The sequence below is a fragment of the Rana temporaria genome, chromosome 3 (assembly GCF_905171775.1).
Source record: "Rana temporaria chromosome 3, aRanTem1.1, whole genome shotgun sequence".
Classification (NCBI taxonomy): domain Eukaryota; kingdom Metazoa; phylum Chordata; class Amphibia; order Anura; family Ranidae; genus Rana; species Rana temporaria.
Genome location: NC_053491.1, coordinates 65,978,028 through 66,092,647, shown reverse-complemented (window position 1 = coordinate 66,092,647; position 114,620 = coordinate 65,978,028). Strand labels below are relative to the sequence as shown.

At 43.4% G+C, this 114,620-nt stretch overlaps 1 protein-coding gene and 1 non-coding gene across 2 annotated transcripts; both read left to right on the top strand.

The window, feature by feature from the left end:
• The first annotated feature begins 3,676 nt into the window (after positions 1–3,676).
• Positions 3,677–96,146, top strand: GNB5 (G protein subunit beta 5). Its single transcript, XM_040342691.1, has 12 exons — positions 3,677–3,841; positions 11,422–11,533; positions 34,910–35,046; positions 37,913–37,954; positions 41,372–41,448; positions 43,322–43,454; positions 63,967–64,110; positions 69,909–70,000; positions 72,144–72,192; positions 84,361–84,457; positions 92,117–92,283; positions 94,558–96,146. The coding sequence occupies exons 1-12, from the start codon at positions 3,716–3,718 to the stop codon at positions 94,567–94,569; spliced, it is 1,188 nt and encodes a 395-aa protein (XP_040198625.1). The 5' UTR covers positions 3,677–3,715; the 3' UTR covers positions 94,570–96,146.
• Positions 96,147–111,996: 15,850 nt separating this feature from the next.
• Positions 111,997–112,155, top strand: LOC120933891. Its single transcript, XR_005748150.1, has one exon. It is a non-coding gene; the product is annotated as a U1 spliceosomal RNA (small nuclear RNA).
• Positions 112,156–114,620: the final 2,465 nt, after the last annotated feature.

Genomic DNA, 114,620 nt, shown 5'->3' with positions numbered 1-114,620 from the left:
GGGGGTGTCACTTTAGTACAGTTAGGCAAATCCTGCATCATGAAACAACAGCTGGTCCAGGCACTACAGATGATAGGCTGATGTCTTTCCACCAGTCATTCTCAGAGAGACATCTGCCTCTCTTTATTGGTAGCTAAGGGACAAAGGATAGATCAAGTCAGGTCACACATAGCATTTCCTGCAAGCTGTGTTGATGAGCGCATCAATAATGATATCTCCCCCAGGGCAGCAAAAATTAGGTCAGGCCTCACCTAAACACCTGAATTGTCATACCAGAATAGATATGTTGATGCAATTTTTGATGCAACTCTTTTTATATATACTGGATGTAAAAATATGGTGCAGTAAGACACCAGGTGCTGGTCTTAAAGCACCTCTTTTGTGAGTAGTTTGATTCTTATATTTTTTAAATAAACAAAACCTTTTATATGTACTACACTATGATGAGCCCCTTGTTTTTTGAGGCATTGAGGAAAATCTTGTGAGAAAAAGGAGGACATACCCATCATTAAAGTGGATTACGTTTTTGGCCCATTACCAGCTGGGGTCTGGTGAGTGTGCATTTCAGCAGTTGGTGGTGGTAGCACTTATTTCTGTCGGGTGGAAGAAATAGCAGCACCCTATATGCATGAGACAGAGCACCAGGATTAACCTCCCTGGCGGTATGATTCTGTCTGGAATTACGTACCAAAAGCGGTACAATTATTTTGCAAGGAAATTTGGCGTTTTATACTGTAGGCCTGTAATTTTTAGAAATAACTCACTTAAATCTGACCAAGCAAGAGTCTTGTAGGCATCCCGGGTATGATTTTTTTTTTAAAACAAAATTATAAATTATAATATAATAAATAATTATAAATAATTATAACAAATAATAATATAATTATAATAAAAATTATTCAATAATGTAATCAACTCAAAATCACTGAAATTTGCAGTTGCAGAATTGTCGCTGTCATTATTTTTTTTTTTTATGACGAATTTCCCCGCAAATCGCTATCGCACATTTCTGCAAGTGATTATAATTTATTATCGCTGTTTTCTAGCTGATCTAAAACCATTTTTGACATAAAGGGACACTTTTGGACAATCTACAGTTTTTAGGCAGAAAGAACATTTTTTATTATATAAAAGTACATGCAGGGCACTGGGCAGACCACTAGGGACAAGGGGGGTGTGTATTTTTTACATACAGTACTGTAATCTATAAGATTACAGTATACTGTATGTAAAGTGTTTGTTTACTTTTTTGAATTTGGCGCCGTTCTCCGTCCCCGTGCGTCGTAACGTCGCAGGGAACGGAGATCGGCGGCACACGGGGACACTGTGAATCGAGCGAGGAGGTCCCACTCGCTCACACAGCGGGGTGGCATCGCTGGATCCAGGGACAAGGTGAGTAACTTGCCTGTGGATCCAGCGAAAGGTAAGCCGCGCCGCTGCACGTCCACCCCGAGCGTGACTCGGGGATACCGATCTTAGCATTGAAAACCAACCCCGAGTCACGCTCGGGGATACCGCCAGGGAGGTTAATCACCACACTATTCCCTGATTAGACTCTAACTGTGTAGTTGTGTTTTTCCCATGCCATTTGGGATATGTTACAACATGAATGCACATGAACTTTGATATACCAAGTTTTTTTGCACATATGTCATTACTTTGCACATTATATATATTTATTTATTTTATATTTTTTTATATATATAATTACACTTGTATGTATATTTGTTTGCTGGCAAAATAGTTGCTTCTAGCATTATGCACAATTTACATGCTCAAGAGAGCTGGATTTGAACACAATTTTTCTTTATATATTCACATTTTTGAGAGATTCACTTATTTATTTTAATTTTGTCTGTTGGCATAGTAGATGCAGATAGCATTACGCAATTGTATACGCCCACGAGAGCGGGATATTGTTATTATATTTTATTTATAGTGGTTTATCACGTACATCACTGTATAGGATTTAGCACTTTATTGTATCACATAAGTATTTTTTAAACTGAGTTTAAGGGGTAAATAATTATTTTGTGTCATCGCATTCAAACCAGCGCAGTAACAATACTTTTCTGTTTCCATATCTAAAACCTCTTCGGAGGTTTACACAGTACTGCAGCAGGTTAAAATAATTTATAATAGATTTGTTTGCGCCGGTGATAATCACTACTAGGGTTGTCCAGATACCGATACTAGTATCGGTATCGGGACCGATACCGAGTATTTGCGGGAGTACTTGTACTCGCGCAAATGCTCCCGATGCCTGGCCGAATACTTTTTTTGTATTTATCAACATGTTCTATGAAAATTCTTTTTTTTACTACTGCGTGACAAGCAAATAAAACATTTTTATTCATTTTTACTCATTTTTATTCTTTTATAATGTCTTGAGTTAGAGTTCTTCATAATTCTAAAGAAAATATCCTTAGTCTGTATTGTGGTTTGAAAACTGTCACATGACATTTAAAAAAATAAGTATCGGTATTCGGTATCGGCGAGTACATGAAAAAAAGTATCGGTACTTGTACTCGGTCCTAAAAAAGTGGTATCGGGACAACCCTAATCACTACTAGTGTTGAGCGGAATACGCCATATTCGATTTTGCGATATATCATGAATATATAGCCGAATATTCGAGAAATATTCGCTAAAATCGAATATTCGTGATATTTTATCGAAATTAAATGTTTGCAAAATTTCGCTATTGCAAATGCGAAAATAATTGCGAAATTTCGACAACTGCGGTAGGAGCACTCTGATTGGCTCATTCAGAAATTGAATATTCGTGATATTTTATCGAAATTTCGCAAAATGCGAATGCGAAATTGATTGCGGAATTTCGACAACTGCTGTAGGAGCACTCTGATTGGCTCTGATGCAAAAGAAGGGCGGAGAAAATAATCACGCAATATTCCTATTGCCGAATATTCGCATTGCGAATATTCGGCAATATAAAATGATCGCTTCAGCTACTCGGCCCAGTGTCTCTAATCATACCAGCAATGCTTTTAGACGTCGATGGAGATCACTAGGATGTGATCTGTTTTAAAAATAAAATTGAAAAAATGCGAATATTCGGAATAGCGAATATTGGCCACGAAATTCGATATATTTGCGAATACTCGAATATGCCATATTCGAGCCAAATATTTGCAATACGAATATTCGTGAGCAACACTAATCACTACACATATTTTTGGGATTATAAGCACATAATGGTCAACCTATCTTCTCTTATAAAGGGCTAACAATGTACTGTTTATATATAATATAATAATATAATTATATACAATTGTAAATGGTAATCTTATACATAAAGATAATCTATATATTAGCTACATGTGTTTTAATTTCCTGGTCCTACAGAAATATAGAACAGATAGTATAGAGTTAGCGTATATAGACTGATAAAACAGTAAATATTATCCAATGCAAATTTTTTAAATAAAAAATGAAACTGAAATGGTCATGTGGCACCTTATAAAGAGTTTGTTTTTTTAGTCTACTTATATTGTTTACCACCATCAAAAATGGATAACAAAATCTAGTACTGTATATGCTTCTATAGGATTAGCCAACAGGGATTATAAACAAGCAGCTTATCTGGCCTGGAGCTTCTCCATTGTCTCCAAGCCATTAGCTGCTATGGAAATAAATGGAGGAGGTGGGATCTTATTTTGTCTTTTTCTCTTCCAGCTCTACTGAGGCCTGAGCAATGTGTGACCAGACCTTCCTTACTGTTCTCTTTGGCCCCTGTGCCAAATGCAGCCGGGAGAGACCATTACGGACCATTTACATCAAAGCTCAACCCGTGACTCTCTGCTCACTATGTGTGGAATTGGTACGGTAAATAAGTATAAGTCAAATAACATGCCAACCATTTATTGAACAACAGTAATGCCGGCCATACATGTAATTATACACCTTTTCAGTATAATAATTATTCTTATGAAGGAATAACATCTTACAGAAATCTCATCATTTTGATTAAACTATTGTTTGCAATTTAAAAGTTTCTTTCTATAGACAATTATAAGGAATTAAGGGCCAGATCCACAAAAACCGGCCGTAACTTAACTTTTGGCATTTAAGTTACACCGCCGCAAAATCTCTACCTAAGTGCCCGATCCACAAAGCACTTACCTAGAAATTTTGAGCGGTGTAACTTAAATCCGTCTGGCGCAAGGCGTACCTAATCTAATGGGGCTAGTCCCATTTAAATTAGGCGCGCTCCCGCGCCGGGCATACTGCGTATGCTCCCGACGCGATTATCCCGACGTGCATTGTGCGAAATTACGTTACGCCAAGTTTTGTGAATCGCGCCGGGTAAAAAAAGTTGCGTCGGGAAAAAAAAGAGATGCGGCGGAAAAAAAAAAAAAAAAAAATTGACAGCGTCGCGGGAAAGAAGGGTCTACTTTTACATGGTGTACTAACTTTACACTTTGTAAAAGCAGCCCTAATTTTGCGACAACAAACTAATACTTACGGAGAAAAAACGAAGCTTAAAAGCTTCGTGGATCTCCGTAAGTGCTAATTTGCATACCCGACGCTGGATTTCGACGAGAAATGCCCCCATCGGTGGCTGTGGTACTGCATCCTAAGATCCGGCAGTGTAAGTCCCTTACACATGTCGGATCTTCTGCCTATCTATGTGAAACTGATTCTGTGTATCAGTTCCATAGATAGAAACAGGGATACGACGGCGTATCCCTTTTGTGGATCAGGCCCTAAGTCTTTTCTTTGTGTATTAAAAATCTTTTTAAATGGTGTAATTCATGATTGACTAGCATTACGTCACATATATGACTAGGGTAAAAGAGTGGAAACCTATAATGATTTTTTAGTAATAAAAAGTACTGTTGGGATGTTATTTAAATTCTTAAAAAGTGCAGTTGTGAACAAGTGTAATATAAAAAAAACAGTAACAGGCAACACTTTTTTCAAAATAAGGACCTTAACTATGGCCAAAAAAGACAAGCTGGGGGGACTAAAGACTAGTTGTCTGTTGGCTCCTTGTAGCTAATTATTTCCCTATTATGAATTTAGCAGTGTTTTGTATTGTATCTCTATGTGGAGGCAGCGACCTTGGAAAAGAAACATGCAGGGGCAGCCGGTCTATTAAGGGCGAACGGACACTGCCCCCCCCCCCCATCCATCGCTGCCCCCCATGCAGGACGCCGGGTGCATGAATTACAATAGTGGGGGTTTTTTTTTGAAGCACCTGATTAGGCTTCAAAATAGCGGGCACAGAGAATGCAAAGACTATTCGCTATTGTAACACTGATCCGCCTTCCAGCCAATCAGGAAGCAGGTTCGGAGACCCATCACCTGATTGGCTGAAATGACAAGCGATCCTATTGGATGCCTAGGAGGAGGGGGGGAGCTGCACACTGGAAGCCGCCATGATGGAGGAGAGGACATGGAGCCGCTGCCCGCCACCTGCTACCCACCTAGATGGGGTAAGTGCCAGGCCGACCGTCAGACAGCGGGGGGGCCAAAAAAAAACACCAGCCGCCACTGGAAACATGGCCTTCCTACCTCATTTGAGAACTGTCCCCTGATGACTGGTGATCTAAAGAATGTCGAAGGAATAATCAAAAAGCATCAGGAGAGGAAGGTGAAGCACAGAATGAATATGGCAGGGAGATCTTTGCACTGCAAATCCTCAGGGAGAGCTTCCTCTCCGGCAAGGAGAACAGTGAACAGAATAGAAGTGACATCTCTAAATCTCACTCAACTTTTTTTAAGAATAGCAGTCAAAGAGAACAGTGCCTTAAATGGCCTTATACTGCAGATATACAGATATCAGACTGTAGGCATAGGAGTGCCTAGTCACAGTTATATGCCAGGAAGGGCACTGCAACCTTTCAGGACGAATCCAAGACAAAAGGGATTTTTTTTCAGGTACTGCTTAAAGGGTTAGTTCACCTTTCCAGGAAAAAATATAAAAGTAAATTAACATCCTTCTCACCCCACCCCTTCCACAGTCCCCTCTGCGGTTACCTCTATGGGGGATGAGCTATCAGTGCCCACACAGCTGGTGCAGTGTTCCAGGATTGTAATATGCATGCTCTTCTCCCTCTTCTTTCTGCATGGCTTCCGGGATGGATCATAGCAAAGCTCTGTGCCAGCTCTGATCAATTGGAATCGCTCTGATCCATCCTAGAAGACCTGCAGGATGAAGAGGGAGAAGATCAGGGATTTCAAATCCTAGGACTGCAGCACGAGCTGCATGGGCACTGACAGCTCATCACCCATTGAGGTAACTAGAAAGGGGATCAGGGGAGGTGGGGAGGATGTACGGTATTAGTTCACCTTTCCATTGATTTCAAATCCCTGGACTGCTGCACCAGCTGCGTGGGCACTGACGGCTTTTCACACATGAAGGTAAGTACAGCAGGGACCATGGGGTAGGGAGGGTTCGCTTATTAAGTCCAGATCCACTTAAGCGTAATGCACAATTTGATGCAATCCTTTAAATCAACAGAATGTTCCCTCACGATAATCTTGTTTTTCAAGATAACTTGGCTGTAATGCTCTACTACATTATTTATATAAAAAGCACAGTGTGCTCCAATTGTCAGCGCTAATTTATTATCTGTGTAAGAAGAGTTAAGTCATTAGCACTGACCTAAATAATATTGGTGATGAGGCTGCTATTTGATCAGTAGCTATGCAAAAATCTGCTGCTGGCTCACTTGCTGCTAAAATTAATTTCTGCTTTGGCCTTAAGGTACCTTATGTCAACTCACCGTATTTCCCTGAAAATAAGCCTGGGTCTTATATTAATTTTGGACACCAAAAACACACTAGGGCTTTTTTTCGGGCTTGCCATGCAGGAATACCCAGTATGAACATAAAAGGAAGGATCATGTAATGCAAAAGGTGCTGCTGCAGTACAATTACCCTTATCGTTTATCGCCGCTTGGCGCTTCCATGGCCTGCCCCAAGCTGTCTTCTCCGTTCTGAACACTACAGAGCAGAGATCCCCCAAGACACAGCACACTGCACACCGCTGTAACAGAGAGGATTATAGAAGTACACAAGCACTTCAAACTAGGGCTTATTTTCAGGGTAGGGTATATATTGCAGCCCTCCTGGAAAATAGCACTAGGTCTTATTTTCGGGGTAGGTCTTATTTTCGGGGGGAAAGGCGGTAGATGCTATGTACAGACTTAAATACAGGTAACATCGCTACTTTTCACTGGGGTAAAAGATCGCGGGCCAGTCCATCAATATTCAAACTCACAGATGTTATTAAATACCTAGGTAAATTGTTACAGCTAAAGTTTAGTTCAGGCACAGGGGCAGCCACATACTTGAATGTGGCAGCCCTGTTGGGGCACAGTTAACGGAGCAAGAAAGAGTAGAAAAAAAAGCAGAGGATGTAAGTCCTGCTACATACATCTCATTAAAACTACTTTTAAGAAAAACTCAAACCACTTTCAGATTTAGCCTCTACATTATGAACCCTTTCTGTTATAGCAGTTCACCCAAACAAGTTAAAGATTTAATGTAACTGACCTCTTTCTTTCAATTTGTATAGCAAAAGGAGAAAACATGAAATATAAATGATTCTCCTTATTCTATATTTGTGCCAGAGGTCAGTTGTTTTAACACTGCATTGCAGGTAAGCATGTGAATGACGTATGTGGACAATAGAGAAGTCAAGGGCCCTCTACCTCAGGTCAAACACCATTTTTTAAAGTTCAGCAACACAGTTGAGTACTGTCTGAGCTCCTTTTTTATTTGCACTATCAGCTATAGAGGAACATCCTGTCCTGAAATAAAATAAAAAAAAAGTTACTAGACCAGCCTGTAAGGTGGTAGGCAGGTAGGGTGGTCGTCACGTCTTCCATGTTTTCCTCCTCGTTGGGTGCCAAGCAAGGTCACTTGAGCAGCCTACCCCGTTTTTTCTGGGCTACGCTAGACACCAATGGGGGCTGCTGCTCAATTTTTTTTGGGGGGGGGGCCCTCACTCACACCCCCTTACAACCGTGAGGGGGGGGGGGCAATTGTGCTGTTCCTTAACCCATGCAGTGCTGGTGTGGAGCAGGCCAGCTGTCACAGGGAGATGTCAGGGGGGAGGATTGCCCTTACCTTGTCTATGGTGCCTGGCAGAAGCTTCTGCACGGCACCACTCTGTCCTTCAGGGAAGCCTGCAGGAAGCCCTCCGGGTCGAATATCGTCTTATTGGAGGACTTCAGCACCGCGAGTGTGATAAGCCATGTCACAGTCTGCTTGGCTGAATTCATGGCTGAGCAGAGCGAGGGGGGCAGGGGCCGCCAAATCTAGCCCCTTCCCCCCTCTATCTATGGATGGGTGTAGCGCTGCCTGGGCTGTCCCTGTGGGTACTTTGAGCTCTTGGTCTGCTGCTTTCCGCTGCCACTGCTGATCCCTCCTTTCTTGGGTAGAAGCTGTAGGAAGGAGTCGGGGGCCGTTGCTTCTCCTACAGGCCAAACAGAAAGTGGATCCTGGGACCCAATTTACAGGGAGTCCTAAGACTCCCTGGCCAATCGGGTCTCAGTACCCCCTTCCTGATTAGCCGGGAGGAGAAAGAGGAAGTGAATATTAATTTTCTAATGTCACACAACTGGGTGGGCTCATGGCGCAGTACTCTGCACCTCAAGCCCACCCTATTTTAAAGCCAATTAGAGCCTCAGGCTCTAATCATGTGCTTAAAAAAAAACCTATTGGAATCCATGCATCCGGTGCCCTGCATGTAGATTAGGGGCCGGGGGCATGGATTAGGGGGGTGGCGCCCCTGTGCCCTTTATGGAGCTGCCTCCACTGCTAGACACATTTACAGGGTCACTTGACTTGCACATGGGATACCTTGACCTTTGCAAAGCACTGTGTACATTTGACTGTAGTTTAGTTAACTCTTTTGTCCCATGTCAATGGATACGGTCACTGTTGCATGTAAGAGGGACACACCATCTCACTCCCAGTATGGGGTCCCATACCGCAAACAGCAATCTGGAGCTTTCCGTTAGCCTCCAGTAACTGTGCCGGGACCGTGTAGGACACGTGCTCTCGGCACAGCTGGTTTTGTGATGTAGCATCAAGGCCCACCTGCTGAGAGGCCACATATTTGTGTGCCGCTGGCGCCAGGTGGTTTATTGAGATTCAGTGCATGCACAGACAGCGTGAGTCTCTACTAGGTCTATGGGACATGACAATGATGCCTGTGGCATGTGTGCGCGTAACAGACCCCCAACGCATGCGCAGGCACACTGCAGGTCTCTGGTAGTTCCCTGAAAGAGACCCCATGGCACCACGCAAATGGCTCCTGGGGTGGCTACATCACACTTCCCAGGAGGCAATATGGCAGATGTCATGTATGCACACACAAGCTTGTAGAGTCCCTCCCAGAGATCTACCAGAGATCAGCAGCATACTGTATCTCTGCATGTAGAGGGCCTATTAAAAAGAATAGGTTTTTCAATGTTTTTTTTTGTTATTGTGCAAGGGGGTAGGTACACTTTACATTTTCAGGACAAGCTTCCAGGGTATACAGTACACCCTTCTTCTAAAGTCTAAGCAGAATGGATACACGAGGCATTAAAATAATGTTTAACATTTTGCTAATGCCTTGTGTGTCAGTACTGCTTGGGGGGTTTACCCCTTATTACCCCACATTAAAGTGACACTAAATGATATCCGTATTCTCTAAATATAATCCATACACAACCCCTACCTTACCTAATGCCCTGTAATCTATCTTTTTCTTCCTGTGTTTTTCTGCCTCCTTGTATCATTCTCCATTAGCTCCAAAAACCTCTCCCTTTCCCTCTCACTTCTGTTTATTTGGTTAACATTAGTTGCAGTCATGTGCACTGCTCCATGCCCACTAAATATCCCATAGTCCATAGTGCATCTTGGGAGAAAGGAAGAAAGGGTGGCTACATTCCTACAAGCAGTAGGACCATGGAGAACAAAAGTAGCCACCAGGGGCGGACTGACCATTGAGTCACTCTGGCACTGCCCGAGGGCCCAATGCCACTAGGGGGCCCCATCAGGGTTGCCAGGTTCAGTAAAACCAGGGACAGTATGTAAAAATCGATGTTTTTTTTTTAGATCTGTCCCTGAAATGTCCGAAACCGACATGCTTTTGATGTGAAAATCCCAAGATTTTAGCTGCCCCGCCTCTGCACTGCCTCCTGGCGTGGTGGCCATCTGTAAGCCCAGGGGCCCCATAATCTTCTATTGCCCGGGGGCCCCATGAGTTGTCAGTCAGCCCCTGGTAGCCACCCTCTAACAGGAAATCAGATCACAGCAGCAGAAAACAAATCAAGATTTTGGAGATTTGGAGGAGGCTGAGAGCAATAGAAGGGGCTTTCCTTGCCCGTAAGATTGCATAATTTGAATATATCTTTCTTAAACCAGAGTTTAGTGTCACTTTAAAGTGGAGGTTCACCCGGAAATGTTAATTTTTAACATTAGATTGATGCTTATTTTGTCAAGGGGAATCAGGTAGTTTTTTTTAAAATCGAAGCTGTACTTACCGTTTTAGAGATAGATCTTCTCCGCCGCTTCCGGGTATGGGCTGCAGGACTGGGCATTCCTATTTGATTGACAGGCTTCCGACAGGCTTCCGACGGTCGCATCTATCGCGTCGCGATTTTCCGAAAGTAGCTGAACGTCGGTGCGCAGGCGCCGTATAGAGCCGCACCGACGTTCGGCTTCTTTCGGCTACTCGTGACACGATGTATGCGACCGTCGGAAGCCTGTCAATCAAATAGGAACGCCCTGTCCCGAAGACCATACCCGGAAGCGGCGGAGAAGATCGCTCTCTAAAACGGTAAGTACTGCTTCGTTTTTTAAAAAAAACACCCGATTCCCCTTGACAAAATGAGCATAAATCTAAGGTTAAAAAAAAAATTCGGGTGAACTCCCGCTTTAAACTTGTCCTGAAAATGGGAAACGCTTCAAAAGCGCACAAAAAGCGCAGCAAAATGGTTATTTTAAATCATATGACTGTAAAAAAAAAAAAAAGGTGCCCTGCTAACGCTGCAAAAGCGCTTGCAAAGTCCTGCAAAACGCCCGACATTTTATGGGCAGTTTTCGAGCTCCTCGTGTGAAAGGGGTCTTTTCCTTACATTTTCCCTAGAATAGCATTAAAAAACAAAAACATCATAAAGAGAAACAAATTTCTAAAAAAAAGCACTAAGATACATTGTTGTATTTAAAAAATCAAAGAGAAAGATAGTAAAAGTAACAATTATAAACATACAGTGCTCTTTTGTTTAGAACCAAATAAAGCTATTCATGTTGAAAAAAAAAAAAAAAAAGGACTGAGCCTCCAGCCAAGCAGCGGCTGCTAGAGCATCCTTGATAGTGCAGCCATCCCCATCATACACTGCTACCCCCTCCACCTCCCTCCTCTCCTGCAACCCTCTCTCTCTTATTTATCCCAAGATGGCAACCGAAGGCTTGCAGGAGAATGAAACCCTGGCCTCCCTGAAGAATGAAGCGGAGAGTCTGAAGGGGAAGCTGGAGGAAGAGAGAGCCAAGCTGCATGATGTTGAATGTACGTATGCTAATCTGTATTGAGTGTGACATCTGGAGTGTGACACAGCTGGGGAGTGATCAGAGCTGGGCGCTGTAAACAGACCGGCAGCTGGACTCCTCTGCTGTGTGTGACACCATCTTCCCATCCCATGACAGACTGGTGTCACTCTCTCATCACATTACAGTAAGGTCATCGCTGGGCCCATGTATCAAATATATTATCATAATTAAAGTCTAGAACTGATCACTTACCATCACATTGTACTCCCATATTCGTTTGTCTGTCCCATGAATGCAACATTTTACTCCTTTAATATCTCGCCGTCCCTTTTATCTTGTTGATGAGGTTGATTTACTAAAGGCAAATAGACTGTGCACTTTGTAGTGGCTCCAGAGCTCAGTGAATGAACAGAAGCTCTGCTGACTTCCATCATCCAATCATGTGCAAGCAAAAATTCTGTTTTTCTTATTTTCCTTGCATGTGATTGGATATTCTTTGCAAAGTAAAGCTTTACCTCATTTACTAAGCTCAGGAGCAATTGCACTTACAGAGGGAAACTGCACTTTGCAAAGCGCACGGTCTGTTTGCCTTTAGTAAATCAACCCCAATATTTTTCACGTTTACCTGGTAGTAAATCAGTAACATGCCTTATGCACATGGGACATCTAGCTGCAGTGCCTTCTTCCCAGAGCTTCAGTGTGCCCAGGAGGGACAGGTGCAGCACCCGGCCTCGCCGCAGGCAGCCTGTCAATGTCTATGGCAGACTGAGGCTGGATGGGGCTGCACACTGTACCTGCGTTTAGTTCCCCGTGTACTGAGGAATGAATACACAAAACACGTGTCTTCATTCCAGTGTATGGGAAAGCCAACATTCCAATAGCTAGATTCACATAGATTTAGGTCGGCGTATCAGTAGATTTGCCGACCTAACTCGGAATCTGCGCCGACCTAAGTTTAAGTGTATTCTCAAACAGAGATACACTTAAACCTATCTAAGATTCGCCGGCTTGCACCGTCCTATCTTAGGGTGCAATATTTAGGCTGGCCGCTAGGTGGCGCTTCCATTGTGGTCGGCGTAGAATATGTAAATCACTAGATACGCCTATTCACAAAACGTACGTCTGCCAGTCGCAGTAAAGATACGCCGTTTCCATAAGAGATAGGCCGCCTAAAGATAAAGCTGCCCCTAGGAGGTGTAGTCAATGTTAAAGTATGGCCGCCGTTCTCGCTTCGAAATTCGAAAATTTTACGTTGTTTGCGTAAGTCGTCCGTGAATAGAGATTTACGTCATTTACGTCCACGTCGAAATCAATAGGCCCGTGCGGCGTACTTAGCCGCAATGCACAAATGTAGGCGGACGGCGCATGCGCCGTTCCAAAAAAACGTCAATCACGTCAGGTGAAAGCATATTAACATAAAACACGCCCCCTCAGCCTATTTTGAATTAGGCGCGCTTGCGCCCGCAACATTTAAGCTACGCCGCCGTAAGTTAGGAGGCAAGTACTCAAAGTACTTGCCTCTCTGACTTAAGGCGGCGTAGCGTAAATACGATATGCTACGCCGCCTTAAAGATGCGGCGCTCTTACTGAATCTAGCTACAAGACTTCTGATTCTTATTAGCTCATGCACTACCTAATAGGCCTCATGTAAGCTGCTTGTACGGGCGTTCGAGATTTTTTTTCTCTGCCTCTATATCCCCCTCCATGTTAGTCTATGGGTTTGATTTACTAAAGGCAAACAGACTGTGCAATTTGCAAAGTGCAGTTTCCCTCTGCAACTGCACTTGCTCCAGAGCTTAGTAAATGAGGTAAAGCTTCACTTTGTAAAGAGTACCCAATCATGTGCAAGGAATATTAAAAAAAATGCATTTTTGCTTGCACATGATTGGATGATGAAAAGTCAGCAGAGCTTCCCTTCATTTACTAAGCTCTGGCGCAACTGCATTTTGCCTTTAGTAAATCAACCATTAAAGGCATTTATAGGAGTTACAGAGGAACTGCTGTCTGCTCACATAATTTGTAATAAAAACATTTTTGCCATTCTGAAGCTTCCCTCCAACCACTTTGCATATTATTTTATATACACTGTGATTCTGTGCTTGCCAAATTTGCTGCAGAAATCTCCCTCCACTGAGGCCTCGAACACACGACCGAGAAACTCGACAGAATCCATCAAGAAACTTGGTGGGAGAGCTTTTTTGCCGAGGAAAACGGTCGTGTGTATGTTTTTCATCAAGAAAACTGTCGAGGAACTCGACGAGCAAAAAAGAGAACAAGTTCTCCATTTTCTCGACGGGGTGGTTTTCGATGAGAAACTCGAGGGTGTGTATGCTAAGAAACCCGCACATGCTCAGAATAAAGTATGAGACGGGAGTAAAAGTAGCATTTGTAATGGAGATAACACATTTGTCACGCTGTAACAGACTGAAAAGTGCAAATCGTGTCTCACCAAACTTTTACTTAAGTCCCCATTCACATCTAGGCGTTTTGCCGCTGCCGCCAGAGGGATGAAAAGACATTGCCCTCTATGGAGATGGTTCACATCTCCACGCCGAACGCCTGCCGCCTGAAAAAAGGTCCCGGACCTTTTTTTCAGGTGGCTTTCGGGAACCATCTCCATAGAGGGGCACATCTAGGCGGACAATCGCGGTACAAAACGCCGATATTTGCCGCCGCAATTCGCGGGACAAAACGCCGCAAATTTGTCTGCCTAGATGTGAATGGAGCCTAACACGCAGTAGAGATTAGCAAAAGCAGCCCCAAGGGTTGTGCCAGTGGAATCAAACTTCCCCTGCCATTGTATGTGTTGTACGTCACCGCGTTTGAGATAGGGTGCCCACTGTCCCGCAATTGACATGTCTGTCCTGGGTCCCGGGCACCTTCATTCTGGTACAATACAATGTCCCGGAATGAAAAAGAGGACACAGCAACCCCCTAATAACTAATAACTAAATTTCCAGAACTGGTTGCTAGGGCCAGCGCTGCCTGGCATCTTGCAACCAGTGACAATTTACTCTCAGACAGTGAGACCAGGAGCAAGGCCTTCGCCTAGTGTAGCACTGCTGTCCCCACCCACCCCGGAACCTCCTCCTTCTCTGGCACCCAGCAGCAAGACTGGTGTGATCTTCACTCTCCAGATAGTGATGCCACTATTTCCTTCTACGCATGCGGCTCATGCAGATGGAGTGATAGAAACACTGCCTCTGGTGGCAGGCTATGGGTGGCAAGTGGCACTGCATCTGGTTGCAAGTGGCATATTCACCTGACAAATAACCCGCCGCGGAATTCCCCATCAATCCCGAGACTATATTATCCCCGCCCCCCTCATCTTTTTTTGGGGAAGGTGAGAGGGGCGTGTCCCTGAACGTCAGTTTGGAAATGTGGTCACCCTAGTTTGAGAACGAGGAGATTTTGTCTTGACCGTGTGTACACAAAGCAAGCTTGTCGAGTTCCCCGACAAGCCTAACAAGGAACTCGTCGAGGAAAACGATGTGTCTTTTCCAACAAGTTCCTCGATCGTGTGTACGAGGCCTCAGTCTCGCTGCAGCCATTTTAACTGTGGGCAGCCAAAGCTGCTGCCGGTTTCCTTCCTGGATTTACACAGACACACATAGGCACACCTCCAGTTCTGCAGCTCTCATTGGCCCTCTTATGACTCATCCCCCACTCCATTCTTGGCAAACTCTCACAAGAGTGAGAGAGAGAGATGTGCATGATGTCATAAGCCCAGGCTTTCTACCAGACAAGAAACAGGAAGTGGGCTGTATAAAGTATTTACTGGCAGTAAAAAACATTTACTATCCAAAGTAAAACAAGGTGTGTTTAGCACTTCAGTGTTTTATTCTTTTTTTTTTTTTTTCATTTCAATGGCCAGAATAAATAAATATTCTGGCTAATTGAAAAAAAAAATGTCCAAGAGCTTGGCCTGCCTAAATGTGTTTGCAAAGATGCAGTTTAGGTTGTGTTATAGAAGCTGCTTTCCGGCCTCAAAAAATGCTGCTTTTAAAAGTGTCTGATTTTTTTTATGCCTCTGAAAACAGCTTTAGGTTATCTCAGCCTTTTTCAACCAGGTTAAGGCTTCTTCAGGGGGGCCTTGGTAAAATGCCTAAAAATGTATCAAAAACTCCTTGGCCGCCAAACTTGCCATTGTTTGATCCTGGAAGCGTCCCTCAGTTCATAGTGCTATGTTGAGGTGCAAAGTTTCCTGGATACTGCTTATTGTAGACCTGGCAAGTAGGCTCACTGACTCTGTGCCTTGGATTTGGAAAATATGGGATCTTTGGGCTAAATATGTTAATATAGATTTATAACTTGTAACTTTTCTCATTTTTTTTGGCTTCCTTTCCTCTCTCAGGCGCTCCTCTTCGGCAGTGACACTTTAGAGGTCAAATTTTGATTTTCTCTTCCACCTCTTTTATTTCTTTCTCTATACTTTCTACCTTTTTTCTTATCCCTTCAGGACCTTAACCACTTCAGCCCCGGAAAGCTTTACCCCCTTCCTGACCAAGCCCTTTTTTGCGATACGGCACTGCGTCGCTTTAACTGACAATTGCGCGGCCATGCGACATTGCACCAAAACAAAATTGACGTCCTTTTTTTCCCCACAAATGGTGGTATTTAATCACCTTTGTAGTTTTTATTTTTTGCGCTATAAACAAAAAAAAAGCAACAATTTAAAAAAAAACAATATTTTTTACATTTTGTTATAATAATTATCCATAAAAAATATATAAAAAACAAATTTCTTCCTCAATTTAGGCCAATATGAATTCTTCTACATATTTTTGGTTAAAAAAAATCGCAATAAGCGCATATTGATTGGTTTGCACAAAAGTTATTGCGTCGACAAAATAGGGAAAAGATTTATGTCATTTTTTATATTATTCTTTTTTTTATTAGTAATGGCAGCGATCTGCGATTTTTATCATGACTGCGATATAGCGGCCTACAGATTGGAACATTTGACACTATTTTGGGACCATTGACATTTATACAGCGATCAGTGCTATTAAAATGCACTGATTACTGTGTAAATGTCACTGGTAGGGAAGGGGTTAAACACTAGGGGGCGATCAAGGGGTTAAGTGTGTTCCCTGGGTGTGTTCTAACTGTAGGGGGATGGGCTCACTAGAACATGACAGAGATCACTGCTCCCGATCACTGGGAGCAGTAGACAGTAGATCCCTGTCATGTTACTAGGCAGAACTTCCTTGTTTACATCTTCCCGTTCTGCCTCTCCGTGCCACGTTTGCGGGCCACCGGCAGACATTGAGTCCGTGGGACCCACGGTGCATGGTGGGCGTGCATGCGCCCGCTAGACGCTGATGGCGGAGTGAAGTACCGGTACCTCGTTTTGCGCACCCATGTCACTTTGCCAACATATATCGGTGTGAGCCAGTCAGCAAGTGGTTAAGCAGGGTCTTCTGCCTGGGCTTCTTTTTCTATCTTTCACTCTCTTTTTTTCTTCCCTCTCTTTCCACCTCTAGGCTAAAAAAGTCTCTCCAGCTGGGGCTTATCCCTGATCTAAATTTTATTAAGGTGTGAGGTCATATGGGTGGGATACCACCCTACCCTTTTTCGTTTTTGGGTTGGGTTTGGGTTGTACTGTATTAGCTTTAATAACCTTCTAATCTTTGCAAGTATCCACACTATATTTGTTTTCTCATTATGTTTGGGGTGATGATATCATTGTAACATTGTTGTACTCTATTTCGGGTTCTGACCTATGTGGCCTTTATGCATAATGATTCTATTGAACTTTGTCTCTTTTTTATTCATATTAAAGTAGAGTTCAGCCAAAAAGCTTTTGGGGAAAAATCAGCAGCTACAAATACTGCAGCTGATGAATATGGACACTTACTTGTCCTGGGTGCCCGCGATGTTGGCACCCAAAGCCGATCTGTCCCTCGGCTCTCGGGTGCTGCTGCCGCCATCTTCGGTAAGGGAATCAGGAAGTGAAGCCCTGCGGCTTCACTTCCTGGTTCCCTATTGTGCATGCGCGAGTCGCACTGTGCGATATAAATGGTCCCAGCTGTCTTGTGGGACCTGTGTGTCTCCCAGAAGACAGCGGGGAAGGGGCAGGGTAGACACTGGACGTGGCGTAGATAGCTGCGGATACTGCAGCTATCTATGCCCAGAAGTGGGAGCAAATATCTGTATTACACAGGTATCTGCTCCCCCCCTCCCCCCTGAAAGTTGCCAAATGTGACACCGGAGGGGGGGGGGGGATTCCAAAAAGCGGAACTCCGCTTTAATAAAAAAAGTTTGAAAAAAATTATCAAAAACAGTATACAAGCCAGCAGGTGAATCAAGCCTGCCCTTTAGTTACATAAAGCCACAGGTTTTTATTATGCATCATTATAACTTTCTAAACACTGGCATCCTAACAACCAATGACGTCATCAATTAAGAAGGAAAATGTCTGTTGCCTCCACAGCATCCATGTTTGACCCTCCTGTGTCCCTCTCCCTCAGCACTGGGGTGACATTAGCTGACTAATGGAGAGAAATGGAGGGAGAATCAGAAACATTGGAATACTAGTCAGTACCAGTGTGCAAAAGTGTATTTGCTTTGGAAGAATAAATCACCTCTAATGTTGGGTGTCCTACATGTGGATGTTGCTGCGTTATTTAACGCTATTAGAATTGTTTTTTACATTTTATAATGGGGTGCCTTAAGACTGACCATCATTTTAAAGGGTGCCTTGACTGGAAAAAATTTGTAAAATACTGGTTTATCTAATGTGCATTTTGTCATTTACGAGCATATTTTAGAGCAGTGTTCAGGGGCAAAAAAAAATGCTTTCAGAGAGGAGTTTTCCAGCATAAACAAGAATAAAAACTCAACACTAGAGGCATTTTTTTCAGTCAGAAAAAATGTAACCGTGTGTATGAGGCATTCTCTTGCCAGGAGAAAAGTGTTTATAGGAGCCCCAGTGTGCATGAAGCCATAATAGCATAATTCCAACTGTCCCTCATTTGGCGGGACTGTCCCTCTTCTGAGACGGAATCCCTCCGTGCCTCAGGTAGCCTCAGTGGTCCCTCATGTTTCACAGTGGAGATGGTGTGTCCAGGGTGATGTGCAGTGTTTTCTGCCACACATAGCGGTTTACTTTTAGGCCAAAAAGTGCAATTTTGGTCTCATCTGACCAGATCACCTTCTTCCACATGTTTGCTGTGTCCCCCACATGGCTTCTCGCAAACTGCAAAAGACACTTCTTATGACTTTCTTTCAGCAATGGCTTTCTTCTTGCCACTCTTCCATACAGGCCAGATTTGTGAACAGCGCGTCTAAGGCCCCGTACACACGACCGAGGAACTCGACGTGCCAAACAGATCGAGTTCCTCGGCGAGTTCAGTGTGGAAGCCGCCGAGGAGCTCGGCGGGTTGACTTTCCTCATTGAACAACGAGGAAATAGAGAACATGTTCTCTTTTCGGCCCGACGAGTTCCTCGACGGGTTCCTCGCTGAAAAGTGTACACACGACCGAGTTTCTCGGCAGAATCCAGCTCCGACCGAGTTTCTGGCTGAATTCTGCCGAGAAACTCGGTCGTGTGTACGGGGCCTAATAGTTGTCCTGTGGACAGATTCTCCCACCTAAGCTGTGGATCTCTGCAGCTCCTCCAGAGTTACCATGGGCCTCTTGGCTGCTTCTCTGATTAATGCTCTCCTTGTCCAGCCTGTCAGTTTAGGTGGACGGCCATGTCTTGGTAGGTTTGCAGTTGTGCCATATTCTTTCCATTTTCACATGATGGATGAACAGTGCTCCGTGAGATGTTCAAAGCTTGGCATTTTTTTTTTATAACCTAACCCTGCTTTAAACTTTTCAATAACGTTATTCCTAACCTGTCTGGTGTGTTCCTTGGCCTTTATTATGATGTTTGTTCACTAAGGCCCCGTACACACGACCAAACATGTATGCTGAAACTGGTCCGTGGGCCAGTTTCAGCATACATGTTCGGTCGTGTGTAGGCGCGAGCGGGCCGAATTCCAGCAAACATTTGCCCGCCGGGCCTTTTCCCTAGCGGGCAAATATTCCTGGACGTGTTTTAAAACCGTCCGCTGGAATCCTGCCCGCTCGGACATGTACGGTCGTCAGTACAGACCTACCGTACATGTCCGAGCGCCCGCCATCCCTCGCATGCGTCGAATGACTTCGACGCATGCGTGGAAGCCTTTAAATGGCAGGCCCGCCCACGTCGCCGCGTCATCGTCGCGGCGACGACGCGGACACGCCCCGCGTAGTGTTTACGCGCGGACTTCTGTACGATGGTTAGTACAACCATCGTACAGAAGCCCTCTGGCAGGCATGTACGGTGAAAACGGTCCGACGGACCGGTTTCACCGTACATGTTTGCTCGTGAGTACCCGGCCTAAGGTTTAAACCCATGAGGGCTTCACAGAACAGTTGTATTTATACTGAGACCAAATTATACACAGGTAGACTGTATTTACTAATTAGGTGACTTCTGAAGGCAATTGGTTCCACTAGAATTTAGTTAGGGGTATCAGAGTAAGGGGGCTTAATACAAATGCATGCCACACTTTTCACATATTTATTTGTAAAAAAAAAAATGAAAACCATTTATCATTTTCCTTCCACTTCACAATTATGTGCCACTTTGTGTTGGTCTATCACATAAAATCCCAATAAAATACATTTAAATTTTTGGTTGTACCGTGACAAAATGTGGAAAATGTCAAGTATTTGAAAATGTCAAGTATATGAATACTTTTTCAAGGCACTTTACGTCAAGTACTCTACCTCAGAGTACAGTCCTTGACTTAAGTTGGCCATATATTAGTACATTATTCTCACATCCTATACCTCCTGTAAATCCTGTACATTCAGACCTGTCTCTAATCTGCAGCAGTTTTCTACATTTTTCCATTATCTGTGCCCCTTTCTGATGATCATGTGCTGGTCAGAACGGAGGGAATATTTCTTCAGTTTCAGGCGCATGCCCATTCAGCTCCGCTCGCACGTTCTTCTGCCTTGGCTCAAGTCCCGGCCAGCCACCTGCCTGCTTATCTCCTTGCCTTCCCTGGTGGAGTGATCTTCCTCCGCTCCCCACCCAGTAGTAGCCGGGGCATGGAGAGTGATAATTGAGAGACTGTGAGGCGGGCGACGGGCAGAGAGTCGCTGATTGCTGCCATTACTAGTAGAAAAAAAAAGTGTCCCCGGATTTCATTTTAAATATCTGGTCACCTTATGTTAACCACTTCCATACAGGGCACTTATACACCTTCCCGCCCAGACCAATTTTTAGCTTTCAGCGCTGTTGCACTTTAAATGACAATTGCGCGGTAATGCTACACTGTATCCAAACAACATTTTTATCATTTTGTACCCACAAATAGAACTTTCTTTTGGTGGTATTTGATCACCTCTGGGATATTTATTTTCTGCAAAAAAAAATAAAAAATTACTGAAAATTTCGAAAAAAATCGTAAAAAAAAACATTGTAAATAAGTAAGTTTTCTCCTTCACTGATGGGCACTGATGGTACTGCACTGACGGGCACTGATAAGGCGGCACTGATGGGCACCGATTAGGTGGCACTGATGTGGTGCCATTGATGGGCACTAATATGCGGCACTGATGGGCGGCACGGATGGGCACTGATAGGCGGCACGGATAGGCGGCATGGATAGGCGGCACAGATGGGCACGGATAGGCAGCACAGATGGGCGCAGATAGGCGGCACGGATAGGCGGCACGGATGGGCACGGATAGGCGGCACGGATAGGTGGCATGGATGGGCACAGAAAGACAAGAGTGAGGAAAAGCCGATTACCGGCTTTTCCTGTTTACATCGTGATCAGCCGTGATTGGACACGGCTGATCACGTGGCAAAGAGTCTCCGTGAGAGACTGTTTACCTTGATCGGTGTTGCAGGGTGTCAGACTGACACCCTGCAACAACGATCGCCGTGATTGCGCGCCCCGGGGGGCGCGCAACGGCTCAATATCCTGAGGACGTCATATGACGTCCACTCAGGGCATTACAACCACTTTGCCGACGTCAATTTGTCATTGGCGGGCGGCAAGTGGTTAATGTGACACATGCCACTCCTGACAGTTTCCTGCACCATCATAAAGGAAGTTCAGTTAAATCCCCGGAATGTATGTGAGATGACATCATGTGAAAAGAAGAGCAGTCATGCATGGCCCCATAACTTCACAGGCCCAAGTCATCATAGAGTTCAGGCCTACTCAGCACACACTCCAAACACTGGGAGCAGATGCTGCAGATGGATTGTGTGTCTTTGTTTTCCGTCTCTTGTGTCTGGGCATGTCTAATAATGTGTAAACTGGTACAGGATTACAGAACCTCCTATAATTCCCATCGCTAACATTTCATAGTTATGTAACAGAGGGGTGAGCCAAGTGTTTCAACAGCTGGGTGTGAAAGAGATAATTCTGGTATGTAGAAGGGATAAATCATAACCTGTCACATAGCTGTCCTCATATACAGTAAATATATATATATATACACACATATATTCTCTCTTTTCTTCCCTATTCACACAAGCCTGCTCTTTTTGTTTAGATCTTATTGTACGTCTATAGGCCCATACACACGATCTGACAACAAATGTCCGACTGACCTGTTTGATCAGGCAATCTGACCGTGTGTACGCTCCATCGGACAAACTTTTTGTGTTTTTCATCGGACAAATGTTCGCTGTGCAAACAGACAAACTTTCCGGCAACGAATGTCAGATGGAGGCTAATCCGATCGTGTGTACACAAGTCCATCGGACTAAAGTCCAAAGTACAAACACGCATGCTCCGAACCAATGCTAAAGATCAGACAATAATAGCAGAAGTTGCCCACATGGTGAAGGTAAAGAGCTGAAAAACCACGTGATTTGGTGAAAGTTGGCTGAAAAAGCCCTACCATGTGTATGCAGAACAAGTTCACGGACAACGCCCTTCGGAGCGAAATCCACGGAAAAGTCTGATTGAAGTCCGATCGTGTGTATGAGGCTTTTGGGTCCTGTCCATGACTCCTGGCTACCTCCCTTTGGGAGTAGTATTAATGAGATGGTTTCCGAAACTTCTTTATTCCTATGTTCCTGTCCTGTGATGAGCAGTCACTGCTACTTTCAGGGCTGGACTGTGACAAAAATTTGGCCCTGGACTTCATCCAGACTGGCCCACTTTGACAGGTCTCTCCCACAGCGGCCGGACAACTCCCGCACCCCCCCGGCCACCCAAGCCCCCTCTCCCCCTTCACTAGCCACTAGCCGTTTTACTTTATTAGAGTAGAACGGCTGGTACTGGTACTCTTATAGGCAGTACCAGTGGGGAAGCTAGTAGGCATGTGCAATTTTTTAAGTTACGAATATGGTTTCCGTCAATTTTCGTTATTTTAGTTGATTCGTTAACATACGAATGAACGAACGGTTTAGCGCAATTAATAACGAATAACGATATTTTCAAAATAACGAATATGAAAAACAACGAAGATACGAAAGATGAAAGAAACGAAAACATAGAAACAACGAAAATACCGAACCCAAAAAAAATAATAATTACGAAAAACAAAATGAACGAAAATGCAAACGTACTAATATTCGAAGACCGAAAAGAAAACAACCGAAATGCCGAACAAAGACTAAAAAACGAAAATCAAAACTAACGAAAAATAAATTACGAATCTTCGGAAAACTGAAATGAAAACAACGAAAATACGAAATAATGTAAATTAGCTTTCGTTAGTACTGAAATATTTCTGGACATTGACCAATAGCCACTGAGCGCTGTCCCTTTCCTCTGAAGAGGTTTGTTCCTTCCCCCAATGAGCTTCTTTCTCATTACCTCCTGGCTCCTTGTGTCTTTTTCTGTGTTAGACTGCAGTGCATCTCATTTCTAGATTTGTATTTGTAATATCTGACATATTTTAGTTTTCTTCTACGTCAGACTTCATTCTAGACAGGGTGTGTGTGCTAACTAAGACAGTCAAGTCAATCACAGTAAAATCCGAATGACAAAATTACGATGAGGAGTGTGTCGAATAAACGTAAAATGTATTCTAACAGAATTACGAATGCAATAAAATCTACAAAAGTACGTTTTTACAATCAAAGGAAATTAGACACGAAAATACGAGAATGGGGAAAAATACGAATGATCATAAAGCAACGAAAATATATTTCTTACGAAAATACGAATGCGGCATTATGGAAAATATAATGTAAATACGAATAGCAAAACAACGAAAATTAAACTAACGTAAAAACGAAGGAACGAAAAAAATCATTTTAAAAATACGAACGCGGCAGAATACAAAATATAACGAAAATACGAATCTCGATTCAACGAAAAATAAACTAACAGAAAAAAACGGAAACGGAAAAAAGAGTGTTACGAAAATACTAAAGAGTACGAATACGATAACTAACGTCTTACGAAATTACGACTCGTTACGAATCACGATAAACGAACAGAAACGAAACAGAAATAAACGAATTTTTTTGCTGTGCACATGTCTAGAAGCTAGACTTTATTTCACCCGGGGCAAAGAATCAGTTTGGTGCCCCCGCTTATGGGACAAGATTAGGCAGAAGTGAGAAACTCCCAGTCCGCTGTCACTGAAGCCGGCCCACTGAGCCATCGGCCCACCGGGAAACTCCCTGTGGTGCCAATGGCCAGTCCATCCCTGGCTACTTTATTTCTCCTGCCCCCACCTATTTAACACAAATGTTTGGCTAAAGCCTTGTACACATGGGCTGAATGTCAGCCGGCATCGGCTGGTTCAAAAGAAACTGGCCGACATAACAGCAGCTGATCTGACAGAAGCCAGCATTTTGGGCAGCTTCTGTCTAAGGCTCTTGACCGAAAAGGTAGAGGTGCACTGAATGTAAATTTTGGTGCCGAAACCAAAAATTCAGGATGCACTTGGCCAAAACCGAAAATGACAGTTTAAAAAAAATATATATATATTTGTATTTATAATCGTATTATATTTGACTTTTTAATTAAAGTGGAGCTCCACCCAAAAGGGGAAGCTCTGCTTGTTTTCTCCCCCCCCCCCCTCCGGTAACACGTTTGGCACCTTTTGTCGGGGGGGGGGTACCTGTTTTTGAAAGGTACCCATTCCCACTTCGGGGAGACCTTGCTGCAGGAAGTTCAGCCCCTCTTCTCCTTCCTCCGCCGCCAAGGTAGTTAGAAGGCGCAGCACGCTTTGCACATGTACATTAGGTAACCGGCTATGAACCTAAGCAGACTCTCCTGCCTTCATGCCTGAGCTAAGTGCAGATAGATTCCAGGGAGTAAATACTACACGAATCATCTGCCCTTACTCAAGATGGCCGCAGCCAGAAGTTTTTCAAAGTGATTGCTCAGCAAAATAAAGCATAAAGACATGGATGGATGGAGGAGTTTGGTTTGAATATAAAAAAATAATAAAATAGCACTTTGCTTTGTGGTGCTCAGATGCAGTGTAACATGTACATTTTCCCCAGAGCTTAGTAAATGAAGTGAAGCTCTGCTGACTTCCATCATCCAATCATGTTTAAGCAAAAATGCATTTTTTCTTATCATATGACGTCCTCCCATGTTCGTGCTTTTCACGCGCCCCTTGCGGCATGCATCCGCAGGCATCTGTGATCGCTGTGTCCTTGGGATACAGCTGATCACAGATCGTGGTAAAGAGCCAATCACTGCGGCTCTTTACCATGTGATCAGCTGTGTCCAATCACAGTTGATCACAGTGTAAACAGGATTTGCCGGTTATCAGCATCCCTCGCCTCACACTGACTCAAGCCTCGTACACGCGACCGAGGAACTCGACGGGCGAAACACATCGTTTTCCTCGTCGAGTTCCTTGTTAGGCTGTCGAGGAACTCGACAAGGCAAGTTTCTCCATTCCCGTCGAGGAAATAGAGAACTTGCTCTCTTTTTGGCTCGTCGAGTTTTTTGACAGTTTCCTCGACGAAAATGTACACACGACCGGTTTCCTCGGCAAAAAAAATATCTCACAGCAAGTTTCTTGCTGGTTTTTGCCGAGAAACTCGGTCGGGTGTACGAGGCCTTCGTGTGAGGAGAGGAGAACTGATAACCGGCAAATCCACACAGGGGACATCTACACTGATCATCAGGGCCACATATTAGTGCCACCTATCAGTGCAGCCTCATCAGTGCCCATCAGTGACACCTATCAGTGCTGCCTGTCAGTGACTATCAGTGATGCCTATCATTTTCGCCTATAATTGCCACCTATAAGTGCCCATTAGCACCACATATCAGTGCCCATTAGTGCCACCTATCAGTGCCCATCAGTGATGCCCAATGCATGCCCATCAGTGATGCCCAATCCATGCCCATGAGTGCAGCCTATCAGTGGCCATCACTGCAGCCTCCACAGCGCACATCAGTGATGGAGGAAAATTACTTGTTTACAAAATTTTATAACAGAAACAAAGAAAAACTTTTTTGTTTTTTATTCCGGTTGTTTAGCAAAAATTAACAAACCCAGTGGCAATTAAATGCCACCAAAAGAAAGCTCTATCTGTCTAAAAAAAATGATAAACATATCATATGGGTACAGTGTTGCATGACCACGCAATTGTCATTCAAAATGCGACAGCTCTGAAAGCTAAAAATTGGCCCGGGCAGGAAGGGGGTAAACGTGCCCAGTAGGCAAGTGGTTAAAGTCCCCGCCACAATGGATCAAAATAATATTGATTTGATTTTGAAAGAAAATTACAATGAAACTTTCTTAACCACCTTCATGACCAGGGCATTTTTTGCCTTTCAGCACTGTGCTACTTTATCTGGCAATTGCGTGAACATGCACCCAAATGAAATTGATATCATTTTTTTTTACACAAATAGAGTTTTATTTTGGTGGAATTTGATCACCACTGTTTTTTTTTTTGGTACAGATGAGCATCATTTGATGAGCGACATCATGTGCCTGTACAAAAACAAAGAGGCGGAGAAATAGGAGACAGTATGCAATAATAAAGTGGGACCTATCAACAACAATTCCCAACACACTGTGGGTGGCAGCTGATTAAAGATCATGCATAACTGACAAGATAAAGAATGAGTCTATTATGTAATCTACTGGTTTCCATAAAATCTATCAGTTGGAGATATTCTTATTATAATTATTAGTAGAGATAAGCCCCATAAAAAAGTCTCTTGAATATTTCAGTATAGCCAACCATCTTATATGAAACACCATATCCAGAACATACATTTAAAAACCATATGACAGCCCCAACTCTCATGTCTCATGTACCAGTCCACATAAAATACTATTTTCTAAAAAAAAAAAAAAATCTTAACCGCTTCAGCCCCAGACCATTTTGGTGGTCAAATACCAGGCCACTTATTGCGATTTGGCACTGCTTCGCTTTAACTGACAATTGCGCGGTCGTGCGACGTGGCTCCCAAACAAAATGTATGTATTTTTTTCTCACAAATAGAGCTTTCTTTTGGTGGTATTTGATCACCTCTGCGATTTTTATTTTTTGCGCTATAAACAAAAAAAGAGTGACAATTTTGAAAAAAATCTATATTTTTTACTTTTTGCTATAATAAATATCCCCCAAAACTATATAACATTTTCTTTCCACAGTTTAGGCCGATACGTATTCTTCTACATATTTTTGGTAAAAAAATAATCACAATAAGTATTTATTGATAGGTTTGCGCAAAAGTTATAGCATCTACAAAATAGGGTTTTATGGCATTTTTATTAATAATTTTTTTTTACTAGTTATGGTGGCGATCAGCGATTTTTATTGGGACTGCGACATTATGGTGGACACATCGGACACTTTTGACACCATTTTGGGACCATTGTAATTTTTACAGTGATCAGTGGAATAAAAATGCACTGATTACTGTAAAAATGACACTGGCAGTGAAGGGGTTAACCACTAGGTGGTGCTGCAGGGGTTAAGTGTTCCTTAGGAAGTGATTCTTAGGCCCCTTTCACATAGGGCAGTGGAGGTGTGGTGACGGCATAGCGGCACGATTTTTAGGGCTACGTATTTACCGCTATATTCGGTCGCTAGCGGTGCGGTTTTAACCCCCGCTATCGGCCGAAAAAGGGTTAATACCGCCCGCAATGCGCCTCTGTAGAGGCGCATTGCGGGCGGTATTACCGCGGTTTCCCATTGATTTCAATGGGAAGGAGCGGTAAACTCCCGCTCCTATACCGCTCCAAAGATGCGGCTAGCAGGACTTTTGGAGTGGTCCTGCTAGCACACCGCTTCAGTGTTAAAGCCTTTGGGCTTTCACATTGAAGCCTGCAGGGCGCTGAACCGCCTGAAAAACGTGTCAGTGTGAAAGGGGTCTTACTGTTAGGGGGTGTAGCTACACGTGACACATCACTGATGACCGTTCCCGATCACAAAGTTTACAAAGGCATTCCCCTGTTCTGCCCTTGCCGACAGCAATCACGGGACTCCCGGGAACATCGAGTTCCTGGGACCTGCGGCTGCACTTGCGAGGCACGCGGTGGGTGCGTGCACGCGTGCTGACAGGCAGGTTTAAAGGGACGTACCTGTACACCAATCTGCCTGCCAGTGCCATTCTGTCTACGTAAATAGTCGTGTGGCGGTCGGCAAGTGGTTAAAGTGTTACTATACCCAGGTCCCTACATTCACTGTATATGTTCTCCCACAGTACACAGAACATGGAAATGCAATTAGTAAATATACCCCTTTTCATCAACAGTATTTATCAGTCGTGACTTCTATCGGTGTCTTGTTAAACCCTTTTTAATAGGAGTTTTCATTTTATTCTCACTGTCCTAAGAGGCTGCATGACCCCTGACCCTCTATTTGGACAGTGCTGATTGGCCCTGTGCTGAGCACATGCACCCTCCCAAGAAAAATAAAAAACTCTCTAGCAATACACACCACACTGAGCATGCGCAGCTTGACTCCAAAGACTCTGTCTTATCCAGAGATTGATTGGGGACAGTGGAAGAAGGGGAGGATCAGAGAAGACAGGATCAAACAGATTTTTTAATCAATGTAGATGATTAACCCTTTAAGTCCCACAGTGGGTATAACAAGCATGCTTTGCTGCATGTAAAGACTGATTTTAATGTTGTGGGTTTAGTAACACTTTAAATATTTATATACAGTATAAATAGTGGCCATTTATGATATCTAAATGTTTTATGCAGCCTATCCCTAATAAAGTATTGATGTATTTTAATCAATGATGAACCTGCGCTAAACCCACTTTTCACTGAAGCATTTCAGCTGCTCCACTATAACAACACAATGGCTGATCAGTAGATGTGGGGATTGGAATGCTATGTGTGCTGCTGTTTGTTTTTATACTTTAGCCTAAAACATCATAGCTTGTCTCAAAGTCATAAATCAGAGTTTCACAAGATTAATGTTCTTGTCTTGTTCTGCACTTGGGTTCAGCTAATTTGCCAGGCAGTAGTGACCGCTATTACCCCACCATCACAATAAACATATGACCGGCTATTTCACGTCTTGTGCAATGAATAGATTCTTCCAGGAAGTCATGACCTGCTACCTTGTGGGCATTTTTCCCATTCAGGATGACTTAATTGTTTTGCACAAACTTAAATCCAATCAACTGACAAAGGAAACATATACCGTAACTTCCTTTTTTTTTTACTCCAAATGCAGTTCCAAATAGCAACTGGCTCCACATTGGTGGAAGGAACACAGACTTGGATATACTGAGAAAATCAATAATCAAATCTTTGTTTGGTTGGTATCTATCAAAGTTGGTGTTTATCAAAGCTTGAAAATTTCCCAGAACAATGTAATGTAACGACTGGTATTCAAAACACTTTTCATCACTATATTCAAGTGAAAAAGTCCTTTGAAGTAAAACTACATTGGCTGAAAAAATTGGAAGAATACATTGCTGAGGTTTGGAAAGCTTTCCAAACCTCAGCAATGTATTCTTCCAATTTTTTCAGCCAATGTAGTTTTACTTCAAAGGACTTTTTCACTTGAATATAGTGATGGGTTTCTCTTTTAGGCTGGGTTCACACTATACTACACCACAGCAGTACGACTTTCATCCTACTTTGCTCTGCGACATCGGGCCTACATTGATCCTACATCCATCCGACTTTCATGAACAGGATACTACTTTGATCTGAGTTTGTGATAGTCTGACTTGTTCTTTGACCAATCAAAACAATCCCAGAGTGAGATAAATTCCTTTTACTGCTGCTGTAATCACATTTCAGATGTCGGATTGGTAAGGACAAGGGGCCAGATCCACGTACGGGCGCAACTTAAATATTCAGATTTAAGTTACACCGCCGCAAAATTTCTACCTAAGTGCCCGATCCACAAAGCACTTACCTAGAAATTTGCAGCGGTGTAACTTAAATCCGTCCGGCGCAATCTAATGGGGCGAGTCCCATTTAAATTAGGCGCGCTCCCGCGCCGGACGTATTGCGCATGCTCCCGACGCGATTTTCCCGACGTGCTTTGCGCAGATTTACGTTGCGCCGAGTTTCGAGAATCGCGACGGATGTAAAAGAAAAAAAAAGAGTTGCGGCGGGAATTTTTTTTGTTTTTTTAAATTTGACAGCGACGCGGGAAAGAAGGGTCTACTTTTACATGGTGTACTAAGTTTACACTTTGTAAAAGCAGCCCTAATTTTGCGACGGCAAACTAACACTTACGGAAAAAAAACAAAGGGAAAAAGCTTTGTGGATCTCCGTAAGTGCTAATTTGCATACCCGACGCGGAATTTCGACGAGAAATGCCCCCAGCGGCGGCCGAGGTACTGCATCCTAAGATCCGACAGTGTAAAACTATTACACCTGCCGGATCTTAGGAATACCTATGCGTAACTGATTCTATGAATCAGCCGCATAGATAGAAACAGGGATACGACGGCGTATCAGTAGATCCCTTTTGTGGATCTGGCCCAAGGTTCCTACTTTGGTCCGACTTCAATGATATTCAATGGGCTGAAATAGAATCAATGTCGGACCAAAGTAGTACAGGGAGCATTTTCAAAGTCGGACCGACATGTGTCGGAGCAGTTAAGACGGCTCTCATAGGGAAACATTGATTTTCACACGTCATGCGACATGAGCTCCCAATGTCGGAGCATTTGTCGTACCAGTGTGAACCCAGCCTAATTTAAGTAATTCATGCTTGCCTTATTATTCCTTCAGGCTGGGTTCACACTGGTCCGACAAACGCTCTGACATTGGGAGCTCATGTCGCATGACGTGTGAAAATCAATGTTTCCCTATGAGAGTCGTCTTAACTGGTCCTACACAAGTCGGTCCGACTTTGAAAATGCTCCCTGTACTACTTTGATCCTACATTGATCCTACTTCAGGCCCATTGAATATCATTGAAGTCGGATTAAAGTAGGATCCTTGTCCTCACCATCCGACATTGTGATGACAGCAGCAGTAAAAGGAATTTATCTCACACTGGGATTGTTTTGATTGGTCAAAGAACAAGTCAAACTATCACAAAGTCGGATCAAAGTAGTATCCTGTTCATGAAAGTCGGATGGATGTCAGACCAATGTAGGATAAATGTAGGACCGATGTAGGACTGATGTCGCAGAGCAAAGTTGTAGGACTGTTGTGTCGTATCAGTGTGAACCCAGCCCTGTACTACTTTGGTCCGACTTTGATCCTACTTCAGCCCATTGAATATCATTGAAGTCGGATCAAAGTAGGAGCCTTGTCCTTACCATGTGATTACAGCAGCAGTAAAGGGAATTTATCTCACTCTGGGATTGTTTTGATTGGTCAAAGAACAAGTCAGACTATCACAAAGTCGGATCAAAGTAGTATCCTGTTCATGAAAGTCGGATGGATGTCAGACCAATGTAGGACCGATGTAGGACTGATGTCGCAGAGCAAAGTAGGATGAAAGTTGTATCACTGTTGTGTCGTATCAGTGTGAACCCAGCCTCAAACTGACCTCTGAATGGGAGATCCAGCATTCATTACAATCACCTGAGTAATCTTTATGTTGTAATGAGAAAAACTGCAGTCTCTGCATCCCTTTTTGGTAAGGATGAGCCTTATGTCCGTTACACACAATGAGATTATCGGAAGAATGATCGTCCATTTTTTTGCATGCTCATCTCAGATCGAATCTGATGAGTTTATTAAAGTCACGAAAATTTGCGTACTACAGAATATAAATTTGGAAGTGATGTCATATGTTGTAATGCATTTGTGTTACATTTTCGAATGACAGCTGTACTGGTTAAATGAAAATCGTACGATCTGGCATCGTACAATTTTTTTTTTTTTTGTGCATGTCCGATCAAATAATATTGTATGAACTGTCCTGATCGGCTCTCGAAAGCTCTGTACTAACGATCAGATTATCGTATGATTGCTCCGAAATCTGTATTTTTTGTACGATTTTCTGATCGTGTGTACAGAGCATAAGGCCCCTTTCACATGAAGTATCCGATCAGGTTGATTGTCAATTTTTCAGGCAGACCTGATCGGACCCTCCATTCACCCCTTTGGAACAGCGGGTGTACACAAACTTACCTACCTCCAATCCGATTCGGTCAGCTACAAAAAAAAAGTCTACTCTAGGCAGATTGGATCAGAGGGCAGTCGGGTGTAAACGGACAGCAGAGTCCATTTACATCTGCTGGTCTGAAGAAAAGTGGGCCAGCTTATGCAGAGCGGACACTGACCTCTCATGCATTCGCTGTGTTCAGATCAGCAGGAGATCAGCAGACAGATCCCCTGCTGATCTAACCGGAGTCTGCCCCGTGTGAAAGGGGCCTAAAACTGGCCATATACCAGTAGAATATTGATTGAAACTTTTTGTTTTTAAAAGCATTATTTTGATTTACTAATGGTTAGTGGGGTCAAATGAACATTCGTTGTTGACTGTAGAGATAAGAAGATGGGAAAGAACAGGATGAAGAATTTTCCTTAAACAAAATTCTAAGTTTGTTTGCATTTTGTATTTAAAGAAGGAAGACAGAGATGTATCAGGGACTACCGGTACTCCTAAAAGTGCCCTTATTGCCAGTGGTGGTAGGACTGTTGCGGTACCCAGAAACAAATGCTTATTTATAAAAAGATTAACAATTTATTACAAAAAAATATATAATTACAAAAGTACAAAACTAGAAAGTCACAAAAGTGACTAGACACACAAAATTAAAACATTTACAAACTCCACAGATAGGTAGAGGTGAAATAGTGATGTGAATAGTGACGTATCCTCGAAATGTTTCGCAGAATTCTGTATTTAGTAGAAATTTTCCAATGTTTACAAAAACAAGTTAAAGTCACAACAAAACCCTGAAATATGAAAAAATACAAAAAACAAAAATTCAACATTCAGAGTTCCTTGAAAAAGGGTATGTACAGGATTGTATATAACTCTTGTCTAGGACATAGTGTAGGGGTCAAATATCAACACATTTACCATTGTACGATAAAGGTCATGGGTCAGAGTCCCCTGTGGTCCAAGTGCATGTATATGCTGACTAGTGGCACCACATTTTACAAATTTTCTCTTCCATATCCCTTAATCCACCTGTCAGGCTCTCCATTTTTTTAATGATGTCCTTGATTTTGTGAAACCAAAGTGATAGGGAGGGTAGTGTAGAGGATTTGCATAGTGTGGGGATACAGGAACATGGGGCATTAATCAGGTGTCTAATAATGGATTGTATGTACAGAATTCTGCAGCCAGAATTCTGACTAGACCTAGTACAAGTGATCATATTACCCCTATCCTGGAGTCCTGGCACTGGCTAGCTGTCAGCTTTCACATACAGTAGACTTTAAAATCATCTTGCTCACCAATAAGGTTCTCCATGGCTTGGCAGCCCATTTTCTCTGAACTTTTATCAACTTATTCCCCCCTCGTAACCTCCACTCCTCAAATTCAGGTCTTCTGTGTGTCCACTCTACTCACCTACACTCAGTGGGAGACAATGCATTCTCCTGATATGCTCCAAAACTCTGAAATTCACTCTTCTCTAAACTCATTGACATCAAACCTAAAAACTTTTTTCTTTAGACAGGCTTTCACTTAATTGTCCCTTTTTCCTTTGTTTTATCCAATGTATTTCTTTGTAAAATGCTTTGAAGGTGCTATATAAAATAAAGTTTAGTATTTATTATTGTTAGGAAGATAGTAGTGAAGGGGTCGGCTCGGTCGGTAAACTTCTGTATTATAGAATGAGCCTGGGCCCAGAATGGTTGGAGCACTGGGCAAGACCAGAAAATGTGTAACATGTCACATTACCTGTACTGTGGTGCCAAAAAAGTGTTGGGTATATTTAATGAAGTAGAGCAGGGGTAAGATAGCAACGGTTAACTATTTTATAGCCGGTTTCTTGATATTTAAGGGAAATGGGGATTTGTAGGCTAGTGTGAGAATTTTTGAACAGTCTTCCAGCGTCAGTTCGAGTTGGAGGTCTCGTTCCCAATGAGTCAAACACCTAAGGGACTCGTGGGGCCCTCTTCACAGCATTTAAAATCAGACATCATTTTAATCTGCATGTTCTAGGCACAACAGAAATCTGTTTAACACATCTTATGCCCCGTACACACGATCGGAATTTCCGATGGAAAAAGTCAGACGGACTTTTTCCATCGGAAATTCCGACCATGTGTATGCACCATCAAACTTTTTTAATCGGAAATTCAGATGAATTCCATCGAAGTTTAGATAGAGAACATGTTCTCTTTTACTCCGATGGAAATCCGTCGGAATTCGAATGTGATTTTGGCCGGTCAAAAGTCTGACCATGTGTACGGGGCGTTAGATTCCATTCAAGTGGCAGGTTTGGACAAAGTTTTAAAGGCTTTTAAACAAAATTTGCTGACTCAATGGTGGCAAGATCGAGTGGTCTGTTGTGGTCTGATATGACCATTCAAATCAAACTTTAAGGGTGTATGTCCAACTGTAAAGTGTATGTGTTCAGAAACTCGTCGACATTAAACTGGGGATGCGTGTAATTCGAATTACAGCTTTGTGTAAATTCGGGGAAATGAATTAGCAAATCACAAGAAGGAAATGAAAGCAGCGTACAGAATGTACCTAGGATTCCATGTCGCAAGAAAGCTTTACATCTTTTGACAGTTTTATAAAATTATGGCTACTACAGACTGAAATGGAAAAGTAATATTTAATAACAATATATAACAAAGTGGCTTGAATTTTATGTTATATTAAAAAAATGTGTTTTTGGAATCTCCTTTCCAGACCGGCTCTTGAGTGCAGTTTTTAAAATTTCCTATTCTGATTAGTTTTCTGTATTTGATTTGAACGGATGACATACAACCGCTGGTATTTGAACTATGCCTATAAACAAATCTCACAAAGCATCAGATTGATTGTCTATCCATAATTACACAATTGTTTCTATCTTTATTAATAATACAATTTTGTTTGTAGTACATCAAGTTGCAGAACGTGTGGAGTCCCTGGGCCAGTTTGTCATGAAAACAAGGAGGACATTGAAGGGTCATGGCAATAAAGTTCTCTGCATGGATTGGTGTAAAGACAAGCGGAGGATTGTGAGCTCATCCCAGGTAAAGATACTTCAGCCTTATGTAATTAGGGTGTGACTAAAAACTTCAATGTTAACAATGTCAAAATGTGTTTTTTGCCCACAGAGATGTCACAGCGTAACATGATTCATGTATCATTTTTAGCAAATAGTAATGTGACGCAGATGTGGGATTGTCGGCATTCATAGATGTGGGTGTTTTAAGTATGTTTAGTTGCTGTGCAACAAAAGACTTAAAGGCAGTGGGCCATATTCTGAGTAAACTTACAATGGAGTATCTCAGGATACTCCATCGTATCGCTCTTCTTTGGCCAGTGTATCTATGCGAGTGATTCTTAGAATCATTTTCGCATAGATACACTGAAGATCCGACATGTGTAAGTCACTTACACTGTCGGATCTTAAATGTAATTACTCCGCCGGCCGCTAGGAAGCGTTTACGTTCAGGTCTCATTTGTTTATGCAAATGAGCCTGATACGCCGATTCCCGAACGAATTTGCGTCGCTTACGTCGTTTGCGTAGGCGTAAGGTTACCCCTGCTATATGAGGGGTAACCTTACGCCAGTCCCACGTAGGCCATGTTAAGTATGGCGTTGGGTCCGCGTCGTGTTTTCCCGTCGGGTACGTCGTTTTACTAAGTCGTTCTTGAATACCATTTTACGTCAATGATGCACACGTCGGCGTCATTGACGTTTTACGCCGAGAACTGGAGCATGCGCACTGGGCTATTTTAAGCCAGCACATGCGCAGTTCGTTAGAATCGGGGGCGCGCTTAATTTAAATAGAAGCCGCCCCCTTGGATTTACGCGGGGATACGCCGGGCCAAATACACTACGCCGCCCCAAACTACGGAGCAAGTGTTTGGGGAATACAGCACTTGCTCCTGTAGGTTGGGGCGGCGGAGTGTAAATGGCTTACGCGCCGCCCCCGCCTACTTTCTTCAAGAATATGGCCCAGTATCCTTTATTGCTACAAAATATTGTATTAATGCCTAAGTTTACTTAAAAAAATCAGCACAAGGGACATTGCTTACCATCAGTGTGATGTGTCTCATATGCTGCTGTCTCTGATTTAAGTGAAATATTCTTCCTCCGATGCCCACTTTCTACATAATCTTGTGGTGCATTGGGGATTAATAGACCTGAGTGAGCAGTGACAGTTAGGCCATACACTGTTCAAATCTCGTCCTGTTCAGCAGGAACCTGCCCAAATGAGAACCATTAATGGGGAGGCTGAATGTACCAAGTTGATCGGTTGATCAACTTGGGTACAACCAGCCTGCCGGATTTTCTTGGAGGGATTGCCCTGGTTGCAGGAAAGAAATTTGCACCATGTATGGCCTGCCTTACACATCAAGAGTTCTCAACTATGTCCACCCTTTCCCCCTAGCTACTTCTCTTATAGAAGTTGTACTATTACTGCTATGATTGAAACACAATTTATGAATGGAGGGAGTGAACTTTTCCATCATCCACCCATCCTTCATTCACAGATCATGTTTGGTTCATAGAAGCTGCAGTACAGCTTTTATGAATTGAGAAGCTGGGTGGAAAGGCATTGACTCTTGATGAGTGACTGTCCCTGCTGCCTTAGTTCTATAAACTCTTTGCTGCACCAGAAGAATATAGACGGGTGTGGGGGCATCAGAGGAGAAGGATTTTACCTAATCCACGAGATAGCAGCACTAGGCATACATCACACTAATTATTAATAATGTCTCTTTTGCTGATTTTTTTAAAACTAATCTTAGTCTTCAAAGTGTATCTAAACCCAAAAAACTAAAATGTAATGTATTGAAGCTTACCAGCCCTTAGATGAGGTGACTACATTAACTTTTTGTTTTTAGTTTTATTAATTTTTTCTTTGTTTTTAGCTGGTGAAATGGCCAGTAACACACTTCTTGTCTGAGGCCCCGTACACACGTCCGAGAAACTCGACGGGCAAAACACATCGTTTATCTCGTCGAGTTCCTTGTGAAGCCGCCTAGGATCTTGGCGAGCCAAGTTTCCTCATTGACTAACGAGGAAATAGAGAACATGTTCTCTATTTGGCCCGACGAGATCCTGGTCGGTTTCCTCGGCCAAAAGTGTACAGACGACCGGGTTTCTCGGCAGAATACGGCTCCGATCGAGTTTCTGGCTGAATTCTGCCGAGAAACTCGGTCGTGTGTACGGGGCCTGAGGGGCCTTTCACACTGATGAGCTTTTGATGCGTTCCCACCTTACAATGGAAGGTGGCTTTTTGGTGCGCTTTTGAGAAACTGCACCAAAGATGCAGCATGCAGGACTTTTCAAAGTGCAGCACACCAGCATTGTCACCAAGCAATCTCCCCCACCCCAAAGAGTTTGATCAAATACATATATTTGATTAATTGAGTTGTCTAATACATTGACAGTTTCAGGATAGAAAATTTCATTAAAAGCAATCAGATTTTTCTACACAAGGCAAATTCATTCTTATATTGTTTCATTGATCAAAGCCACTATTTAATGTCGCTACTGACTACTGCTTTTCGATTTTGACAAAAAAAAATATTAAACATGCAATGGCTTGATCTAATTGCTATGTATATGGCGAGCTTTAGCGGTGGGTTGCTTTTCTATGGTTGGAAAAAAAAATTTGCATGCTGCATCAAAAATGTCTGACAATTGCAATGTGTGTGGCCAACAGAAAATGCCCTTTCACTTTTTAAAGTTTTCGAGCCCACAACTCTATACAGTGGCTTTAGAATAAACAATTAAGCCATTTAGTTACTGAGGATCTATGCACATTTCATAGGGACACCCATTAGACCAAATCAACAGTGTAAATATAATGATTTCTAATCTCATTTACTTGTGGATTTTTAATTTGTTTTCCTTTTTGTTCGTGTTTCTCTATTATACAGGATGGAAAAGTGATTGTGTGGGATGCTTTTACAACAAACAAGGTCAGTAGTCTGCTGCCACTGCATGAAGACCTATTACAACTGATAGAAAATAACAGCATCATATAGCACCAATGTTATGAAATGTATTTTATTCTGATGGCTGTATACCGGTAATACATATAATAGCAGCATTCCATATATGTTTATATTCCCCCTTTATTTACAGTTTTTTAAAATTTTCTCCACATTTACAAGTAGACCAGGGGTGCCCAACCTTTTGAAGAGCAAGGGCCACTTAAGCGACTTGGTAACCGGTCGCGGGCCACAATGAGCGGAGCGGGTGGACAGCAGCCCACTCGGCTCTATAGAGCCCACTCTACTCTCAGCACACCAAACTCGCAGGTAATAACAGTCTATGGTTCAGATCAGGTAAGCCACAGGTGCACTTCTCTGCACCTGTGGATCAGTTTGAAAGCAGCCCAGTAACCACTGAAGAACAGATATGACCATATATACACTGGGATTTTAGTAATAAACTTACCTTTTGTTGCAGTATTCTATTCTATTTTATTCCATCCCAGAGCAGGAGGTCACGGGCCACATCAGAGGGCTCAGCGGGCCACATGAACCTGTCACCGCCCCCTCTGCTGATTGTGGCCCACGACCAGTTACCAAGTCGCTTAGATGGCCCTCGTGCTTCAAAAGGTTGGGCACCCCTGCTGTAGGGGATACAAACTAAGACTCCTCCTCTCATAAACTTAGTGGCACCTTAGTGGAATGCATTCATGTACCCAATATTGCCATCATGTGCTTTAGTGGCATACAGTTATCAGACAATTTTTATAGAAAGTATGAATATTTTTCAGCGTTTTTCGGTGTGTCTATATTCTTATGCAAAGTTATGCAATGGATACTGCTGATAGAAGTTGTCACCCATGCTCTGCTAGATTGTGGTGTTGATTTACTAAAATTAATAGGCTGTTAAATGTACTTTGCCTAATATGGAAGAGCCCTGGGGCCATCATAAAAAAAAGTCAGAATTCTGAGTTTCAAAGTCAGAATTCTGAGTTTCACACTCAGAATTCTGAGATTAAAAGTCAGAATTCTGAGATTCAAAGTCAGAATTCTGAGTTTTAAAGCCAGAATTCTGAGATTCAAAGTCAGAATTCTGAGTTTATAAATATAGTAGTCTCTATTAGGAGGATTTTAGGAGCAATTAGCAATAATATAGTAACACCCACAGACCATCATTCTGCAGACATACATGTATTCTGCTCTGTATATGGATATGTAAATCTATCTTAGTTACAGCACACAGTATGGGGAAGCAGGCAGTGCTGGGCTCTCTGGTTCTTCTACTGTATTAATAGTTCCTCGATTTGCTGTCTTATCCTCCTTCTCTGTCATCTGCTCCAACATAAAGAGTCATGCTGAAAGCGTGTGTATTTTATGTGTGAGTGTGTGTGTGTGGGGGGGGGCACAGCTTCCATAGATAACAGAACACAATCTCATAATTCTGACTTTGAATATCAGAATTCTGACTTTGAATCTCAGAATTCTGACTTTAAAACTCAGAATTCTGACTTTGAAACTCAGAATTCTGACTTTTAATCTCAGAATTCTGACTTTCAAACTCAGAATTCTGTAATTCTTTTTATAATGGCCCCAGGGCTTTTCCATAGCCTAAGAGCAAAAGTGCAAGGAAAAAAAAATAGTACAAGAAAATGTAAGGAAAAAAACTGCATTTTTGCTTGCACATGATTGGGCAATGGAAAGCAGAGCTTCATCTCATTTACTATGTTCTGGGCTAAAGTCTCTTGCAAAGTGCAACTTCCCATGCAAAGTGAACAGTCTATTTGTCTTTAGTAAATCAACCCCAGTGGCTTAGAACTGACAGAACAGGTAGCTGGTTCCCAGGGATATTTAATAGCAACCTTTCTATTTATCAGTGATAGGAACGAAACATAATCAGACTATCATATAACATTTACAGCCAACAATGAATTTCCCACAGCACAAACTATATGTCACTTGTACACACCTATACAAACACTGGACAATCTGTCTGTAGTTATCATATTAACCACATCAAAATCTAAAAAAATAAACATCTAGAGCATAAAACACGAATAATTCTCTCAATGACGTACTACAGATAAACACTACATTCAGCTATATTATAAAAGATCAATACATCAGGTTTTTATTTCATCTGTCACTGCTTCTCAAGTGGCCCTTTTCATGGTAATATTATTGGTTTAATTATCTTTGTGGGTACAGATCAAACAGGCAAAGCAGTACAACCCATCAATTCTGTTAACGTTAGTATTTTTATTATATTTATACCGATTATTAAAGAAACATGCAACTGATTCATCTATAATCTGTTATTAAACACATAGAGGGAGATTTACTAAAACTGGAGCACTTAGAATCTGGTTCAGCTGTGTATGGTAGCCAATCGGCTTCTAACTTTAGCTTGTTCAAGTAAGCTTTGACAATAAAACCCGGAAGCTGATTGGTTACTATGCAGAGCTGCAAGAGATTTTGCACTCTCCTGTTTTAGTACATCCCTCCCTTACTTAGCAGAACCAGTTTACCTCATGGCCCACTCACACTGGTGCATTGCGTTAATGTACACATGTTGGTATGAGTTAGTTCTGTGCGTAAAGGCATCCCATCAATTTAAATGAGCTAGCAATGCACCAGAATGCATAGAAAATCAAGCCTGCAGCATTTATATGATGCAGCGTACCATAATGCGCAATAATGCATAATGCCTTGTGGTGTGTTGCTATGCAGATGCATTGGCAAGGTGCTTTGGGGTGACATTAAAGTGGAGTTCCACCCATAAATATAACATTACATCAGTAGTTTTAAAAAAAATTCATTAGTCCTTTAAGAAATTTTTTTTTTTTTTTTAGATGCCTTCAAAGTGTTGTTGCTAGGCAGAATAGTTAATCTTCCCACTTCCTGCACCTAGGTGCTTAATGCTTCCTAACCTACACCGCACAGACTCCTGGGAATGTAGTGGGTGTAACTTTCCAGGAGTCTGTGCATTCCCCAGTCTCAAAGAAACAAAAAATAAAAACCGCAGAGGTGATCAAATACCACCAAAAGAAAGCTCTATTTGTGGGAAAAAAAGGATGCCAATTTTCTTTGGGAGTCACGTCGCACGACCGCGCAATTGTCAGTTAAAGCGTCGCAGTGCCGAATCACAAAAAGGGGCCTGGTCCTTTACCTGCATTTTGGTCCGGGTCTTAAGTGGTTAAACATTATGTGCAGCCCTTTGGTGAAGTCAAGGACTTCATTTGAGACCCCCTTTAGCTCATAAGTTGACAACCACTGCCCTAGATGTAACCTTTTCATTTTAAAAAGGGAACTGAATTTTCTTTCATTATAAATAAAAAAATAGAACCAGACTTTTCCTGTTTGTAATATCGTGCTGTAATAATGTGTGTTTTTGGTTCCCTCTAGGAGCATGCAGTTACCATGCCCTGCACCTGGGTAATGGCCTGTGCCTATGCGCCATCTGGGTGTGCCATTGCATGTGGGTAAGTCTGTCATAACTGTTACTTCTCTAAATAACATGTTTACATATTTTTATTTCTTGGATAAAATGTGATGCTGCAAATTATAGTATCAGCCTGACACAGGGCTATTTGAGGTCCAGGACATCTTGAAACCACCATGGAGACCTTGAGTTAGTATGATGCTTTTAGGCTTTGTTCACACTGTTGGCGGCCATGGGGCACAGCAGGGGGTCTGGTGCGACTTTTTGGCTGAATTGGGACCTGAAACTGAGCCAAAGACGCACAGAACTCTTCTGCTGTGCGCTCCGCGGCCGTCCTGGAGATGTGTGAACCGGCTCCTTAGAGAACCCGTCACAATCTCCTGTCATGCAAATTGGATGTGGGGAACTCCAATTCACAATAGTGTGAACCCAGCCTTAACGTGTTCCCACAAGTTGGGTTCTTACCCAAAAAAGAACCACATTGAAATGTATAAAATTATTTGGATGTCTTGATCAACTTATTGTAATTTTTATATTGACTTTGAAGTCAACAATCCATCTGACTGGAAGTGGATGTTGTTAACCCTCCTTGCGGTATCCCCGAGCGTCATTCAGGGTTGATTATTTCTACCAAAATCGGTAACCCCAGAGTCACGCTCGGGGTAGATATGCAGAGCCTGCAGCGCACGCTGGCTTACCTTCTCCTGGATCCAGCGATGTCACCACGCTGTGTGAGCGAGCTGGACCTCGCTCGATTCACACAGCGTCCTCCTGTGCCGCCGATCTCCGTTCCCTGCGACGTAACGACGCACGGGAGCGGAGATCGGCGCCAAATTAAAAAAAGTAAATACACACTATACATACAGTATACTGTAATCTTATAGATTACAGTACTGTATGTAAAAAAAACACACCCCCCCCCCTTGTCCCTAGTGGTCTGCCCAGTGTCCTACATGTTCTTTTATATAATAAAAACTGTTCTTTCTGCCTGCAAACTGTAGATTGTCCATAGCAACCAAAAGTGTCTTTTTATGTCAAAAATGGTTTTAGATCAGCTAGAAAACAGCGATAATAAATTATAATCACTTGCAGAATTGTGCGATAGCGATTTGCGGGGAAATTCGTCATAAAAAAAAAAATAATGACAGCAACAATTCTGCAACTGAGCAAATTTCAGTGATTTTGAGTTGATTACATTATTGAATAATTTTTATCTTAATTATATTATTATTTGTTATAATTATTTATAATTATTTATTATATTATAATTTAAAATTTTGTTTTTAAAAAAATGTCATACCCGGGATGCCTACTAGACTCTTGTTTGGTCAGATTTAAGTGAGTTATTAAAAATCACAGGCCTACAGTATAAAACACCAAATTTCCTTGCAAATAATTGTACCGCTTTCAGCATGTTTTTTCAGAAAGAATCATACCGCCAGGGAGGTTAAGATATGACCATAATTTATTAATTGTGTTGATTGAATCCAACTGACTGTATTGATGGGGAAATTGAGCAATTTTCTTTCCTTCGGCCTCATACACACGACCAGTTTCCTCGGCAGAATCCATCAAGAAACTTGCTGGGAGATTTTTTTTTGCCGAGGAAACCGGGCGTGTGTACATTTTTCAGCGAGGAAACTGTCGAGGAACTCAACGAGCCAAAAAGAGAGCATGTTCTCTTTTTCCTCGACGGGAATGGAGAAAATTGGCTTGTCGAGTTCCTCGACAAGCCTAACAAGAACTCGATGAGGAAAACTATGTGTTTCGCCCGCCAAGTTCCTCGGTCTTGTGTACGAGGCCTCACACCCATGGTAAGAGGAAATAAAAGTGCATAATCTATGGTTTGCCTTATACAGGTTATCGTTGAATTTGTTGTGTGGTCTCTCACTCCCTGTGTTTCTTCCATACAGGGGTCTGGACAATAAGTGCTCTGTGTACCCTCTGACATTTGATAAGAATGAAAACATGGCTGCCAAAAAGAAGTCAGTGGCTATGCATACCAACTACCTGTCTGCTTGCAGCTTTACTAACTCGGATATGCAGGTAAAGACATTGGTCACCAGGTGAAGGATGAAATGTGATTGGTTATCAGTTCTCTTTCACCATCTTAGCAGCTTAAAGTGAGCGAATCTCAATTAGATTTTTTTGGGGGGGAAATGGTTAGCATCTCAAGTTTTCATTGCTATCCGCACCCAACCGGACATTCACCCTCTCTATGTCTTGGTGACCACTGTCACCAGAACAGAACGTGATGGGAAATACAGTGTTTTCTCTTCCATTGACTTCCCTTGAATTTTTATCTTTGTGATCACACAGAAAGTGAAAACAAATCTTTCGAAAAGAAACAAACAGCAAATTAAAATCTGAAAATGTTTCCAACCCTTTTCCCTCTCTGTCCAAAAATAAATAAATTTGTTTGGGGTTAGGCACAGGAAGATACAGATTGAAATGAAAAAAAAACCCATGCAACTAAGAACAACACCTTGCTAAAAAAATTGAAATATTTACCCTGTTTCTTGTTCTGGTGATGGGCCCCTCTCCTGCCACCGATAACGGTGATCTCGCGGCGAATCCGCCGCAGAGAGCACCATTATCGTTTACAGGACCGGCGCCTGAAGAGATGGATATCTTGGTTGTGGCAGCTGCTGCCGTTACCGAGATGTCCCTCTTCAAAAAGAGGACGTATATAGGCATGCGCAGATCCTGAAGTGGTTAATGTAACGTACTCAATAACAACTTAAGCCTCGTACACACGGTCGGACATCCGACAAACTTTCCCTTTGGATTTTTGTCCGAAGTGAGTTGTCCGGTCACACCCATAGCATACACACACTCGGACTTTTCTGCAAACTTTTCTAAAACTTTCCCAACATCACGTGTCTTTTCTGCTCTTTATCGCCACCCTTTGGTTAACTTCTGCTATTGTTGGTTGATTTTAACATTGGTTCTGGGCATGCGTGTTTGTACTTCGGACAAAAGTCCAATGGCTTTGCTGTACACATGGTCGGACTAGGCACCATCCGACTTTTGTTGTCGTAAAGTTTATCTGTTTGCAGACCAAACTTTTTGTCCGACGAAACCCGAAAAAGTTGGTCCGTTGGAGCGTACACACGGTCGGACAAATGTGAAAACTTGCAGATTTTGAAGTTTGTTGGACGAAAGTCCGACCATGTGTACGGGCCTTTAAGGAGAAGTACAGCCAAAGCTTGTTTAGCTGTACTTCTCCTGTTGATCACAGCACTGCAGTTTGTTCTGCACTCCTGCGACCTATTTTCAGTGGGCTGAAACCTGCTGTTGGCTGACATCACAGAGCTGGTCCAGGCTGGGAAAAGATTATGACCATATGGTTGGGATCCACCCAGCAGCCTGGACCAACACCCAGCTCAGCCTCTGAGCGACCCGCAGAGAGCCTGAGCCAGCCGCTCCCGCCCCTCCACAGCCCAGCACTCTAGTGAGCGCAGGGGGGGCAGAGCAGAGAGCCTGATAGTCACCAGCTCTGCTCATGGAGCACTAAGAAACAAGTGATCAGCGGTCTTGATTGGTTCTCACTCTTAGAGCTGGTGGGGACAGATGCAGCATAGGTAAGCATGAGTCTTAAAAAAAAATAAAAAAAAATCCCAATCTTCTCTTTTAACCCCTTTCCGACCGCACCACATACATATACTGCAGTAGCTCCTGTGAGCAGAATCTTGTACGGGTACGCACCACGGACAACCCGCTCCCGCTGTGATTAAACACTGCGGGAGCCAATCAGCGGGTCCAGCGGACCTGATGTCTGCCAGGACTTGCTGATCGTTCCGACAGATGCAGAAAGGCAGATCGCCGTTCTGTTAGTAGGGAAGACAGAGATCCTGTGTTTCTGCTAAGCAGGAACACGGATCCCTGTCTTCCCACAGTTAAAACCACAGTTAGCAAGCACTCCCTAGGGACACATTTAACCCTTTGTTACCCCTTCCCTGCCTGTGTGATTAGTACAGTGCATTTTTTTTTTTAGCACTGATCACTGTATTGGTGTAACTGGTCCCCAAAAAATGTCACTTAGTGTCAGATTTATCCGCCTCAATGTCGCAGTCACGCTAAAAATCGGTGATCGCCTCCATCACTATTAAAACAAATTGATATACACATTTTTTATAAATCTATCCCATAGTTTGTAGACACTATAACTTTTTAACTAATTAATATATGCTTATTGAGATTTTTTTTTTACCAAAGACATGTAGCAGAATACATATTGGCCTAAATTGATAAAGAAATTAGATTTTTTACATTTTTATTGAATATGTTTTATAGCAGAAAGTAAAAGATATTGTGTTTTTTTTTTCAAAATTGTCTTTTTTTGTTTATAGCCCCAATAAAAAATGCAGAGGTGATCAAATACCACCAAAAGAAAGCTCTATTTGTGGGGAAAAAAGGACATACATTTTATTTGTGTACACCGGCGCATGAGTGTGCAATTGTCAGTTTAAGTAACACATTGCCTCATCACAAAAAATGGCCTAGTCATGAAGGGGGGTAAACCTTCCAGCGCTGAAGTGGTTACTCTCTTTCCCACCGGGCTTGTTTTTCAGATTCTGTGTTTACGGGACTAAAACAGTTTTTTTTTGCTAGAAAATTACTTAAAACCCTCAAACAGTATATATATTTTTTTCTAACACCCTAGAGAATAAAATGGCAGCCATTGCAATACTTTTTGTCACACCGTATTTGCGCAGCGGTCTTACAAGCGCACTTTTTTGGGAAAAAATCACTTTTTTGAATTAAAAAATAAGACAACAATAAATGTTGCCAATTTTTTTTATATATTGTGAAAGATAATGTTACGCCGAGTAAAATGATACCCAACATGTCACGCTTAAAAATTGCGCCCGCTCGTGGCATGACGTCAAACTTTTACCCTTAAAAATCTCAATAGGCGACGTTTAAAAAATTCTACAGGTTACATTTTTTGAGTTACAGAAGAGGTCTAGGGCTAGAATTATTGCTCTCGCTCTAACGATCGCGGCGATACCTCACTTGTGTGGTTTGAACACCGTTTTCATATGCGGGCGCTACTCGCGTATGCGTTTGCTTCTGTGCGCGAGCTCGTCGGGACAGGGCGCGTTAAAAAACATTTTTTTTTTGTTTTTCTATTTATTTTTATTTAGTTAATAATTTTTTACATTGAAATAAAAAAAAAAAAATTGATCACTTTTATTCCTATTACAAGGAATGTAAACATCCCTTGTAATAGAAAAAAGCATGACAGGTCCTCTTAAATATGAGATCTGGGGTCAAAAAGACCTCAGATCTCATATTTAGACTTAAATTCAAAAAAAAGAAAAAAAAAATTGAAACTGTCATTTTTTCAAATGACAAAAAAAAAATGTTTCTTTAAGACGCTGGGCGGGACTGACATTGTGACGTCACTTCCGCCCAGCAGAGCTATGGGGACGGGTGAAGGACATTTTTCCCTCACTCGCAACCCCAGTCAGCTGCCGAACGCACCCGATCGCCTCCGCCGCTACCGACGGCTCCGGTAAGTGGCGGAGGGCGCGGGAGAGCGGCGGGAAGGGGGGGGGGCCTCTCCCGCCACCGATAACGGCGATCTCGCGGCGAATCCGCCACGGAGACCGCCGTTATCGTGTACACCACCGCCCACTGAAAAGATGGATACCTCGGTTGTGGCAGCAGCTGCTGCCGTTACCGAGATATCCATCTTTAAAAAGAGGATTACTTTTGGACATGGGGCCGTGGGCAAGAGATTAAAGTACATAGACCGTAGACATCAGGTTCACATTACATCTTAAATGTTTATCTTTTTTCAGCTTTCACTTTGTAAAAAACGTTACTGCAACCTTTTTACGTATAATGTACAGTAGTGATGGTCATCTCTATCTAGTGGCCGACATGCACACTACTTAGTTCAGTGTTATTCCACTAGAGCGTACACATGAGAAACCTAAAACATGACAGGCGGGCCCCCCATGGTTGCAACTGTCTAGGGGCCCCCAGAGAGTTTATTCTGGCACTAGGTGGCACCTGTGCACATTAGATCCCAGTGGTACTAGCACTGGTTGCTATTGATGTCTCTTTTCAAGCTCAATGATTGCCTGAGTGATTAGTGTGATTGCAGCATAATTACACCCAGCTTAGTGGATGTAATCTAGTAGCCAAAGGGAAGTGAATTGAGGTGGCTGACTCAGTAGGCACACGAGTGTACAGTCTATTTGCCTTTAGTAAATCCACCTCAAGTAGGAGGTGGATTTACTAAAGGCAAATTGACTGTGCACTTTGCAAGTGCAGTTGCTCCTGAGCTTAGTAAATGAGGTAAAGCTTTACTGTGCAAAGAATACCCGATCACACGCAAGGAAAATAAAAAGAAACAGCATTTTTGCTTGCACATGATTGGGTGATGGAAGTCAGCAGAGCTGCCCCTCATTCGCTAAGCTCTGGAGCAATTGCACTTTCAAAGTGCACTGTTTATTTGCCTTTAGTAAACCAATCCCAGTGTGTCTTGTGGATTTGCAGATCATATGTTCATTGTTTGGAGTGAAGTGCTGGAGATCTGATTGCAGTTTTTTTTTTATTCTCCATAAACCCGAGACAAGATCTCCCATGGTCAGGGCCGCTGATAGGGAGGGACCACCAGTCCTCTTGTAGGGGGCCCGGGCACACAGGGGGGCCCGGGCACACCAGAGGCAAGGAGGGGCAATTACAGGATGCAGCTGAAAACCCTCCCGCCGACTTTTAGCTGTTGGAGAGACACAGACACAACTGCCGGCTTCCTTGTCCTGTTAAAAAAAATAAAAATAAAAAAAAAAGTAAAAATTATTTGTAAAAATTTTAAAATTAAATAATTTATTTATTTAAAAAAAAATTATAAAATGTTTTTGTTTAAAAATGTTGAAAATTATTTTAAAAGGGGCTAATTCACACAGCTTCTGTTATCTTTGTGTCCGCTAAAAATGATTTTAGTATATTTATTGTGATTTTTTTTTTTATATATATATTTGAGGGGGGCCCTGCCAGGTACGCTGTACGGGGCCCTGTGATTTCTAACAGCAGCCCTGCCCATGGTACAGCTGTGCTGATATGAACTTTTCCAGTTCTACTGAGCGTCAGAGCTATCTGTACAATGACATTTGTTTGATCTCTAAAAACCATACCTAAAAATCAGCTACAGGACAGAATTGTAAACATTTCAAGAGGAAACATAAATACAAACTTAATTCCTGGAAATGTTAGTCATAGAAACATGTTCAGTCTTGTTTTTAGAACCCCTTTTGAACGCATGTTCAGAAATTGTGCTCTGAATTCACAGTGACAGTGCATAGCTGCATAGAATTCTTCTCTAAGGCTCATCACATCATAATATATATATTTTCATTATTTGGTTTACTTATCCAAAGATTATTGGGAAAATGGATATTTCAATTAATGAATAGGATAGAAAACAGGAGCATGATGACAGTCTACAACATTCCACAATGGGGCTTATTACTGCAAAGAAGCATTGAGATTAAATTTAGGGCATCCATTATCAGAATTGTTTAGAGTCCATTCACTGCTATAGCATTGCAGTGACATGTGATATGTACTTATTGTGAAAGGCGCCATCATAGCGCAGCACAATGCATGGTTCCCTGTGTGTTGCGTTGTGCTGTGATAAAAAGATGCAGGCTGAAATTGTTTTTTCTTGTGTTAAAGCGGAGCTCCACCCTCAATTCAACTTTAGCTTAATATTCCTACTGCTCCTAAATAATGCATAATCGGCTATTTTCATCTAAAACAGTGTTAGAATACCTTATTAAAACGCCAGGCTTCCGGTCTGCACCCCCTCAGGTTTCCGTCGGGTTTTCTCTAGCTTCCTGTCCGGCGCTGTGTCTGCTGGGAGCATAGGTGTGCGCAGCCTATTGCATTAGGGTGTGCACCCCAAAGGAATAGGGCAATGAACAGTGTTGGTAAAGCAGTGGACGGTGTCAAAAGGGCAGAGACTGGTATCAGTTTATTTTTTTTATTATGACCTTTTTACAATTTTATTATTTTTTACAATATATTCAGTTTTTTTACAATATTATTTTATTTAAAAAAAAAAAAAATTGGGAGCCCCATGGGGGACTAGGTGAAATGTAAGGGATCTAAACTGACCCCTGATGTATCACGTTTGAGACAGAGAAAAGGAACTGAGGACAGAGATTCCATAGTTACTTTCTCTGCAGCCAAGTAGCAGAGGGAATTTTCCCAGCACAGGGTCATTAGGGTGTGCCCAGGCACACCTGGCACACCCTGTGCACACGCCTATGGCTGGGAGCCTGTGTCAGAGCTCCCTAATTATCATATTTCGCTCTGTTAGCACAAACATCGCGCAACTTCGTTTTTGCAGGAAGTGACGCGGATGTAAACAAAGGAAAGGGCGGGCGTTTGAAAATTCTCCATTATAGCACAGATACTGATCCTGTAAGGAGAAGCAAGCAAAGCTGAAGTCTCGTGGCACACAATTCTACTGCAATCAATCCGTTTGCATCTAGTTAACTTTTCATTCATACGCCTGCCGTTGCGATGACAACAGAGACGCTCACGCCGCTGGTCACCTTTGCCAGTGCGCATGCGCGAGATCGAGCGGTGGATGCTGGGACAGCATCCACCGGAAATAGGAAGTGCCTGCTTGTGGGAATCTAACGCCCAAAGCTAAGATGGCAACGGGAGGAAACCCAGAATATAACTATTTATTCGGGACAGAATTACAGCGGAGCGGCGGTGGGACACCAGAACCGTGAGTTTAGCACAGCAGTGCTATAACACATTTAAATAACCCATTAAAAAAAAACGATTTTGCGTGGGAGATCTGCTTTAAGGTGCATTACAACTCATTCATTTCTAATTGGCTGCCTAATGAAGCACAGAGCAATGCGCCTCAACACATGAAAATGCGTGTTCTGGTGTGAATGAGCTGTTAATAAAGCAGGAAAACATATACTGATGCAAACTGCATTATAATAAAATAACATAGTAGACCGAACCCATAGATACCAATATAAATTTACTCTGCCAGTGAGATATTATTATTATTATTATACACGGTTTATATAGCGCCAACGGTTAACGTAGCGCTTTGCAATGTAGAGGGGAGACAGCACAATTACAGTACAGTTTAATACAAAATTCTAAAGGAATGGGGTGATGGTACAAAAGGTAATAGCTGCAGAGAATGATTTGATGGGGGTGGCTCGGGGACAGTTGTTAGGTGGGTGTGGGATAGGCTTCCCTGAATAAATGAGTTTCCAGGGATCTCCTAAAGGTAGACAGGGTAGGGGCTGATCGGACATACCGGGGCAGGGAGTTCCAGAGGATGGGAGAGGCTCTGCAGAAGTCCTGAAGGCGAGCATGGGAGGAGGTAACAAGGGAGCTAGAGAGCAGGAGGTCCTGGGAGGAGCGGAGGGGACGATTTGGGCGAAAATCTGCAGATGAGGTTAGTGATGTAGATGGGGGCGATGTTGTGGATGGCCTTGTATGTTGTGGTTAGCATTTTGAATTTTACACGGTGGGGTAGGGGAAGCCAGTGAAGGGATTGGCAGAGAGGAGCAGCAGTCACGGATCAGTTAATTAGGTGTTTTAGTCTAGCAGCAGAATTCATAATAGACTGAAGGGGGATAGCCTGCGTAAGGGTAGGCCATTAAGGAGAGAGTTGCCGTAGTGGGAAATAATCAAAGAGTTAATAAGTTGCTTTGTGGTGTCATTAGTCAGGAAGGGTCGAATTCTGGAGATGTTGCGGAGGTTAAGGCGGCAGAATTCAGCCAGTGATTGGATATGGGGGCTGAAGGAGAGGTCAGAGTCAAGGATTACACCCAGCACCCTGACATGTGTGGAGGGACCAATGGTTGTGTTGTTGATTTTAATGGGGAAGGAGGAAATATAGTTTTAGAAAGATTGAGTTTAAGGAAATAGTGTGACATCCATACTGATATGTCATTCAGTAAGTTTGACATCCGTGAGGAGATCGAGGGGGTGAGTTGAGGAGTGGAGAGATAGATCTGGGTGTCGTCAGCATAGAGGTGGTATTGTAAGCTATAGAGATGAATTCTGATTGGCTGCTGGACTTCCTAAGTGCAGCCAAAATCAAAAACTGAAAAATCAGCCCAATCAGGGACATAAATTACGGAGAGCAGGACATGCCCCTGGTGTTGATTCCTCTGCTGTTAGAAGTAAATGTCCTTTGTAATGACCCCCCACCTCACTGCTGCTGGTAATACAACTAATGGGCTGTCACAGGTCACAGGTTCTCCCCGAGAACCTTTCTGCCCAGTTCCACCATTTATAGAAGCTGTACTACAATGTATATGAATGGCACACAATCTATGAATGGAGGGGGCGGACCTAGCAATCATCAATCTGTCTTTCATTCTTCTTTTTTCTTAGATCACTTTCCATTCACAGAAGCTGTAGTATGGCTTCTATGAAGGGAGGAGCTAGGCAGAAGGGACAGACATTGTCAGACTTTCAAGAGAGCCTCTGACAGCCTGTTTGTTGTATTTAAGTAGAAGAAAACTTGTTTGGATGTACTTCTCCTGTGGATCACAGCAGTGCAGTCTATTCTGTACTCCTGTGACCCGTTTTCAGCAAACAGAGGGCTGATGCCAGCTGTTGGATGACATCACAGAGCCGGTCCAAGCTCTGGAAAGATTGTGACTATATGGTCAGAATCTGCCCACATGCCTGGACCGGCACCTGACTTAGCCTCTCAGTGAGCCGCTCAAGCTCCCTCCGCAGCCCACCGCTCCAGTGAGCACAGGGGGGAAGAGCAGACAGCGGTGACTGGCAATCACCAGCTCTCTGCTCAAGAAGCTCTTAAAACCGGAGCGATCGTAGGTGTTTGATTGCTCGGTTTTCAGCATTATAAAGACCGATGCTGCATCTACCTAGGTAAGTATGATTCTAAAATAAACACAAATACCATACGTCTCTTTTAACCCCCCACCAAAGATTACAGTGGCAGCAGTTGAGGGCGGGGCGGAGGAGGAATTTCACTAATAAAAGAGGAATCAGCACCAGGGACATATCCCACTGACTGTAATTTATATCCCTTATGTTTCTCCTAGGTTTTAAAAATAAGAATTATTTATCGAATAATGCATGATGTTCAAAGTAAAGTGTCATCTAGCAACTAATCCAGATGCCAGGTTATTACCATCAGACCATTTGAGATCATTTGTAATTAGTGATTATAGATGACTGCACCAATATGAATTCACTCTTTGCTGCACTCATGATTAAGAATTATATTTTGAATAAGACCTAATGTTCAATGCAAAGTAACCTCTAGCAACAAATCCAGATGTCAGGTTACTGCCATCACATCGTCTGAGATCATTTGGAGTTGGTTGCTATAAATCACTGAACTTTGCACTACCTTATTAAGTAGGCCTATTGTGTGTCTTCCTTTTCCAGTACAGATAGAAACCTTGGCCCTGATTTAGAGAGATCGGCGTATATTTAGATAGGCGTAGCGCATCTCATATGCGATATGCCGATGTAACATTGAGAGGCAAGCTGAGTATTCACAAAGCACTTGCTCCCATATTTATTGCGTAATTCAAAGTAGCAAGGCAGTGGGCGTGTTGTATTATAATGAAGCGTGACCCCATGTAAATGCATGGCCGAAAGAAAGGCGCATGCGCTGGCATGCTCAGAATCACGTCTAATTTACTCCCTAAGATACGCCAGGTCCATTCATGCGAAGTGAACGTAACCTACGCCCAGCCCCATTCACGTACGACTTACGTAAACGACGTAAAATACGACGCTGTTCCCGCGCCCATACCTTAACATGACTTACCCCTGCTTTATGAGGGGTAAAGTTACGCCGGACGTACGCCTTGCGTAAACGGCGTAGCTTACTAGGTTCATGAATCGGCGTATCTAGCTAATTTACATATTCGACGCGTAAATCAACGGAAGCGCCCCTAGCGGCCAGCGTAAATATGCACCCAAGATACGACGGCGTAGGAGACTTACGTCGGTCATATCTTGCCAAAATTCAGGCGTATCTGCTTTCCTGAATAAGCGTATAGATACGACGGCGCACATTTTGACTTACGACGGCGTATCTGGAGATACGTCGTCGTAAGTCCTTTCTGAATCCAGGCCCTTGTCTACATCTGCTTTTTATGCACATCTGGACATGTTTCTTTTTGCTACATTTTCTTTATATATATATATATATATATATATATATATATATATATATATATATATATATATATAAAAATGAATCCCTTTTATGTTATTACGTATTTGTCTTCTATCCTTCACTGTGAAATTATTTCAGAATGACACCTTTAGTTAGAAATTTTTTTTCAGAGCCGTAATGGGGATTTTGTGGCGTAATTCCATGTATTCATCACATCAGAAAAAAATGTAGTGATACTAACCTCTGTTTGAGGCAATGTGAAGTGATGAAAAATGGAAAAATAAAGAATTTACAAAAAAGAAAAAAATGTAAACAGCCGAGTTCTTGATAGCCGCAATAGTGGAAATAATGATATCCTAATTATTTTTGGCTATCCTTGTATTCTAGACATTAAAATAGAAATATCTGTACATTATCTCATTTTTTTTTTTTTTTTAACCATATACTAGGTCTAAGAGTCATTTGTATGTGCTCTCTAATGAGGGAAAAGATGAAAGCTTTATGCACAGAAAGAAAAAGTACCAAATAATCGTTACAGGGTTTGTTGCAATAAATTAGTATGTAGCTTGATGGAACGAAAACCTTGATAGTTAATCTGTTTTGTTTGCTGCTTTGTGGACGAGATCAAAGTAATACGCTTTATTTTTTAAAACTCTGTTTACTTTCTTAGCATTCGCTGTTACAATGACATCAGTATTATTACATTTGCTACATGTCCTGTAGCTTAGGACACACTGACAAGACTGTCAAGTGACTGCACCTGACTGTGTGGTTTTTCCACCACTGCACGAACTCTGTCACTTAAAGTTAAGCAATTTTGCCCTAAACAAAAATAACTAGAACTTTCTGCTTTGGTTGCATAACTGGAACTAATGGAATAACTCCATTGATAGAATTATAGTAGCGTATGAAAGATCTAATGGTGGCTATCCACATTTCGATAAATGATCAATTTATTTCCCAATTTTTTCATTAGATTAAAATATTGCTTAGCCACAATAAGATTTTACTTACCTGTATTAGATATGAGGGGAATTTACTATTTACTGCATACTATACAGATATTAGCATTCTCTTAGGTGTTCCATGCTGAAAAAAAAAATGCCCAAGGCTTTGGGTCATGTATATTTATAAGAGCACTGGGGAAACCCTGAGGTATGGGGAAATGTTCTTATTACTGTAAGTTATACAAATGTCAGGATTCTTTTAGGTGTCCCATGGCCAATAAAATGCATAAGGCCTTGGGCTATACAGGTTTTAAGAGGAGGAGCCTAGAGGTGAACCCAAAAGTAGTTAACTTACATATAAAAAAAAAGCCCTGGGCCCAGATTCTGGTACATGCGAGTATCTCTGCGGCGGCGTAACGTATCCGATTTACGTTACGCCGCCGCAACTTAGATGGGCAAGTGCTGTATTCTCAAAGCACTTGCTCCGTGAGTTGCAGCGGCGTAGCGTAAATCGGCCGGCGTAAGCCCGCCTAATTCAAATTTGGATCAGGGGGGCGTGCTTTATGTAAATCTACTGTGACCCGACATGATTGACGTTTTTCCCGAACGGCGCATGCGCCGTCCGTGGAATTTCCCAGTTTGCATTGCTCCAAAGTACACCGCAAGGACGTTATTGGTTTCGACGTGAACGTAAATGACGTCCAGCCCCATTCACGGACGACTTACGCAAACGACGTAACTTTTTCAAATTTCGACGCGGGAACGACGGCCATACTTAACATTGGTACGCCACACTAATGCCTCATATAGCAGGGGCAACTATACGTCGGGAAAAGCCTAACGTAAACGTCGTAACTTTACTGCGTCGGTCGGGCGTACGTTCGTGAATTCGCGTATCTAGCTGATTTACATATTTCGACGCGTAAATCAGCTTACGCGCCCCTAGCGGTCAGCGGAAAAATGCAGTTACGATCCGACGGCGTAAGAGACTTACGCCTGTCGGATCGAATGGATATCTATGCGTAACTGATTCTAAGAATCAGGCGCATAGATACGACGCCGTCGTAAGTCCTTTCAGAATCTGGCCCCTAGTGTCTCCGTGTCTCCTTGGTAGAAACATGAAAGTGAACCCATAATGAGACAAATACAGGAACTACCTTTGCTGATGTATTTTTATAGTGAAGCACTACCCCCGTAGGAGCTGCTGGTTTGTTTTGGGTGGCATGTTACCTCATGGCTCCTCCGCCGTCTAGGGGTGTATGGTGCATATAGCAGTAATGGATTGTCCACGGCAGGTGTCTTTTTCTGTGCTCTTTATTACCCAGCCGGGTAAAAACAATAAAACTTGTGGTGAAGAGTAGAGATGAAGCCGAAGGAGAAATAGCAGATTCAGGCATAATAGTAAGGAAACGGTCCTGCTTCCAACGACACTTAGTCTTCTTCACCACCCCAGCCGGAGTGGGTATAGCGTACCTGGACGGCCCCTCTCACTGACCTGGCAGCCAGAGTATCACTCAGAACTTAGAGGAAAAGTCTCTGCCACAGACCCTCCTTAGGATTTAAATAGCGGAGATAACTCTCCTCAAAAGACTTTGGCCTGGATCTCCTTCAGGTATTTTGCAAGTTACTGACTGATAGGTGACCAACGTCCAACCTCTCAGTACCGGGTTACCCTGATCCCCGGTGGATTGTCGAGACCCTATTGGATCGCCAGCCTCTCTTGGCTCTCCTCAGATGGACTCCCCACCGAACAGCTTCCTCTAACTGGGAACACGCTTGGGATCTTCTCAGGTTTGGGGACCCAGTAGATTACTGGGACCCAGCCACAGCTTTAAATGTTCCGGACCAACGTTGTCCCGGAACCAGGAACACCGCGTGGCATGCGCACCCCGGCCTGGAAGGCCATTTCGCCGGGGGGCCGTGATGCAGTCACCCTGAAGGTGGGTGCCACACTCGATGAAGAACCCAGACCAATGGCGTCTGTCTCATAAATACCCTCCCCCAGCATGCACAGCGAGGAAAAACCCCTCCTGATAGGCTGCTGGGGAAAGCACCCAAACCTCGATTCCACTGCTGCCACCTGTCACCCGGGGGTGGGAACAGCACCCCAGAAGCGACAGAATGAGCCCACAGTCAGCCAAGAGACAGAGACCCAAATTTGAACAAATCAGCTGGGTCAGAGCCAATCAACTCTCCGACCCCCTCTAAATTTAACTTAGCACCGGTACTTAGAAGTAACCAGGCGCTACAATAGGTATAGGTTCATAAATGTCATCCTGACCTTGGCTTCTCTACCCAGTAAGTCACCTAATGAGCAGTGGCAGCTCCCATACTTGTCCCCTTATATGCCCCTTTATGGGCAGTAACTCTTGTGATTCACCTTTGTACTTCATTAAAGCGGAGGTTCACCTTAAATTTTGACTTTGGCTGCATTTAACCACTACCCATCGATAAAACATAATCCGTTTTTTTTTTTTTAATCGCGATCTTTACCTTAGTAATCCTGCATTTTCTGGGCTGTCAATCACTTTTCCCAGCAGGAGTGGGCGTGTATCTCATTTTCCCCCGACCAGCGCTATGTGTCCTGGGAGTGAGTCATTAGAATCCCAGGAGACGCGCTGTGCTGTAATCCTGTCTTCACAACGGGGCGTGACCTACTCCGGCCGTTGTGATGGCAACAGTGCAGTGTTGACGGTGACGCTCGCCGTCAACACTGCACATGCGCGGGATAGAGCGGTGAATGCTGGGACGTCGGCATTCACCGTATCCCGGAAGGACAGGCTGCTGGGCTTCACAGTGCCCACAGTAAAGATGGAAACGTCCATCTCGGGATTTTAAAAGATATCCTTTTTCGGAGAAATGCAATGCAGCGGGCTTAAAGACTGGGTGAAACGAGTGCTTATTTCAACAAGGTAAGAGCGGCAGAAGCATTAAAAAAAAAAAAAACGAAAACCCGTGGAACCCCCGCTTTAAGTGCTATAGAATTTAATATGGGTGAACTAAATTGTTTTTGTATCTTTAAAGAGAAATTTTCTGAAAAGTCTGTTTTTGTGGTTTTAGGGGAGTTAGGTATAAAACTGTATATGAGACTCCGTGACTGCAATGGCTGAAACAGTGGGTGACTTATAGCTTTGTATGTTAGATGTTTTTTTCATACTGTACATCATTGGTCTTCAAACTGCTTGCCTTTATCCGGCCCTTGGAGCACTATTCATTCCACTGATACAAGACACTATTCTGCCTACTTGCACCAACAACGAGGCACCAGTTTTGACACTGACACCAACAATGGGGCACTATTCCTTCCAATGATAGCAACGACCGCGCATTATTTCTCCCCCTAATACCAAATGTGGCATTGATAAGTTGCACCAATGCTGGGAAAAACCTAAAAATCTGATGATGTGCTTTTCAATAGATGTAAAAGAAAATAGGATTTTTGTACTAAACACAAATTCCTTTTCTCTGTGTTCAAGGACACAGCACCAACCCCTCTGCATTCTATGCATTAAGGTAAAAAACCTTCTGTGTGCAGCTCCTCCCCCAGCCCCACCTTATACTTACCTGAGCTCAATCGCGATCCAGTGATCGTCTTGAGAGCATTGGCTCTCCCGTGTCTCTCTTCCCTCATTGGCTCACACAGCAGCGTGAGCCATTTGAGCCATTGGCTTCTGCTGCTGTCAATCACAGCCAGTGAGCCAATGAGGAGAGATCAGGGGGCACATTGCACAGTGCAGGTAAGTATAACATGTTTGTATTACATCATGTTTGCATCAGCACGCACGCTCTTTGACCACGGTGTCCTTTGGACACAGCTGATCACAGATCGTGGTAAAGTGCCAATCACAGCTGCCTTTTACCTTAGGATCAGCCGTGTCCAATCACAGCTGATCACATGTAAATAGACTTGCCAGTTATCGTCATTCCTTTCCTCACGCACTGTGTGTGCGAAAAGGACAGCTGATACCCGGCAAGGCTGTCAGTACTTTGTGTATAATGATAATCCCCTTCAGTACTCATCAGTGAAGATTATCAGTGCCCATCAATGCAGCTTATCAGTGTCCATCAGTGCCGCCTCATCAGTGCCCATCAGTGCAGCCCCCTCAGTGCCCAGCACTGCAGCCCCATTAGTGCACATTAGTGAAGAAGAAAAATTACTTATTTACCACCTGAAGGTGACGCTATAACCCAGTGGTCAGGATCTAAAGATGTGTCCGTCAGTAAATCTAGAGAAAAGGATTTTATGATGAGTACAAAAATCCTATTTATTGGAAAGACTTTTACCAGAAAGTAGGAATGGTTTTGTTAGAGATGCATCTACTTTGGCGGAGTGACCTGCAAATTGATTATAGTGTTTAGACTGAATAAACAGCCAATCCAAACATCAGAATGTACTGTTTATACATATATATTTATTTTACAGGAAGAGACACTTTTTTTATATGATTAAAACTGACTATATGCCAATAACAATCCATCTACTTGGCCCAGCCGTTGTTGGGCAGCTGATTTTTGACAGATTTGGCAGGCATATTTTTAACAGTGTCTTAAAGATCTTCCCATGTTGAGTAAGAACAGAAGTGGTTATAACCTTATACATATATACAGTATAATCATAATGATGAAAAGCTTTTTTTGCTAGTATGGTACTGGTTTCCAGTCATGGCCTTATCTCATTTTAAAATAAATCACAAGATCTAAACTGTCATAGTCAGTAATAGCATAGCTTATACATAATCTATCACATAAAACTTTACAGTACCACACCAATCCTATCTTTTATATAAATCTGTGAAATAAAAGCAGTAATGATGTGGAAATTACAGTAATCCTTAGCAACCAATCCGTTTTCACCAGGGATGTATCTTGACCTAGGCCGACAAGGCCTAGGCCTAGGGCGGCACTTTGCGGGGGGCGGCACGGGCACCAAAGCCGCCCCCACACGAAAAAAGAAGACCCCCGATCCGTCCTTTCATTTAATCGGCTCCCGCGGCCGCCTTACAGCTCCCTTATAAATTTATCCCCCGGCGCGGCTGCCTGTAGCGTGGTACTTGCGCTGGCAACATACTGTACATGGGGCGTACTTGGCCAGGGGGAGGGAGCGACTGACGCCCGCATTAAATGGTCGGTGATTGGCCAGACCGGGTGCATGTCATACCAGAGGCGTGGGGGGGTGTGGGGGTACAGAGATAAACAGAGGTATGGGGAGGGTACAGCGGTACGGGGAGGGTACAGACATAAACAGAGGTGCAGGGAGGGTACAGAGGTGCGGGGAGGGTACAGAGGTGCGGGGAGGGTACAGAGGTATGGGGAGGGTACAGAGGTATGGGGAGGGTACAGAGGTGCGGGGAGGGTACAGAGGTATGAGGAGGGTACAGAGGTATGAGGAGGGTACAGAGGTACGGGGAGGGTATAGAGGTATGAGGAGGGTACAGAGGTGCGGGGAGGGTACAGAGGTCACATCAGTCCCTTCCCTCAAGGAGCTTACAATCTAAAGTCCCTAACTTACATTCATACATACACATGGTAAGGGCAACAATTTAGACAGGAGCCAACTGGATTGATTGATGTAAGTATGGAGTGAATGGTGCGTGAGTGTGCTAATGAACAGAGAGGAAGAGGCGGAGCTCTAACAGGAAAAGGTGAAGCCTAAAGTGGAAGGGGTGTGGTTACAGATGATAGGGTGTGTCTTAAACAGGAAGGGGTGGGTCATATTTAAATTAGGAGGCGCATGAGTTTAGTCAGGCCTAGGGCAGCACAAAACCTAAATACACCTCTGGTTTTCACCTTAAATGTAGATTTACCTTAATGTGGGCTCTAAAATTAGTTGGTACTGTATCCTTTAATTTGGACAAAAAAGTGTAGCGCTCTGATACAAAAAAAGGTATGACAATAAAATCAAAACCATGCGTGGTCAATATGCAACAATATGAAATGCACATGTATATGAAGACACAAATGTCATAACTAGGGATGTCCCGATACCGATACTAGTATCGGTATCGGGACCGATACCAAGCATTTCCCCGAGTACTTGTACTCGGGGAAATGCTCCCGATGCTTCACCCGATACTTGGGCGGGCAGGCAGGGGAGTTGCAAATCTTCTCTCCCCCCCGTGCTGTTGACTTCCCCTGTCCGTGCTGCTCTCTTACCTCCCCCTGTCCGTTAGTGCCGTTCTCTCTCCTCCCCCCGTCCGTCCGTGCCGCTCTCTCTCCTTCCCTTCCCCCGTCCGTGCAGTTCTTTCCTCCTTCCCCCCCCCCCGTCCGTCCGTGCAGTTCTTTCCTCCTTCCCCCCCCCCCCCCGTCCGTGCAGTTCTTTCCTCCTTCCCCCCCCCCCCGTCCGTCCGTGCAGTTCTTTCCTCCTCCCCCCCCCCCCGTCCGTCCGTGCAGTTCTTTCCTCCTCCCCCCCCCCCCGTCCGTCCGTGCAGTTCTTTCCTCCTTCCCCCCCCCGTCCGTGCAGTTCTTTCCTCCTTCCCCCCCCCCCCGTCCGTCCGTGCAGTTCTTTCCTCCTTCCCCCCCCCCCCCCGTCCGTCCGTGCAGTTCTTTCCTCCTTCCCCCCCCCCCCCGTCCGTCCGTGCAGTTCTTTCCTCCTTCCCCCCCCCCCCCCCCGTCCGTCCGTGCAGTTCTTTCCTCCTTCCCCCCCCCCCCCCGTCCGTCCGCGCAGTTCTTTACTCCTTCCCCCCCCCCCCGTCCGTCCGTCCGTGCATCTCTCCGTCAGTCCGTGCAGTTTGTTTTGCAGTGCCGCTCTCCCCCCTCAATCTGTCAGGGGGGAGAGCGGAGGTAGGAGCCGCTAAGCCCGGCTCCTACCATTTCTGAATGAACAGAGTCGGTGGTCACCGACTCTGTCCATTCATATAACTGAGCATCGTAACCTCCTGTGTTTACGATGCTTCAGTTTATGAATGGAGAGGAGCTTCCCTCCATTCATTTCAGCTGAAGCTGCTGAGAAAGGGACTGGGGAATCTGTTTCCCTAGTCCCTTTCTCTGTCTTAAAGGGGAGATGCCAGAGGTCTGTTAAGACCCCTGAAATCTCACCAAAGCCCCCCAACAGGGCTGATTAAAAAAAAAAAAATTGCAATAAATATTAAAAAATAAATAAAAATAAAATGTAAAAAAATAAATAATAAAAAAAAACACACTGACAATTCACCCCCCCCCCTAAAAAATAAATAAATAAAAAAATCACTGTAAAAAAAAAAAAAAAAATAGTGAAAAAAAAAAATACTGCCACTGTCACATGACATTTAAAAAAAGTATCGGTATCGGCGAGTACTTGAAAAAAAGTATCGGTACTTGTACTCGGTCTCAAAAAAGTGGTATCGGGACAACCCTAGTCATAACCATATATGTAAATGTCCAAAATGAACCAAGTGATGAGTGAATACAAAGTTCAAAATTGAAGAGTGAGATGAAATCTTCCAAAAATAAATGAGTGAATATAAGTGAATTTCCAAATGAAGAAATATCCCGTCACCAGTGTGAATGCAGGCTTACCGAAACGTGTGGACTCTGCGAAATGTATATTTCCAGAGTCGATCAGGATTGGTATAAACTGGAAACCACGGTGTGGAGTTGCTTCAGGAAGGGGTCAGCGAATGATCTTAATACAATAACCTAGGGAGAACAATTGTCAGGTTGACTTGAGGCATCACATGACCTGACCCGTTCCTTGCTTTTGCGCCTTCCTCAGAGAGTCGAAGATGGAGGGTGATGGTGTATCACAAGCCTTTGTGATGGCTTGCTGGGAGGGTATCCTTTAATTATAGAAACATTTACACCAAAACAAAAAATGGATGGACTTTTAAGGATCACAACATATATTCATATAAAAATACAAAACTTTATTAATAACAAAATGTTGCTAAAGGAGCAACAGATGCCCGGTGTGGGTAATGCACACACTGACTGGTGAGGCTACATTGTTTGGCACAGTAAGTCTGCAATAATGGTGAGGGGGGCTGTAATGATGGTGAGGGGGGCTGCAATGAGGGCACAGCAAGGCATCAATGATGGTGAGGGAGGCTGCAATGAGGGCACAATAAGGCGGCAGTGATGGTGAGGCTGCAATGAGGGCAGCTTTTTTATCACCTTTTATTCTGGCACTTTTTAAAACAGACTTTTTTTTTTTTTTTCCTTCAGTCTACTAATTAAGGGGAGTGGTTAATTGGTCACAGGTGCTTGAGGCCTATATAAAGTCCTGTAGAGCTCATTTAGAGCCTGCTCATCTTGAGTTTGCTCGAAATCTGTCCAAGTGGAACTGGACTAAGTGGTGAGTTAAAATCAAGAGTTTAAAAAAGGAGGTTCAAAGCAGGGGTCATAGTAGCTGTGTAGTGTGAGTACCTGAGTGTTGTCTGAGTAGTGTGTGTGGATCGTTAGTACTTGTGTATTGTGGGTGCACGCTGGTCTGCGAGTGCACGCTGGTCTTTGGGTCTGCGAGTGCACGCAGGTCTGTGGGTCTGCAAATGTACGCAGGTCTGTTGGTCTGCGTGTGCACGCTGGTCTGCGAGTGCACACGGGTCTGTTGGTCTGCGAGTGCACGCTGGTCTGCGAGTGCACACGGGTTTATTGGTCTGCGAGTGCACGCAGGTTTGTTGGTCTGCCTGTCCGCTGGTCTGCGAGTGCACGTAGGTCTGCAAGTACCTATGTATTGTCTTGTTGAGTACCTGTGTATTGTCTTGAGTAGTAGTGTCAGGAAGCTAGTTGTTAGGTAATTTGGACAGGGTATAATCTCTAAACCTCATTAAATTAATAGGTATGATGCCTGGCGGGTGTGGCGAGGCGACTCGGTGTACATCTTGCGTCATTTATGCGTTTCTTGATCATCTGATCGAGAGAGATTACTGCTGTGCAAAATGTAAGCACATTGTTTCCCTGGAAGCCCAGGTTCTGAATCTGGGGAAGCAGTGGGAAGACCCTCCACACTAAAGGAGAGCCGGAAATGTACCCAGCAGGTGATGGCAGGGGCCAGCATAGAGGTGGGTGGAGACAAAGAGGTGCAGGCACTAGAAAATAGTAGATGGGTGACAGTCAGGAAGGGTAGAGGGGCAAGGGCCAGGGAGGCCAGTCCAGGGCTGGAGCATCCCAATAAGTATGCTCCATTGAGTGACATTGGTGAAACCAGTCAGGGACCGGCACTGCTGGAGCTAAGGGACACTCCTAGCTCCCAGGGGAAGAACTCCTCCAGTGAGAGTGGGGAGGAAGCGAAGGGAAAGGAAAGGCAGATTGCCCCTTTTGCCCTGCCTTAAAGACGGCCCTGACTGTAGGTATTTGTAGGTATCTCCGGGTACTTCAGCAGCCCTCAGAATCCCATTTACCATATTTTTTTGGCTTGGTTATAAGGTAGGAGGGCTAATCAAAGTTTGTAAAGGGCAAAGCAGATATAGTACAGAGAACATACAATTCTACATTTCTTAACATATTGTGCTTGTCTGTATTCCAGATCCTGACAGCCAGTGGAGACGGTACATGTGCTCTCTGGGACGTGGAAAGTGGACAGCTGCTGCAGAGCTTTCATGGACATGGTGCTGATGTTTTGTGTCTGGATCTGGCACCTTCTGAAACAGGAAATACCTTTGTGTCTGGAGTAAGTGCTGGAAACCTTTCCAATCCCTAACATTCTACAGAAACAAATTACAAAATTCTGTTTAACTATTTCAGTGAAAACACTGGTATGTCTTTAGCTGTGACTGCCTTTCTGACTGCATTTGAAACCTGGTAAAGAGCGCAGAGAAAATGAAATGCCTTTAAGGCCTCGTACACACGGACGGACAGTCCGGTCAGGCCTACATACGACCGGATCTGTCCGCTAAAACTGATCCGTCGGACCAGTTTCAGCGGATAGATCCGGTAGTGTGTACGGGGCCTCAGGCCATTCTTGATTTGCTCCCAAATCTTCCAGTAGCCTTAAGCCTCGTACACACGATCGGACTTCCGTCTGACTTTTCTGTGGATTTTGGTCTGAAGGGCGTTGGCCGTGAACTTTCAGCCAACATACACCAAACCACGTGGTTTTTCAGCTCTTTACCATCACCCTTTGGGCAACTTCTGCTTTTGTTGTCTGATGTTTAGCATTTGTTCGGAGTATGCATGTTTGTACTTTGGGTTTTAGTCCGATGGATTTGTACACACATGATGAGATAATCCAATGGAACACATTTATTGTCAGACAGTTGGTGAGCATGAACAGCCAACATTTGTCATTAATTCCACCAACAATTGTCTGATGGAGCATAGACATGGTCGGATTATCCGATACAACACGTCCATCAGACAATTATTGTCATAAAATACGATCTTGTGTACGGGCCTTAAAGCGGGGGTTCACCCTAAAAAAAAAAACTTTTTTTTCTAGCATGCCATTCAGCATAGTAGCGCGAGCTACAGTATGCCTTTATAAATTTTTTTGGCGCCGTACTCACTGTTTAATCGCGTAGTAAAGTTTCAGGGGAATGGGCGTTCCTATGCAGAGGGAACGTGAACGTGATTGATGACCGGCTATGGCGCGTCACGCTTCCCGAGAAGAGCCGAAATAGGACTTTGCTCTTCACGGCGCCTGCGCAGTCAGCTCCGATATCTGTGCGCAGGCGCCGTATAGTGCCGTGAACAGCCGAGTCCTACTCCGGCTCTTCTCGGGAAGTGTGACGCGCCATAGCCGGCCGTCAATCACGTTCCCTCTGCATAGGAACGCCCATTCCCCGCGGGGAGTCTGAAACTTTACTACGCGATTAAACAGTGAGTACGGCGCCAAAAAAAAATATAAAGGCATACTGTAGCTCGCGCTACTATGCTGAATGACATGCTAGAAATTAGTTTTTCAGGGTGAACCACCGCTTTAATATGCCCTTTTCTGAGGTCAGCAGGAGGAACCAGTGAGAACTTTGGGGGATAAGGGACATTAACACTGTTGGTTTCCCAGCAGATTTCAGGGGATTATTTTCTTATCTAAAATCAAATTCTGAATGTTGGAAAATTTTCCTTTGATCAGCAGCTGCAGCTAATCGGCTGCAGCACTGATCAGTATATTCTGATAGTGGAGGAGTCCTGCTGTTAGAATACAATAACTCATTGGGGAGGAATCCTTTATCTGCCTGGCTTGTGTGCATAGGGGAATCATTTATTTATTTTTGCTCGGCCCCGAGGCTGATCAAAAAAAAAAAAACAATACAGGATTGAATCGCTCATGTAGCCCTTGGCTTAGGTTGGGCGGTGGGTTTCAGGCTTTTCTGATGGATGTTTCATCAAAGAGTGTAACACAATGTTCTGATTGTGTGCCCAAGAAACCACTTAGTGATTCACACCATTGCTATCCACACATATGGATTCTGGATAGACCTGCTTTTTAAACAAAATGCGTTTATTCTAATCTGTAGTGAAATTAAGTTAAAATCTGTAATATATAATGCTACTTTTAATGTTTTTTTTAATTGTCAAATTTTAAAATAGTTAAAACGGTGGTTCACCCTTAAAAACAAGTTTCTACCATTAAATCCAGCATACTAGCGTGAGCTACAGTATGCCTTTATTTTATTTCTTTTGCGCCGTACTCACAGTTTAATCCCGTAGTTAAGTTTCAGACTCCCCGCGGGGAATGGGCGTTCCTATGCAGAGGGGAACATGATTGACGGCCAGCTATGGCACGTCACGCTTCCCGAAAATAGCCAGAGTAGGACTCGGCTCTTCACGGCGCTATACGGCGCCTGCGCACAGACTAGGGGCTGACTGCGCAGGCGCCGTGAAGAGCCAAGTCCTATTTCGGCTATTTTCGGGAAGAGTGACACGCCTCAGCCGGCCGTCAATCATGTTCCCCTCTGCCTAGGAACGCCTACTCCTCGCGGGGAGTCTGAAACGTAACTACGCGATTAAACTGTGAGTACGGCGCAAAAAAATAAATAAAGGCATACTGTAGCTCGCGCTAGTATGCTGGATGACATAGTAGAATTTTTTTTTTTTTTTTTTAGGGTGAAACCCCGCTTTAAGTGAACCTGTCATCTATATTAACTTTTCAGCATGAAAGCCTTGCTTAACCACTTTAGCCCCGGAAGGTTTTACCCCCTTCCTGACAAGGCCATTTTTGGTGATTGCGTGGCCGTGCAATAAAATGTATGTCCTTTTTTTCCCCCCCACAAATACAGCATTCTTTTGGTGGTATTTGAACACCTCTGCGTTTTTTATGTTTTGCACTGTAAAAAAAAAAAAAAAAAAATGCACAAAATCAAATTTCATCCATTTAGGCCAATATGTATTCTGCTACATATTTTTGGTAAAAAAAAAAAAAAAAAAAAGTGTATATTGATTGGTTTGCGCAAAAGTTATAGCATCTACAAACTATGGGATAGATTTATAGACTTTTTTTATATATATCTTTTACTAGTAATGGTGGCAATCAGCGGTTTTTAGTGGGACTCCGACATTGCGGCGGACAAATCTGACACTAAAGCCCCTTACACATGGTTGGACCTTTGTCTGACCAAAATCACATCGGAATTCCATCGGAATAAAAGAGAACATGTTCTCTATCTATAAAAATGGGGGGAACTAATGCGCAAACCAACCTAACCAGGGCATAGAGAACTAAACCAATGAATAAAATAAATAATAAGTCTGCTCAGTAGCAGCCACGACTAATAGTGTTCACACACTGATAATGATTAGAAGTAAGGGGGGTGTAGTGGCGCTTGCTAGTATTACAATAACCACTTCCAGACCCGCTCATGTACATTTACGTCGGCACTTTAAAGATGGATATCTCGGTAACGGCAGCAGCTGCTGCCACAACCGAGGTATCCATCTTTAGTGCCGACGGTCCTGTACACGATAACGGCGGTCTTCACGGCGGATTTGCCGCGAGATCGCCGTTATCGGTGGCGGGAGCGGAGGCGATCGGGACTGTTCGGCAGCTGTGCGGGGTTGCGAGTGAAGGAAAAATCTCCTTCGCCCGTCCCCATAGCTCTGCTGGGCGGAAGTGACGTCAAAACGTCAGTCCTGCCCAGCGTCTTAAAGAAACATTTTTTTTTTTTTTGTCATTTGAAAAAATGACAGTTTCAATTTTTTTTTCTTGAATTTAAGCCCAAATATGAGATCTGAGGTCTTTTTGACCCCAGATCTCATATTTAAGAGGACCTGTCATGCTTTTTTATATTACAAGGGATGTTTACGTGTAAAAAGTAATAAAATAAATAAAAATAAATAAGAAAACAAAAAAAAATGTTTTTTAAAGCGCCCCGTCCCGACGAGCTCGCTCGCAGAAGCGAACGCATACGCGAGTAGCGCCCGCATATGAAAACGGTGTTCAAATCACACAAGTGAGGTATCGCCGCGATCGTTAGAGTGAGAGCAATAATTCTAGCCCTAGACCTACTCTGTAGCTCAAAAAATGCAACCTATAGAATTTTTTAAACGTCGCCTATCGAGATTTTTATGGGTAAAAGTTTGACGCCATACCACGAGCGGGCGCAATTTTTAAGCGTGACATGTTGGATATCATTTTACTCGGCGTAACATTATCTTTCACAATATATAAAAAAATTGGGCCAAATTTATTGTTGTCTTATTTTTTAATTAAAAAAAGTGAATTTTTTCCAAAAAAAGTGCGCTTGTAAGACTGCTGCGCAAATACGGTGTGACAAAAAGTATTGCAATGACCACTATTTTATTCTCTAGGGTGTTAGAAAAAATATATATAATGTTTGGGGGTTTTAAGTAATTTTCTAGCAGAAAAACTGTTTTAGTCTTGCAAACACCAAATCTGAAAAACACCTGAGGTCTGGAAGTGGATAAGGAGTTCTAAATATTAATAATAACAATCTCTGTTACTAAAAAGGGTGTTCCAAGAAATAATAAGAACAAATATACAACAATTTCTATTGGGCAAATCACCAATTCCTGTGTATCTGAATATGTTCCACTCCAAATAAAACCCGCACAACATCAATCAATTAATGTGGAGGGTGATGGGAGTGAAATAATAATAAAAAATTACCTGTTAAGGTAAACAAACGTGCCACCAAGAGCACAGTGCTGATGAAATGAAATAAATAGTCATACAAGGATATGACCATTACAGCAATAATTCTTCATTAACCATGGGATAAATACTGTTGATTGTGAATAAACAATAGATTATATAAAGTGCTACATCAACTAAAGCGCAATGTGCCAATATAAGTGAAATAAATATATAAAGTCCAGTGAAAACAGTCTTTGCTAATTAATTCCTTGATAAAAAATGTTCAAAATCATGCATAGGTGCAAAAAATCAAATCCATAAAATGTCTGCAGTGAAAAGTGTCCCATAAAATAAATCCACCAAGGGATCAAACACAATGAAGTGACATAAATATTAAAACATGCCAAAGTGTTAAGTGCACAGCCGTGCAAAATATAGCAAATCCAATGTTCAAAAATAAAGTTTCAATCACTGATTATAATAAGCCTATAGTAGTGCTGATTTGGCTAGGAGTATGTGTCCCACAGCCAGCCTGCTGCTCCAATCCCGCAACTGAAGGCTCACAGATCACAGCGATGGCACTCAAACAAAGAACAGGGAAGCCTCCATAGCATAAAACCACCCTCCACATTAATTGATTGATGTTGTGCGGGTTTTATTTGGAGTGGAACATATTCAGATACACAGGAATTGGTGATTTGCCCAATAGAAATTGTTGTATATTTGTTCTTATTATTTCTTGGAACACCTTTTTTTTAGTAACAGATATTGTTATTATTAATATTTAGAACTCCTTATTGTAATACTAGCAAGCGTCACTACACCCCCCTTACTTGTAAATGTTCTCTATCTATCTATCCCCGCTGACAGCTGAATGCAAAAATATGAATTGGAAGCAAAACACATGTAAAACCCCACCAAAAACACAACACTAGCATTTTTGGTGTGGGTCCATTGAAGTCTATTACACGCAAAACACAATCTACTGCAAGAAAAAAAGTCCCTGACCCTTTCCAAAAATGCAGCAGTTGAAAGACGCATAGATGTGAATGTGTAATATAGGAAACCATGCAGCTGAAAAACGCATAGATGTGAATGTGTAATATAGAGTGCCTTTCTGCAAACCGCAAAACGCACTAAAAAATAGCACAGGTGTGAATCTACTGATAGAAAATGCAAGCCACATTGAAAACACAACCAAGTTGCAACAAAGTCGCACTACAAAGTTGCACTGAAATCAGATCAAAAATCGATTTGCGATATTGTGAACCTAGCCTTAGGGGCAGATCATTAAAAAAATACATATTTTTCTACCTTCCTGTCTACCTTTAAACAATGATGTTGACCACAGTATGACATGTCCTTTTTTATGTGATTACCTTGTTAGAGAACTGTTATCATGCTTCTGTTCTTATTCAATTTATTTACCTTTTTAGGGATGTGACAAGAAAGCTATGGTTTGGGACATGAGGACTGGCCAGTGCATTCAGTCATTTGAAACTCATGAATCTGATATCAACAGCGTCAGGTCAGTAATGCAGTGTTGTAATACAGTGGCGGCACAACATACCACATTATACCACAGTATATGGCCAGTATATGGCCACACAGTTACTTCCTCCCGCTGCGAAAAACTGTCCTACACATAATAATAGGAGAATACACCATAATCAAAGGCAAAACTTTGGAAAGAGTAAAGAAGGGTTATAACACCTGTCCTTTTTTGTCATCGGTGTCCCATTATTGAGATTTTCCTTCACTTCCTGTTCTATAACCAAACCAGGAAGTTAAAGGAAATCTCTCCAAAGTGAGGAAATCCCTGGTTGTCACCAGAACTAGTCTCCATTTGAAGTATTCCCTTATATTTCTGTTTTGACTACAACCCATACATTTGTATTTATTTTTTATTCACTTTCACTCCTAATGATAGTGCAGGATGAGTATAGAAGGGAAATGTAGGAGATTTAGGAGTGTGTCTATGGGAATGTTTGACCATTCTCCCAGAAGCACATTTGTGAGGTCAGGCACTGATGTGGATGAGAAGGCCTGGCTTGCAGTCTCCACTCTAATTCTACCCAAGGGTTTTCTTTCGGGTTGAGGTCAGGACTCTTTGCAGGCCAATCAAGTTCCTCCACCCCAAACTCGGTCATCCATGTCTTTATGGACCTGGCTTTGTGCATGGTGTGCAGTAATGTTGGGACCGGAAGTGGCCATCCCCAAACTGTTCCCACAAAGTTGGGAGTATGAAATTGTCCAAAATGTCTTGGTATGCTGACTCCTTAAGAGTTCCTTTCACTGGAACTAAGGGGCCAAACCCAACTCCTGAAAAACAACCCCCCACCATAACCCTCCTCCACCAAATGATTTGGACCAGTGCACAAAGCAAGGTCCATAAAGACATGGATGAGTAAGTTTCTACATCAGTGCCTGACCTCACAAATGCTCTTCTGGACGAATGGTCAAACATTCCCATAGACACACTCCTAAACCTTGTGGACAGCCTTTCCACAAGAGTTGAAGCTGTTATAGCTGCAAAGGGTGGGCCGACTCAATATTGAACCCTACGGACTAAGATGCCATTAAAATTCATGTGTGTGTCAGGCATGTCAATAGATACGCTGGCGTAATTTATTTTATTTATTTATTACTATTTATTTGGGAAGCGCGCATATACCACCGGTCGGTGGTGCCAAATCGCTTTGTGACAAAATAGCCCGGATGTTCTGGCGTGGGGAGCATAATTAAAAGAGAAGGGAGAAGAAAATGGCCCAGAGTGCCATATCTGGACATACAGCCAAGATAGCTAAAATTGCTGATTGGAGGAAAGGCACACACCCCCTCTCATCATAGGCAGAGACTCTCAGGCCTTGTACACACGGCCGAACATGTCCGATTTCGGACCGTTTTCATCGGACATGTCTGCTAGGAGGTTTTGGTCTGATGTGTGTACACACCATCAGACCAAAATCCCTGTGGACAGAGAACGCGGTGACGTAGAAGACACCAACGTTCTCTGACACGGAAGTTCAATGCTTCCACGCATGCGTCGAATCAATTCGACGCATGCGCGGGATTTTGGGCTGCTGGTTATACATCAAAAAACTGTCCGCTAGGCCCTACACACGGTCGGACATGTCCGCGGAAACTGGTCCGCGGACCAGTTTCAGCGGACATGTTCGGTCGTGTGTACGAGGCCTCAGAGGTGTTTTGTAACAGGGCCAGCTCCCTGCTAATTTATTTTAGCAACCTCCCCTGACAGAAATTTCAGGCTGCTTTTATCTGATGTGTCCAATAATTTTTCAGGAGTTATCAGGCTGATAACAGAGGAACGGTTCAGGAGACAGCTATCGGACTTAGCTCTTTGAAGAGAGATAACCAAATAATGCAGATATATGTGCCCAGCTCAAATTTCATGAATCGGGTTTACATCCACTTTAAATGAGTGTGTTGGGGGTATGGACATCTGTCAAGTTTGTATTGCTCACTGTGGTTTTCCTCCAGGACTGGAAGCGTATGGAAATTTTTCTAATGACAACCTAGATATCAATAAAACTGGCTATATGGCCAAAAGGTCACAAGAAATACTGGAGCCCACGGAAGGGACCATCTATGGCCGGCTTTATTGGTAGTCCTCTTTCCCAGCTTACCCTCACCTCTCCCTCTCTCTGCAGGTATTACCCCAGTGGAGATGCCTTTGCCTCGGGATCTGACGATGCCACGGTAATTTGCTCTCTTCTCTATGAAGTTGTGGGTGGACGGACAGCATGCAGTGTGCAGTGCCAGGACATGCTTTTCTTTTCTCACATTACTTTATATATTTGCTGATTTCTCCGGCAATAGCCGCCAGTTCTTAACCTCAGACAAATGTTTATGGAAGATTATATGTGCATGTTTGTATATCTGCTGAGACTTTCCAGCTCTTTATAAATCATGACATTTCCATTTCCTGCGCCGAGTGTTCTCCTACCTGACACAACACAAATGCTGCACACAGCTGCACGTCACTTTCTACATTCTCTTAGGCCCCATGCACACGAGACGCTGCTAAACTCGAGTTCAGAGGCATTTGGGCATTTTTTTCAACTGCCCCTGAACACATTTGGCCCCTTGCACACGAGAAGCAAATGCAAACACATGTAAACAAGTTTTCAAAGGCAAAAACCGGCGTTTAAAACGCCTGTTTTTGCCGCGAATTTTGCGGCGTTTTGCCGCGTTTAGCAGCGTTTTACCGCGTTTGCGGCTATCAGCGTTCCTAACAAAGACATTGTAGACCCTCCCAAAGCTTTGAAACGCAAAAACATTTGCATCTGAACCCAAAATTTTGCGTCTGAAAAAACAAGCCTAAACCCAACTGCTTTAAAACGCAAAAAAACGTGAATGTGTGCATGGACACATAGGATAACATTAAATGTGTTCAGGGGCAGTTGAAAAAAATGCCCAAATGCCTCTGAACTCGAGTTTACCAGCGTCTCATGTGCATGGGGCCTTAATGTTATCATATGTGTTCATGCACACAATCACGTTTTTTTGGCGTTTTAAAGCAGTTGGGTTTATGCCCGTTTTTTCAGACGCAAAATTTTGGGTTCAGAAGCTTTTTTTTTTGCGTTTCAAAGCTTTGGGAGGGTCTACAATGTCTTTGAGATAAACACTGACAGCCGCAAACGCGGTTAAACGCGGCAAAACGCTGCACAATTCATGGCAAAAACGGGCGTTTTAAACGCCGTTTTTTGTCTTTGAAAACGTGAGTTTAGAGGTGTTTGTAATTGCTTCTCGTGTGCATGGGGCCTTACCAACCAAATTCATAATCAAAAAAGCTACAACGCTAATACAGAGCTGTAAAAGTTACAAACTTATCTCTACAAAAATTGTTCCCACAGTCAGTGATGCCTGGGGGCAACTTCATCCCCACCAAGTGCCCAAGGAGTGCAAAACCTAGCATGCTCTATTAGACCTCATGCACATGGTCATACTAAAAGAGGTGCTCCAGGCTCCCCCCCCCCCAAAAAAATTTTTTTTTTTAAGTCAGCAGCAGCTACAAATACTGTAGCTGCTGACTTCTAGGGCCAGTTCACACCATATGCAGTCCAGTGCGTTTTTTTTTCTGCATCAAAAATGCATGGAAAGTAGGTTATATGGTTCACACCAGTGCTTGCAGTTCCACATAGCTCCCAACTGTCTCTGATTTCGAGGGACTGTCCCTGATTTGGAGCAGTGTCCCTCTGTCCCTCATTCCTCCTCCATTTGTCCCTCAGTTTTGTCTGATCTATATAGTTGTATATAAAATGCACTTTTTATCTTTTTGATAGATAAATAGTGCATTTTATATACATCTATATAGATCAGACTGAAATGAGGGACAAATGAGGAGGAAAGAGGGACAGAGGGACATCTATGTATAGGTTAAAAGAATGTTGTCACATGCAGATTTTTCGATTTTTGGTTACAGATCTGAATGCAGAGCATTTTTACTCACCTGTGTGCATATCCTCCTTGAAAACAATAAACCTGCAAAATGGTTTGAATTGCAATTTGTTTATGGTCATGTTCAATGTACCCTAAGGCCCTTTTCACACTGGGGTGTTGAATGCATTGGCGGTAAAGCGCCGCTATTTTTAGCAGCACTTTACCGTCAATTTTGCCCCGCTAGCGGCCGAGAAAGGGTTAAAACAATCGCAAAGTGCCTCTGCAGAGGCGCTTTGCCAGCGGTATAGCCGTGGTGCCCATTGATTTTGATGGGCAGGAGCAGTGGAGGAACGGTATACACATCGCTCCTTCACCGCTTCAAAGATGCTGCTAGGACTTTTTTTACCGTCCTGCTAGCGCACCGCTCCAGTGTGAGAGCCCTCGGGGCTTTCACACTGGAGAGACAGCAGCGGCTGTTTCAGGGCGCTTTGCAGGCGCCATGTTTAGCGTTATAGCACCTGCAAAGCGCCCCAGTGTGAAAGGGGTCTAAATCCTAACACTAAGCACCAGTTTACTGACATTTATGCAGCTGTGTGCACAGGCTCATAGAAAACAACAGGTTGCATTAGGATCAGTAAGGAGCAAAAGCCTGAAAGCCTTACGCCTTCTACACAAGGACATACTACAACATATACACGTGTGAGGGCTGTGTTTACTTGCAAGGGGGTGTCCAGGTATTCCATGCATTCCTGTGCAGGCAGTCCCACTCTTGTCAATTGGGATGCATTCATGCCAATTGTGATCACAGACACTGCTCCAAATCTTACAGACACTGTGGAGTTAATTTACTAAAGGCAAATAGACTGTGCACTTTGCAAACTGCAATTGCATTTTCTCCAGAGCTTAGTAAATGAGCAGAAGCTCTGCTGACTTCCATCATCCAATCATGTGCAAGCAAGAATGCTGGGCCAGATCCTCAAAAGAGATACTCCGACTTAACTGCTGTTCAGTCTGTGTGTAACTTTGGAAACGATCCTCAAAAGGCTTTTTCCAAAGTTAGACAGAAGATCCGGCATGTGTAATTGAATTACACTGCCTAATTTTAGGATGCAGTACCGCATCCGCCGCTGGGGGCATTTCGAGTCGAAATGCCGTTGCTAGTATGCAAATTAGCACTTAAGGCGATCCACAAAGCTTTCTAGCTTCCTTTTTGCGCCGTAAGTGTTATTTTGCAAGTGTAAAATTAGGGCTCGTTTTACAAAGTGTAAACTAGTCACACCTTGTAAAGGCCCATTCCAGCCACGGCATTTGGTATGCTTTCCCGAGGGAGAACTCCACGTCAATTTGTAAAAAACAAAACCGGCATGGGTTCCCCCCCAGGAGCATACCAGGCCCTTAGGTCTGGTATGGGTTGTAAGGGGACCCCCCCTACGCCGAAAAATCGACGTAGGGGGTCCCCTACAATCCATACCAGACCCGTATCCAAAGCACGCTACCCGGCCAGCCAGGAAGGGAGTGGGGACGAGCGAGCGCCCCCCCCCCTCCTGAGCGGTGCCAGGCCGCGTGCCCTCAACATGGGGGGGTTGGGTGCTCTGGGGCAGGGGGGCGCACTGCGGGCCCCCCCACCCCAGAGCATCCTGTCCCCATGTTGATGAGGACAGGACCTCTTCCCGACAACCCTTGCCATTGGTTGTCGGGGTCTGCGGGCGGAGGCTTATCGGAATCTGGGAGTCCCCTTTAATAAGGGGGCCCCCAGATACCGGCCCCCCACCCTAAGTGAATGGATATGGGGTACATCGTACCCCTATCCATTCACCTGTAGGCAAAAAGTAAAATGTAGTAAACACACAACACAAGACTTTTTAAAATATTTTATTATTCTGCTCCGGAGGCCCCCCCTGTCTTCGTTATTAGCTCAATTACCAGGGGGGGCTTCTTCTTCCGCTCTCCGGGGGTCTTCCGCTCTCCGGGGGGGCTTCTCCGGACTCCGGGGGGGCTTCTCCGGACTCCGGGGGGCTTCTTCCATCTTCTCCCCTCTTCCGCTCTTGACTCGGCGAACCCCGGTTCTTCTGCAGCTCTCCGGTGCCTTCTTCTTCAGCGCTGGCTGCCTGCTATGTTTGTGTGTTAGCTCGATTTCAAACAGGCAGCCGGCGCGGTCTTCTGTGGCGTCAGGGTCTTCTGGTCTTCTGTTCTTCCGATGTTGCCTCGTCGCCTGTTGTCGCTGTAATGATGGAAGCGCGCCTTGCATCACATTTATATAGGCATCACCGTCCCATCATGCTCCGGCAGGTACCCACGTGGTGGGTGCCTACCCACGTGCACCCACCACGTGGGTACCTACCGGAGCATGATGGGACGGTGATGCCTATATAAATGTGATGCAAGGCGCGCTTCCATCATTACAGCGACAACAGGCGACGAGGCAACATCGGAAGAACAGAAGAGAAGAAGATGACGTCACAGAAGACCGCGCCGGCTGCCTGTTTGAAATCGAGCTAACACACAAACATAGCAGGCAGCCAGCGCTGAAGAAGAAGGCACCGGAGAGCTGCAGAAGAACCGGGGTTCGCCGAGTCAAGAGCGGAAGAGGGGAGAAGATGGAAGAAGCCCCCCCGGAGTCCGGAGAAGCCCCCCCCGGAGAGCGGAAGAAGAACCCCCCCCCGGAGAGCGGAGAAGCCCCCCCGGAGAGCGGAAGACCCCCGGAGAGTGGAAGAAGAAGCCCCCCCTGGTAATTGAGCTAATAACGAAGACAGGGGGGGCCTCCGGAGCAGAATAATAAAATATTTTAAAAAGCCTTGTGTTGTGTGTTTACTACATTTTACTTTTTGCCTACAGGTGAATGGATAGGGGTACGATGTACCCCATATCCATTCACTTAGGGTGGGGGGCCGGTATCTGGGGACCCCCTTATTAAAGGGGACTCCCAGATTCCGATAAGCCTCCGCCCGCAGACCCCGACAACCAATGGCAAGGGTTGTCGGGAAGAGGTCCTGTCCTCATCAACATGGGGACAGGATGCTCTGGGGTGGGGGGGCCCGCAGTGCGCCCCCCTGCCCCAGAGCACCCAACCCCCCCATGTTGAGGGCACGCGGCCTGGCACGGCTCAGGAGGGGGGGGGGCCGCTCGCTCGTCCCCACTCCTTTCCTGGCCGGCCGGGTAGCGTGCTTTGGATACGGGTCTGGTATGGATTGTAGGGGGACCCCCTACGTCAATTTTTCGGCGTGGGGGGGTCTCCTTACAACCCATGCCAGACCTAAGGGCCTGGTATGCTCCTGGGGGGGGAACCCATGCCGGTTTTTACTTTGAAAATTGGCATGGAGTTCTCCCTCAGGAATGCATGCTGCTGTCATTTTTTTTTTCCCCGACGCAACTTTAAGCCGTCGCGATCCTCAAAACTCGGCGTAACGTAACTTCGCGCATGCGCAGTACGGCCGGCGCGCATGCGCAGTACGGCCGGCGCGGGAGCGCGCCTCATTTAAATGGGACTCGCCCCATTTGAATAGGAACGCCTTGCGCCGGCGGAATTTTAGTTACACAGCCTGAAATTTCTAGATAAGTGCTTTGTGGATCAGGCACTTAGGTAGAAACTTTAACCACTTAAGGACCAGCCCATGTACATATACGTCCACAATATGGCACGTACAGGCACATGGGCGTATGGGTACGTCCTCGCCTATTAGCGGGTGGGGGGTCCGATCGGGACCCCCCCCGCTACATGCGGCGGTCGGGTCCGCTCGGGGAGCGATCCGGGACCACGGCGCGGCTATTTGTTTATAGCCGCTCCGTCGCGATCGCTCCCCGGAGCTGAAGAACGAGGAGAGCCGTGTGTAAACACGGCTTCCCCGTCCTTCACTATGGCGGCGCATCGATCGCGTCATTCCCTTTATAGGGAAGACACGATCGATGACGTCATTCCTACAGCCACACCCCCAAACAGTTGTAAACACATACTAGGTGCACCCTAACTCCTACAGCGCCACCTGTGGTTAACTCCCAAACTGCAACTGTCATTTTCACAATAAAGAATGCAATTTAAATGCATTTTTTGCTGTGAAAATGACAATGGTCCCAAAAATGTGTCAAAATTGTCCGAAGTGTCCGCCATAATGTCGCAGTCACGAAAAAAATTGCTGATCGCCGCCATTAGTAGTAAAAAAAAAATAAAAAATAAAAATGCAATAAAACTATCCCCTATTTTGTAAACACTATAAATTTTGCGCAAACCAATCGATAAACGCTTATTGCGATTTTTTTTACTAAAAATAGGTAGAAGAATACGTATCGGCCTAAACTGAGGAAAAAAAATGTTTTTATATATGTTTTTGGGGGATATTTATTACAGCAAAAAGTAAAAAATATTGCTTTTTTTTCAAAATTGTCGCTCTATTTTTGTTTATAGCGCAAAAACTAAAAACCGCAGATGTGATCAAATACCACCAAAAGAAAGCTCTATTTGTGGGGAAAAAAGGACGCCAATTTTGTTTGGGAGCCACGTCGCACGACCGCGCAATTGTCTGTTAAAGCGACGCAGTCCCGAACTGTAAAAACACCTTGGGTCTTTAGGCTGCATATTGGTCCGGGGCTTAAGTGGTTAAGGCAGTGTAACTTAAATTGGATTTTTTAAGTTACGTCAGGTTTTTGTGGATCTGGCCCGCTGTTTTTTTTATTTTCCTTGCATGTGATTGGGTATTCTTTGCAGAGTGAAGCTTTACCTCATTTACTAAGCCCCGGAGCAGAGTGATGGTGCTTTACTGTTCCTTGCTTTCAGCTCAAGCCATCAGATTGCTCAGACTGAAAACAGTCCATTCCCTATTATGCTGTAATGGATTCAGTAGGGATGTTGATCTGATCAGTAGTCTGCAGCACTGCCATCCAAGGAGTGATACATTGTGGCCAGGGCCATCTTAATGCAAGGGCACTCCTGGGCACTGCCCAGGGGCCCCCAGGTACATGGGGGGCCCCACAATAATCTTGCATTACGTTATACTTGCCAACTGTCCCGGATTTGCTGGGACAGTCATGCTTTTTACTAAACTGTCCCGATATGGTCGTGTCCCAGAACCTATAATGTGCCCTCCTGATCCCAGTGTTGTGCCCTCCTGATCCCAGTGTTGTGCCCTCCTGATCCCAGTGTTGTGCCCTCCTGATCCCAGTGTTGTGCCCTCCTGATCCCAGTGTTGTGCCCTCCTGATTCCAGTGTTGTGTCCTCCTGATTCCAGTGTTGTGTCCTCCTGATCCCAGTGTTGTGCCCTCCTGATCCCAGTGTTGTGCCCTCCTGATCCCAGTGTTGTGCCCTCCTGATCCCAGTGTTGTGCCCTCCTGATCCCAGTGTTGTGCCCTCCTGATCCCAGTGTTGTGCCCTCCTGATCCCAGTGTTGTGCCCTCCTGATCCCAGTGTTGTGCCCTCCTGATCCCAGTGTTGTGCCCTCCTGATCCCAGTGTTGTGCCCTCCTGATCCCAGTGTTGTGCCCTCCTGATCCCAGTGTTGTGCCCTCCTGATCCCAGTGTTGTGTCCTCCTGATTCCAGTGTTGTGTCTAGTCTTTGATTTATGAAATTTTTTCCTTTTTGTAAAATAGATTTTATTGAAAGTACTAATGAATAATTCTATCAACAATTTATACTTTATTTCTTGAAAGTAGGTGTGTAGATTGGGGAAAGCTAGTGGGGCCCCAGGGCATTCCTTTGCCCAGGGGCCCATGATGCTATTAAGACGGCCCTGATTGTGGCACAGGGACTGTTGTACATTCCTTCTTTTTGCATTGCCAAATATTTAGGTAGACATAAAAGGGAGAATTTACAAATCTCTGTATATGAAGCGGAGTCATCTAAATATAGAACAAGGAGCATCTAAAAATAGGGAGCCCAGTAAAACTGGAACATTTTCCTGACGTTCAAGCAAAGTAACCCTGGGAGAGAAGGGACTTTATGTTGATGAATCCACGGGTCACAATTAGGTTCCTTTTTATTTGATGAACTTGTTCCAAAATGAACTTCCTGCAGGCAAACTCATTTTTTTTTAAATAATTTTATTAGGTTGAATTTCATATCCAATTAAGTACAGCACATTATATGCATTCCCTTGTGAGCCAAGGAAGTATAGTGATTAGATCTTGTGAAAATAGGAACATTCAGAAAGAAAACTGTCACTTTGATATCTTCGCATCCAGTGTCCTTATGTGCCCTCACTAATTCCCACCTAACAGGAACACTGCCCGCCTGTATACTCCATTCTGTAGGGTTATTGCAGAGCACAGCGCAGGAAGGTGTCATTCTACTAAGGAGCTGTCATAGACGCCATAGATTATTTCACATCATACGTCACAAGGGTTGGTCTGCTGAAGAGCATTGTTTAGCAATAGAGTACTTTTAGATGTTGACTTGTAAAAAATGTTTTATTAAGTGAAAACATTTATTACCTATAAGTCTGATGACACACGAGCGATTCTGCCGCTAGAAACAAATCGCCAGCAGCAGGATTGCTAAAGAGGCAGATTGTGGGGTTGATTTAATAAAACCGGAGAGTGCAAAGTCTGGTGCAACTGTGCATAGAAACCAATCAGCTTCCATTTTTTTTTTTTTTTTAATCTTAATCGAACAAGCTGAAGTTAGAAGTTGATTGGCTACCATGCACAGCTGCACCAGATTTTGCATTCTCCAGTTTTAGTAACACTGCATCGCGCTTTGCCAGCTGTATAGCTGCGGTACCAATTCATTTCAATGGGCAGGAGTGGTGGAGGAGCAGTATCAGGGCTCAAGTCCTGTGGAAACGGAGTCCCTGCACTTTTTTCACAGCAGGAACGCAGTTCCCTTTGCAGGACTAGAGCAGCCAAGCCACCCGAGGCAATCCTTCACTAAGTGGTGATGCCCAGCTCGAGTCACTGTCAGGGGCAGGCGAACCTTAGTAATCCTTTATGTTACTGGCAGCTTCCTGTATATTGATTCATCGGGTAGTGTGCGGGTATTCCGTCACTTCCTCAATGCCGCAATGTCTCCTGGGAGCTTTTGTCATTGTTCCCAGGAGACATTGCGGAGGTCTGCCGCGCGTAATAGCGGGATTTAGAAAGAACTTGCTTAAAGAAAAAAAAAACTGGCGGTTTAGTAATTATGCATATGAGCATATCATTTTTTTTGTTTTGCGGGGGAGTGGATCCCACACTTTTTTCCCCAGGACTTGACCCCTGAGCAGTATACACACCGCTCATTCACAGCTTCAAAGATGCGGCTAGCAGGACTTTTTTTAGCGGCCCTTTCAGGGCGTTTTGCAGGTGCTATTTTTAGCGTTATAGCGCCTGCAAAGCACCTTGTGTAAAAGGGGTCTTAGCGAACACACGCGGCTAACAAAAAAATGATCTCTTTATTGGACTTGAAAAATCTCCCTCTCTTCAGAACAACGCCTTATTCATGTCATCTGTTTTCGGTGGCACCTATATTTGTGAGCATCTTTTAAGGATAAAGAGCAAAATTAGAACCAAAATATCCGATGAGCACCTTGAAAATTCATTGACAATTGCTACATACACCCAACCAGATATTGATGCGTTCATTTATAAAAAAACAGTGTCAACTATCGCACTAGATTTATCTTGCCCTCTTTTACGTTTATAATAAAAAATATTACAAAAAATTAAGTTTTATTACTCAGATGCATTATCTATATTAGTGATCATTAACTTGTGATCTGCATGACTTTTCCTGCTCATCAGCTATCCTTATTGTTAGTGTATTTTATGTGTGGCACAAGACAATTCCTCTTCTTCCAATGTGGCCCAGGAAGGGCAAAAGGTTGGACAGCCCTAGTCTATAAACATATAGCTTGCCTTTTCTAGCTGACATTTGTTAGGTGGGAAGTGCAGAGCTTTTTTTCTCAGAAAATAGGTGCAGGAACTCAACCACGACCTGTTCAGATTTCACAAACAATAGAAGGGTCTTAAAGGGGCATTAAATACCAGAATTGCATTACATACAGAGTGCAGAGTTCAAGGGGTTACAAAACTGTCACTTGTAAACAAGCTTTGCACTTTGCAAAGTGCAGTTGTTACAGAGCTTAGTAAAAATAAGGTAAAGGTTCCCTTTGCAAGAAAATAACCAATCACATACAGGGGGGGGAAAAAAAACAGCATTTTTGCTTGCACATGATTGGATGATGCAAGTCAGCAGAGCAGCAGCTGCTAATTTACTAAGCTCTGAAGCAACTGCACTTTAGTGCACAGTTTATTTGCGTTTAATAAATCAACCCCTTTGTCTTTTTCATGATATAACACCTTAAGGCCCCTTTAATTTTTTCAGGCAGACCTAAATCGACGGTCCATTCACCCCTATGGACCAGTGGGTGTAAATAAACTTGCGTCTGTTTACGGCCGCCTACCTCTGGTCAGAGCTGGTCCCCCCCCCAAAAAACGGAAGGGTATCGCTCCTCCTCTGTCTAGGCCAATTGGATTGGAGGGCAGTCGGTTGTAATTGGACAGCAAAAATGAGGGAACACGGATATGTCCTCTGTCCACTCTGCTCCAATTAGCAGGGGATGAGTGGAGATATCCCCTGCTGATTGAAATCCACCCTGTGTGAAAGAGGCCTAGGGGTCAGTTCTTGTAAAGCAGATTTTTCGCTTTCAGTCGTTTTTCACTAGATATACATTTTTTAACCTCCCTGGCGGTATGATTATTTCAGAAAAAAGGTGCTGAAAGATACTGTAGGCCTGTAATTCTTAGGAATAACTCACTTAAATCTGACCAAACAAGAGTCTAGTAGGCATCCCGGGTATGAAATTTTTTTAAAAACAAAATTATAAATTATAAATAATTATAACAAATAATAATATAATTATAATAAAAAATGTTCAATAATGTAATCAACTCAAAATCACAAAAATGTGCTCAGTTGCAGAATTGTCGCTGTCATTACTTTTATTTTTTATGACGAATTTCCCCACAAATCGCTATCGCACAATTCTGCAAGTGATTATAATTTATTATCGCTGTTTTCTAGATGCTCTGAAACCATTTTTGACATAAAGGGACACTTTTGTTTGCTATGGACAATCTACAGTTTGCAGGCAGAAAGAACCGTTTTTATTATATAAAAGTACATGCATGACACTGGGCAGACCACTAGGGACAAGGGGGGGTGTATTTTTTACATACAGTACTGTAATCTATAAGATTACAGTATACTGTATGTATTGTGTTTGTTTACCATTTTGAATTTGGCACCGTTCTCCGCTCCCGTGCGTCGTAACGTCGCAAGGAACGGAGATCGGCGGCACACAGAGACACTGTGTGAATCAAGCGAGGTCCCGCTCGCTCACACAGCGCGGTGGCATCGCTGGATCCAGGAACAAGGTAAGTAAACCAAGCCTGTGGATTCAGCGAGGCGAGCCCGAGTCTGACTCGGGGTTACCGATCGTAGCCCAAAAATCTCACCCCGAGTCAGACTCAGGAATACCACCAGGGGGGTTAACAAAGTAACTGAAAGTCTCATATCTGTGTCACCCACCTTCACTTTTTTTACAATAGGATCATAGACATGGCTTTATTTGTAGTGAATTGAGTGACCGAGTGTAGAGAGTGTGTGCAGTCCACAGTTGGGTCTCTGTAATGGAGTAGATAGAGAATAGAAGGACAGGGGGTAGGCAGGCTAAAACATTTTTTTTAAATAACAAACATGTTATACTTACCTCCACTGTGCAGCTAGTGTGTCCCCTAACCCTGTCTTCTGGGTTCCCTCGGCTGTCACGGCTCCTCCTTGCAAAAGCTTTCCACCTTCATGCGAGCGAGCTTGCATGGTGGAAAGCTTTTGCGAGCGCGCTCCCGTGATACAGCGGCGGGCATAGCCCAGGCTGGGAACCAAAGAGGATCACGTGGATGCACGTGGGACGTTGGGGCGGTAAGGTAAGTAAAACGGGGGTTCGGGGGGGGGGGGCGGTACCATCGGATGTTTTTTTACCTTAATGCATAGGATGCATTAAGGTGAAAAAACATTTACCTTTACAAACCCTTTAAGAATGATTGGAATCTGTGACCAGGACAACATACCTTGAAACCCCCCCCCCCCCCCCCCGCTAAAGGAGAACTAACCAAAAAAAGGTTAATTAAATCTACAAGGGCTTTTTTTTTACTACTACTATTCCTTTACATTGGCTTTTACAATTTACAAATGCAGCAATTTGGATGAAAGATTTAGCACTGGGAAACACTTTTTGAAAGATAAAAGGTGTATTTTATATGCAACTATATAGATCAGACCAAACTGAGGGACAAATAAGGAGGAATGAGAGACAGGGGGACATTGCTCCAAATCAGGGACAGTCTCTCGAAATCAGTGACAGTTGGGAGCTATGGGACAACATGGCGGATGGGAGGTGCCAAATTGTGTCAACATTCACTTACACTTCAAGAAATGAGTCATTACTATGGAAAAGTCAGAATATTTATAATGCGGTTTTTGTATTTCACAGTAAATCTTTTTTTTATGTATTCTGATTGCAGTGCCGTATGTATGATCTTCGGGCAGATAGAGAAGTCGCAATCTATTCTAAGGAAAGCATCATATTTGGAGCATCGAGTGTGGATTTCTCCTTGAGTGGTGAGAATGTCATTTCAATATTTGAATACATAGGGGTAAAAAAACATTGGCAGAGCTAATTATCTTATAAAAGTACATTTATATTTGTTCTGTGCAAATGGGGACAACATTTTATGTAATAAGATCATTTCTTCAAGTCAAATATTCTTTATTCTTATTAAAATAAAAAGGTGGTTCATGAAAATATCACATTATGGTCACTGGCTCTGATGATCATAGGTAAGTATTTATTTCCTATGAAAAAAGAACTTCTTCTAGTGGCCATAGCGCATTGTTTTCCTGATTTACTCTACTCTGTATGAATAAGTAGCTTTCACCCTGAAAGGAAAATAGCCCAGTAACAATATAAATTCTGCCCTCATTTACACAGTTTACACAATTAATTTTTTTTTCCAAAAATGTGTTAGATAAACGCCAGTATATTTGCTAGAAAACTAGCAAAAAAACAAGATTTTTACCTTTAGGTGAGAAATGTCAGAATTGGCTGGATGGCAGTTAGTTTTTAGCAATTTTACATGTGTATGTTTGTTTGATTTCAGGATTTTATGATTTTTTTTGTATGAATACATTTTGTGGGGTAAATCCCCTTTTAATCCTATAATATGTTTATGCGTTTCTTGGGTCTCTTAAAAGTACATTTCATGCAAATACAAATTATTGTACCTTTCCATATACCTTTATCTTATGAAGATAATATTTTATTTTTATTTTATGCCTGCAGTTCTAAACATTCCTGCGACATAGTATAATATCCAGTTAGGGGAGTATTAGTATTAGTTTACAACATAAGGGCACTTAGGGTAAAGGATTTATACTTAGGCTAGGTTCACAAGTGAATATACATGCATTTGTATGCATTTTTCATATATTTTGATGCATTTTTCATGCTTTATTAAAGTGGTTCTAATGGTACGTGGATTAACCACTTAAGTCCCGGACCTTTAGGCAGCTAAAGGACCCGGCCAGTTTTTGCGATTCGGCACTGCGTCGCTTTAACTGACAATTGCGCGGTCGTGCGACGTTGCTCCCAAACAAAATTGGCGTCCTTTTTTTCCCACAAATAGAGCTTTCTTTTGATGGTATTTGATCACCTCTGCGGTTTTTATTTTTTGTGCTATAAACAAAAATAGAGCGACAATTTTGAAAAAAATTCAATATTTTTTACCTTTTGCTATAATAAATATCCCCCAAAAATATATAAAAAAAAAAATTCCCTCAGTTTAGGCCGATACGTATTCTTCTACCTATTTTTGGTAAAAAAAATCGCAATAAGTGTTTATCGGTTGGTTTGCGCAAAATTTATAGCGTTTACAAAATAGGGATAGTTTTATTGCATTTTTTTTTTTTTTTTTTTTTTTTACTACTAATGGCGGCGATCAGCGTTTTTTTCGTGACTGCGACATTATGGTGGACACTTCGGACAATTTTGACACATTTAAAATGCATCGTTTACTGTAAAAAATGAAAATTGCAGTTTGGGAGTTAACCACAAGGGGGCGCTGAAGGCATTATGTATGACCTCATCTGTGTTTCTAACTGTAGGGGGGTGTGGCTGTAGGTGTGACGTCATTGATTGTGATTCCCTATATAAGGGAACACACGATTAATGACAGCGCCACAGTGAAGAACGGGGAAGCTGTGTTTACACATAGCTCTCCCCGTTCTTCAGCTTCGGGGACCGATCGCGGGACTCCAGCGGCAATCGGGTTCACGGGTCCCGCGGTCATGGAGCTTCGGACCGGACCCACGGCTGGGCACTTAAAGAGGACGTACCTGTACGTGCTTGTGCCCAGCCGTGCCATTCTGCCAACGTACATGTGCAGGAGGCGGTCCTTAAGTGGTTAATGCATTCAGCCTTCCCCTTATACTTATCTGAGCCCAATCTCGATCTAGCAATGTGCACATGATTAGCGCCTCACTCTCTCCTCACTGGACAGAGAGGCAGCAGCAGGAGACATTGGCTTCTGCTGCTGTCAATCACTGCCAGTGAGGAGGGAGTGGGATGCGGGACTAAGCTGCGCTTTGTGTGTCAATGGACAGAGCCAGCTCGGAAGCAAGCAAGCATGAGTGCCCCCAGAGCATTCAGATTGGGGGGAGGAGCCAGGAGCGCTAGTAGTGGACCCAAAAAGAGGAGGATTGGGGCTGTTCTGTGCAAAACCACAGTAAATATAAAGTTTTTTTATTTTAAAAAAATTATAATTTTTACCTTTCAGATCACTTTAATGCAATATCATGCGCTCCTATTAAAGTCCATGAGGCCAAAAATTTACCAAGAAGCACTTGAACCTTTTTCTAAGTCACGAATTTCATAGGTGTGAATGAGTCCCTTAGTCAATAATGGGATGACTCTTGTGTATAGCTGCACAAAGTCCGAAATGTAAAAAATCACATACAGTGGATATAAAAAGTCTACACACCCGTGTTAAAATGTCAGGTTTCTGTGATCTAAAAAAATGAGACAATAGATAAATCATTTCAAAACTTGTTCCACCTTTAATGTGACCTATAACTACAACTCAATTGAAAAACAACATTAAAGGAGCTGCAGGAATATCTGACAAGTACTAGCTGTGTGATACATGTGACAACAATCTCCCGGTATTCTTCATATGTCTGGGCTATGGGGTAGAGTGGCAAGATGGAAGCCTTTTTTTACCAAGAAAAACGTCCAAGCCCGGCTAAATTTTGCAAAAACACATCTAATGTCTCCCAAAAGCATGTGGGAAAATGTGTTCTGGTCTGATGAAACCAAGGATGAACTTTTTGGCCATAATTCCAAAAATGATGTTTGGTGCAAAAACAGCACTGCACAAGAACACCATCCCCACTGTGAAGCATGGTGGTGGCAGCATCATGCTCTGGGGCTGTTTTTCTTCAGCTGGAACAGGGGCCTTAGTCAAGGTAGAGGGAATTATGAACAGTTCCAAATACCAGTCAATATTGGCACAAAAACTTCAGGCTTCTGCTAGAAAGCTGAACATGAAGAGGAACTTCATCTTTCAGCATGACAACGACCCAAAGGGAACATCCAAATCAACAAAGGAATGGCTTCACCAAAAGAACATTAAAGATTTGGAATGGCCCAGACGGAGCCCAGACTTGAATCCGATTGAAAATCTGGGGGGTGATCTGAAGAGGGCTGTGCGCAGGAGATGTCCTCGCAGTCTGACAGATTTGGAGTGTTTTTGCAAAGAAAAGTGGTAAAATATTGCCAAGTTAACATGTGCCATGCTGATAGACTCAAACCCAAAAACACTGAGTGTTGTAATAAAATCACAAGGTGCCTCAACAAAGTATTAGTATAAGGGTATGCACACTTATACAACCATATTATTTTATTTTTATTTACCTCCACCTAAAAGATTGCAGTTTGTTTTTCAACTGAGTTGTACAGTTTGTAGGCCACTTAAGCCCCGGACCATTATGCAGCTTAAGGACCAGGCCCCTTTTTGCGATTCGGCACTGCGGCACTTTAACTGACAATTGTGCGGTCGTGCGACGTGGCTTCCAAACAAAATTAACGTCCTTTTTCCCACAAATAGAGCTTTCTTTTGGTGGTAATTGATCACCTCTACGTTTTTATTTATTTGTGATAATTTTGAAAAAAATTCAATATGTTTAACTTTTTGCTATAATAAATATCCCCCAAAAATATATATATAAATTATTTTTTTCCTCAGTTTAGGCCGGTACGTATTCTTCTACATATTTTTGGTAAAAAAATCGCAATAAGCGTTTATTGATTGGTTTTCGAAGTTAAGTTATAGCGTCTACAAAATAGTGGATAGTATTGTGGCATTTTTATTAATATGTTTTTTTTGCTAGTAATGGCGGCGATCAGCGACTTTTAATGTGACTGCGACTTTATGGCGGACACATCGGACACTTTTGACACTATTTTGGGACCATTGTAATTTTTACAGCAAACAGTGGGAAACTGTGAGTGTGACGTCACTGATCGTCGTTCCCTAACATAGGGAACAGACGATCAGTGACAGGCTCACTAGGAAGCACAGCGAGAGGTTTGTTTACACTTACCTTTCCCCGTTCTTCAGCTTTGTAACCCGATTGTGGGACACTGTCGGTGATCCGGTCCGCAGGTCCTGCGGGCGCGGTCACGGAACTCAGGACCAAGTCGTGAGCGCGCTGGCGGCGGCGCGCGTGACCCACGGCTGGGCTTCTTAAAGGGGACGTGCCAGTACATCCATATGCCCAGCTGTTCCATTCTGCCGGTGTATTTAGTCGTGCGGCGGTCCTTAAGGGGTTACAGGTGGAAAAAATTGTGAAATGATTTTTCCAATGTGGCTGATTTACACCTATATGCTGCAGTCTAGCGATTAACAAATATGATCATTGCAATCAAATAATGAAATGTATGCTGGTTTTCTTTGTTACGTGGAACTAAATAAGGTTTATGGGGATTTTGCTGGAAGCTGACAACGGCAGTGAACCCGATTCTGTGAGGTCAGCTGTGCTGCTACGTGGTATTTGGAGGTTCTCGCTTGGCTTTGTGCTGTGAGCTCATTGCTCAGAAAACTATCTTTAGCAATTGCATGCAGTCAGCATTCTGTTCCAGTCATGAAATCATCTGTCAACAGTTTCATCAAAAGAGGGAACAGGCAGCTGAGGATCCAATGATTTGTATAGAAAACGCAGCTAAACTCCTTCACAATGATGGGGTTGATTTACTAAAGTCAAATAGACTGCGCACTTTGTGCAAATGCAGTTGCTCCAGAGCTTAGTAAATGAGCAGAAGCTCTACTGACTTCCACCATCCAATCATGTGCAAGTAAAATGCTGTTTTTTTTCCTTGTATGTAGTCTTTGCAAAGTGAAGATTTACCTTATTTACTAAGCTCTGGAGCAACTGCACTTGCAGAGTGCAACTATACTTTGCAAAGTTCACAGTCTATTTGACTTTAGTAAGTCAACCCCTGAGTTTGAGTATAAGTGATGTGTGCCAGTACTGCATCATCATCCACTGAAGTCTGTCTGAGCCAGTACACCTTCCTGATTTCAATCAAGAAATTTTTAAGGAAAAGGAAATGGTAAGTTTTTCCATAACCATGTATCATGCAGTCCAAAGTCAATGAACATGTGCTTCAGTTAAGCATTTGCACAGCCTCCATTAACAATCACTGAAGTTTGCCTTAGACGGTTTCTTCCTTTGATCTTCCCCTCCACCTAGTGGCCATACGGTGGTATTTTCCTGAAATACTTCAATCAGGAAAACATTGCAATATGGGTATTAGATGGAGCTGACGCTCATAGGAAATAACTGTTTAAGGCAAATTATGGCGACTATTCATGGAGGCTGTGTAAATGCTTGACTAGTAGGAAATAAATACTACTACAGTGATTATTTGTGACATTTATTTTTAATAACTGAACCCCTTATAGTTCATTTCCACTTTTGTAGTCATATTTGATCTGGAATTTTAGCTAAAAAGAAAATGGGCGAAAAGGAGGGATTTTTAATGCAGAAGAGACATGCTTTGTCTCGTCTGATGAAGCTGACTGCACTCCTGTGACTGCACAGGAATGACGTCACTCCCACTTGGCTGGCATTTGGGACTGAGCAGCCGGCGATGTGGGAGCGGGGAGCTGTGGGACGCCGCATCGCTGGATCCAAGGTGAGTATAATGCTGCTTTAACCCTCCTGGCGGTATTCCCGAGTCTGACTCGGGGTGAGATTTTCATACCAAAAGCGGTGCCCCCGAGTCAGACTCGGGCTCGCCTCGCTGCAGCAGCAGACAAAGTTACTTACCTTGTCCCTGGATCCAGCGATGCCACCGCGCTGTGTGAGCGAGCGGGACCTCGCTCGATTCACACAGTGTCCTCCTGTGCCGCCGATCTCCGTTCCCTGCGACGTTACGACGCACGGGAGCGGAGAACGGCTTCCAAATTCAAAAACGTAAACAAACACATTACATACAGTATACTGTGATCTTATAGATTACAGTACTGTATGTAAAAAATACACACCCCCCTTGTCCCTAGTGGTCTGCCCAGTGCCCTACATGTACTTTTATATAATAAAAACGGTTCTTTCTGCCTGCAAACTGTAGATTGTCCATAGCAACCAAAAGTGTCCCTTTATGTCAAAAATGATTTTAGAGCCGCTAGAAAACAGCGATAATACATTATAATCACTTGCAGAATTGTGCGATAGCGATTTGTGGGGAAATTTGTCATAGAAAAATAAAAGTAATGACAGCGACAATTCTGCAACTGAGAAAATTTGATTTTGAGTTGATTACATTATTGAATAATTTTTATTATAATTATAGTATTAATTGTTATAATTATTTATAATTATTTATTATATTATAATTTATAATTTTGTTTTTAAAAAATGTCATACCCGGGATGCCTACTAGACTCTGGTTTGGTCAGATTTAAGTGAGTTATTCCTAAAAATTACAGGCCTACAGTATAAAACGCCAAATTTCCTTGCAAATAATGGTACCGCTTTCAGCACCTTTTTTCTGAAAGAATCATACCGCCAGGGAGGTTAAGAAAACCCCACTATATGTTTGTTATATGTTGCCATTTACACAGTTTAAAAAGATTTCTTACCTTTTAGATGTTTCTCAGGAAACAAAAATTCATGGCAGTCTGTAAGCATTTCTGAACAATGTCAAAGTCAGTCAGTTCAAATAGAAAGGCTTAGGACAGGCTAAGCCTCCTCTTATTACCATGAGAAACTATGCAATAAGCCAAGTTTCTAAATCTTTTAAGTGGTATTAAACCTGTTCCTCCTTCATCCAGAGTGGCGGTACGCTAAACGGTGCTAGGACAAGGTCACACAGCACCCAGGGCAAAGATGCCAAACTGAGCCCCCCTCCCCTTAGGCCCCGTACACACGTCCGAGAAACTCGACGGGCAAAACACATCGTTTTGCTCGTCGAGTTCCTTGTGATGCCGCCGAGGATCTCGGCGAGCCAAGTTTCCTCATTGACTAACGAGGAAATAGAGAACATGTTCTCTATTTGGCCCGACGAGATCCTCGTCGGTTTCCTCGGCCGAAAGTGTACAGACGACCGGGTTTCTCGGCACAATACGGCTCCGATCGAGTTTCTGGCTGAATTCTGCCGAGAAACTCGGTCGTGTGTACGGGGCCTGAGGGTCAAGGTTAGCAATGATGTACTGTAGCTGTCACTACTCCTGTCAGCCTTGTAACAGAAGCAACTGGCACAGGGCACCCCATCCCTGCAATAAACTATTGTGCCCAGGGCAGGTGCCCCTGCTCACCCCTTGTCCCAGCCCTGACTCCAATACAGGAGGTGTGTTACTGGTCAGATCACCAGGGAAAAAACTTAAAGAGGCTGAATCTAAGGATTAGTAAATTGCAATTATTACATTTTTGGTTTAGGGTTTAATGTCCATCCCATTCCAAAAAGTGATGGATGTGGGTGGCACAGAAGCAGTTCAAGTGTTTGTAGCTGGGTCCCTGCTAGTTTAGGGGGTGCATCCCTCCTCTGCAGGTCCTTTGTCATTGTGTGTAGTCTGATCTCACAGCTATACAGGTGCAGATGGTATTAATTCTAAATTGTCAGCATGTAAAATATGAATGTATAATATTTTACTTTTAGCCAGGTAAAAAGGAAAAATAAAGCATATGCGATTGTTGCTAAATTTTTCACATTTTATTTCTAAGGTCGCTTGCTGTTTGCTGGATACAACGACTACACAATCAATGTTTGGGATGTTCTGAAAGGCAGTAGGGTGTCCATCTTGTTTGGTCATGAGAACAGAGTCAGCACTCTCCGTGTGTCTCCTGATGGGACTGCATTCAGCTCGGGGTCATGGGATCACACTCTAAGGGTGAGTTGTATGTCCTGTAAGTCTTACGAATAACTAAACCTGACCATATGATGTGATGTTTAGCTGGTTCCTGATGAACCGGTTGAAATGTGCTCAGTGGTAGCCCTGTCAGTTGCCTCCTGTCTGACATCCCTTGGTTGAAAAATCGAAGGAACCAGGTAGAAAACTGACAGCCGAACAGCGGCTGTCCATTCATTTAGATACTGCTTAGGTGTTTTGATGACTGGTGGGGCCAGTTGTCAAAATACAGTCACTACAACAGAGATTAGTACATCGGCACTGTGTAGTGTGGATGGAGGAATCTGTTAGACTTCAGACTGAAGAGAAAAAATCTATATGTGTATGGCCATCTTTAGTTGTAGATTATGCTAGGCATCAGGAAATAGTCTTGAGTTGATCAGATGAATCATGGACCCATATTTAAAATCTAAAGTTTGGCTGTCTAACATTGATAATGTAGCACACTTTAATGTGACTGATAGGAAGAAGCAGGACACTACCATCCATGTGGCAGTGCTTAGATACTCTCCTTTCCTTTAGTCCAGCCTCTCTCGACATTTTTACCCCAGGGGAACCCTCGAAAATTATTTTCAGATCTAGTAGAATCCCCAATAGAACCAGTCTATCTGTGATCATTAGAAAAAACATACCATACATATGTTGTCAATGGGAAGAATGCCCCCTTTACAGGAACGGTTTAGAATGCCACACTTCTTGACATCTAAAAAGATTACTGGGGTCATTCTGCTGGCTCTTTCAAGTGATATTGGCCCTGAGTATATTTAGGCACCATCAAATAAAAGGTCAAATAGTCACAGCTCAAGGAACCCCCAGCAATATTTGGAGGAACTTAGGGTTCCACATATCCCTGCTTGAGAACAGCTGCTCTATTCACACAGGAGCCTATCAAGCATTTGATGGGTATACTGTACCCACTCCTCTGATTACTATACTATATTGATCAGGGAACTGAGTATAGAAATACAAATAAAAAGGTGCCATGCACATTGAATAAAACGTGGGCCTGGGCCTAAAAGCAGTATTAGACTTGTCTGATGCTGTTTGATGGGAGTCTAGGTTTGCTTTAAACCAGGGGTCTCCAAACTTTTCAAAGAAAAAGCCAGTTTACTGTCCTTTAGACTTTGGGGGGCCAGACTGTGGCTAGTGGGAGTAGAAAATGCCACAGCATCAGTGGAAGTAAACAGTGCCTCAGGTTTGATGGCGTGGGAGTAAAACAATTACATAATGCCTGTGACTATTAGGAGGAGGAATAGTGCCCCTTCCTTGGTATTAATGGGAGGAATAGTGCCCCATCATTGGTATCAATTGAAGAATGGAGGGAATGGTCCCTCGCCATTGGTTTGTCACACTTACCCCTAATGCAGGTAGCACTATAGTTAGCTTCTGTGTTCTTTACCTATAGCAGCCCCCTTTCCATAAGGAAAGCAAGCCTACTGGTATTCGGTTGCCCCCAGGACTTGTACACAATGCTATCACACCAGGGCAGGTGTGAACTGAGCACAGCAAACGGGTACTTGTGGTTGGAAGACAGGCAAAGTGGTTCAACGACAGGTCCAAGGCAGGCAAGGTTCAGATTAGTTGGGGTTAAATCCGTAGTCAAATGTCAGGCAGAGTTCCAAGTGTATCCGATATCCAATCTGAGGGGAATCCAGCAGCCACAGAAACAGGGCAGACAAACAGGAAGCTTGAAGCATGTGTTAAACACTTTATCACAAAGATGAGACTGCAGGCTTGGCTGGCTTTAATCAGGTTTAGTCTCCACCTAGAGATTATGCAAAAATATATGACAGAGAGAATGTATCACAGCCAAAACAGCCAACACCAGGATGCTGGAATGAGACCAGCAGCTGTGATGGAGCAGGAGCACTAAGCGTTCCTGACATGGTGTCAGTGGGAGGAATAGTGCCCCATTGCTGGTGTCAGTGGGAGGAATTTTACACCGGTGTTGGTAGTAATGGGAGACATTTTTCCCCAATGTGGGTGTCAGTGGTAGGAATAGTGACCCATTGTTGATGTCAGTGGAAGGAATAGTGCCTCATATTAGCGTGAAGAATAATCCAGCAAGGGCTGGATAAAAGCAAGAAAATGGCTGCATTTGGCCCGCAGGACACAGTATGGAAACCACTTCTTTAAACTCTAGTTTAGTCTGATGTTCAAAATAGAAAATCCAATGTCATGGGCTGGTATTGTATTTTTATGTAAGAAAACCAATATAAATAATGATTTCACCTAATGTATTTCTTATTTCTACAGATCTGGGCATAATGCACAAATGTGAAGAAATATCTGCGGTCCCGCAGCTTGGCAATTATATCACAGGTTTTACCTTGTGTTATACGATAAGAGTTGAAATTTAAGATTAGATGCTGGTTGTTGCAGAACTATGTAGAAAACAGGATGGATGCCACAAAAATAGAGCTAAATGAAGAAATCCTTATTTATATATTGGTGGTCAAACCTGGAGAGTCCACCCAACACTCATCACTTTCTATTATAGTAGGCTTCTCTGTCAGGAGGGTCAGTGTACATAAGTGCTAGTTGCATTTCCATTAGCGAGATCTGGTAAGGCTTTACATTTTTTTTTAAATTTCATACATGCAAAGATCACCATTCTGTTCTACAAAATGATTACTGAAGACATCGTCAATGTATCTGCACTCAATATTGATGGCAATCATCCCTTGTTTACAAGTGAAAAAAAGGGAATTTGCTAAAGCTTTACTAGACCAGTGAACCTGTACTAGCTTTAGTGCTAACTGTTGTAACTTACCTTAAGAGTACACTACACTATAACCAAAACTGAAAATTTAACCTTGAGATGCATACCGAGAACTCTGCCTACCTGTTCAGTTTTCAGGCATTGCTGTGGTTCAACAAGTCATCTGGAGATCTGGGAACCCCTGTTTATAATGCACAATACTATTTCCCAAACATACCCTTTGCAGGCTCCTTGCCATCTCTTACATGCAGAAAACTTGGAGTATAAAATGTCAGTACTTAGATGTTTCTTAAGAATAGCTTCACACTAATGTAAGTTGGGAACGTGGGCATAATCCTGTGTATTTTCGACCCACACTGAGATGCCCAAAACAATAAAAGATAGTAACGCTCAAGTGCCCCCCAAATCTGTGTCAATTTAGATCAGCATGTGAATAGGCTGGTGCAAAACAGACAGGATCCGCTTGTCAGGCACTAGTAGACAAAGTGGTGCCCGTCTGGTGCCATTATTCTTAATGGTACTATCACACATCCGCATCCTTAGCATGGTTTTACACTGTATAGTGCCAACCATGTGATTGGGTGCTGCATGATTTGAAAAAAACGGATCAGTGACTTCTTTCCCCGCATTTCTCATTTAAAATAAATAAGCTGCTGTACCCGTGACGTGTGTGCGCAAACGTGCCGCACTGCCATGAACCAAGGCTAAGCTGGCCATAGATAAATTGAAGTTCAGCTAGTTCAGTAAAGATCAGATGAATTGTGATTCATCAATGGCCACTGCTGCTTGATAGAATTTGATTGTTAGAATGAAACGGAAAATTTTCATTCGATCAGCTGCTGCAGCCAATCGGCTTCAGTGCTGATCAGTTTATTCTGACAGCAGAGGAGTCCCCACTTTTTGAATGGGGGAATCTGTGTAGATTAGTCCACTGGTTGATCAAAAAAAAAACTGATTCATCTATTGGCCATAGAGTCTTACCATCCTCCATTAGACTCAAACTTGCCATTGAAGTCTGAATATATTTAGTAATATGGAAGCAAAGAGAGAGAGAAAGCTGAACAAAATGTAGTTTTCGCACAGCTGCAGAGTTTGTTGATTTACTAAAGGCAAACAGATTTTCACTTAGGCCCCTTTCACATTGAGGGGTTTTTCATGCGGTACAGCGCTAAAAATAGCGCTGCTATACCGCATGAAAAAATCATGCCCTGCAGGCTTCAATGTGAAAGCCCGAAGGCTTTCACACTGAAGCGGTGCGTTAGCAGGACCGCTCCAAAAGTCCTGCTAGCCGCATCTTTGGAGCGGTATAGGAGCGGGGTGTTTACCGCTCCTCTACCGCGACTTCCCATTGAAATCAATGGGAAACCGCGGTAATACCGCCCGCAATGCGCCTCTGCAGAGGCGCATTGCGGGCGGTATTAACCCTTTTTCGGCCGCTAGCGGGGGTTAATACCGCACCGCTAGCGCCCGAATATCGCGGTAAATACGACGGTATAGCGGCGCTACAAATAGCGCGGCTATACCGTCACCGCGGCTCCACTGCCCCATGTGAAAGCAGCCTTAGTTGCACTTTGCAAGGGAATTATTCCCAGAGCTTTGACAATGAGAAGAAGCTCTGCTGATTTCCATCATCCAATCACATGCTGGTAAGAATGTGTTTTTTTTATTTTCCTGGCACATGATTGGGTATTCATTGCAAAGTGAAATTTCACTGCATACACTTAGATCTGGGATAAATTCCCTTGCAAAGTGAAAAGCCTGTTTGCCTTAAATAAACCCCATTTATCTCTACCAGGATCTGCGCAGTTCACTGTTGCATACCTTTCTTAGTTCTTCTAATGGTAACATTTCTGGGTATGAGAGCTGGAAAGGTTTTCAGAGGAAAGTGTGATCTCTCAGCAGATGTCAGCGGAGAATCACTTTGTTTCCTGGCAGTCGGACAGAGAGTAATATTACAGGTGATGGAGGAATAACATTACTCTGATATTAGCAGTCCAGGAAATCTCTTGGGCAATATCAAGGATCAAATTTAAAGGCAGTTTTATACGCTTAGGAATAAGTTTCATTTGCCTTTGGAAATACATTTATAACTTTAGATTAGAATTGGTTAAATGTTTTCAATTTATATTATGCACTTAACAAACTCTACTACAGGTTCACTGACACCCATTAAACCAGATAGAGCATCGCTGCTTAATTAGAAATTGTAAGTGTCTCAAATGCTGCAATTCTGTCAATATAAGTGAAAACCTCTGAAATGAAAAATGAACAGAGCATATCCTTCTTTAGTGTGTACTTGCCACAATCCAAAGCACCAAGTGTGATTTTTGTCTCTTTTATCTGCTTACTGCATGAGTCACTTCTGACATGTTATCCCACCACCACAAAATGTTTTGAACGGCCACGCCCCCTCCAGCACAAAGAAGGTGATTTGCAGCCTCAGCTTTGTTTTCCCAAAAAAACTGTGTACGGGGGTGTGTGGCCATTCCCTCCACTCTGGTCTCAGATTACACTCAGCTTTGTGCTCTGTGTTGTGCAGTGTGTGACATCAGATCCCCTCCCCCTACCTTCTAGAGTTAAGAAAACTACTTTGATCTGTGTCTTAGAAGGATGTAGAGGAGAGAGGGCATCAGAATAAACAGGTACAACTTATGCAGGTGTATCACCTGAGACCAGGCACTTCACTGGGTATATGTAAGGGCTTCCAACCAATTTTAATCAGTCAAACATTATCTACACACTTGTACCTGGTCTAACTCTACTTTGTAATTGTGGCCTAAGGCAACTGGCATTATTTATTAATGTAGCAATATTTAGCTAGCATATAAAATACGCTGTTCCTATCAGTTCTCACGTATCTTTATAAAAACAGGTAATCGTACATTTTTAGCTGTATGGCACGTAGTGTTGCATGGGTCAATTTCAACTGTTAACTGTAACTTTAGTTTCTAGAAAATTCCTTCCCTGACATTAGATGCCCATTATTTACCTCTAATCACAGAATGTTCAGACAATATTCTTCTAATCCAATAGAGTTCTTCTAGAACCTGCAGAGACGAATGCTGGGTTAACAGGTCACTGCATATTCACAGTGGAAGAATGAGGCCCCGTACACACGACCGAGTTTCTCGGCAGAATTCAGCCAGAAACTCGATCGGAGCTGGATTCTGCCGAGAAACTCGGTCGTGTGTACACTTTTCACCGAGGAAGCCGACGAGGAACTCGTCGGGCCAAATAGAGAACATGTTCTCTATTTCCTCGTTGTTCAATGAGGAAAGTTGGCCCGCCGAGATCCTCGGCGGCTTCAACACAGAACTCGACGAGGAACTCGATGTGTTTGGCACGTGTGTACGGGGCCTAAGAGTATTCGTGTGTATGAGCTTGACCACTTGGCATGCATTGTACCTGAAAAGCCTAATGCTTGTGCCATTAAAGAATAACTGAGCTCAAGAACAAAAATGTAATATATTGCAGCTTATGGGCCTTCAGTGTGGTGGCTGCATTCGTTTTCTTTCCAGGCTAAGAAACATTTTCAGCAAATACAGAAAATACCTGTTGATCTTGCCAGAAATGCAGCATCCTTGCCACTTCCTGTGAGCTGCACAGAATAATATATGCCTTCCTTTATCCAGGGCCATCTTTACCAAAAGGGGCTGCTGAGCAGGAACAAAGACTGTCTCTGGACAGCTGCACACTGAACAAATTGTAGCCTTTATTGAAAAAAGGACAGCACTACAAGTCACAGCAAAGTGAAATAAAATAAAACCCAACCTCTGACGCGTTTCGCACTAATACTAGTGCTTAGTCATAGCTGCTGCCCCGGGCCCAGTCATTGGTGTGGGGCCCAAAACAGCTGCCCCTTGAGCCCTGCCCCCAAATAGTTAAAAAGGTGTATTCAGGAGGGCCCAAGAGTATGTTTGCCCAGGGTCCAATCATTATTAAAGATGACCCTGCCTTTATCATCTGTAAACTACCAATTACCCTGCCCTCTATGTATTGGATATGAAGAGATACAAACGTGTTCATTGTTCATATCAGGAGAGCAGCCTAGTGTGACAACCATGGCTCCCTCCAGAGATACAGTGGAGGCGTGACCTTCCCACAGGAAGTGTATTATTTGCAGAATAACTGAAAATATGGCAAAAAAAGCTTTAACCATTTGCCGACCACGCACTGTACATTTAGTGCAACAGTATAGGCCGGTTGCGCAGGATCACGTACATATACGTGATTCTGAATTTCCAGGTAGGGGCACGCGCACACGCCCACCTGCCTGGCTGTGATTCATCACAGCACATGCCGATCACCGGGTCCTGGCAACTGATTGACTGCTGGCACCCGATTATCGGCTCTGAGCTCCACGGAACACAGCTGTAAGAGTGTAAACATCATAGAGCTGTATTCAGTGACAGGGGATCTAGTTGTTTTTTCATAACCTGCTGAGCAGGGAATGACAACATAAATCCCCAGTAAAAGCAGCACACAGTACACATAAAGACTTGTTAGGTACATATTTAACCCCTTAAGATGTTAACCCCTTTCTGCCCAGTGTCGTCAGTACAGTGGCAGTGCATATTATTAGCACTGATCATTGCAATAATGTCACTGGTGATGTCAGTGGCAGTTAGTTAGTTAGTTAGTTCCCACAAAGTGTCAGTTAGTGTCAGATAAGTCGCTGATCACTGCCATTATACGTATTCTTCTACATATTTATGGTAAACAAAATCGCAATAAGCGTTTATTGATTGGTTTGCGCAAAAGTTATAGGTTTTTTGATTACTATTTTTTTTTTTACGAGTAATGGTGGCGATCTGCAATTTTTATCGTAACTGTGACATTATGGCGGACACATCGGACACCTTTGACACATTTTTGGGACCATTGTCATATAAATGCACTGATTACTGTGAAATGACACTGGCAGTGAAGGGGTTAACCACTAGGTGGAGCTGAAGGGGTTAGGTGTGCCTAATGGAGTGCTTCTAACTGTAGGGGGGATGGGCTGTGTGTGACACGACACTGATCACCGCTTCTGATTACAGGGAGCTGTGATCAGTGTCCTGTCACTAGGAAGACTGGGGAAATGCATGTTTACATCAGCATTTCCCCGTTCTTCCTCTCCGTGAGACGATCATGTGTATGCCCGCAGACATCGAGTCCAGCTCGCGGCCTGTGTGCGCCGCCGGCGGTGCACGCGCTCACAATGGTGCTTCTTAAAGGGGACTTAAATATATATCCATCTGCCTGCCCCTGCCATTCTGCCGACGTATATCGTTGTGTGATGGTCAGCAAGCAGTTAAGGACTAGTAAGCTGCAATATATGACATTTTTGGTTCAGATACACTTGTTATATGTGACACATGGTTAAACCAGCCTTTGAACATGATATGGCTTTACAACACTGGAAACACACATATGACACTATTAGAAATTCATATTATAAGTGGTTTGTAGTGTTCTCAGCACCAGTATCCTGTACTGGTTTGTTAATATTAGATCAGCTATATAATGACCTTGTAATACAAGCTGCTGCTTTAAATAGGTACAGTATACACAAGGACATTGTGCTGTGAGCACAGCGTGTCCAGAAAACAATGCTTCTTTCTATCAGCACATTCTATAAAAGAAGTAGAACAAGTCACTTTTATAGGACATTGATATCTAGGACAAGCAAGTAGACCATTCAATCAATGTGACTCTCAATAAACGCGTCCAGAGCTGGTAATATTGTGACTGACGATTTCACTGGATAGAAATGAAATACATGTTTATTACTACAATTTAAAAAATAACAATAATCAATGATTTACTAAAATAATGTGACAACAAATAGAAAGCATCAGAATAAAAGCGCAATTACATTTTGCTCAAAAATCAGCGCAATTCCTCCACTATAAAATATTTCTATGCTGTAATTAATGTAACCCTTTTATTTCATCCTGTCGTGTAATGATCTGAAATGTTGAGTCTTCCAAGTCAGTCGATTACAAAACACTTAGTTAAAGCGGTACTACATTGTATCTGAGCACCGCAAGCTGAAACGCTATTTCATTCATTTTCATAGTAAACCCCCCATCCATCTATGTCTCCATGCTTTATTGTTTTTGTTTTGAGAAATCACTTTGAAAAACACCCACATTTCTAGCTGCGGCCATCTTGAGTAAGGGCAGCTGATTCATATGGCATTTACTTCCTGGAATCCATCTGTCCTTAGTTCAGGTATACAGGCAGAAGGATGTACTTCACTGAGAAAGACCCTCCTCCCCTCCTGCAGATGTCCATAAAGACTCCTAGGGCCAGATTCACAGCAGAAATACGCCGGCGTATCTACTGATACGCCGGCGTATTTTCAAATTTGCCGCGTCGTATCTTGATTTGGAATCCTCAAACCAAGATACGACGGCTTTTGGCATAGATCCGACAGGCGTACGGCTTCGTACGCCTTTGGATCGTAGGTGTAATTTTCCGGCGGCCGCTGGGTGGAGTTTGCGTCGTTTTCCCGCGTCGGGTATGCAAATTAGCTGTTTACGTCAATCCACGAAGGTACGCGCGTTCGTCGCATTCTCTTACGTCGTTTTTTCCCGTTGTAAAGTTAAGAGTGCTATTTAGATGGTGTAAAATGACACCATCCATGTTAAAGTATGGCCGTCGTTCCCGCGTCGAATTTTAATTTTTTTTTTTGCGTAAGACGTCCGGGAATACGAAAGTATGTTACGCACGTCGCCGTTCAAAAAACACGTCGGGGCGCCGTAATTTCGCACAAAGGACGGCGGGAAATTTCAAAACGGAGCATGCGCAGAACGTTCTGCGCTTGAACGCGCCTAATTTAAATGGTACGCCCCATTTGAATTAGACGGGCTTGCGCAGGACGGCTTTACGCTACGCTGCCGCAAGTTTACCGGCAAGTGCTTTGTGAATTAAGCACTTACGCCGAAAACTTGCGGCGGCGTAACGTAAACGGGATACGTTAAACGTTAATATGCCGTAAATCTACATGAATCTGGCCCCTAGGGTTTATGACAGTGATATATGAGAAGACAGTTTGGGACTTTATGTGAAGCATGCAACCAGGGAGGCAACACAACATAATACTAATGATGATGTCTGGTGGTCACCGCCTCAGCTCCCGGGCTGATGATTCGCCCAGCCGGCCCTTGCCCCTGTTTACCTGTGTCCAGACTCATGGTTGGTCTGTAAGTATGAGTGGGGGATTTGTTCCTGTACTATTCTCTCTACATAATACCCAATCTAATTTTTATTGTAACACCTTTTATAGACATCTACATTGCATCTGCTCCTGAAGAGTGGCAAATAAAGCCACGAAACGCGTTGAGCTATTAGATACCTCTAATACAATTTTTATACATTATCTACAATATGCTTTTTTGGACTCTACCAATTTATAATATGTTGTTACTGTGGAGACACGCAACAATGCGTCTGGTGTCCTCACTTTTATACTACTGTGATTATATTATGCTGCTATGCCATTATGTTACTTATGTACTATGTTATGGAATTAAAGTTTCCTTGTTTACTATATTATATTGTATGTATTCTGGTATTATGCAACATATATGGTCACAAATATGGTTTGTCCACCAGACATCATCATTAGTATTATGTTGTGATGCCTCCCTGGTTGCATGCTTCACATAAAGTCCCAAACTTTCTTCTCATATATCCAAATGTCGGGGATGGAGGTACATTCCAATGTCCTCACATAAAGTCCCAAACTTTCTTCTCATATATCCAAATGTCGGGGATGGAGGTACATACCAAAGTCCTCATATAAAGTCCCAAACTTTCTTCTCATATATCCAAATGTCAGGGATGGAGGTACATTCCAAAGTCCTCATATAAAGTCCCAAACTTTCTTCTCATATATCCAAATGTCAGGGATGGAGGTACATTCCAAAGTCCTCATATAAAGTCCCAAACTTTCTTCTCATATATCCAAATGTCGGGGATGGAGGTACATTCCAAAGTCCTCATATAAAGTCCCAAACTTTCTTCTCATCTATCCAAATGTCGGGGATGGAGGTACATTCCAAAGTCCTCATATAAAGTCCCAAACTTTTTTCTCATATATCCAAATGTCGGGGATGGAGGTACATTCCAATGTCCTCATATAAAGTCCTAAACTTTCTTCTCATATATCCAAATGTCGGGGATGGAGGGACATTCAAATGTCCTCATATAAAGTCCCAAACTTTCTTCTCATATATCCAAATGTCGGGGATGGAGGTACATACCAAAGTCCTCATATAAAGTCCCAAACTTTCTTCTCATATATCCAAATGTCAGGGATGGAGGTACATACCAAAGTCCTCATATAAAGTCCCAAACTTTCTTCTCATCTATCCAAATGTCGGGGATGGAGGTACATTCCAATGTCCTCACATAAAGTCCCAAACTTTCTTCTCATATATCCAAATGTCGGGGATGGAGGTACATTCCAAAGTCCTCATATAAAGTCCCAAACTTTCTTCTCATATATCCAAATGTCGGGGATGGAGGTACATTCCAATGTCCTCATGTAAAGTCCCAAACTGTTTCTTCTCTTCTTTATGACAGTGATGGCGAACCTAATGATGTTTTGGAACTACATTTCCCATGATTCTCATCTACACTGCAGAGTGCAGGAGCATCATGGGAAATGTAGTTCCGAAACATCTGGAGTGCCAAGGTTCACCATCACTGGTTTATGACAATCTTTTGGCCTAGGCAGAAAACAGGAAAAAAACTGAAAACATGTACAAAAAAGTTTAAAGTGGTTGAAAAGGCAGAAGTTTTATTTTGTTTTATTTTACCGCATTCTTTGCATTAGGGTAAAATTAGGGTAACAAAAAAAAACGTCTGCTTGCAGATCCCCCCTAAATTCATATCTGAGCCCAAATTTGATCCAGCAATATGCAGGAGAGGCGAGGCTCTCTAGCTCCTCATTGGCTCCCGTTGCTATCAATCAGAGTCATTGACTAGGGAGTGGGGGCGTAGCAAGCACACATGTGTGCCCGAATAGCAAGCAGCTTGCTATGGGGAGGGAGGGGCCAGGAATGCCAGTGGTGGACCCGAGAAGAGGAGGATCAGGGCAGCTCTGTGCAAAACTACTGCATAGAGCAGGTAAGTATTATATGTTTGTTGTTTTAATATAAAAAAAACACTGAACCTTTACAATAACTTTAAACCTAGTAAATATAATATACCTTCCTATCTATTTACTAATGCTAACAACAAAATAGTTCCTGTTGACTGAGAGAGTGAAGTTCCGCTTTAACACATTATTTTGTTAGTCATATTTATCATTGCACTGGTTGTCAAAACAAGAGGAATAATTCAATAGAAACATAAAAGCTATACAAAAAAAAAAGAAACTGTAACTATATGTAAAAATATGCACACAAATACTGTATTCTCGGAAGCAGGAAAAACACGAATTACTCTTTCTCTATATGTGTGGCGGTTAGAAATATCGAAATATTTGTCTTTCATATTTGATGATCATTAATGGAAATTTGATGATCATTAATGTTATCCTTCCATTATGATATGGCCCACTACCTAAACTGGACAGAACACCCAGTGTTATTTATTAAAACCGGAGAGTAATAAACCTGGTGCAGCTCTGCAGAGAAACCAATCAGCTTCCAGGTTTTATTGCCGAAGCTTAATCGAACAAGCTTAAGTTGAAGCTGATTGGTTACCATGCACAACTGCACCAGATTGTGAGTGCTCCAATTTTAGTAAATCTCCTCCAGTGTTTGTCTTCTGATGTTACCAGAGAGATTATCACAGGATGTTACACAACTAAGAAATATTCAATAAACAAATTATAGAACGTAGAAGACACCAAATATGGTATTGCACTAGGAACCGTTTGTCTAGTTAATTTATTATTATGAGTTAATGCACTGTTGTACAAATTATACTCATTTATGGTACTTTTTCATTTTCTATATTTTATTTCGAACGTATTGTGATTGACTCTAGATACTGTATAGTTATGTCAATAAATACAAATAAATATTTTATAAACCACGTCTGAGCTTTATATATATATTGTTTCTCTTAGCACCAGTTTCCTTTAAAGGATCACTAAAGGATTTTTTTTTTTTAGCTAAATAGCTTCCTTTACCTTACTGCAGTCCTGGTTTCATGTCCTCATTGTTCGTTTTTGCTCTGATGTTGCTGTAATTCCTCTCTGTTCTGGACACTTCCTGGTTGTCTGTTTCCTGATCACCACAGTACTGGGAGATTTCTCACTGTGGTGACTAATCAAGGAGGTGTGATTACTGTGTGTAAAACGAAACTGGATTGGTGCTGAGGAGTTTTAGACAAAGTATCACTGCCCTCTATTGGCTCACTGCCCTCTATTGGCTCTCTGTACATCAGAGAACCAGAAAATAACAGCAAAAACGAAACGAAACTGCAGGCACATTATATGATTGATTTTTGTCTATTTTTAATCATTTTTAAAAGGAATCAGTTAACTATTATGTCTCTATACCCTGTAAACAGTCATTTCAGCTAAAAAAATGTTTTCCTTTAGTGACCCTTTAACCCCCTGAGCGGTATTCCCGAGTCTGGCTCGGGGTGGAATTTCAGCACCAATAGCGGTAACCCCGAGCCAGACTCGGGATCGCATCGCAGTGTCCACAGGCAGAGGTTACTTACCTTATCCCTGGATCCTGCGATGCCTCCCCGCTGTGTGATCGAGCTGTCTCCTGCGCCTGTGACGTTACGACGCACAGGGGCGGAGATTGGCGCCAAACTCAAAAAAGTAAATACACACAATACATACAGTATACTGTATGAAATAAATACACACCCCCCTTGTCCCTAGTGGTCTGTCCAGTGTCCTACATGCACTTTTATATTATAAATGCTGTTCTTTCTGCCTGGAAACTGTAGATTGTCCATAGCAACCAAAAAGTGTCCCTTTATGTCAAAAGTGGTTTTAGAGCAGCTAGAAAAAAAACAGCGATAATAAATTATAATCACTTGCAGAATTGAGCAATAGCGATTTGTGGGAAAATTCATCATAAAAAAATAAAAGTAATGACAGCGACAATTCTGCAACTGAGCAAATTTCAGTGATTTTGATTTGATTGCATTATTGAATAATTTTTATTATAATTATATTATTATTATTTGTTATAATTATTTATAGTTATTTATTATATTATAATTTATGATTTTGTTTTTCAAACTTTATCATACCCGGTATGCCTACTAGACTCTTGTTTGGACAGATTTAAGTGAGTTTTTCCTAAGAATTACAGGCCTACAATGTAAAACGCCAAATTTTCATGCAAAATAATGGTACCGCTTTCAGCACCTAAAATCTGACATAATCATACCGCCAGGGAGGTTGAAGGGGAATTATTTTTTTAGAAGATTTAGCAATACTGAAGTTATAGGTTGGAATTTTAGTCTGCAACTTGCCCCTTTATTACAACACTAAGGAGCAGTGTACACCACAATTCCATGTGCGTTTCTGTATGCACATTTTTGGTGCGTTTTTCATGTGTTCCTGTACATTTTTTCTTCATCTCAATTAAAGCGGAGTTCTGCTGAAATAAAATATTAAAAGTCAGCAGCTACAAATATTGCAGCTGCTGACTTTTAATATATGGACACTTACCTGTCCAAGGAGCCTGCAATGTCAGCACCCAAAGCCGATCCCTCCCTTGACTCTCGTGTTGCTGCCAGCCCTAATATTAACTTACTAATAATAAAAAAGCAGATGTAATTTTATAAATAGTATTAATAATTTTTATTTAATATTTTGTATTAAATCACTGGAGGTTGATTGGGGTTAAATTTGAAGTCATTTCATAAAAAAAAAAAAAAAAAAACATTTTATTTTTAATTTTGTTTACAGCAGCTTTAGGCCTCATTCACACTTGGCGGACTCCGTCGCTACGGACTCCGCCTGCTCCCGTCGGCTCAGCGGGAGATCAGTCCGCAGATCTCCGCTGAGCCGACGGATGACAAGCTCCTCTCTGCTCACTTAGCGGGGAGGGGCTTGTCGGGCACCGCTGTGTCCTATGGAGCGATCTGATGAAAACGGACAGCATGTCCGTTTTCATCAGATCTTACCCGATCCGATCCGCATGGACGGATGGGGACGCGGCCCCCATACGTCTGTTTTTAGTGGGTCGGATCGGGTCGGATGTCAGCGAACATGTCTCCGCTGACATCCGACGCTGCATACCGATGCATGGAGCGGCCATTCAGGTCCGTGACAGATGGACCTGAACGGCCAAGTGTGAATGAGGCCTTAGGTCACAAGGAATCCTGTAAATTGGTAAAACAGCTGCAACAAAGTACAACTTTGCTAAATTGTTACATGGTCTCTACCAATGATTAATGTAACAAACTTTCAGAGATCACTGAACTGGGCTAGGTTCAGACCTCTGTGAGTAGGGAACACATGTGACCAACCCACAGAGAAACACGTTGTTTTAATACTCAATGGAAACCTCACTCTTCTTCAGCTATGGTGCAACATTTTGTGCTCGCTAAACCACATAGTGCTGCAGCACCATGCAATTATAGTGTGGTGTGATTTCAACAGAGAGTCGGGGACTTCTTTCCCTGCATTTCTTAAGGGTAGGGAAGCCCATTGAAATAAATGGGCTGCCCTACGAGCAATGTGCACAAACACATGTGCACAACTCTGAACAGAGCCTTATGCCCCATACACACTATTCGATTTTCTGCAGATTTTTGTCTTCAGATTTACCAAAACTATGTAGTGCAAGTCCTGCCTGATTGCATACAAATTTAAATATAGGTAGGATTACTTTTAGCTCCTATGGTACTTCCTAATAAGTACAGTCTTCAGTGGTTTAAAGAAGAAGTCCAACCCAAAACTAAAATCTCTACATCTACAGACATCCACGATCTAACATTGATCTATTTTAGAAGAAATCAGTATACAGTTGAACCTCGGATTACGAGGATAATCCGTTCCAGGAGAATGCTCGTAATCCAAAGTACTTGCATATCAATGCAAGTTTTCCCATTGAAGTTAATGGAAACAAAAAAAATTTGTTCCGCATTGACTTCAATGGGATGCAATACCGAATGCGGCCAGAGGTGGGGGGGGGCCCGAGGACACTTCAGCTTGTTTCCTGCGCCCTGTACCTCAGGCCAAATGAGGTACTGCAGGCCAATGTTCGGCTTTTCTCGGCTCATGCACCCCTGTACCTCAGGCCAAATGAGGTACTGCAGGCCTATTTTCAGCTCTGCTCGGCTTCTGCGCCCCCGTACCTTAGGCCAAGTTTGGTACTGCAGGCCTGTTTAGCTTGAATTCTGCTCGTCTTGCAAGTCAACACTCACAAACCGAGTCAGAATAAAAAAAAAAAGTTCTCAAACTAAGTTACTCTTAAACCGAGGTTCCACTGTACATACCTTTTTTGAAGCCGCTCCGGTCCGGTCTCCAGTAGCGGAAGCTCTGCAGAAGAAAAAGATGACAACAGCTGTGAAATTAATGGGAAGTGATGTCACCCATAGACTTACTATGGGGCTTTCGTTGCTGGCTGCCTTCTCTGCACCCACCTCCACAGCGAAGCCACGGCTGACAGCTCAGCGTAGCTTCAGAAAATGTATGTATACTGATTTCTTCTTTACAGGGTTAGATAGGCTAGTGTTAGATCGCGGATGTCTTTAGATGTGGCTCATTTAGTGTTAGGCTGGCCTTCTCCTTTAACCGCTTGCCGACCGGCCGCCACGATTGACGGTGGCAGAATGGCACTCCTGCACGAATCGCCGTAGCTGTGCGGCAGGCTCTTTATCGTAGGAGCCTGTGCGCGTGGCCGGGTGCCACGTTTGCCGGCGGCTACCCGCGATTGCTCCCAAGAAGGAGAGAGCGGAGATCTGTCAACGTAAACAGACAGATCTCCATTCTGTCAGGGGTGAGGAGAGCAATCTTTTGTTCCTACTGCTTAGGAACAACAATAGGTCTCCTCTCCCAGGCAGTCCCATCACTCCCTAGGACACACATTTAACCCCTTGATTGCCCCCTAGTGTTAACCTCTTCCCTGCCAGTGACATTGTGACTTTTATACAGAAATCAATGGCTATTTATAGCTCTGATCGTTGTATAAATGTCAATGGTCCCAAAATAGTGTGAAACGTGTCTGATCTGTCTGCCGCAATGTCGTAGTCTCAATAAAAATTGCAGATCGCCGCCATTACTAGTAAAAAAAAATATATTAAAATGCCATAAAACTATATCCCCTTTTTTGTAGACACAGTGGGCTGGATTCACGTAGATCGGTGCATCTTTGAGGTGGCGTAGCGTATCATATTTATGCTACGCCGCCGTAAGTCAGGGAGGAAAGTGCTGTATTCACAAAGCACTTGCCTCCTAAGTTACGGCAGTGTAGCGTAAATAAGGCCGGCGTAAGCATGCCTAATTCAAATGAGGATGAGGGGGCGTGTTTTATGTAAATGATTGGTGACCCGACGTGATTGACGTTTTTAAGGAACGGCGCATGCGCCGTCCGTGTACATATCCTAGTGTGCATTGCTCCAAAGTACGCCGCAAGGACGTATTGGTTTTGACGTGAACGTAAATTACGTCCAGCCCCATTCACAGACGACTTACGCAAACGACGTACAAATTTTAAATTTCAACGCGGGAACGACGGCCATAACATTGGCTATGCCACCTAGGGGGCAGCTTTATCTTTACGCGGCGTACCTCTTACGGAAAATGGCATATCTTTACTGCGACGGGCAAGCGTACGTTCGTGAATTGGCGTATCTAGTCATTTACATATTCTACGCCGAAATCAACGGAAGTGCCACCTAGCGGCCAGCGGAAAAATTGCACCCTAAGATACAACGTTGCAGGCCGTCGTATCTTAGCTAGGTTTAAGTGTATCTCAGTTTGAGCATACACTTTAACTTACGACGGGCTTAGATTCCGAGTTACGTCGGCGTATCTACTGATACGCCGGCGTAACTCTTTGTGAATCCGGCCCTAGAACTTTTGTGCAAACCAGTCCATAGGTGAAAAATGACAACAACCATCTGTGCTTAGTATAGATGATAAGCTGTAGGAGAGGAAAACGTGAAAAATCCTTTACACAATGTGCATCCAGCTCCGCACCCAAGTGAGTAAATAGCCTGCTTACCAACTCTCTGTGACCACTAGAATAGTGATCTCACCAAACTCGGGGTAATAGGTCTTCCCAAGACCCTTAATAGTGTCCGGAAACTTCTGTTTTACTAGTAAGAAGTTAGTAGTGGAAGAAGTAGGCAGCCAGGCAGAAGGAAAGGGCAATCCACAATGGCCCGAGTCAGTAAACCAAGGCAGAAGTCCACAGGATAGTCCAGAGGGCGACGTCGGGGACAGGCAGGGTCGGCAACAAGGATCAGCAGAATCCAAATGAGTGGTCCAAAAACAAAGTCAGCAACAAGAAATACAATATGATACACCACCAAGCAGGAAGTAGAACCTATACTATACAGCCCGCCACTAACCACCAATGCTGAGGGTGGGGGGGTATTTTCATGGCACAAGCACCAGTGCATGATGGGGCCAAGACCACAGTTTGCAATTAAACATCTAGGCAAAGCCCAGGCCTTCTGGATCAATGTGCCGTGGATTGATAAAGCAAAGATAGAAATGTTTCACCATAGTAACTGTAGACATTGTTTGGCACAGACTAAAGAAAGCATTTCAGGAGAATAACCTCATACCAACTGTGAAGCATGTTGGTGGGAATATGGTTTGGGGTCACAGCTACCCTATGATAGAAAAAGTCAGTCACTGATGACATCTGCACATGCTAGCACATTACGAAAGACTTACCTTAAAACAAAGCCCTCCAAAGGCACGCTGTCACCGCTGACAGGGCTTCCATCTGCCCTGGTGTTCCTTCTGGGTTTCAAGATCCGGACGATTGAATGACAAAGCCACAATGACATGACTCCTTCGCATGTGCGCAGGAGTCACGCCTGAGGCAGAGAGCTCTGTAATGATGGCACATTCACTGTACGCTCAATTCAGAGAACAGTGCGCATGTGCTGGTTATGTCACTGGCTGTAAAACATGCAAACCTCTCCTAAAATGTGCACGTTTAGGAGATAATAATTTTATCCACAGGTAAGTTTTATTATAAGCTTACCTGTAGCTAAAAGTGATCAAGCAGAGTTTACTACTGCCTTATGGCTCGGTTCACACTATGAACCGTATGCGAATCCCACAAGAACTACACCACATTCCTGTTCAATTCACATGCGATTCGGTGCAGTGCAATTTGAGCCAATTCATTTTAAATGGGCTCAAAAGAAACCGCATTACACCAAAGTTGTGCATGCAGCAATTTTGGAACCACAACACAATGAATGTTCCAGTAATTTTGGTCTTCCACAGCACTCTTTAAACATTAAAGTGCAATACCCTCTTTACATCACTCCTCAAAGTGCAAAATACATCAAATAAAGTGCAATATATGACATAAATGACATTTACTTAAAAGCGCTTTAAAGAGGAAGTAAACCCTGATGGGTTTTACTTGCTCTTTTGCAGGCGGAACAGCCTGCAAATGTAAAGCATAATGGGCTAGTATGCATCCCGACGGCTCTCCTGACAGGGGGGGTCTGCGCTGATTGTAAATTAGCACAGCCCCCCTCGGATGCCCACACTGGACCACCAGGGAAGCCCTCAACACGTGGATGGCCAGGTACGTACCCCATGGCCATCTACATATACAAAAATATGCCCAATATATGCCAATCATTGCCCACACATGGACACTGACTGGAAACATTATGCAGCAGATCAGACAAGTGATGCCCAGCAATGCCACCCATCAGTGCCCCCTCTCAGTCCCATCCATGCACATCAGTGCCACCTATCAGTGCCAGCCATAAGTACCCATCAGTGCCACCCATAAGTACCCATCAGTGCTGCCTATGAGTGCCCATCATTGCCGCCTATCAGTGCCCATCAGTTACTTACCTGGCAGGGGAGACACCATGATCATGAAGGTGGTTCTCCCAGGGCGAGGCACGGCTATTGCACACTCTAGGCCGTGCTGATCGTGGTTGTCTTCCCTGCCGCTTCTCGGCCTTTTGGCTGGGACTGGGTGTGGTATCTGTCCTTATCAGTTGTCAGCGGAGTGCTGAAGCACCTCCTACATGGGGAGGGTGGATGCAATCCAATGACGTCATTGCACCTGGAAGGATGGTTTCAGCAGGGACTACGCTGTGCTGCCCGACAGAATACTGGGGGCCGGCCCATGGTTGAGTCTGAGCCATCTGGAAGGGTGCTCCTGGTGAGGATGGGTACTGCGCTTGGTCTTGGTCTTTTTGCCGAGTTCTAGTCTGGCCTTCTGGCTGGCTGGTGTAAGTGCTATCTCTGTCAGCGATCCGGTTGGAGGAGCTGGTAATGCCCTGTGGTATGACGGGGTAGAGCCATGCAAATCCGCTGGGTTGACGGAGGGTCTGGAGGGGCTAGTATTGGTGGAGGCTGTTATCTGAGTGGCAGTTCTCCCCAAGAAAACCTTGAAGGGCTCTCTAGCTGGCAGGGGTGGAGGGCTGCACTGGCCGGTCGGGGGGTCGGATATGGAACGAAAAGCCTATGGTGCATGTGCCCCTGGAGTGGCAGTCCAGGGGTATCTGAAGATCACTGTGTGTGAGGGACACATTGATTTAAGATACCACGGTCACTGCACCAGATACACGCTTTTTTTAGCACCTGCCTCCTGGGCCGGGCCTTTTGGCTAGGACCGGAGGAATTTTTTATTCCTGGCCGGAGGGCCTGGTCATTGTTTCACCACAATGGCCACTTCTTTCACTCTCCTCTCCACTATCCCTTCCCCCACTTTATTTTATTTAAGCCTGTGTTTGTCACTTTTTTGTCTTTTTTTGTTGTGCACGTTTTGTCACTGTGTGATTAGTAGGGTGCCGGTCCTCGGACCAGCCCTGAACGTCCTGGGAGTGGGTGGACATGGCCTTCTGGCTTAGTTCGCCTGCTCTCATGGGGTCTCCCTTCGGGGGAGCCCCACCTAGTACTGGGAGGGTTCTGTTTCGGCAGTCCCTCCGAGGAAGTTGGGTCCGTGTCGGCTTCGGTTGCTCGGACCACAGTACCTCAGTCCCCGTCTGGAGCCTAACGCCCCGGGGGATCAGGGTTTGGGTCCCTCTTCACAGGAGGACCACTTGACGTTGCACCCGTCTGCACGTTTTTGTGAACACTCTTTATGTGTGTGCACATTTTTTCTGCACCGGGTGGAGTTTTTTGGGTGTGTTCACACGCCATAGGCTTTTCAAAAAAAAAAAAAAAAAAAATCAGTGCCCATCAGTGCTGCATACCGGTGCCACCCTATCAGTGCCCATCAGCTATAGCCGCTCAGTGTATCACTCGGCCCGCCCCCGGCGCGTCACGACATTGGATATGATTGACAGCAGCGCGAGCCAATGGCTGCGCTGCTTTCAATCAACGAATGGATGAGCCGACCGAGAAGCCAGCACGTTCACAGCACGGGACTTTCAAAGGGGTCAGGTAAGTAAACGTTTTTTCACCTTAATGCAGGGGTTGACAAATTTGCTTGGAATCTAGGAGCCAGCTAAAAAAGTTAGGAGCCAGAAAACGCGCCCCCCGTCCCGACGAGCTTGCGCGCAGAAGCGAACACATACGTGAGCAGCGCCCGCATATGTAAACGGTGTTCAAACCACACATGTGAGGTATCGCCGCGATTGGTAGAGCGAGAGCAATAATTCTAGCCCTAGTTCTCCTCTGTAACTCAAACCATGCAACCTGTAGATTTTTTTAAACGTACCTATGAAGATTTTAAAGGGTAAAAGTTTGTCGGCATTCCACAAGCGGACGCAATTTTGAAGCGTGACATGTTGGGTATGAATTTACTCGGCGTAACATTATCTTTCATATTATAAAAAAAAAAAATGGGGATAACTTTACTGTTGTCTTATTTTTTTATTAAAAAAAGTAATTTTTTCACAAAAAAAGTGCGCTTGTAAGACCGCTGCGCAAATACGGCGTGACAGAAAGTATTGCAACGATCGCCATTTTATTCTCTAGGGTGTTAGGATAAAAAATATATATAATGTTTGGGGGTTCTAATTAGAGGGAAGAAGATGGCAGTGAAAATAGTGAAAAAATACATTAGAATTGCTGTTTAACTTGTAATGCTTAACTTGTAATACCAACGGCCACCACCAGATGGCGCCAGCTTACACATCTGGTGGTAATAACTTGTAATACCAACGGCTCACCACCAGATGGCGCCAGCTCACCTTCCAAGCCAAGTCGCCAGGACCCTATTTCTAGTCGCCATGGCGACCTGGCGACCGGGATTTGTCGAGCCCTGCCTTAATGCATAGAACGCATTAAGGTGAAAAAATATGTACCTTTACAACCCCTTTAAGTGACATCTATGCAATCACGTGATTGAAGGTGAGATGCTTTATTTGTCTGGTTATGTTAGTCCTTGTGGCGCAAAGCAATGCACCTGAACACACCCATCTTACACTCATTCTTGCTGTTCTCGTGTTTTTGATTGGCGTCGCCGTAGGACATGGGCGGTGCTTTCCTCTGAGCCACGGCAAGACCTGAAAA

Bases quoted from the DNA above. Each gene is read 5' to 3' on its own strand.
- GNB5 (XM_040342691.1), top strand. From the start codon at position 3,716: ATGTGTGACCAGACCTTCCTTACTGTTCTCTTTGGCCCCTGTGCCAAA. The intron at 35,047-37,912 runs GTAAAGATACTT...TCTATTATACAG, and splicing joins GGATTGTGAGCTCATCCCAG to GATGGAAAAGTGATTGTGTG. The intron at 41,449-43,321 runs GTAAGTCTGTCA...TCTTCCATACAG, and splicing joins GGGTGTGCCATTGCATGTGG to GGGTCTGGACAATAAGTGCT.